At 46.4% G+C, this 144,179-nt stretch overlaps 3 protein-coding genes, 6 non-coding genes and 2 pseudogenes across 9 annotated transcripts; 10 read left to right on the top strand and 1 right to left on the bottom strand.

The window, feature by feature from the left end:
• Positions 1 to 19,484: 19,484 nt before the first annotated feature.
• LOC149353910 (uncharacterized) lies at positions 19,485 to 20,678 on the top strand. The gene has a single exon (XM_089575879.1). The coding sequence runs from the start codon at positions 19,485 to 19,487 to the stop codon at positions 20,676 to 20,678; it is 1,194 nt and encodes a 397-aa protein (XP_089432005.1).
• A 2,080-nt stretch (positions 20,679 to 22,758) lies between these two features.
• On the top strand, positions 22,759 to 24,221 carry LOC149353911 (uncharacterized; annotated as a pseudogene).
• Positions 24,222 to 25,637: 1,416 nt separating this feature from the next.
• TRNAV-AAC (transfer RNA valine (anticodon AAC)) lies at positions 25,638 to 25,710 on the top strand. The gene has a single exon. It is a non-coding gene; the product is annotated as a tRNA-Val (tRNA).
• Positions 25,711 to 26,124: 414 nt separating this feature from the next.
• Positions 26,125 to 26,197, top strand: TRNAV-AAC (transfer RNA valine (anticodon AAC)). The gene has a single exon. It is a non-coding gene; the product is annotated as a tRNA-Val (tRNA).
• A 421-nt stretch (positions 26,198 to 26,618) lies between these two features.
• Positions 26,619 to 26,691, top strand: TRNAV-AAC (transfer RNA valine (anticodon AAC)). Its single transcript has one exon. It is a non-coding gene; the product is annotated as a tRNA-Val (tRNA).
• A 418-nt stretch (positions 26,692 to 27,109) lies between these two features.
• Positions 27,110 to 27,182, top strand: TRNAV-AAC (transfer RNA valine (anticodon AAC)). The gene has a single exon. It is a non-coding gene; the product is annotated as a tRNA-Val (tRNA).
• Positions 27,183 to 30,731: 3,549 nt separating this feature from the next.
• Positions 30,732 to 30,804, top strand: TRNAV-AAC (transfer RNA valine (anticodon AAC)). The gene has a single exon. It is a non-coding gene; the product is annotated as a tRNA-Val (tRNA).
• A 418-nt stretch (positions 30,805 to 31,222) lies between these two features.
• On the top strand, positions 31,223 to 31,295 carry TRNAV-AAC (transfer RNA valine (anticodon AAC)). The gene has a single exon. It is a non-coding gene; the product is annotated as a tRNA-Val (tRNA).
• Positions 31,296 to 40,487: 9,192 nt separating this feature from the next.
• LOC149353918 (uncharacterized) lies at positions 40,488 to 58,059 on the top strand. Its single transcript, XM_089577422.1, has 7 exons — positions 40,488 to 40,589; positions 45,440 to 45,522; positions 46,112 to 46,218; positions 53,373 to 53,396; positions 53,495 to 53,530; positions 55,118 to 55,510; positions 57,571 to 58,059. The coding sequence occupies exons 2-7, from the start codon at positions 45,453 to 45,455 to the stop codon at positions 58,057 to 58,059; spliced, it is 1,119 nt and encodes a 372-aa protein (XP_089433548.1). The 5' UTR covers positions 40,488 to 40,589; positions 45,440 to 45,452.
• Positions 58,060 to 69,179: 11,120 nt separating this feature from the next.
• On the top strand, positions 69,180 to 81,725 carry LOC149353919 (uncharacterized). Its single transcript, XM_089577423.1, has 7 exons — positions 69,180 to 69,467; positions 69,966 to 70,152; positions 75,388 to 75,433; positions 76,067 to 76,170; positions 76,291 to 76,457; positions 77,628 to 77,797; positions 81,347 to 81,725. The coding sequence occupies exons 1-7, from the start codon at positions 69,180 to 69,182 to the stop codon at positions 81,723 to 81,725; spliced, it is 1,341 nt and encodes a 446-aa protein (XP_089433549.1).
• A 27,339-nt stretch (positions 81,726 to 109,064) lies between these two features.
• LOC149353920 (uncharacterized) lies at positions 109,065 to 123,713 on the bottom strand (annotated as a pseudogene).
• Positions 123,714 to 144,179: the final 20,466 nt, after the last annotated feature.

Raw genomic sequence — 144,179 nt, forward strand, 5'->3', positions numbered from 1 at the left:
CCCTCCCATTGAGTAGCTGCGTGAGCAGCGCGCTTTCCCCTGAAAAAAAGCCAGTTCTGCACGTACTTAGCACGCGTTGGCCAGCCTGCAAATCTCTTTGTGCAGTCCCGAGCTTTTTCCCTCGTGCTTGAACGCTGGCGAGCTTCAGAGGATTAGCAAAATGTACAGGGGCGCTAGAAAAAAATGCGAACAGCACGGCGCCCACGCGCTGCGCAGTCGGAATTTATCTTCAATGCGTTTTTATCTCGGTAGTAACAAAAAGACGCTAGAGTGGTACATTATTGTATCACGGATGTCTCTAGCGTATTTGTGTTGCGAGCCAAGTATAAGCGTGACGAATATAAATTCCAACAGCGGAGAGCCTAGGCACTCCGCTGTTCGCACTTCTTTCAGTCGCGGCAGTACGCTCTGAGATGTAGGTTAAAAGAAATAGTGGACAGTGAATTTTTTTTTTCGCTGCGAACTTGAAAAAAGAACTGCTAGTGGATCAGGCCCACTACGTGAAGCAGATTGTTGACGAAAAAGCCGGTACCGTAACGGCGAAATGTGTATCGCAAGTAAATGACGAGACCATTTAAGACGTGGAATTCGAGGTAAATGCCATTTTTTTTTGGCACGGCCATCTTCGCAAGATGCTTAATTTCGTTGGGTGACTGAGCACTTCGGTGCATGTAGGTTTGTTGGCCAAATAATAATGATTTTGTTACGTGTTTCGATGAATAATGATGGAAATAATTTTTATTTTAACTTAAAATAAAGTGGCCTTAAGGCGACACGCGAGGCTGAGGAGAAAAAAGAAAACACGCACGAAATGCGCCTACCAGCTGCTTGCTATATACGGCTAAGAGAAAAAATGCTCTAGTTTGTCAATCGCTACAACGGAGATAAGCGGTTCGTATATTTATTTTAATTCCGATTACAGCGCACGCGCATCCCCAAAACAATTATTTGCAGAGCCATCGCTCATATGCAAACGCTCATTCATGTGCAAGCAAACATTTTGATTATTTTTATTTTTTGAAATTTTTTACATGTAAAGCAACTTCGAAAATTGAGCCCGGCGTCACAAGTCGGAACATTCAGGCGATCACTGACCTTGCCTCACACGCGTCTGCATAATGCCGCTAGCTGCAGTCAGTCTCCAAAATAAAAAACGGTAAAAAAAATGAGTTTCGTTAGCGCGAGCTTTACTAAACACTGCATGCTTAGTGAATTACAGCAAAAACTGCGCAGAAATAATATTACGCGTGCGACATACCAAACGTGTTTAGTAACAGGAAAAAGCTTACTTCACCCTGCCCATAGCAGTTATCGAGGCCTGCCGTTTCTCGTTCTGATCCATTTCATACGCAACAATTCCAGACAAAAACATTTTTGAATAGTAAAAAATGTATGACCGCATTTTTTTTTCATATACTGGAAGATTTGACTATAGCAATCTCCCATCGATAGGCTTGCATTTTTTTTTTCGTATTAACGTTTTTCCTATCGTCAACTGCTCGATACGAGCGATGAAAAATATTTAAGATTTTGCTGCATATAGAAAGGGTGGACCATTACCTTCAATATTTCCGTTACTGTACGTTACAATTTTCCAATATTAAATTTTTTTTCCCAAGAATGTAGGACATCACCAGGAAATCTGTAGAATTACACGGGCATTCCTTGGCCGTTGATGTTCAGAGAACTATTGTGACAGCCGCACACACAACCAGTTTCTCCACTCTTAGAACGTCGCGGAATTCACAGCGAGCGGCAACACCACTTTTGTGCGCCCGCGAGCAGGACGGCACGTGCTCACAATGAAAGAGAGAGTGCCAGCTGCGCGAGCAGCACGCGCGTACCAGCCGACAGGCTGCTGGCTCAATGCGCTCCGCCGGCGACGTGCCCGGACAGCAACGCCAAAATGACCGGCAGGGGAGAAGTGGCGCTGGTGCAGTGGAAGCAAACTTCAGGTGCGCTTCCCTATACAAGGAAAGAAAAAAAAAACGATGTGGGCGTTTTTTTTTCTTTCAAACAAAAAGGAAACCGAGATCATCACACGGTGCTATACCAGCCATCGTCGCTTTCACCTGCGTATCATCAGTCACAAAAATTCATGACTCGCCTAAACTGAGCACTAGGGCGAAAAATTTACTATTGAAAACATCTTCATAGTATCTTCTTAGAACATGTGGGTGGGCCGCCTAGTCCGGCAGTTCACTGGTTATCGCTGCCGCGTTGGCCCTCCCCATCAGCCACTGCTGGTGGTTAGGATCACCGCTGAGCACAACGGCCTCCCACTGCTCATCCGAGGGGTTTGGAATGGGGTCAACTATGGGATTAAATTGACAGGCGCACACCATATGGTATAGGTTAGCTGAATCTCCATACAGCGGGTTCTGCGGAGAGTAAAGACGCAGTGACAGTATCACTTTCGGTGTACACCTCAACCGCGCCAAGACGAGAGCGATATAGGAAGGAGATAAAGAAGGAATAGAGAAAGAGGCGCCGTAGTGAAGAGCTCCAGGTGAATTTCGACCACCTGGAGTTTTTTAACACAGCACACGGGCGCCTTCTGCATTTTGCCTCCAACGAAACCAGGCCGCGGCGGCCAGCATCTGATCCTGCATCCTCGTGATCAGCAACCGGGCGTCGTAATCACCGAGCCACCGCAGCAGGTGCACCAGGGTACATGAAAAAAAAAATGGTTTCAAGGTTTGGGTACGGATACGGGAAACGTTGCTAGGAGGAGGAGTAGGTCTTAGAAAAGTTAAAGGCACATGCATTCGTGCCGTCCTTTCGCTCCTCATTCGCGAACTTGAAAGCAATTTGCAATGCAAGAGCACGTCAATTTTGTGAAGTTTATTCGTGGAGCGCAGGATCTCAAAATAAATTACAGCTCGGCTGTCGTCCGCACATTCAATCGCAGGGTTTTGCTGGGAAGGCTCATTCTTGATTCATATTGCAGCGAAGAAGCACAAACACACGTAGAAGGAACACGCAAAAACACGGACGGTGTACACCTCATTTATCGCTTTATCATTTATCGCTTTTATTATCGCTTTTACATTTATCGCTTTTAACAATCACCTCTATTCACAGACGAAAGGCATTTGCATTGGATCTTGCGTTGCACCCATTTTAAGTGATATTTTTTTAGCCAGCATTGACCAGGTTTTAGGCACTGTTTTTAACTCGGACGAGGTCATCAAAGTGTACCGATATGTTGATGATTTTTTCATTTTTTTGGACAAGCAGAAGCCTTTACACTACTGCGCTATTGTTAACAAGATTTTAGATGCTTTTAGGAAGCATGGAAAGGGACTTACATTTACTTTTGAGACACCGGATAACGACGAACTTCAGTTTCTAGATATTCGAGTGAAGTTGGGCAGAGATCATACTTGTTGGATGTACGCCCTTCGTGTTCAGAAGCAACTCTTGCCTTTCGACTCTGCTCATTCGAAGGTGATAAAAAGAGGCATAGTTAGTTTGTGTCTGGATTCGGCGCTTGAGAACTCGTGCGTCCATGAGATGCAGTCTTGCTTTGAGAACCAATTGGCTAGAATTTTGTCAGTGGGCTAACCCTTGTTGGTCGTGACTTCTGTTGCAGAAGCTTGCCTGAAAAATGTGAAGGCACGCACAGCGAACTGCAAGAAGAAAGAGAGGAACATGAACCTGCGACCGGAAGTTGCCCCCTACCTACACAAGGTGTCGCATAACATGAAGAAGGTTGCGAACAGGTATGGGGTGCCGCTCGTTTTTTCGGCTCTGGTGAAGCTGTCAAAGTTGTGCCCTCGTATTTCCGGAAGCGAAACAAGGAGAAGCGGGTGTGGTAAAAAGCACACTACGCCCTATGTGCAATGCGCTTCTGAGGTGGTATACGAGCTTCCACTTTCATGTGGAAAAGTGTACATCGGTCAAACGGGGCGATGTATTAACGACCGGCTAGGAGAGCACCAAAGGAATTTAAAGAACAAAGAGAATGTGCACTTGGTTAGGCACTGCCAGTCATGCGTGACATGTTCGCCACGTTTCGATAGTGTTCGAATCCTAGGCAGAAGAAAGTATAAAACGGCACGTGAACTCCTGGAGGCCTTTCACATAAAGGAAAAAGCAGATTGCTGCATTAGTGATGCATCCGTTTTTTTGTACGCTTCGGAATTCAACCTTTTTGCGGCATTATGATAAGATGTTATTTCTTGGCACGTGTTTGTTATGGTTTTCTTTCTGTAGTGCGCAGATGCGTGAGCCATTTTAAGCTCGAAATCTTTTCGCAAAAAAAAAAGCAGCGTTCGTCTGTGTTTTTTGCGTGTTCCTTCTACGTGTGTTTCTGCTTCTTCGCTGCGATATGAATCAAGAATGTTACCAACTTGCCCAAAAACGTGTTTTACTCAAGTATATTTCTTCTGCAGTGGGCCCTTATTTCTGTGTAAACAAAGACTGTCCTACCGTCGATTTGCTCATCCCCAATATTGTTCACTCTACGTGCCGTGCCAGATACATCGCCGTATGCCTAAGAAAAGGCAGGATTCCGGTAGAAGTGAGTGCCCTCTTCGGCCTTGTTAGACCCTCGTGGGGGCATGTCAAACGCGCCTGCAAAATTTTACGTTCTGAGCTTTGACGTCAGGTGCGACTTTACCAGGACTGGTTATCCGCAAGTTGTTATGCTCTGAATTCGAAGTGGCTCGCGGTATGCAAACTAGGCCATTACAAACGCCTCACGGGACAGCTGGCCGAGCAGTGGTGGAAGTACTGGCTTGGGCTGGCCCTCAGGAAACCGGAGGAGTACAGGACAAGAAATGAAGCCCTCAAGCCTCATGACTCACAGACATGTTCAAGGTCCAGCTCAAGCCTCACGGTGTTGGGCGGTGTAGACGTACCGAAGGATATACACAGGCTACTCAGCAAAGGACCTAAGTACGGACTACCTCCCACGGTACCTTTTCAAGACCTGGCGGCCCTGAATCGTCGCATTGCCAAGAAAGCGCCTATGGAGCAACAGGAGAGGTGCTTGCTTGAAGGGGTTGACTGCCTCCAAAAAACAGCTGGTGTGTCAAGGGATAGGAGCCTTACAAGTTCCTTGCAGAGGGTGGTGACACACTTTGTTGATAATGAGTTGTCGCTTTTACAAGCTGACAAAGAAGGAGGCTTTGTGGTGTTGCCAAAAGGCCTTTTCCATGAAAAAGCCCTTCAAGCCGTTGAAAAAAATTTCACCCGTTATAAAGCGTCGTGCTACTACTGCAAAACAAAGGATAGCCGACTTCTACAAGGATGTTGGGAATGAAACTTTGTGTACACGAGTCACCAAGTCTAAAGGTAATGCTTTGAATGTTTTCTTTAGCGCTAAGACGCACAAACCTGGGGTCCCTTTCCGCACTATTGTAAGTGAAAAAGGGTCTTGGCAGTTACATGTTAGCCAGTTTCTGCAAAAATCTTTGAAACAACTTACTGTTCAAGATCCGTTCCTTGTCAAAAATTCTGGAGATGTAGTTAATTTTCTCAAGACCGACCGCAACATCGGCTTTGCTTTCTCTGTCGATGTAGAGGATCTCTTTTATTCTATACCTCACCAAGGGTTGTTCGCTTCTTTGAGACAATGTATTGACAAGAGTGGTGTTGTCCCTTTCCAAAATTCGGCTGGCATGTCTGTTGACAATTTTTTGACTTTTAGAATTTTACCTTAAAGGTACATTTATCGCTTTTAGCAATCACCTCTATTTACAGACGAAAGGCATTTGCATTGGATCTTGCGTTGCACCCATTTTAAGTGACATTTTTTTAGCCAGCATTGACCAGGTTTTAAGCACTGTTTTTAATTCGGACGAGGTCATCAAAGTGTACCGATATGTTGATGATTTTTTCATTTTTTTGGACAAGCAGAACCCTTTACACTACTGCGCTATTGTTAACAAGATTTTAGATGCTTTTAGGAAGCATGGAAAGGGACTTACATTTACTTTTGAGACACCCGATAGCGACGAACTTCAGTTTCTAGATATTCGAGTGAAGTTGGGCAGAGATCATACTTGTTGGATGTACGCCCCTCGTGTTCAGAAGCAACTCTTGCCTTTCGACTCTGCTCATTCGAAGGCGATAAAAAGAGGCATAGTTAGTTTGTGTCTAGATTCGGCGCTTGAGAAATCGTGCGTCCATGAGATGCAGTCTAGCTTTGAGAACCAATTGGCTAGAATTTTGTCAGCGGGCTACCCCTTGTCGGTCGTGACTTCTGTTGCGGAAGCTTACCTGAAAAAAGTGAAGGCACGCACAGCGAACTCCAAGAAGAAAGAGAGGAACATGAACCTGCGACCGGAAGTTGCCCCCTACCTACACAAGGTGTCGCATAACATGAAGAAGGTTGCGAACAGGTATGGGGTGCCGCTCGTTTTTTCGGCTCCGGTGAAGCTGTCAAAGTTGTGCCCTCGTATTTCCGGAAGCGAAACAAGGAGAAGCGGGTGTGGTAAAAAGCACACTACGCCCTATGTGCAATGCGCTTCTGAGATGGTATACGAGCTCCCACTTTCATGTTGAAAAGTGTACATCGGTCAAACGGGGCGATGTATTAACGACCGGCTAGGAGAGCACCAAAGGAATTTAAAAAACAAAGAGAATGTGCACTTGGTTAGGCACTGCCAGTCATGCGTGACATGTTCGCCACGTTTTGATAGTATTCGAATCCTAGGCAGAAGCAAGTATAAAACGGCACGTGAACTCCTGGAGGCCTTTCACATAAAGGAAAAAGCAGATTGCTGCATTAGTGATGCATCCGTTTTTTTGTACGCTTCGGAATTCAACCTTTTTGCAGCATTATGATAAGATGTTATTTCTTGGCACGTGTTTGTTATGGTTTTCTTTCTGTAGTGCGCAGATGCGTGAGCCATTTTAAGCTCGAAATCTTTTCGCAAAGCAGAGTTCCTCCGTGTTTTTTGCGTGTTCCTTCTACGTGTGTTTGTGTTTCTTCGCTACAATATGAATCAAGAATGTTACCAACTTCCCCAAAAATGTGTTTTACTCAAGGAAGGCTCATTGTTCACTGTTTCCATATTTTTGCTCTCACTCCCATGAACCAAAGCGAATTTTTTTTCCACTAATAACAGACTGTATGCTCGAATGGATGAGTGCTCTAGGAAACATTCGTAAAAAAAATTCAACAGTTTAAATGGCCCGACCAGGTTTTTGACATTTTGTGCAAAAGAGCAAAGGCGTCGTGGCTGCAATCGTCCTCGCAAAATATTCTGGTAATGCTTTACGCAAAAGGTGATGAAAATTCGGACCAGAGAGTGCTTGCGCTCCCTCACGACATGACCAATCTTCTCGTCGACGCAGGTGGCCTGAAAGGTTAAGCTGTGTGTCGTGCAAGAGCCAATGAATTTCATTGGTCGATTAGTCTGATGAACGGGTTTGGCCCCGCCTTTGCCCACTCGTGTCCCGCAGTCGCGCACTATCGGTGCGCCGTTATCTTTGAGCTGCCTCACAACTTGTTGGCAGTGGAGCGAAAGCTACGAACCCGACAAGATGGCTTTTAAACCTACATGGAGACAAGAGGGAGAAGAGCACTTTTCCGACAGCCTACCCTTCGTCACTCACTCGAAGATTTACTCGAAAGCCTTTAGGGGCACTTAGAGTTTTTGAGGTCTTGCATTGTAGCGTTCTCATGTGATATGTTTGGTGTTTATTCTTGGGGTGCTCATTTATCGCGCTTTCCCACGCAGTCCCATCTCTAAACGCATTCTTAATCCTCTGCTGACCAGCAGCGGGGCCCAGAATATTTGTTGCGGACGTGGTGATTTTGTTTCGGCGCTGCACAACGCATGGTCGTCTGTGTGATCCGCCGCGTCAAGGCGACGGGTGTCGGCCCTCACCTGCCGCCTTCGAAGGCATGGTTTATTGGTCACGCCTAATAAGTACAGCGGCAGCGGCGGATTTATGGGTTAGCCTTTGAGGGGGGCTGTTGGTGTGGGTGGTCCTAATTCAGCCATGTGTTTCTTTGGCATTTTTCGGCGTAAAATTACGCTCAGCATGGTTTTCGTAAGTAAAATTTCTCGCTTGGTGTGAGGGAGCACTTTCCCCCCCTACGTCGTAATCTCCACAGCGGGTGTAAGTTCCAGTAACATTACACGCTACACTGGAACGTTATACTAATGTTAAAAATTAACAGATAACATTATACATGTATCGCAAAGTTCGTATCGCAACGCTCATATAGCATTCATCCTAAATGTCAGGCAAATGATGTGTTCAAAATAGCATATCGGTGTTGAAATCAAATATATCAAATAACAATAATAATTCTAAATAATGTTACGCTGTTCAAATAATATACCTAAAACATTGCTGCTCACAATTTTTTCACTGTTCGTTCAGAAATAATGTTTGTAAACGAAGAAAACTTTACAATTAGATAGCTGAGATGGTGTCTGCCATTCAGTGCATGCGCAGCCCCAAATTTCATTACAGAACTTTGCGTATTACACATTCATCTCCATCAAACAAGGAACACCCCCCTCCCCCCAGGTTGACCGTATAAGCTTTAAGCGATTCGTTATAACGTGTACGTATGAGTCGCAGGTGTTGAGCTGTATTGCCGTGCTCAAGGGTTGCACTCGTTGCTCCTTGCTGATTGTTGATGAAAGCTTTGTACTCTCGCAGTTGGCGGATACCTGGTCTAGCAGATAACTTTATAACTTTCGGAAACGTTGGTCCAATGTTCCGGGGAATTCCCCACCGTTGATTAGATTTGTAGTAAGGGAGTTATTAATAACTGGCATCAACCGAATTGCAGCCTTGATGCTACAAAGGAAAGCTATACGATTTCCAATGGGAATGTTGCACATATATTTTTTAAGGTTCAATTAAAACGAAAAAATGTTATTCAAATGATTCTGTGTAAGCTTTAAAAAAAGACATTGCAAAACTCACAGGATGGATACTACTGTGTAACGCGAGATTTAGCGACAGCTGCTGAGGTATTACTCTCCCTCCCTCCTCCACTCTCCGAGTTCTTCCCGTGGGTAACTGCGCATTCTTCCGCTGTCGCCACACCATAGTCCTAAAACAGTAACCACCCTCTGGATGGTTCCCACATTAACCGCCTTCTGGTTACGCACCTCCTACTCCCCACACCCTCCTTCGACTATGATCGTCCTCCAACCCCTCTTCGGTTGCACATTCTTACACGTTCGAAATACCCTCCTCCTTCAGCGCTTACCACCCGGAGATTGGCTCTCTTGGTAACTAGAGGATAAGAAAAAATGAAAGAAAAGTGCTCTGCCCGTACCGCCAAATGCACAACGCGCTGATGTATGGTACATAAGTCAGCCCCCAGCAGTCAGCAAAGCACGCTGCTGAAACGCATACACAGCGTGTCTGTTTTGTTCCCGCGCAGTGCTCGTTCTGGTTCCAAGAAAGCTTGCGACATGGGGCGGCATGTAACAACTAGATGCCAAGAGCTAAACATGCTGCGCCCTCCAATTCCTAGACCCCGGACGTCAGAACAGAGTGGTTGCCATGTAACCATGCTCTATTCACTTTTGCAGCGGCGCGTACAATCAGCGTACAAGGTGGGATCCACTGATTAACACGGGCACCGCCCCTGCGTGGTACCGAATGACGATCCTGCCAAGAGTATTAAGGCTTTTTTAAGCTCACTGCCGTCCCTACGGAGCCCTGGGAGAGGGGACGGCATGGAATACTGGAAGTATTTTTTTGGGGCACATGATTTTCCTTGTTTTTGCACTTTGCACTACCCGAATGGATACAAACGGCTGTGCTGGACAGGACCAGTGTGGCCAGTTAACACACTTAGTTGAAGTATTAACCTATTTGGATCCGAAGCTGGACATTCGCCTGCCGGTGATAACAGGGCCAAAGTCCACAAAAGCGGTAAACCGCTGGCTTCTAGAAAAACGTTCGCTTTCAGTACACATTGACAGAAAGCGCCAAATGCTTGACTTATAATTTTTGGTATTTCTCGCGCTAGATGACAGTAGTTGCCCAAATCCTTTCTCACTGCTTTTTTTCAACATGACCATGGCGTCATTGGCAGGCTGAAGTTTCACGGGAGCAGAAATTCATGCGCTGATTTTTGGGTGGGACGCGGATGCGGATAGCGCAGACCCTGAGCAGTTAGATGATACTGAAAGTTGTGAGTGTGACTTGATTTGAAAGGTGAAGGTAAGGACTCGGACTCCCAGCCTGACAGTTGAGACGTCGCTTGAGTGCCAGCTTGGGAAGTCGAAACTTCGCAAAAAATATTTTTCAGTGTGATGCATTTGACCGTGTACAACAGCTACATACAGTACCAAAAAGTGGTCTGAAAAACAATGTGCTACACCGAGAGGACAGTTACTTCGCTGAAAGATCAATGACAAGGCTGTGTTGCCCATATGAAAGCGAATGGTAAAACTAACTCCAGCTCTATGCCCAAAGTCTATACCATTTCTCTTGCCAAGTACCTGCGAATGCTGCAAAGCAGAAACCATTAAGTAAATATTTTGTTTGCAGAGCAAAGAGGAAGAGTGAAAATTGCCGGTAGTGCGAAAATTTCCACTTCGTCCATCACACACCTGATTATTTCAAGAGTTTTTAAAGACTAAAAATTACATGGCCTAGTTTACAAATTTCTTGTGAAGCGAATAAAATAAAAATTGCTCCCATGCTACATTCTGAGCGCGAGCTATTGCGTATTCTTTCCAGTAATCTATGCACCGCTGCTCTTTCAAAAAGAAGGCGCAGGGAAGGTGTACAGAGCGGCGGAAATGAATGAGGTAATTAGGTGTGCCAACTAAAATTGGATTCCCTGCTGACTGAGGTTAGTTAGAGGCCATAATTTCTGGGTAGAGCGATAAGTAAAGTTTTGTAGCTCCAGAAAGGATCAAAAGAAACTTCATTTTCCGATGCGCTCTTCAATTCAATTTTTAGTTACCGACGCCAGAGTCCATGAAGTGAAGAATAGATTCCTGCTATCACCTTGCTAATACGTCAAGTGACGTGTTGACCCAGCACTTTTTGTCACAACAGCAAAACTTTTGTGGTAATGTATATTTTGATCAGAGCACACCGCCGGCCTCCATTGTGTGTACGAATGTTTTACGCTTGTGACCTGGTTTAAACACAACTTTATTTCTGCTTGCATGATCCAGGAAAACACGCAACAGGATATTAGGTTAGTAAGTAGGTTCTGAAAATTTCGGTCTTGTAACCAGGCTAGCCTAGTCCAGCTAAGCTAGGCTAGCAAATCTAAAGGAGCAAAAGTACAGGTGAACATGAGAGAAAAAAATCAAGAACTGATAGCTTCATAGATTAGAAGAAGCACCGTTTTTAATGATACAAAAGCTAGCACTTTTACGAAATGCCATTCTACAAAGTAGACTTAATATTAATGAAACAGCCGAGAAGAAAGAATGGGACGTGGCGTGGGTGGGGGCTAACGCAAATTTTGCTCAAATAGTGTCCTATCAAAAAAATTTTGTTAGCGAACAAAGTTTGTAGTATTGGGCGGATCGTTGACTTCGCGCTCCGGCGCCTGTGAAAGCAGTTTTTCTCCGCTGGTCTACAACCACCCTTGCCCCGTATAAAAGTGTGGTGATTCTAGGCCAGTTGGACTTTGCGCAGTCGATAACGCTGTGAAGAGTCAGTCTGGTAATGCCGAATAAAAGTTCTCTTTCCTTTCGCAGCATGGAAGAACTCATGACCATGTTTCAGCAGCGAGGTCATTTTATTTCCCGGAGGGCTTTAAGCAACAGGTCATAAAATTTCGCGGTCTGATCAGTGGTACGCCTCAATTACCCCACTTCAGGAATGCATGCACGGTGTTCAATGTTTCGATCTCGTATAGTGCGTACAAAACTGGTACAACATACCTCAAAAGGTACAACGTACCTTTTTCGTTACGTCCCTTGTAAGAACCCGCGTGCCAGTAGCAATCACTTAGCGTGTACGACATGTCTACTTAGAATCGTTGCATCTTATTGGCATTTCGGCGTAAACATTTGCTTTTAATTTCATTCACTTCGCATTCCAGGGAAGGTTGTTCTGGCGGATGAAAGGAACGAGAATGCTAGCGTCGGCACAAAGATATCTATAGACACTGTATGCACATGAAGAACCAACACGACACTCAGAAGCTATCACACATGAAGAGAACAAACGCGCACATTGCAAGCACTTGCGAGTGCGGACAACAGTACGTGGGAGGGAGGCTAGCCATAACGAATCTTGAGGGCAAACTGTTCAACTGCGCGACAGTGTGCACGTCCAACCCCACTCACGCAGAGGAGGCAGCCAATGCGCTAGCTACCAACCCAAACGCTAATGTACTCACAGATTCCCAAAATTTCTGCAGAAATATAAAGAAAGGACTAATTCTTTAATCAGGTCTAACACTTTTAGCGAAACATCCTCCTATGCAAGTCTCAATAATATGGCTTCCGGGGCACACGGAACACACGGGAGGGAATGATGCCGGCCACCAGCACGCCAGAGCTCTCTTATACCGGTAGAGCGCCGGAAGCGAAATTTGGAGGTCGTGAGTTCGTATTCCACCAGCTGCATGTGGTTCTTTTTCTTCTGCTTTCATTATTACCGCATTGGTAGAAACTACAAAACTAATAGTAAAAAAGACGTCCCCTCATCTCCTTGGTTTCGGCGACTGTTGGCTTCAGCAGTTTATGAATTTATGTCATAATGAGCACCTCTTTCCATCCCCGTGCCTGCTACACTGCTAATGTCGCTTATTTTGCAGAAGTTGCAGTACAAGTCTTGCCGTGACGTGTTTGGTGCTGCCAACGGCCGCTCGGCTCGGCGGCGTCTGTGGAGTCAGACGGTGGTCTTCTGCCCTCCGGAAATCCACATGCGTAGGGATGATTTCGCTGAAAGGGACTTTGCCTGGGTCAGTCACCGCCTCTGACACCACCACTACCTGTGGGCGGCAGTTGCCCCGGTCCGGAGGACGGGTTGGAGGCAGCGGGCTGACCCTCGATGGGGCTGTTGGCTGTGTCTTTGTGCTCCTGATTTTTAACGAGAACTTCCGTGAGTGACATTTTCGCAGGCACCCGCGTGCTTCTATCCGTAACGAGGCTGAACTTAAGTCGCAAGAGTTGTGAGAGGAAGCACTTGGGACTGCCTTGCAGCCCGCGCAACGTGGAGATCCTATGGAGCCGCATTTTTGTCACAAACACCTGAGTTGGAGGGACCTTTTTAGGAATTCACTCAATTTCAGACGCGCTTACCGCTTGTTGTCGCTGCACCAAAAGTTTTCAGGATGCGCTGTCAATAAAGAGCGCTTGCCGGCTGAATAACAAACGGTGAAGATGGTATTTATAGGGACTGTGCAATAAATTAATTGAGATTACGTAAAACTGACGGGAGATAGGCATTGCATCACTCGTCGCCCCCGCGTAAGAATTTTTGAGCTAGAATCAATAACAACGATGTTATAGACGATTAAAAATTACGCTCCTCCTCTCCACCCTCAGCTCGTACACGCGGGACACCAGAAAAAAATGAAGAAAATAGCTCTGGGACTGGGCCCCACCCATGAATACGTCATTCGCTGACGTTAGGTTGGCGACTTCCGGTTGTCGCACCCAGCACCCCAGCAGCAGCGTCGGCAGTGTCTCTCGGGTCTCTCTTCGCCTTCCTGGATTGCGGTGCGCGTCGGATTTCTTTCCTTGTCACTGCGACAAAGCCACTGCGTGTGGCTGCGAACTCCCGACAGAAAGAGGCGGCAGAGGTAAATTGAAACCATATGCGCGAAGGCAATGCCTAGCTGCCTCGCGCTTGCCCGGGGGGGTCGAGCGGCGGCACGAGCAGACGATTTTCACGGCTACCGGAAGAGTGCCCTTGACGTCGTGGCTGCCGTGGCTCCAGCTAATGACAGCATGTGGTGGCCTGCCGACGTCATGGGGCAAGTGACGTCTATTTTTAGATTTTAGTTTCAAAACCGGTCACTGCGAAGACACCAATCGTCCCGCGAATTTAAAAAAACACGGTTTTTAAGAATTCGTAATAAATTGCCGGCTCAGCTTCGAAGATTCATAATTACTGTGAAGGCTTCTTAGCGTCATTTTTTAACGCTGAAAACATTTACAAACGACTTTTACTTCGTTGCATAGTCCATTTATATTGCTTAAAATTGTCTTGCTCTACAGGAGTTTGATGCATTTGGAACCACACCATTAAATTTATTATAGAAGTGAACCAGCACCGAGACTTGGCTTATGTGTCGCTTGTGTCGACTAGGCCGCATCGAAAAAAAATGGAAAAGGTTTCTTTTTTTTCTTTCAGATGTGGGTTATTTGCTTATTAGCCTGCAATGGCTTGTGTAAATTTCTTCAGAATACACGCATAGTTTTTATGCTTTTAGCGCAACTGCTCGTTATGATACGCCTACATGAAGCAGGAGAACTGGTACGCAGTTGTCATGTTTGTCAACTCCCTCATTGTTTTCTACCATTGTCAACTATCTATGCATAAGACTAACATTTTGTGTTGCACAGCAAGAGTTGAAAAGGCGAAATGTTCTCTTCCCATTACGTGTGGGGGAGCGAAGTCCTGTACTACAAGCAAATCGAAGTAAACAGATTTCATTTTGCTGCAACAGGCGGAAGCCAGCTGAAAGAAAACTTTTCAAGGCTTGGTATCGCCTCTTGCAGAAAGGAGTCATTTCTGACAACATAAGCAATTACATTTTCTTCCTTAGAATAGTAAGAAAAAAACATTAATTCACATTTAGCAAGTACATTCAAATTTCTACTGGAGTGGGACTTATCTGTGGGACTTTTCAGTCATGGTTCACTACACTTCCCCTGAATGTAGACAAAGATGTTCTCCCCTGAGCTGCGGAACATATCCCTTTCTTTGCACTTATGGGGACATTTGATCTCTAGGAGGCATATCTTCCCAGCCAAGCAAAATATGCCATTTGGGCTTCTGCACAGCCAAGGCTGGTCTGGGTGGATGAGCAAACCCGTCTGAAATAGTCTGCAATTATGTTACAGTCAGACAAAACACGGGCTCGAGTCACATTTAGGTTGTCAAAAGCTTCCATAATAATGGCCCAAGATACTAGTCTTTGAACGTCTTCCAGGCTTGGTGCATGAGCAAGTCTAAGGCATGGACCAGAGAATTTTTGAAGCGAAAAGCTTCTCTAGGCTCGTCAACACCGGGTCTGGCGTGCGCCGTGATCAATTTTAGCCACAGCTGCGCATGCGCGAAACTGAGCGACGTCACGTGGAGCGCAGGTGGCCGCTGTTGCCGCCGCCGTCGTAGCCGCCGCGCGCTGACTCCGTTGTCTGAGCGTCGCCGCTTCTCCTCCTCGCCACCGTTTTACCCTTCGCCGCTACCGCGCGGTCGCCGCCGCCGTCCTAAGAGGAGAAGGTCCTTTCGCAAGGCGTTGCAAGAACGCGTGAGTGGCGGTGGCGGCCATAGAAGAGGCGGCCATCCTCGCCACTGTTTGACCTTTCGCCGCAGCCGTGCGCAATGAACATTTGAAAGGAGGGGTATATAAGGCGCGCTTGCCCATAGAACAGGAGCAGACACTCGCCATAGAAGGTGAAGAAGAAGCAACAGTCCGACGGCGCAGAAACACCGATCCAGAGGTGGTAGCTTGGGAGATGGCTGATAAGCAGCGAGAGCTTTTCGCTTATCCAGGCTTAACCTTAACTAAGCCACACAGCCAATTTTTTAACCGTCAGTTACCATCATAAAGCAAACATTTGTGCCATGTTAACGTCTGCAATGACAACAGGGTGTCAATATTCGTTTTTTTTTTGGCTTTGACAGTTCATTTTCCTATTAATTGCACAGTGCGAACGCTGGACAAAGTACATACTTACGTCCACAACTTGAACACCTTGCTGACGCCCAAGCTGCATCCAAGTCAGGGGCTCTGTGTGCAGTCCTGTGGTTCAGTAAACGAAATGAAAACATTTTTTTATTCAAACTATGCGATTGTCAGCCGTTCAAAATCCAGCTCTGGAAACAAGTGACGAAGGGTTCGAAGGGACGTCACTACTATTGGAGACGTCCACCTACCTGAGCACGTGAAGAATGTCCTGGCATTGGGCCCCAAGTTTGCGGTAGAACCTCGGAAGACGGCACCGGAGTTGCTTGCCATGGTTCATCAGGTCGCGAGGAAGGCTCCAGACAGTGAACGGAGCAGATGTGTCTCGGAAGGTGTGGACGTGCTTCTTCGTCGGGAGTCGACAAGAAAACATCTACCTGTGCGGCAGGTGACATCCTTCTTATGCGAAAACCAGCTGCGTGTTCTTCCGGATGATAAGGAAGGCGGCCTTGTTGTGTGATCCAGGGAAATTTTCGCACTGAAAGCCCTTGATGCCATTAGAGGAGTGTTCCGTGAAGATTCTAAGGTACGCTTGCCAAAATTGAAGCAAACAGCCAAAAAATTGCGTGAGAGGCTGAATCTGACCCGATCAGTCCAAAGTCAGCTCTGTGTTTCGTTCCCTTTTCCATCCGTCCTTATTTCGTGTGCGCTGCTAACACCTACAGTTTTATAAAGAATTGAAGCGAGAAATAGCGCCAGTTCTGACTTAGGTGTTCAATGAAGCTTAACAAGCAAGTAGTGTTCTCGAGTTTGGTGGTGTCACAAATGGCCACGCGGTCATCCTACAGCTCGACCTTGAAAAAACCTTTTACTGTGTCGCCAACGAAATTTTACTCGGCATACTTGACCATGTAAATGACTTTTTTTTTTACTCGTGAGCGCGTGTCCCTGGCGTACCAATACTCAGCAATAGGACTGATCGTAAAGAAAAGGTAGGGGGCCCCCATTAGCATGCAACTTTCGGTGCGTCAGGGCTGCCCCCTCAGTCCTCTATTGTTTAGCATATACATTGAAACGCTGTGTTTAAACATCGTAGAAAGCGAAAGTATTCTTTGTTTTCGATTGCAAGCGGCGGAAGTGAGGCTGCTGGATGTCGCGGTTTTTACTTTTAATCATCAAGGTATAACGGGAGCAGTTGATTGTGTCAAGAAATTTAGCGAAGTCACAGGCAGAAGGGTGAACTGGTCAAAGACTCTGGTGCTCGAACGGAGCATGCCAATTTACGCCAGATAATTTCGCTGACATGTCCTGGGTGGCGACACCGCCAAGGTACCTGGGCGTCCTACTGGAATGTTACCGCGAAAACGAGACGTATCGGAGAGCACGCATAGACGATGCGCGTCAAAGAGCGGATAGGTGGAAAGGGACATACCTGTCGATTTTCGCAAGAGCCACAGTGCGAAGCCTTTTTTTCATTAGCAGGCTGGGGTATGTGGTGCAAGTGTTACATTGTGTAAGGCTGAATGTACTGAAGCGGCACCGGATTTTCGCCTTTTTTGTGAGGGCTGCAAAAAGGGAAAGATACAGCCGAACGAATTTGTTTAAGAATGCTAAGAACGGTTGAGCGGGTCTTCGACACTTTTTCTTGCGGCCGATTGTGAGCAGATTTTTGATCATTCGCGACGTTCGCGCTCCATTTTTGCCCACCATGTGTCAAGTAAGGCTTGGGCGCGCGCTGCCTCACTTTGTTGTGCCAATCGACGCTTACTGAGGACGCATTTTATGCGAAGCATATTACAATAGGTAACCCAAGCCCTTCGTGACGGTTACACGCCGTGCACACCACATGACAACGACGTCACGACAGATGAGAGACGGGGCTCCAACTCGTGCCGTCGCTGCGGTTGCACGCCGTGCAGACCACGTGGTATGGTGACGTCACACCACGTGACACAATGACGTCATGACAGATGAGAGACAGGGCTCCAACTTGTGCCGTCGCTGCGGTTGCACGCCGTGCAGACCACATGGTATGGTGACGTCAAACCACGTGACACAATGACGTCACGACAGATCGCCGTCACGCGCTGGGAGAGGGAGAACGATGCCATCGCACAGACGCCGGAATGTCCTCGAGCGGCATTGCCGCGCATTTCGAACGCGCGTTCACACTCGGTGTAGGTGAAACGCTCGCTCCACCGGGCAGGCGGACGCGGCTTCCGTGGCAATCCAGGCGCTCACCCAACGCGCGGCTCGGGGTTAGTCGGCGTTCCGCTGTAGCCATGCCGTTGTCTTTGCCCACGACGAAGGCTTCTAGTGGTTGTATTAAAATGACCAAGTATTCAACCAAGGAAAGCCATGTATTACCAAGCCTAGCCATCAATATGCTTCGCATCTGACTCGGCTTAACCTTAGCTAAGCCTCAGCCATTTTTTTTGGCTATTTTACAGAAGCGGTCGGTACCGTGCGTTTTCTTGCAGCGAGGTTTTCAAGAGAACATTTACCAACTGTGAAAAGGAAAAGGCTGTACAAGGATTTTTGCGATGTTTTTCTTCCAGAGCCCATGTACAGAGCCTTTTACTCAAGCAGGTAAAGAGAATGCACGCGCCGGCCGCTGCTAAAATTTTGTTTTTTAAGTTGCACACTGGAACGTTGCCAGGAAAAATATTATTACAGGAAAGAGGCTTATTTCTTCGATGGGGTTCAGACTGCCTAATACGGAACAACCAAAAAAAATTAGACTACGTTTTTCTTCATTGCAGGGAAGCCGTTTATTTTTGGGACGTACTTCAAATAACGATACAAAAAGAGCTTCCACTTGATCCTTATGGAATACGGTATCTACCCTTGCACAACGAAGAGGGGGGTGCCATATGATTTAATCATACTAATGGGCCTTCACAGTGTCTAACGCTCACGAATGGCAGGGTATTATTGTGATCCTGATGCGCGTCCTGCAAGAATTCTTTTTTTGTGAAACTATGAAATTGTTCGTAGAGATTGCGAAAACTACTGGCGATAATTCTCAGTGGTTGTCATGGGAAGAAGTGCCTTTGATTGCTATGAAAAACATTTTATTGTGACGAAGTCGGCCCCGGGCAGGCTGATTGTGTCAATGTCGTGTGCGTTTTATACGTGTAAATTTTGTTTTTTTGCATGTCGTTTTGCGCACCAAAGTCAGCCAGTCAAAAATAGAAGTGGTTGTGGTGTAACGGTTATCACATCCGCAAAACACGTGGAACGTCCCAGGAGCGATCCCAGGCAGGCAGAGCCCTTTTGTAGTTACACGTAGTGTGACGAATGGCGGTGCAAGATACCCGATTTATCGGCTCCCCATCTTTTAGTTCCGCTTCCAGAAAATGACTGCGAAGTGTGGCAGTGCATTGGGGAGAATCATAATCCGGTTTATTGTTAGGAATAAACCTTAATGAATTGGTCATTTCATTAGTGGATGCTGTAACAAGCGCAAGAGGAGCAACTTTAGGTCCACTTAAGAAGACGCTGAAACACTTATTTTACAGTCCGCTGGCTGAGGCTGTAGGCTTGGAAGCGGTCGAACGCGGACGCGGTAACCCTCCCAATGAAGAGGATAAAAAAACAAACTGGACCGAATGCCGAAGGTGGAGAGGGTTGTGTTGAGACACGTCGTTTCGTCCCGCCGTCCTGTGCTTGTGGTGTAGTGATTCTGCTTCCGGCCACGCTAGTGAACGGACGCAGGATGCAGGGATCCGTAGGAGCGGCTTCAGCGGCCCAGCAGGGCCGCGGTAACAGGATTTTTGATACTGAAGACCCGGAATATCAAGTGTTGCTGCCTCAACTGCCGACAGGCCGTATTGTTTTAAATACGTTGTTTTTGCATGCTGATGTGCGGGCCAGGCCGTATCGCGTGGAGCACTTCCGCGATGCGCTGGCGGGCTTAGGCCTACTGCCCGATGTTATCGCCCTTGGGGCGTATCAGATGAGCCACGTTTGGGCAATCACCTTCAAGAGCGACGAAGGCGTCAAGAGGCTCGCAAGCGTCAAGAACATGAAAGTGAAGGAGCATCGCTGTATTGTGGTCGACCCAGCCAACCAGGCGGTGCAATTGAAGCTGCATTGGATGCTGTACAACATGCCTGACGACGACATACGGACAGCCCTCTCACCTTACGGAAAGGTGATTGACGTTTGCCGGGAGAAATGGCGTGTTCACGGCGTGCAAGAAAAATCATCGTCAACGCGAGTGGTGTACTTGGTTCTGCGGACGGGTCTCACCGTGGAAGACCTGCCCCACCAACTTCGTATCGCCGGTGAGCAGACCTTCGTTGTTGTCCCTGGCAGATCACCGTTGTGCTTGAAATGCCGAAACACCGGTCATGTTCGACGTGACTGCCGCGTCCCGAAATGTACGCTTTGTCGTCGCTACGGCCATGACGAAGCGCAGTGTGAAAGGACGTACGCGTCGGTAACAGGACCGGCGCCCAAGGAAGACGTGGCGGACCTTTTCATGGACGAGGCTGACGTCGCTGAGGCCTCCCGCACGGAGAGTCGGCCGTCGGACACGGCCGTAATGCCGTCTGAGCATAGCGCTGGCCTACCGAACGCGGCTACAGTGCAACTTACTCAGCAGAAAACTGAAGAGGAAAAGCCAAGCGATGAAAATGTGAAGGAGTTGGCCACCGAACCAGCCGCTACCGAGGTGGATGCAGCAAAACACGCACCTGGAAGCGATTTGATGGACGTCGCAGAATCGGGTGTAAGCAACGCGGCGACAAAAAGGTCACGGGACTCAGCCAACAACCAGCACGAGAACCTTGGCAACGAGAGCAACGATGAACCCCCGCCGAAAGCACCGGTGGGCCGTCGGGCGCCCTTCCGTCCGAAACCGAACATTCCGCCGGACAGACGGCCGGCGGGAACACCGCCTCCGTAGGACGTGGCGCCTACTGGGGCGTCCAGGCCAGCGTCGTCAAAAGATGGACGCCTTTTCAGAAGTAGCCGCTGCGTAGACCGCAAAGGTACGCGTGGGAATTGTGCTGCCAATTGCTTACTTGTTGCAAAGCGCTAATATCAGTAGTTACCCAGAGGTACTGTGCGAACGGTGTGCTCTATAAGATACATGGCTCTGAGACTAGAGACAGCATTAAGAGTTGCCACCTTGAATGTTCGTGGCCTTGGAGCACGTAGGCGACAGTATAAACTTAGTCGCCTCTGTATGGAGAAGGAACTCGATGTCATCGCGATACAAGAAACTAAGGTCGAGACTCAAGAGCAGACCGATCGCATGGTGATGCCTTTTACCGCGCATTATAATGTGTGTGTATGCCATGCTAATGGCATGTCAGGCGGGTGCGCACTGATGATACGGAAGAGTGCTGGCATTATTGAAGAGATTATGACTGTTTGCCAAACTGGCCGCATGCTTATTGTAGATTTTTCTTTTTCTGAATCCTTGTGGCGGATCATATGCGTTTATGCTCCTAACAATGTGAATGACCGAATGGTATTTTTTGAGTACATTGAGCAGTACTTAAAGTGTGATCGCTTTGTCATATTTCTCGGTGATTTTAACTGTGTGTGTTTTGCGGAGGATCGATTCAGAGGTGCACATGTTCGTGACAAAAGTGCTCTCCTTTTGAGCTCACTAATTGAGGAGCACAACCTAGAAGATGTGGGCCGAGTCTTCACTGGCGGTATGCTTCCGCAGTACACACACAATCAGAGAGAGAGCCGAGCAAGGTTGGACAGAGTGTATATGTCACTAGACTTGATGCCCCTATGTAACAGTTACAGTGTCACACCACTATCGTTCACAGATCATAGCTTGGTGAGCTTCGCACTCGGGAAAAAAACTAAGACGACACGATTTAACTGGGACATGTGGAAATTCAATGAAAAGCTTCTTGATGATGAACTGTTCTCAAGCAGAGTTAAGGGAAAATTAACAGAGATGGTGACAATGAAGCATCAAAACTTTCGGACTGCATGGGAGGAATTTAAGAGCCAAGTTAAGCTCATTGCAATCGAAAGAGGAAGCAGCCGGAAGCACGAAGAACTGCAGAAGCAAAAAGAGCTGCAAAGGGAACTGGAATTTCTTTTAAACGTACAAAACTTTGACCACGATCAATTGGCTGAGAACGTGAAGAAAGTGAGACATGAACTAGAAGTTATCGATACAGAGCGATACAAGGCTGCAGTCATACGTTCTCGTAGTGAAAGGTTATGGATGGGTGAGGTGCCAAACAAGCGCGCAATGAGCGATGAAAAACGGCAGGCGTCAAGAAACGAGATCAAGCAGATACGTTTCCAAAATGAAGTGACGTCAGATCCCGCGGTGATCGAGAATGCTTTTGTTGACCATTATCGCGATGTGTTCGGCAATGTCACACGCCTCGAGCCAGGCTTCGACAGCGATTTCATGATCGGAATGCCAAGACTGGATGACGATGTTAAGGACAGCCTAGAAATGCCAATAAGTGTGAGCGAGATCAAAACAGCGATAGAGAAGCTGCCGTCGGGCAAATTGCCAGGGCCGGACGGCCTAGGCGCAGCTTTTTACAAAGCTTTCAGTGAAGAATCGGCGTGCATTTTGCATAAACTTCTGTCAGAAGCGTATGAATTTAAAAAAAGTCCCTCCTTCATTCCGGACATCACACACAGTGCTGATTCTAAAAACCGATGATCCGGAAAAGCTCCTTCTTGTAGGCTCATATAGACCGATATCTCTCACCAATACAGACTACAAAATTTTTATTAAAGTCTTAGCTGGACGATTACAAGTGGTAATTAAAGAGCTAGTAGGGCCACATCAGACGTGCGGCATTAGAGAGCGCACAATTTCAACGAACACCCACATCGCAAGAAGTGTACTAGAATGTTGTGATGCCCTTGAGGGTCGAGTGGTCATGTTACAGCTTGTCCTTGCGAAGGCCTTTGACCGGGTCTCGCATGAGGTGCTTTTCAGTATACTACAGCACTGTAATGTTGGGAGCATAATTTTAGACGGTGTCAAAATGGCTTATGAAGAATATTCAATGCAGATTATCATCAACAAGTGCCTTAGTTCAAGGGTGCTAGTCCGCTCCTCTGTGAGGCAAGGATGTCCCTTGTCTCCTCTCCTTTTTGCCATATACCTCGAACCTTTCTGTAGGGCAGTCATCCTTGATGCAAACATACGTGGTTTTAGGCTGCACGCCGCTGAAGTTAAAATGCTGGCTTATGCAGATGACGTTGCAGTCTTCTACGAGGACAGAGAAAGCGTGCTAGAGGCTGTGCGCATTGCCAGAAATTTCTGTTGCTATACTGGGGCCCAGATTAACTTTGAAAAAAGTGTGGGAATATGGCATGGGAGCTGGAATACGACACCCGCCAATTTCGCGGGTATAGAGTGGACTTCAGTGCCTGCACGGTATCTCGGGGTGCCCCTTCAGCACTAAAGGGACTCGACGCAGTTCTGGAGTGAACAAACAGAAGAGTTGAGGGAAAAAACAAAAGGATGGCAGGGTCGCGGATTATCGGTGTTCGCGCGTGCGGCAGCGTGCAATGTTTTTTTGATTGCCAAAGTGTGGTATATGATGCAAGTGTTGTTCATGCCTCATATAAATGTGCAAAAGATGCACCGAGTGTTTGCCGTCTTTATCTGGAACTCCACTTTGGAGCGGACCAGCCGTACAAACCTTTTTCGCAAAGTTCGCGATTCTTCTTCCTGCGAGATGAAAGTAACGATTTTCTCCGTACAGTCATCCAGGCGAGATTGGTGAAAACACTGCCTGAGTTTGTTGTTTCCACATCCAATGTTGCCAGTATAAGAGTGACCGGCTACTACCGAGAAGTAGTTGCTTCCTTTAGAATACTTTGTGCACGTTTTTCTTTGGAGCATTTGTCCTCAGTGACAAAGAAACAACTGTACGCGGACTTAGTTGACAGCATGCTGCCCACCCCATTGTATAGGACGGTGTACTCTGGAGGCTCAGGTAAAGATGTACTGAAGCGAGTCAGAAGGATGCCTTTAAGATCGGCGGCCAAAACATTTTTCTTCCAGTTGCACACAAACACACTCCCCGTTAAAGTATGGCTGGAACAGAAAGGAATATTCGTGCCTTGGACAACCGATTGCTTACTGTGTAAAAAGCCGGAAACAATTGAACATGCCTTCATTGAATGCTGGGACGCAGTCTTCCACTGGGATATTTTGCAGCGCACTCTAAAAAAAGATCTCCCCATAACACCCTATGGAATACGATTTCTGCCAGTTGAAAGCGATCAAGGGATACCTTTTGATATGTTCATGGTCCTGGCCCTCCACAGCTTGTGGAGGACGAGAATGGCTTTTCGGCACGCAGATGCCAATGTGCGATCTACGCGCGATAACCTAATCGAAAGTGTTTCATATATTAGAGAAGTGTATCGTGCACAAAATGAACCCCCTGAGTGGGTTACCATCCTTGATGACTTGGTGTGTCTGAAGAAATTTTGAAACACCCGCATCGCATGCTAACGTGCTTATTCAGTATATATGTATGTATTCTAGCAGAACTTTTTGCTGGGCTAGTTGGTCCATTCTGACATTGGTGAAAACAGCGCGAAAGAAGAAGCCCGAAGGCGAAACGAGGAAGTGACAGGAAAGAGCGCTGACTGACAACTGAATTTATTGAGCGAAACTCGCGCAATATATAGGAAGGCAGTGCCAAAGATAGTCAGATGCAGTCAACGTCACATGGTGCAAAGAGCCATAAAAGCGATAAAAACAAAACAAGGTGAAAAAGCTAACAGTGAACTGAATATCAAAAGGGATGGTACCAAAATGAAAACTACACTCAATGACTATACACAGTTAATGTCACATGGTGTAAAGAGCCATAAAAGCGATAAAAACATAACAGGGTGAAAGGGCTAAAAGTCAGCAGAATCTCAAGGGGATGGTAACAAAAAAATACATGATGACTTAAACAGTTAATGTCACAAGGTGTAAAGAGCCATAAAAACCGATAAAACATCCATAGCAGGTAACAAGGGTAAAACCGATAAAAGATGACGAAATGGAATTGTGGAAAGAATAAAAACTAACTGAATGTAACAACGTATGGCTAAAACATGCACATACCTTAACAATAAAACGATGAAACAGTGACACTCAACGATTGAAACATGCGTAGTCAACAATAAAAATTAACAATGTTGTTCCAAAAAGGCAAGTTCACTCCTGTACAATGATTTTGACGCGTCACTGACACATTCCAAGCCCTTTCTTTTTATAAAGAAAGCCTCCTTCAACTCCCGGGCTACGCTGTCTCTACTCCTATCAAGAACAATAGTGTCGCGTAATCGAGGCATGCATTTACAATCTTTGCAATGAAGCGCTAGATTAGAGCCAGTGCCTTTTTCAAGTGAGCGCTCATGTTCCCTTAAACGTTCGTTCAGGCACCTTCCGGTTTGACCAATATAAACTTTGTCGCATGTAAGCGGAATCTGATAAATCACACCTTCCCTACACCTGACGAACATGTTGGCATGCTTTACGCCACAGGTTTGCTGTCTTGGCTTTTCATTATTTATCCTGTGACACAACGTAGCTAGCTTGCAAGGGGCAGAAAAGACTACGGGAATCTCATATTTATTTGCAACCTTTTTCAAATTATGTGCTACCCGGTGGGAATACGGGATAACGGCAGGCCTCACCCTCCTATTGCTTTCCTGAGTAACGTTTTTCTTCTTGACTTTAACTTTCTGAAGCAGAGCTTCAGTCACTGCCGAAATCACAGTCTGCGGAAAACCTGCCTGTATTAACCGTGCGGTCTGCAGTTGGAAACTGCAGACCGCAGAAACTGCAGTTGGAAATGTATGTATTCATTTGTGTGACCTGTCACTGTATTAGCAGGCAATAAAGAAAAAAATGCTTGTGGTGTAGTGGTTATCACATCCGCCTAACACGCGGAAGGTCCCAGGTTCGATGCCTGGCAGGCACAGTCCTTTTTGCTGTGGCAATCCTTTTTACTTTTTACGCTTACTGTGACGGATGGAGTGGCAAGGTACCCGATTTATCGGCTCCCCATCTTTTACTTCCGCTTCCAGAAAATGACTGCGAAGTTTGGCAGTGCATTTGTGAGAATCATAGTCCAGTTTATTGTTAGGAATAAACCTTAATGAGTTATTAATTTCTTCAGTGGATGCTGTAAGAAGCGCAAGTGGAGCAACTTTAGGTCCACTTAAGAAGACGCTGAAACACTTATTTTGCAGTGCGCCGGCTGAGGCTGTAGACTTGGAAGCGCTCCAACGCGGACGGGGCCACCCTCCCCATCGAGAGGAAAAAAAACAAACTGGTCCGAATGCCGTATGTGGAGAGGGTTGTGTTGAGACACGTCTTTTGGCTCCTCCGTCCTGTGCTTGTGGTGTAGTGGTTATCACATCCGCCTAACACGCGGAAGGTCCCAGGTTCGATCCCTGGCAGGCACAAACCTTTTTGCTGTGGCTGTCCTTTTTACTTTTTACGCTTACTGTGACGGATGGAGTGGCAAGGTACCCGATTTATCGGCTCCCCATCTTTTACTTCCGCTTCTAGAAAATGACTGCGAAGGTGGCAGTGCATTTGTGAGAATCATAATCCGGTTTATTGTTAGGAATAAACTTTAATATGTTATATTCATTTCTTCAGTGGATGCTGTAACAAGCGCAAGAGGAGCAACTTTAGGTCCACTTAAGAAGACGCTGAAACACTTATTTTACAGTGCGCCGGCTGAGGCTGTAAACTTGGAAGCGCTCCAACGCGGACGCGGCCACCCTCCTCATCGAGATGAAAAAAAAAAAACAGAAACTGGACCGAATGCCGTATGTGGAGAGGGTTGTGTTGAGACACGTCTTTTCGCCCCTCCGTCCTGTGCTTGTGGTGTAGTGGTTATCACATCCGCCTAACACGCGGAAGGTCCCAGGTTCGATCCCTGGCAGGCACAGTCCTTTTTGCTGCGGCTGTCCTTTTTACTTTTTACGCTTACTGTGACGGATGGAGTGGCAAGGTACCCGATTTATCGGCTCCCCTTCTTTTACTTCCGCTTCTAGAAAATGACTGCGAAGGTGGCAGTGCATTTGTGAGAATCATAATCCGGTTTATTGTTAGGAATAAACTTTAATATGTTATATTCATTTCTTCAGTGGATGCTGTAACAAGCGCAAGAGGAGCAACTTTAGGTCCACTTAAGAAGACGCTGAAACACTTATTTTACAGTGCGCCGGATGAGGCTGTAAACTTGGAAGCGCTCCAACGCGGACGCGGCCACCCTCCTCATCGAGATGAAAAAAAAACAGAAACTGGACCGAATGCCGTATGTGGAGAGGGTTGTGTTGAGACACGTCTTTTCGCCCCTCCGTCCTCTGCTTGTGGTGTAGTGGTTATCACATCCGCCTAACACGCGGAAGGTCCCAGGTTCGATCCCTGGCAGGCACAGTCCTTTTTGCTGCGGCTGTCCTTTTTACTTTTTACGCTTACTGTGACGGATGGAGTGGCAAGGTACCCGATTTATCGGCTCCCCATCTTTTACTTCCGCTTCTAGAAAATGACTGCGAAGGTGGCAGTGCATTTGTGAGAATCATAATCCGGTTTATTGTTAGGAATAAACTTTAATATGTTATATTCATTTCTTCAGTGGATGCTGTAACAAGCGCAAGAGGAGCAACTTTAGGTCCACTTAAGAAGACGCTGAAACACTTATTTTACAGTGCGCCGGCTGAGGCTATAAACTTGGAAGCGCTCCAACGCGGACGTGGCCACCCTCCTCATCGAGAGGAAAAAAAAAACAGAAACTGGACCGAATGCCGTATGTGGAGAGGGTTGTGTTGAGACACGTCTTTTCGCCCCTCCGTCCTGTGCTTGTGGTGTGTGACCCGCGGCCAAGTTAGTGTGTCGGGCCTCCCGGCGAGCGACAATGGCTAGAGTATAGGACGCTTTCTTGCGGCGACTTAATAAGCGCCGCCTCAATGAGCCGAAGTGCCGCCGCGGTGGCTCAGTGGCTATGGTGCTCGGCTGCTGTCCTGAAAGACGCGGGTTCGATCCCGGCCGCGGCGGCTGGAATTTCTTTGGAGGAGAAATTCTAGAGGCCCGTGTACTGTGCGATGTCAGTGCACGTTAAAGAACCCCAGGTGGTCGAAATTTCCGGAGCCCTTCACTACGGTGTCTCTCATAGCCTCAGTCGCTTTGGGACGTTAAACCCCATAAACCAAACCAATCAATGAGCCGAAGGGTGCAGGCGACTGTGCAGGTTGTAAATGCGAATAGTGTGGATAGTGAAGGGGATACTTTGTGGTTCGGATGCTTCTTTAGGGAAAGATGGCAGTAAATCTAAAAACAAGCTTACACGTCGGCACGCTCAACGTGCGCGGCTTGTCTAATCGTAGGAAACAGTACCAACTTAGCCGACTTTTTATGGAGTGTGACTTAGACATAATTGCTGTTCAAGAGACGAAAGTTGAAAGCGAAGAGGCAACGAACCGCATGGTGGAACCTTTCAGAGCGAGGTATAATGTGTGCATTTCTCATGCTATTGGCACTGCGGGTGGGTGTGCGTTATTTGTTATAAATTCCATTGAAGCGATTATAGAAAGTTTTTATGCTTGTGACAGCGGCCGCCTCATTGTGTGTGACTTTATGCTGCGTGCCAATAAGTTCCGAGTTATTTGTTTATATGCTTCAAATAGTGCAAGTGAACGGAAAATGTTTTTTGAGAGTGTTGATCGGCACCTAAACAGTGATGAAAGGATCATTGTCATGTTGCGAGATTTTAACTGTGTGTGCAGATCAGAAGATCGAGCGAGACAGGCACCGTTTCGAGATGCGAGTTCAGTGTTTCTGAGCGAGTGTGTAGAGGACCGAGCACTGGCAGATGTGGGTTACTTTATGTCGAATCCAACAATACAGTACTCTACCCATCAGCAACGAGGCAGCCTCGCCAGATTAGACCGAATTTATGTTTCGGCAATACTGCTGCCTGTGTGTACCAACTATGATGTCAAAAACGTTTCTTTTAGTGATCACAGTTTGGTCACTGCGACGTTGGGTCCGAAAAAGCCACCGAAATTCAGTTGGGATCTGTGGAAGTTCAATGCACAGATTCTTGATGATGATTATTTTGTACAGAAAATGCAAGACAAAATGAACGACGTGCTTGCATGCAGGACGGAATGCTACACTGAGGCGTGGGAACTATTCAAACAAGAAGCGAAAATAACTGCCATTGAAGGAGCCAGCGTACTGCGCAAGAATAAGAGTGAAAAAGAAAATGAACTGAAAAAAAAAGTTGGACTGCTATCTGAGTGAAGAAGCTTCGTCGCCGGGTCGGTTCGTTAAAGAAATAAAAGAAGTGAAGAGCGAACTTGAGATAATCGACTGCATACAGATACCGAGGAGCGGTAATACGTGCGCGTTCTCAAAAGATTGTACATGGGGGAAGCCCCGACTCGACGGTCCATGTTAGACGAACGAAGCTATGCTGCACGCAACGAAATAAGAGCAATAACGTTCAGAGACACAGTTGTGCGAGACAATGGATCGATAAAGTGCGCTTTCATAGATTATTACTGTGAACTGATTGGCAGGGAACCAGAACTTGTACAAGGATTTGAAACAGAATTCTTAAAGCTCATGCCAAAGCTAGGAGAAGAAGTGAAAGAAAGCTTAGAGAAACCAATTACCATTGCATAAATAGAAAGTGCTATTGATGAATTAACCACCGGAAAAGCACCAGGGCCGGACGGGTTCGGTTCGGAATTTTATAAAGCTTTTAAAGACAAGGTTGCAATGGCACTACACTGTGTGATAGAAGAAGCATACAACAGAAAAGAATTGCCCCCCTCGTTTAGACATAGCCACGTGGTACTGATTCCCAAATCTGATGACCCTACTGCGCTGTTGTCTGTGCGCGCGTACCGACCGATAACGCTGGCCAACACAGATTATAAGATTTTCGCGAAAGTATTAGGGAAAAGACTTCAAAGGGTAATACAACAGCTAGTGGGACCACACCAAACATGCGGCATTAGAGGACGTTCTATCCAAACAAACATACACGTGACCAGAACTGTTCTAGAGTGCTGTGATGCGCATTGAGTGAAGGTGACAATGGTTCAGTTGGATTTAGAGAAAGCTTTCGATAAAGTCGCCCACAAAGTCCTTTTCAGTGTCTTGAAACACGTGAACGTCGGCAAGATACTTCTAGAGGGGATAGAGCTATGTTACGCAAATAATTTTACCAGAATTATAAAAAATAAGACATTAACCACTCCAATCCAAGTGAAATCGTCGGTTGGGCAAGGGTGTCTCTTGTGACCTCTATTATTTTCCTTGTTTCTTGAGCCTTTTTGTTTAAGCATTATAGCGAACAAGGATGTTACCGGTTGTAGTTTTTGTTCAAGCGAAGTTAAGCTTTTGTCATGCGCGGACGACATTTTCGTTTTCTGCGCCGACAAACCCAGTGTCAGCAACGCAGTAAAAATGACAACCAAGTTCTGCAGGATGACGGGAAGCAGTGTCAACTGGAGCAAATAAGTTGGTATTTGGCACGGGGAATGGGGCGTCACGCCGGCTGTGTTTGAAAATATGCAATGGTCGCACTCACCAACAAAGTATCTCGGAGTGCCTATGCAGCACTATAAAGACACCGAGGAATACTGGAAGCACGAAGCGGAACGCATTAAGGAAAAAACAGCAAAGTTCGGAGGGCGTGACCTCTCTATATTTGCGAGGTCAACCGTGTGCAATCTGTTTCTTGTAGCAAAGATTTGTTATGTTCAGCAGGTTCAGCGCAAGAGGAGCAACTTTCTGCTTACTTAAGAAGACGCTGAAACACTTATTTTACAGTGCGCCGGCTGAGGCTGTAAACTTGGAAGCGCACCAACGCGGACGCGGCCAAACTCCCCATCGAGAGGAAAAAAAAACAGAAACTGAACCGAATGCCGTACATGGAGGGTTGTGTTGAGACACGTCTTTTGGCTCCTCCGTCCTGTGCTTGTGGTGTAGTGGTTATCACATCCGCCTAACACGCGGAAGGTCCCAGGTTCGATCCCTGGCAGGCACAGTCCTTTTTGCTGTGGCAATCCTTTTTACTTTTTACGCTTACTGTGACGGATGGAGTGGCAAGGTACCCGATTTATCGGCTCCCCATCTTTTACTTCCGCTTCCAGAAAATGACTGCGAAGTGTGGCAGTGCATTTGTGAGAATCGTAATCCGGTTTATTCTTAGGAATAAACTTTAATAAGTTATTCATTTCTTCAGTGGATGCTGTAACAAGCGAAAGAGGAGCAACTTTAGGTCCACTTAAGAAGACGCTGAAACACTTTTTTTACAGTGCGCCGGCTGAGGCTGTAGACTTGGAAGCGCACCAACGCGGACGCGGCCACCCTCCCCACCGAGAGGGAAAAAAAAACAGAAACTGGACCGAATGCCGTATGTGGAGAGGGTTGTGTTGAGACACGTCTTTTCTTCCCTCCGTCCTGTGCTTGTGGTGTAGTGGTTATCACATCCGCCTAACACGCGGAAGGTCCCAGGTTCGATCCCTGGCAGGTATAGTCATTTTTGCATTTACACTTTCCGTGACTGATGGCGTGGCAGTGGCAAAGTGCCCAATTTATGGACAGTTTTTTTTTTCGAAAGTGCCTTGTCCAGTGACCGTAAATAAGTGAGCTTCGCTGCAATACAAAGCTCGTCCATAGATCTTACTTTTGCAAAAGTTTTGAGAACGGAAGGTGCCAGTAACGCCTCGAAAACCTGCGCGTAAATACTATGTCAAATAATGTACTTACTAAATCCTGCTGATGTGCGGATGAAAATGAGCTAGATACACTCGTGAGAACCTTTCTTGGCAGCTTTAGCCCCGTAGGTCTGATTGTCAAGTCCAGGATTCTTGGACATCAATTTTTGTTGCGAGGCAACTGTGGAAGATCCTCATCGAGAAAGTGTAACTTAGACAATTCAGTGTGACAGTTTAAATAATGACTGGTGGCGAGAGGTTGCTCGGCAAGAGCAATCTGAGTCTCAGGAGCGCCGCCGATGGATGGGACCTGCCTTTTGCCGGGGCAGTGGCGCATCGCTTACCCTTTGTACCACTGCGGCGGGAGTGTTATAAGGGCATCCAGCAAACTGGGAATGTAAAGCAGAGAATGACCGATTCCGCATATATGAACATTAACCAATTTACTGTGGTGTCATACCCTTAAGGCGGAGTAAACGTGTTCCTTGGAGTTTTTCACAAAATAACTAACTTAAAGTATGATTTTCATAAACAGACCTTTAAAACAATTTCGTTTTGTGAAGAAAACTGGTTGAATCCGGCGTTTCACACAGAAAAGAGCCAAATCCAGAGCTTACGTGCTGATACTGAGTAAATAGTTTGCTTAATTTTTCATTGTCTACAGGGTTAAAGTTGCGTTAACTAACATTTAAAGCATATACTATTGCCATGGCCAACTTTCACGTATAAAAATTGAAATCGTAAGAAAGTTTTATAGAAATATTGAAGGCAATGGTCCATTCTTCTCATATGCAACAAAATCTTTCTTTCACAGTGTTTCCATAGATCGCATCGAACAATTAAGACTCCCATATGAAAACAATGGGGAACGCTTTTGACGATAGCAAAAACGTTAATAGAAAAAATATTGGAGACTGCCGTCGGGTGACGTGAGCAGATAGTCATTGTTATAGTTAAATCTAAAATCATATGAAGAAATTGAGCTCACAACCGGTTGCCCGCTCAAAAATTCTTTTGTGCAGAATTGTTGGGTATGCGCCACTAGAACGCTGGTAGCCAAAACATTTTTAGAGAAAGGGGGCTTTTTTTGTACCAATCATGGCCAAATCACTGCCTAACACACAAACAACCTGCAACTATCAATAATGCTTACTTTTTCCTTTTTGGGAGGGAGTCTACATTTGGGAGGTTCTGAAGAAAACCATAAAAATTGTTTCCACTGGGTCCACGCGGTATAACGCAGTGCCGGACGATTCAAAATGAGGAAGGGTGTCCATTTTGCTTTGTTATTCTAATTGGCCTCCATATGGGTATGGCGCTTCCGAATGGCTGCATATCTTAGTGATCCGGATGCAAGACTTGCACGGTGTAGTTTCCAGAAGCTATTGCCTGGTTTGTAGAAGAGCAGAAGGCATAAGTGCCTGTGCCGCAGTGGCTGTCTAGGTTGTATTTAAACGGAATTCGGTGTTGAGTGTTGCTGCATTTTTACTGGCTAAATAGTGTTTAGGTGTGTCACCTGTTCGAGTCCGGTAATAAAGAAAAAGGCGCTTGTTATCATATCTGCATAACACGCCGAAGGTACCAGCTTCAATCACTGGAGGCAAATTCATAGTTCTTTTGAATCTACGCGTGCCGTGACTATATTTGTGCCCTAGCAGGTTACCTATTTCGATGGCTCGACGTTTTTCACTTCCATCGCAAATGACTATATAAAGCAGGCGTGAATCACTTAGTGCGTGATGAAAGGGCACTACTCTCTTTGTAGGAAATCCGTTCAGCGAAAGCTATAGTTTTTTAAGAAGCGCACCAGTGTGGGCGCGAACCTCTCCTGGAATTCTGAAGAAGACAAATTCACGCATTACTGCAGTACCTGGGAAGCATTCTTATCGCATGCGGTATAAGACTGACTTGAACTTAATATTTTATTTTGGCAAAAAGACAATACCGAAGAGAAAGAAAGTGCTAACAAAGATACCACCGGCAGCTTATGACAGCCGACATCAGGTAACAGCAAAGTACACTGCAATATTCAATATGAAAGCAAACAGATAGAACGTGGTGATGGCATGAAATATATAAAAATAATATATATATATATAATATATATAATATATATATAATATAATATAATATATATATAATATAATATATAATATATAAATAAGGCGACATTCGACGAGCAGACGAGCCGGGACGTCGTTTGCCTCGTCTTCCGGCAGATGGCGCGCCCTGTCAAACCAGCTGCTCGGCTCGCGTATAGCTCTCGTCTGCGACAGCTTTACTCGCAGTTGACAGCAGTTTCTTCTTAATTTCAGGAAATGCAGGCAAGTACCGACGTTTAATTACATCTCAAATAACGTAGACCATAATATGCTACCCCGTGAGCGAAGTTTTCTCTCGATTAGGCCAGTAGTTTGCTCACAGGAATTTCTTAAATTCCCGCACATAAAAACGGAATTCTCTGTATATACGGCGCAAAGGCAGAGCTTGAAGACCAAGAGTTGACTTATTGCAGACATGCTTGCGGTTCGTGAGTAATTTGTAACAATACATCGTGCGGCGCGGTTCTGAACGGACTCTAAAGTGTTAATTAGAGATATTTGATTAGGATCCCAATCCCACAATGAAATGAAAGTTCTACAAGGGCATTTATGTAGCTTTCTTTTTAGTTCCAGAACACGGTGTGGTAATTTGATATTATGGGCTACTTGTAAGTACGTTAAGTTTATCACGCATGGTATGGATATCGAATGAGACAGTTTTGCGCTTTATTGGTTGAAAATGCATGATTTTTCTCAATTGCATAAATCTGCTCTCGTTATGTAATGATATTTGTACGCCCAACCTTCGTCCGCCTGATCGCTTTGCATTGCCTCATATCCGCACTTGCTAAGGAGAACTTGCTCGATCTTTCCAGATGTCAGTGTCAGCGGTACTCAGTAGCTTTGGAGACGGTATATGCTACTTAACTACTCGTAATGCAGTGAAAAAAAACAGAACAAAAACTTTTATGTGACCTTTTTTTTTGAAAAAATTTTCCTACTTTTTCTCCTAGTCTGTTAACACGAGGAGCCAACTATTGCATAAAAAATGAAAGGTTATGCTCTGGTCTGTCATTTGCAGGGCGCTGGCGTTCAAGCTCCTTGTTTGGTTTTACCAGGCAGGGGTATGTATTTTGCGGCGTTTTCATGAATAAAGATGCCAAATCGCAAAGAAGTATTTTAGAAAGCCATTTATTACTCACACGATGGCTATACTGGTCTCCATAGAGAGGGGAACTGAGGTGTCCGTGGTAGCCAGCGGACGAGAACGTGCGGAAAGTACCGACTTTTAAAAACTCTAAAAAAAGGGGCTTTTGGGCTAAAAATATGGCTTATGAGGCATAGTATTTCCAGTGTCGGCGGACACCGGAAAGCTGGTGAATTGTCGTAGGTAGCAAGCTCGGTGCCTAATTTCTAACTTTTATGCGAAGCATATTACTAGAGCTACACTACAGCCCGTCGAGCGCGGCGGTGGAGCTACCATTGACCTTTAGCGTGACCACGTGACACCATGTGACAACATGACGTCACAGCAGAGGAGAGATGGGCTGCCGGCTCGCGCGGTCGGCCGCGGCGGTGGAGGCTCCGCATCAGAGGCGCGGCGGCTGACCACGTGACAACATGACGTCACAGCAGAGGAGAGATGGGCTGCCGGCTCGCGCGGTCGGCCGCGGCGGTGGAGGCTCCACATCAGAGGCGCCGCAGCTGACCACGTGACGCTACAGCAGCGGTATAAAGCTGAGCTGGCCTCGCTCTCCGGGCACTTACGAGGCGGCCAGGTGTTGGGATGCCGCCTACAAGCAGGGCTGATTTGAACGAGAAGTGAAAGCTTCAGCGTGCCATAGAGACCGATGAAGAGCGGGATGAACGTCAACCAAGGAAAGCCATGTATTACCAAGCCTAGCCATCAATATGCTTCGCATCGGACTAGGCTTAACCTTAGCTAAGCCTCAGCCATTTTTTTTTAACTATGTTATATAGGCAACTGGTTGCAACTAGAGATTTGTAGCCGGTCGTTAGTAATAGCCATATCGGTTTTTAGAATTTTGAAAAAGCGATTACTCTCGCCGCTGTGGCTCGACAAAATTTGGCTGCTTCGTTTGAAATTCATCCGCTTCCGAAAGCATGGAGGCAAAGCAACCCCTTCCAATGCATGTAACTCGTTGAAAAAGCCAAATTTTGTCCAACCACAGCCCCAAGGGTAAACGCGTTTTAGAAATTCGAAAACTGACATGGCTATTACTTACGACCGGCCACAAATCTCTAATTGCAATTAGGCGCCTAAATCTACTAGTTAAAAAGTCAATCAACAAAAATTAGTTAACCAGCCTACTACTTAATACGATTCACCGGTTTTCTGGTGTCCGCCAGCACTGGTACTACTAAGCCGAAGAAGCATATTTTTAACCCAAAAAGCCTATTTTTGAAAATTTTTGAAAGTGTTCGCTGAAACACCGGGTATATTACGACGCTGCTTGCAGAGTGCGTCAGTGGCCAAGCGCGAGGAAACCGCTCCGCGTTTCACACGATTATCGCTGATGGGGCCGGACGTCAAGCAGCTGCATCCTCGCTGCGAAGCTGCCCTCGTCGGCCACTTGCCGGCACCGCCTAGCGAAGGTATAAGGTTAAGCCTGAGGAATCCCGCGCTTAGATTTGGACGGGTGATCGGCGTCACATCGGCTTCGAATTTGACTTCATCCATGTCTTCTTCCTTTCTTCACCTTCGCCGAAGGAAGTTAGAACAGTCGAGAATTCCACATTTTAACGACTCCGCTGTGAGCGCACGGATCGTAACAACACATGGGTCTAACTGCGATGGGGTCGGACATACGTGGTTTGCCTTATTTTATCGCAAGAGTAGCAAACTACCCACAACATTGCTTCAAAAGGGGCCCATGTATTAGAAAACTGCGGCTTCTCCTTGCCTGTTAAAGAATGCAATAATTTATAAAGTGCTCGCCGTAATGAAGCGGCAATTTTTAAGCCACAAGCACGCACTAAATTTACATTCAAGCCTAACTCTATTTAGCTAGAACACCGTCCAAGAAAGCACAGATTCTACGAGTGGAAAGATAGGACATGAGAAGTCACTTCAGAAAAAGTTCCCCTCTCCTTCCACGCATCCCCGCCCTCCTGCTCCCTGTTATTAACTCGAGGGCTGAGTTCTCCAACATGGGCTGCGTCCATAAAAGAAGGAAAGAAAAGCCACGGTTCTACGGCAAAAGAAAATGCGTCAATATCACACAGGAAATCAAGCGAGCTGTGTGCTGCTATTTTTTTGCACCGACTGTGCTTAATTGCGCCGAGGCGAGCTGATAACAACCAGGTATTTTTAGTACTTCGTTGCGCAGCCCTTATTGCTGCAGGGAGCTGTAATGGGCGGTTATGCAAGGCCCGTACGGGACAAAAATAAATTTGCGTCGCATGAGGATAAATGAAGTCATGTCGTGAGCTAACATCTACAGGTGGCGGGTCAGTAGTGTGGGACCCTGAGTTTTGTTCGTTTTATTAGTCTCAGAGTGGCGCACAATTGCTTCGGCGACCACAGTGCCGGAACGAATATGCAAGGGGAGGAATAATTAACCTTCGCTATTTTCCCATTTGTCAGTGAAGCTACCGGGGCCGCATTTTAAGATGTCTCGCTCAATTATCATTTAATTTTTTACTTGGTCACTGGTGCCATCTGCCGTGATCTACTTCACTGACAAGCTGCCACCAATGGCAGAGTAACACAAGAAAAAGAAAAGAAATGTTACAAAACAGAGCTTCAGATCACGTGCGGTCTTAGTGCAGCAACTATTATGTCTGTCCAAATGCTTAAAGGAAGAGCGTCGAATTGAGAGAAATCTTGGGTGTTCCATTTGAAATGAACACGTGCAAGAGAAAAAATAAGGAGAAAAATGCGCTGTCATTTATTGCACGCTTCGAAGAACGGCAGAATAATTGTCTATTACTACTTGAAAACAATGTCCGCACTAAGCCGACATTTGCTCTGAGAAAGACGAGGCAGCTTAGGGGCATCTTTGGGAGGAGGGACACCTTGCCTTATGGCGTACATTTCCATGAATGAATTGTGGTACATCTCACATACTCGACAGGCCCTCCACGCTTTGGCTCACCCAAAAAAGCGAGTTTATGAAGTCTTTGATGTACCCTTTGATGATTAGCCCTATACGCGATTCTTGTGGCTTCCGGCTGGGGTGCATGATTACGGAATTATTACGTGCCGGAATTATTACAACAAATTGATTCTAACAAATGAACTGTGCTTCTGTTCTTTATTCCGGTTTGGTAATTTTCCAGACACCTCGCTTTTAATTAAAGATTGTGTGTGGAACACGCCACGCGAAGTGTAGCCATTAGATGACCTATAACCAAAGTCATTTATCTCGAAAGTGAGCGTGCTAGAGCGTCAAACAGGCGCAGATTGAAAGTGTGCTCGAGATTTGCTGGTTTTGTTTTGGGAAGAGAAAAATCTACTTTATATCTCGTGATTGCGGCGCTAAATGTACTGATTTACGAGGGATGTTCAGTAAGTGACCTCTGGGCTGTAACTTTTTATTAAACGAAAGAATTGAAAAATTATACTTTCAAATGAGAAGCTTGAATGTCCCCAATGCACTACATGCGGTTATAGTACTAGTATCTCAGCCTTTGCTCTTACCTAGCCGACACAATGCGTCAGAAAAACAGAATACCATAGGTCCGTGTATAGCGGGTAGTGTTGGGATGATACTCTATGATCAAATGAGCAGGAAGTTGAGATGTGTAGCCGACCAAATCTTTATCTATCGTACATAACGGCTGCTTTTTCTACGCTCCTGCGCTTTAGGACGGACCGAACATTTAAGCACAGGCTCACCAAGCCCGTGCTTAACCTTTTGGGCCCTGCATTTGTTGTTTATGGTTTATTATTTATGATTTATGAGGGTTTAACGTCCCAAAGCGCCTCAGGCTATGAGAGAGGGCGTAGTGAAGGGCTCCGGAAATTTTGGCCGCGTAGGGTTCCTTAGCGTGCACTGACATCGCACAGCACACGGGTTTGATCGCAGGTTTTTTTGCTATCTTTTTACAATGTTTTTACAGGTGTCAGTCGACGCCGCCAAGGCCGAAAAGGGAGATTTCCGCGAGTTTGCTTGGTTCTCAAAGCACAGGAGCGCAGAAAAGGCTACCGTCGCGCCGAATAGCTAAAGATTTAGCCTGCTATATGGCAGTTTCGGATGGGCAGTGAAAGATAAAATATTGGCCTCTGCCTAGTAAGGTTTACGGCGTTGAAGCCTCACCCATCACTGAAAAAAGCCCTGAAGAAATTTTGTTACGTGAAAAGCAACATGTAGGTCACTAAAGCGGTTGCAATAAAACCCTCGCCAAATGCGTCATTGATCGCCTACTGGAGGAATTTGGCGATATACTGGCTCAAATGCATGGAGTGCGAAAATGGGCACTCCCATCGCGACAGTAATTCCTAAAAAATGGAATTAATTTTGTTTTCTTTTCGTTGATAATTTCGAGGTTTTCTCTTTCCATGTGGTCTTGAATGCATGCAAATATACCTTGAAAATAAGTTGATCTTCCCAAGCAATGTATGTGTTGTGTAAACGAAAAATTTGCCATTTTTTGATTATGCAACAGATTGTTATTCTCTTCATCCTCCTTTGTTGTTAAATATGACATGGTGTTTTCTGCATTGCGAATTCCAAATTCAGTTGCTTTTTCTAGTCGAGTTATTTTATAAAATGTTACTTTAACAAGTACCAACTTTCGATGCTGTTTTCGTCGTACATCGTTTGATCTTATGGTATGAAAGAAGGGCCCATGAATGAAGTAATGACACGACGAGCAGCGCGCCGCAAATCTCTTGCTTTCTGGCAAATATTCCCGGTAACATAAACCTGGATTATTGACTTAATCACGGCGTTGCATCTCCCTAGACAACTGGAGCCTGTGACAGGCATTACAACATGACTCGTCATCAAAAAGTGTTGTTCGCGTGGCATATACGTCCCGTGGAAGTACATAACCAGTTGCAAATCAAACGTATTTGCCTCACCGCACCGGGTGGCATGGAAGGACCTTGTGACATGCGGAGCCACACGCAGGAAGTGGTAGTGGCTTGGCGCGGTGCTTCGTAATAAGACACAGCGTGGTGAAGCCAGAGGAGGAAACACACTAGGAGCTGAATGATTCATGTAGCAACCCGCAGGCAGCGAGGGCGCTGCTTGTTCATCATACAGCACGGCGGGGACTTACTGGCCTTCGTGACTGATCGGGTCGGCATCGGTCCGCTTCCGTCCCGCCGCATCAGACAGCAATCCGGCGGCGGTGCTTTTAAGCCCTTGCTTGGCTTCTGCGCCCGCGGCGTGCACTTCCGGTAGCGATGACACCGTTTCATTTATTAAACACAATACGGATGCTCGTTAGCGAGTATCGCTTCTTCAGCGATGCTGAGGCAAAGAAAAAGAAAAAAAAACGGGGGAAGGATGCCCGGGCGGGTGGCTTCGAAGATGAGCGCTCCCGCTCTGGAGTTCTGAACACCCAGTGATCCGCACACGCGGCGACCGGCACTGCATAAGGACATAAGACAGAAGGAAGAAGGAGCACAAGCGAGAAGAAGGGTCCTCCCTTGCACAATTTTTTTCTCTTTTTGCCGCGTACGCGCCGATGGTGGAGCCGCATTCCGGAGTTTGTCGAACCGGGCATCAAAATAGGCCCGACCCAGTTCTCGCTCGCCGCCCAGCTAGTAGGCTGGCTGCTCGGGGCAGGAGTGGGCCGAAACGACAGTCGGCGACGACACACTATACGCGCCTATATCCCGACCTGGTCGGCGCTCCTCTGCACGCGCCAGCGTTTCTTACGCTTTTACGAGCCGCCAGCTCACACACGAGAGTGGCGCAGCCTCGTCTAGAGCGTTTGTAGGCCACGCCGGAGAAGAGGCGCGGGCGCACCCGGCGCGAGGCGGCGGCGGCGGCGGCGGCGGCCGAACGTGCTTTTTTTTTCAGATTCGGCAGGCCACGCTGCCACTGGGACACCGTGGACAACGCAGGAGGATCTACGGGAACTGCATGCACGTGGTGAGTGCTCACTGCCATGTTGTGGCACGAGGAGATTGAGGCAGGCAGAACAGCTCGGCCTGATTGTCACTCGTGAAATGTGTCCTAGTGTTCTAAAGATGTGTACGCGAAGGTACCCCGGTGCGGTAGCCTACAAAAAGTTGAAGGCAGGGTTACTTGCATGATGTTGGGTTGGACTACTAGTTGCATAGGCGCCTACGAGATGACTGAGTGGAGTACGGGCAACCACACTGTTGCAGCGAGGAGCGCAGTAAATTTTGGCCTTATCGTTTCGTAATTTCTGTTGCTGCAGTGATTCCTCATGTTGCAACGGCATCTGAAGAAAACGACGGTATCAAATTCCTTGTAACTTAAAATAGATTGGAGAATTTTCTTGTCGCCTCACTATCAGTTTCTGATTCAAAAGGTGCGCTAATTTTTATTACCACGCCTTTTGAATGGTATTTTGAGAAATATACGAGAGAAGCCAGTGAGTACTGATATGTTCTGCATGACATCCGACCGTGAGTAGTTTCCGTCCGTGGCCCATTTGCATCCAGCAAAATTTTCTCTAATTTCTTTCGATTTTTTTTTCTTACAATTCCTTCTGAAGGTGCCTAAGAACCTGCCCGGTACTTGACGGTAATGCGAAAAACCAGAGTCCCCGAGAGCGATTCCTACTTACTTAGTCCTACTTACTTAGTCCATCAAGTTTTATTGACATATTCTTCGCCTTTAAAAACAGAACGTATGGGAACAACGCACTGACATGATTAATTTATTGCGAATTCCCTTATTCATGCATGAACTCTCAGTTCAGTGTGCTTATGCAGTCCCTCATTCTGGCTTTGGCGCATACAACACCGCTAGTATTTCAAGCAAGGTATTGCAATCGTAAAACGTCGCTCTTGTTCCTGAACAAGCTTTTTAAATACATATCAGACGTCGTCTATTTCCTAGGTGCAGGATATCGGCCTCGACTTGCACATCGGGTGTTGACGGCGTACTGCTACACCACGTGGCCAGAAAATGCGATGACATTAGTGTTTTTTCTAGCACTTAATAGGATTCCCTGAGCTCCATAATTCGTAACGCTTACATAAGCTCAACCGTTCGTAATTTGTGTTTTCTGTGCTAATGGTTGTTATGCTAAAAATAGAATTAATGGTTTCGATTGCGCAAGAGTAATTCGGGTAACGATAATTTTCCTTCAGCGTTGTGTCAGTGGCAGAAGGTTAGATAACTGGACGTTTTCAGAGATCGGAAGAGAACTAGGCAGTTAAAGTGCTGCCTAATATTAACATTCCTTGAAGTTCACGATGTTGGCGCGAAAACAAGGTTTGCGTTGGGGAAAAGTCCCTGTCAAGCGCGTACAGTGCAGCTGATGCCAGTAGAGGATGCTGTACTCTGATTAAGTGCTTCAGTCATCGGCTTTCTTTGTAACTTCATAAACTCTCCGTCGGCTTGCATGGATTTCAACCTACAGACAGACAGGCATGCAGTTGAAACCACGCGTTGCATAGGAAGCTTTCTCAAAAACAGCAGCAGTTTGGTTAGCCACTCAAACAATGACAAGAGGTGCGACGCAGGATGTAGAAAGTTGTAAAAAAGAAAACACTTATTCTCACCGCGCTATGTGCATTTTTTGTTTGTGCATTTATTGTTTTATGCGTCGTTTCTGGAACACAGGGACAAGATTTTATTTCATTTGCTGAAGCTTCCTGGGGGCTCGTAGGCTCCACAGATTCGACCGTTTGCTTCCTGGTTTTTCTTTGGTTTTGTAGACTGTGCTGATACACATCGGGCCGATAACCTCTTTTTGCATGCCAAATAGAAAGGACGCCAGCCTTTTCCTCTCCCTGAGGGGTACTTGGAAAAACACGCTTCGACACTAGCTGCATACTAAAAAAAGTGTTTGCGGAGGCACACAGAAATTTAAAATTATTAGCCGTCCTGTTGCGGAAGTGGCATTCATGCTTTTCAGTGCTTTAGACAGTGGCGGAGAATTTCGTAACATAGTAGAATGCCATGAAAATAAAGAACTTTTGAGGGAAACATTCAAAAATGCTTATATATCATGACCGCAGGGCGCACGCGCTGGTTGTTTGGCTGTTAATGTTGCAAGTAGTGGGGTATCCAAGCTCTTAAGGAAACAGCCTTCTTCCTGCAGATGCCTGGATTAAGGAATTCGTTAGAATATGCTGCGCCTGAATTATCCGCCGTTCATTGTCGTTGTCCGCTTGTGCAAAGCCGAAGTCACTCAGTCCCAGTACGCCGAACGGCTTGCAACGGTTTTCTTGCTCAATTGAGAAAATAAAGTAGTACTCAAATGACATCCCTCGTTTTGAAACTATCGGGACTTTTTTTTGCGTATGCGTTGCTGTTGGAACTTTCCCAGCTAAAATTCTGATCTGTGTTTCATGTTTCCAAGTTATTATAGTAACAAAATTATCGATTACTGTTTCTTTCTATTGATCGGCAGTGTTCTTTACATAATAAAATGCTTGACATAATATACGTGTGATAGACAGTGGTTCCTTAGTTGTCCTCGAACACAAGGGGTACCATGAATGCACAGAACTTTGTTTCTCATAGTCTCAAAATATTTTCAGCTTACGTTCTTATCTTTAGGGAAGCAACTTCTGCCTGGTTTGAGTGGGACAAGCACAGTGAGTTTTCCTAACTCATTGTGCAAAGGCGACTGTGCTGGTCGAGTGCCCGGTTCGGAGGTGCATTTATCCAAAATGCAACACGAGAGAGCAATGCGCTTGAAAACATCGCCTGACGTAAGAACAACATGGCGCAACAGCACGCGCAACACGCATGCACACATGCACGTACACTCGCGCGCGCGCACACGTGTGCGCGAGCCTGCAGTTGGTAAGGAAAATAACATTAACAATGAAAGACGTGCAGCCTAGCAATCAAATTTCTCAGGGAATCTAATATGAAATTAGGCCAAGTTGACTGTCCAACGGCTTACCGCTCATCGTGCACAGCGCTTATGACAGGATGTATTTCTGGCTACAACAGAGGAAAATAGCATAGAATACGTGGCAACGGTGTCCGCTAGCTCTTTTTACATTCAGTGAGCGCTGTGAATGATCCCCGTGAGCTGAGAGCAGCACCTTTTGTTGGTGCACTGAAATCTGTCCCTCTCTTAAGCGATGTGCGAAAGGGTGAAGTGTGGGTCCAGTAAGCAACCCTCACACGGTTTTACAACCTGTAGTGTGCTTAGCGTTTTCTCCAATCTTTCACTTTGATCCTAGTCGAAGGGCTCCTCTTGGTACCGGACGGTTTATTTCTAGTCTTTCTCAGCAAGGAAAAAGCGGACATCCAAAATTTACAGTTTTAATATTTTAAAGCCCAGTGTCGCGAATTGACGACATAGCACTTCTGTGCCTTCTACTCATTACACTACACGGAGCTCGCATAGAAAAAAAAAAATTCATCAAGTTCTAAGCAGTCAGCCCTTTCAGGTCGAAGAAGTTTAGCGTGTGTCGGCAACCTGTATGAAGAACAAGAGGGCGCGAATGCGTGTCTTCCAGCCAACATTCAACATTTTATCGTCTCATTTTCTGGGAAGAAAATAGGAATACGTTTAACTGATAAAAAAAAATTGCTTGTTCTCAATGGGCCTTCGAGTGTGTTCATTTCCTTCGGGTTGGCGTTTCGCACAACTTGTGCTATCTGCACAGAATGGGCCAAATGCTTTTTTCGGTTGCTCAGTTTTTAGTGAAGCTGACGAATGTTTGATATTGGCTTTTGAATGTGGGTGTATTGGCTAAGGCAACGTGAAGGGACATATATTTTTACTTTATTCTTTCATAATCTGCCCTTAAAGGGTCCCAGGAGGGTGTTCGATGACTGATGGAGCATATGGAGCGCTAGTTGGAGTGTAGTCGGCCAAAGGAACAGTCCACGATTTTATATTGCGCACCATATGTAAGGTTTTTTTTTTAGTGCAGCTGGCAGTATGAGTAGCAAGGTTTTGCGACAGCGTAGTTGGTTCAAGGCTGAAGCGAGGTCTGCGCACACACTAGGGTGTGGAGGTCAAAGAAGCGAAGATAAACGAAAAGTAAAAAATAAGACTCAACTGAGAGTAAAAAGCCAACCCCTGGAACGACGCGCATTTGCTACGGGCGTAACCTGCTCCTGCCGGAACTTCTATTAATCGAAGACACAGCTACGTTTAGCCTACTTCACTGAATCGCTCCTTCCGCTAGTTGCGCGTTTCTTCCCTATCCCGGCTAGGTATTACGCTAAGAATAAAGTCTGTGCACCACCTCTCGCCCACTGCGTATATGAGTTCATATTATGTGATTTTTTACATCATCTCTTCGCCAATGTTTCTAATGTGCTTCTCGCCGTTTTTGTGTGTGTAATGCTACAGTTTAGAACATTACGCATGTGGTATACGAGATATACGAGAAGTAACAGTATTTCACACAATTCTGTACTGTGGTTTGGGTGCAAATGATGTTGTTGAGAGTGCCCTGTTTTTACTGTGTTGAAGTCTCAGTCGCCAATGACCTAACTGCACTGGGTAGACTAGTTTCCACCTTCCTCTGGAGGGGCGCTGCAAAAGCAAACACTCAGGCCAGCGGCCGGCACGGGCTTCACACCGCGCACAAAAGTCGCTTCAGGTTTTGGGGCTTTTGTCAGTAAAAATAAGCTTATACGTGGAGACTGACAACTTACTTATATTCAAATTATTATTATTGTTGCTATTGGACCACTACATTTGCATTCACAATTGGCTGCATTGTCATTAAGGAACTCCTTTGAAGTCTTTTTGCGCATTGACTATTCATTACTGATATGTCGGCTAAATGCTTTGTTTCTGCATCTGCTTTAACATTTTTTTACAGGTGAACCGACGCAATGGCTACGTTCACGCAGATCATCCATTTCAGTCTGATCGCAGCAATCGTCGTTGTTGGATCTAGAGCGGGTAATTGCACATTCCGTTGTTCCGCCTTTTATATCTGTTTTCATGTTACTTGTGACTGAACCACGCGATTTGTGCAAACAGTTCTTTGGCAGTCATGTTAGGGTTTTGTTCGTTTTCTTTGGCCATGTAAAATAATTAACATTTGTTACGGCCCTCAGTTTTATTGTTGGGGAAGCAACCGCACTAGGTTACTTCAGCACTTTCACAGTGCTACAGGTCGATGCAAATTGGCCTACATAGCAGAAGTTCTCTAGTTGGCTGAATTTCTTGAGTTTGAGCGCAAAAAATGACCAAGGCACAACAGCAAGGCTTACGCGCCGAGGGGTACGCTTACAGCTTCCGGGAAGACCGCTATCGATTTTCTCTTACGTCGGTGGAAAAAAAAAATGTTCACTAGGCTTAATTCCGGTTGGCCCCTCTGCTCACCGAAAGCAGTATGAATTGAAGGGAGCGCACGCTGCCTTCAATATACCAAGGACCACGTCCTTGCTGCTGAATGGAGGGAGACAGAACACCGACAACTACCTGTCGTTCATAGGATAATTTGATAAGAGAAACTGTCGATAAATGCTCTTTTCCCATTTTCCAGCAGAAGACGTCCTCAAGGAAGATGAAAACTACCACAAGTACAATATCCGTCTCGCGAATGGCACAAGCTTCGAGATCACCACTAATGGCTTTCAAGAATTTTCAAAGGTACGGACAGAGTGCATGTAAAGTAAATGGCTCGTTGGCGAACATATTATACGTGTTAACGTAAATGACAACCTAACCATTTATAAAAGAAGGAAAATCTTCCATCATTCCCAACGCATTTATTTCACACGCGCCGCAGGGATATTTTTCATTTTTACACTTATTTCCCAGAAATATTCTGGTCAGTTTACAGGCAAAAAGCTGTTCCCGGAAGCTTGACAGAGCCCATAAAACCTCCAACATGGCAGCAGGCGGTCACTCATGCAGAACAATAAATGCAAAATGCTCTACTTACATCAAATGATTAGAAAAAAAACGAGGCTAGCAACAAAGTAGTAAGGTATACAATAACAAGTAATGCATTGAAGAAATTGCATACACAGATCAGGAGAACTCCACGAGAAATCAAATGTAATTTGAAAGAAAATGATATCGAATGAACTACGAGATAATGATATCATTCGGAAGCAAGGACTTAAAGGCATATCAATAGGTACCATGAATAAATGTTTAGTGGCAGCAGTATTACAAGGCAAAAAGGTGGCGACTGAGTACACTCAGTCTTGTAACCTACTCTTACATAATCATAGCTAATCTCTACCATAGTAAATATTAGAAATCGTTCATAATGAAGACTGCAGCTATATGAATGAAAATTGCTCTTGTAGTTGTTTCAAAGCAGGCTTGGCTATGTGCTTGTATTTATTAAGGATGCCTGGAATATTATGTTGGAGTGGAGTTTGTAATTACAGCTGAAACGGGGTGCGAGTCCTATTAGTAAGCCGTAAGGAGGCTAACGGCGTGAAAAATTGTCTGAAATAATCCGTTTCTAAACGAAATGATCGCAAGATGCGGAACTCATAAGCACATTTAATGCTGACTGTATTGCAGGTTTGAAAATATTCTGTTGTTGGGGAGAAATAAGCTGTATTAGGGATGTTGAGAATAATTTTTGTTGCAATATTTGTATCCTCTTGATATTTTGTTGTGATGTGGTTAGCCAGCCTAAGTTTCAATAATTAATGTAAGAGGCCAATAACATGTAGTATATTTGTAGTTTTTCTTTTGTTGGTAGAAATGAACGACAACGCGATAATGCCCTTGTAATTGCTTAAAGCTTTTCGCAAAGGTTATCTATGCGTGAGTCCCACTTCAGATGTGAGGTAAATGTTACTCGAAGTATTTTATTTTCACCAACAATCGCAGTAATTTGGGCATCGCGTGGGATATCTTGTTGAATAGTATTTATTTTTGGCGCGAAAAAATGGCTTAGATTTATGCGGGATTGAGTTTCAGCTAATTTGATTGAGACCAAAAAAATAATTTGCGAGCATTTCCACTCTGATAAGAGATTGTTGACATCTTTCCCTGACAAAAGAATGGTGGCGTCATCCGCATATATACTAAATTAGGCTCCAATGTCAATATTGGAAATATAAGTTACATATATGATAAAAAGTAAAAGGCCCAAGATTCTGCCTTGTGGCACACCAGTTAATAAAGGTAGAGGAGAAGATTTATGTTTTCAAAGTGAACCAATTTTGTGCTATTATTTAAATATGACCGAAGTAATTCAAGATTACCACAAATGACAATCTGAAAGCTTAGATATTAGAATGTTATGATCAAGTAAATCGAAAGCCTTCGTGTAGTCAATAAAAAATCCAAGGGAGAACAGCTTTCGATCAATATTTTGGAGCAATTGTTTCAAGAGATAATAGGGCGGATTCAGTGAACCAACCTTTCCTAAATACAAGCTGTTCGTCGTGAAGCAGGTTGAGTATATAAATAAATTTTGTTAATGGGATATATAATTTTTTTAAGTCTTTCGAAAAAACATTTACTACAGATATGGGCCTGTAGTTACTCGCATAATTATTGACCCCGCTCTTACATATGGCAGTGGGAAAAACGCCTATTTCTATTGCAAGGTTGTATACGAATACAAGACCAGGGAAAGTATCCTGAAGGGCGCATTTTACAGGTTTATTCTGGAAATTGTCTATATTGCCGCAAATCTTTGTAGTGTTTGTTAATTCTTCAAAACTGCCGGCACGCCGCATCAATCGCTTTGTTTTTTGATGCAAGACGAGATTTATATCGATTGATCGCATCCAGGCGGAGCTGGTTCTATGTTGTTCCAGAATGTTGTATTAACTTTGCATTGTGCATCATAGCGCTAAACAACGAAGACAAGGGAGACGAGGACAAGACAGACGCTGTTTTTGAACTGAAGGTTTGTTCACGCAAAAAAAATATATGCAAGCGTGAAGACAGAAAAAACAAACAAAGGGAAGCTTCATAGGACTACCTAATATCGGAAGTTCGCTTTCTTGTAGTGCGATAGAGGGAGTGCTCACGCACGTGCCGCCGGCCTTATGAATGCAAAATGCCTCTACTATCTCCCTAACTGTTCTGCTCTTATGACGGAAGATGGCTTCACTTTCTTCTAATATTGGATGACATTTGGGGTTTCTGCCGTGCAAGCTGAGATTGCTGGGCGGCTGCGCCTGCTTCAGATCTAGCTTGTGTTCTAAGAGGTGCTCCTTAAACAGCGGCCCATTTGGCCGATATACGCGTAGCTGCTACTACAGGCGATGGAAATCTTATAAACTGTGCTTATTATGCATGCCACGAGGGGGTGACTGGTGATTAATTGTGCAGCCGTTGTCATTTTTCGATTCTCCTCTCTCATTGATACGACGAACAAATCGACAAATGGTGCCGACCTTCCTTGCCGATGGAAAGGCGACGTTGACGTCATATTTGGCACCTACTTTGTTGAGGCGATGCGAAGTGCAGTGAACTTAAGGAATGAGAGCAAGCTTTTTCCTTTCCAACGCACCTGTCTGCTAGTCAGGGCTATTTACTCCTTTCTTGAGCTTCCCTGTCAACCTTTCGCATAGGCGTCGAATCGTGACATCGGGGCAACCGGCTTCTTTTAGTCAGGCCAGCTGCCCCAAGAAAACTTTCTTCAACCAGGTGGCGGCATGATTTCAGAAGAGAAGATCTAAGCGAAGAAAGGGCAATACCACCTTTAACCAATTTCGAGTGCGCTGAGGAAAGTTAGGCAAGGGTTTCGCCGCACATAGAGCATACATCCAACAACCGTGGTCCTCAGTTATCTTGATTTTTTGCGTGAATAAACCTTCAGTTGAAAGATAGCCCCTGTCCTATCCTCTTCTCCCTTGTCTTCGTTGTTTAGCGCTATGATGTATAGTTCAATCCAGCTAGCCCAACTTTCCGGTATTCTAACTTTTCACGCCGTATCTTGAAAGTTCGCTATCAGCTTTAAATTGAGCATGACCGAGAGCGGCGGCATGCTGTTCGACGACCGCTGGGCACGCGTGTTGCTTTCACCGCCGCCGAGTCATTCAGTCCATTCAGGGCGCAGGTCAGCCCAGTAAACAGTTTTCTTATGGAAAAATTTTTGGCTGTCTTCCTCATTGCTTCGATGTGCCGTCACCACCACGTGACAATGTCAAGGGCTTTGCTGTTCTTTAGATTCGGTTTGGTTTGGTTGGTTTGGTTTATGGGGTTTAACGTCCCAAAGCGACTAAGGCTATGAGAGACGCCGTAGTGGAGGGCTCCGGAAATTTCGACCACCTGGGGTTCTTTAACGTGCACTGACATCGCACAGTACACGGGCCTCTAGAATTTCTCCTCCAAAGAAATTCTAGCCGCCGCGGCCGGGATCGAACCCGCGTCTTTCGGGACAGCAGCCGAGCACCGTAACCGCTGAGCCACCGCGGCGGCGCTTTAGATTCATAAATGTAGTGGAAATTTCATGTTTGGTTACTAAATGAAGAGCATAGCTTACCGCAGGACTGTAAGACAAAAACATAAAAGCTGTGAGACAGCTGCTTTTGCAGGCGTATCACCAAAGACTTAATTTAAGTGGTCTGAGAGTTCTTGACCAATTATTTCACAGTTATTACGCACTCTATATTACATATTTCTTCTGACGACCTAAGACATTATTTATCACTTTCAATGCTGCTTCTGGTTGTTTGCTTGCAATGTCATGGAACAGGTGTTGATAGTACGGAGTCTGCCCGCCTAAGTTCTGTATTCAGCATATTTATACAAGACAAATTCTTTTAAAGTTGCCAAGATCGGGGTTCACAAGAAAACATGGAATAATTTATTTTTCTTTCTAATTATTGTTAATTGAATTGATGTGATCCATGGTTTACCAATTCTTTTGATGGCTTAATTCTCCTAAAAGGAAAATCTACTGGGTGAAATTTTGAAAAACTTAGTGAATTTGGAATATGCTTCGTTAACGTCCGGTAGATTATATATAAGTCACCAGTCCTGCGCACTAATAACACGTTCGAAAGAAAGCAGAGCATCCTCAGATAAGCAGCGAACTATAAATAGATGACAGCTGTAGCTTCTGTGCCCAGGTTGCTTATAGTATAACCTAAAGATGGGGCAGTGATCGCTATTATCAGGCACGATTGTTCCATCGTGAGAAATGGTGTTGTCGATGCTTGTAAGAAAAACGTCAAGATTAGTGGAGGTGGCAACTGTTAGTCAGGACGACGTAAATATGTTCATAAAGGCACTTCAATAAATAGTGTTGGAAATGTCTTGTGCATTCAAGTATTCACTGCAAACATCTATGTTGAAATCGCCACCATATATGAGCACAAAATTTTCACTAGAAACAATGTGCACGAAGGTCTTAATAAATTCATGAACTGTCTGAAATTACCGCGTGGAGGGCGGTAAAGAGCAGCTAATAATTGCAGGTTGTGTTCTAAAGTTAAGATTTCGGAGCCCGCGGTAACAGCACAATATTGAGACAGAAGTTCATAGTCCGGAGTTGCTTCGACGTAAACTGCCTCACCATCACCTGCTCTGCTAGAACGAGTGATGAAGAAATTCTTATACCCTCCGCGGTGGCTCACTGGTTACGGCACTCGGCGGCTGGCCCGAAAGACGCGGGTGGGGTCCCGGCCGCGGCGGCCGAATTTCGATGGAGGCGACATTCTAGAAGCCTGTGTACTGTCAGTGCACGTTAAAGAACCCCAGGTGGTCGAAATTTCCGGAGCCCTTCACTACGGCATCCCTCATAGCGTGAGTTGGTTTGGGACGTTAAACCCCAAAAAACCAATAAACCAAACCGAAAAAAAATTTTTAACTGTTCAGATGAAATATGTCACACTCATCATAATACCATGTCCCGGTGAACATTGTAATGTTTCAAGAAAAAGAAAATTGACTCAGTAAATATAATACGTTGTCATGTTTACCAGATGCAGAGCTGAATTAGACAATTCGAAGGGGGACGGAAATCACTGAGGTGAGACGAAGTTGTGATATTTCATTGTCAACTGTTTGCTGTTGACGGTGATAGACTCGGAAGATATCTTAGAAAGATCATCTACGCGACAAATTGATGCAAACGAGAACCATCCGACTGTCTTGCAAGAATTTTTCCGTTTTGAGCCCAACGGAATTCAATTTGTGTTCCTTCGTACGCTTGATTTCCATACCAAGAAGCTTCTTCAGAGTGGGGTACAGGCGCTCATAAACATATATCGAGGTGTCATTATCCAGCCCAATGACACGGTTGGTGAAATGAGCCTTCTTTCCCTTCTTTAGTGTGACGTCACGCTTTGATCTGGTCTTAAATTGCACAATGCTGTTGGTTTTACGACTGTTACGGGTCGGCACGCGATGGAAAACCCCGGCATCATCCTCAGAGATTGGTTCCTTGTTGATATCACTAGTTTTTGATAAGACGCTAGTGACGTTTTCATCATCCATTTTCGAGACACCTTGGATCACAATGTTTGCATTTCGGGAGTATTGCTCGATGTAGACGATCTGTCTTTCGAGGTCAGCTTTTTTCTTTCCGAGAGCCAGACAACTTTAGAATGCTACTTGTTTCAAGTGTTCAGTGGCTAGTTTAGCATTCTTTGCTACTCCTGCACGAAGTTTTTTCTTAAGCGATGCTATTTCGCCATAGGCAAACTAAAGGCTTGTTGCCATGGTTTTTTGCTCAGACCTTAGCTCGCGCATTTCATTACACAAGTCCCTTTCATATGTCCCTCGGGTAGCTGTCAGCTCGTACTTAAGATCATCTTGCAGCTTTCCCTAGATTTCATCAGAGTACCGCCCGACATTCACTTTTTTGTCGCAGTACTGGGATTTCGACTGCCTTTTTACTTTTGTTTTTGCCTGCCGAGAGGCCTGCCAAGTTAGAAGTTTAGTTTGAAATGATATCACGAATTCACCGATGCCTTCATCCATGTTCAGAAATTCTAGACATCTGCTCACCTGCAGTATTGCAGCCACCACGTAGCTCTGTTGTAACCCTTTAATTAGAAGAGATTCACGGATATGATTATGTTTAGAACGTTTTTATTTAATCCAGTTGTTTCAACGGGCTCTGCCCGACAGAAAAAAAAAAGTCATTGAGCCTGAATTAGTTTGGGAACTGTTTGTCAACGGTTGCATTGTTGGGAACACTACAAATGTTTTTATTTTTCTTTCCCATTTATGCTCAGAAGTGCCATTAGGTTATGCAAAGAAAAACAATTGCTCTAGCATTTGGATTTGTGCAAAAACACTGACTCTTCGAGGTCACAATCAGTGACTGATAGAAATTTGAAATTAAGAACTTTTCTGAATTTTCACCAGCCGGAGCCACACCAGAGACAGTTTTTAGAGCATGGCGGGCATGCTGTAGTAGGGGCCTTCGGACTGCTTTTTTACCCTTTGCGGTATTTTCTCGTGCACATGAATTTCGGTACACGAGCATTCCGGCACTCCGGCTCACCATATTAGGCCTCTATGGTCGAGTTTTTACCCCCGAACGTGTCCTGTTGAGTAGCTGAATACTATAGTCACTGAACGTGGCCCAGAGAACATGCAATCATGTTTTTTCATGTTTTTCTTTACATGTTTTTCTTTTTTCCTTTTGATCTGCTTTCAAGTGGGGTGTTGTTTTGTGCGCAAATGGAACGCCGAGCAATCTCCTTTTTAATACTACATTACAGCGTGAGATGCCTTACTTTTACATGAAATTATGTGTCCACTTTTTGGGCCGAGCAGACATGTCTGTTGCATTTTGCGTTGCTGTACGTTTCAGTTCCGGAAGTGTACGACAAAACTGTAATCAATTATTTTTTTTTCAACAGTGCCTCCAGCGCGGCGTAACTCGGGTAAGTGGCTTTTATTTCGCTCAGCGTGCTTAACACGCAAGCTCTGCGAACATGGAGTGATCTCAACTCATCCCTGGTTCCAACTTTTCGGACTGCAGGAGAACAACTCTGTTGAAATCGTCCGGTTCAACAAGGTGAGTGTCAGTATTTTCGGGCCTGCAACAGGTTTTGAGCGTATTTTTTCCCCATCACAATAATACTCCCCTCATGTTTTCCCGTTTCCATTAACTGCGGCTTGGTCGGAATAAAACGCGAACGGATTAAATGCAGAGCGAACCTGCCAGTTAATAGTAGTAGTAGTTTAATATTTAACAATAGAAAAAGGAGCAAATATATGTCGCTGGCAGTGGAAAATAAAGGGACAGGGAGAGTGTAGCAAAAAAAATGAGAGGGGTAACTTTATACTCTACAATATTTACGAAAATATAAAAATATGAACAGATTTTTGCCACTCATGCGTGAATGTCGAGGCAGTGTTTGAATTATAATCACTCGCGAGCGACCACTGCACATATTTACAACACATAAACACTGTATATACGAAGCCGCGCATACGTAGCGTCCTGTCGCTAATGGATCGCGCGCTGCGCTGTGCACAAGCGGCATGGCTGGGATGCCCGGCCACATATCTTCTGAAGCAGCCCACATGCAGCATTCACCTCACGTGCACACTTCCTTGGGATGAGCAAGCGAACCATAAAGCCCGCCTGCTCGATATAGGCACAGAGGCTCACGATTGTTCTGTCGCGGGTGCGCGTACTGCCGCGCGGCAACAGGAGCGGCTCGTGATTGCCCGGGATGATTCCGAGCGCCCTCTAGGCGTAATATTAATCAACAAGCCCAAAAAGCCACGCTACTGAATATTAATCAGGCGTGATGATTCACATCAGAACAGAAATCACGTAGCAGCTCTCATGGAGTCTGTTGAAACAGGCAAGAGTTAGGGCTCCTCGCGTGCACAAAGTTAGATAGGCCCGTACAACAAACCCTCATGGTTTCGCATCACCAAACAGAGTAAAATCACGGGGTAATGTTGGGCTCAGATCGCAAGAGCGCGAATCGAATAAGCGTGAAATATACTCGTCAAAAATAACCTGTACGAGAGGCGAAGCAATTCTTTTGCGAGGAAATAGCGCCTTTTCTCCTTTAAGCTTTAATGTTCCCAAAGCGACACATATGCGTGATGTCTATAATATAAAAAAATTGCTCACCCGTTATGACGCTAGCCGAGAGCAGAACTTGGCAACTTTATGTTACAGGTACTTCATTTAAATACAGGTGCCAAATTTTGGAACATGAGCATTTGATGCAGTGGATTTGATTTCGTGATTGTCGCTAATCAGCCGAAAATGCAGCGACACTCTCATACTGCTGTCTCCTCACGGCGCGAACACAGATAATGTGCACTCGAGAAGAACCTGCGCCCTGGGAACTTTCTGCTCAACAGTTCGACATTTTATGAGAACAGGACGCACACGTTGTGGGGAGAAACCTAATATGTACGGCGATCGAAAACATAACTGCGGTGTGTGGTGCAAGTCGTAATGATATAAATGTACGCATAGCGAAGAGAACGACCGAGAAGTATGCCACGCAGAAAGACAGGGCTTGAGACCATGTCTTCCCTAGCACGAACCACCTACCCGTACTTTATATCCTTTTTCGGGTAGAAAATAGTTGCTGTCTATATGCCCTCGATGTCCCGCATGTCTTGCACGCAGTGCGCCCGGGACCTGTACGACCAAGTCCAGACGAACATCACAGACCACTTGCGCATCAGGGACGTGGGGGAGCTGGGCGCCGCGCTGCGGAATCTCTCCTCACTTCACCGGCTAAATGGTAACATCCTCAAAAACTTGGAGGCCTTGCAACACAGCTTCCAGCGGCTGCGCCTGCCACCCGCCGGTAGTGGCGCTGGCGTGGACCCTTTGCAGCGCACGCTCCAGTCAGCAAGTGATGCGTTTCGTAACATGTCCAAATCAGTGACGTCGGGCGCCGCCCTGCAGACGGTGGTGCACAACTTCAACCGCACGCTGCAAACCTTCAACAACCTCGCTACGGCTGGTGTAAATGCCATGACGCCCACGGCAAATCAGCTGATGCACCGTTTCCAGGTGAGGGGTTAGAGGGTAGTTGCACGGTGTCACGTTAAACCCAACCTTGGCATCATTGGGCCCTGAATGTGTTTGCCTGCAGTGTCATTTTTCTGCATTTGCTCTTCTGTACCGAGCTGATGGCTTTAATTTAAAAAAAAATTATATGGCCTTTTACTGATCCCCTCTGTTTATTTTTATGGATTTGTGCGATTGTATTGCTCGCATTTATCGCAATTATTGGTGGTAGTATGGCCGTAACCGATCACGTGACCACCGCTTGCACGTGCCTTGGGCTAGCCTTGTCTTCTTCGGAAGAGGGCGCGTGCTTACCCGTGATAACGTCGCCACAGTTGGTTTTTCTCCGAGATTGCGTGACTACCCCGTGCACGCAGGGTATTCCTCGCGCATCGTACAACCTTCGTTTTCATCGGGTGGGGCGCGCGTTCGTAAGACGCCGCCAAAAGGTTTGAAGCGCCTGTCGTGAACGAACTCAAGAGTTTATTTTCAGATGCTGTGCGCGCATGTGTGTAGGAGATACAAGTAGTCATAAGGAAACGCGTGGTTACAGACAAATAGCGGGCCGAAACTTGGACAGAATAGCGTTAAACCCACATTGCATTACGGTACTCAGTAAACTGTAAACGCGCCGCTCACGCAGAAGCAACATCGGCACAGCCAAGATCCAGCTGTGAAATGTGCCGAAGCATGAGCCCAGTGCCGACGACATGAAGGTCCAACATGTAACGACGCTTTAATACTTCAGTGAGCATGAAAAATGCATAAACATCCACAGTTCTTCATTCAATCACAGAGACCACCCACAGCAGCCTGGCTGTAAAAACGCATTACCGAGTATCATAATCGAGCTGTGAGTTTTTTTTGTTTGTTCTGCATGTGACCTGGAGTCGAAGTAAGTGATTTCAGAAAACTAATTATGGTCATCCTTCATCTAACTGTGGCGTGAATGAACAATGCAGATCAATTGAGACTCTCCAATTCAGCATTCCTCAAAACTTTAGAGTTTATCCTCATGAATAATCAATGCCAGGGGGTCAGCAAAGCGTCCAAGTGCAATTGACCGCCCTGTATTATGACTGTTAGGGCCTACGTAAAGGATCTTGTTCGACTAATTCAAGAAACAGAAAGTGAAATTCACTGCGAATGCTTTCACAAAACGTTCGTGCACAGATTTGCTAGTTTATTTTCTTCATGAATTAAAATACCCAGAGTCAGACAAACTATAAAAAGAAAGTTAAATGCGTATTGGGGCACCTATCGCACTCAGGAGAGCTGGGGCCGTATTTTGCAAAGATTATTTTTTTGATCCACTCTTTTTCTTCGATATCATGGCAGTCGCGACTTGTAATGTCATCACAGGCAGCTAAACAAACACTGTCGTTTGCCGTCTGCGGTATTCAGAGCAGGGCCGTCCAGTCGTGAGGACCATGAAGATGGAATCTGGGAAACAATCCTAACCAAGTGGGACCTCTGGCTCTTGTAGTATTTTTTCACTCCTGCTGCCTAGGATGGGACTCGAGCGTCGATAAATTTTGGCTAAAAATTGGGGGACAGAAGCTCTGACTTAAGGGTGTGACGCAGTGGTATTGACGGCTCCTTTGAACGGCCTGGTGTCCTCTTTGCATATCGCTTCGCAGGCAAGGCTGTCGCACAAGACACACAAGGCCTCCCTTTAACAAAGTCGAACGAACGTGCCTCGATGTCCTAGTGGCAGTGTGTCTGACTCTGGATCCAAGTGGCATGTGAAAACTTGTGTGCTCTATTCAATCATTTAGTGGTATAAGAATGGTCTTAGGAACAAAGGGTCCAGGTGATTTAGTGGAACTGTTAATCAATTTCAACTGCAGTATGTCGCTGGTTAGCGCTCTAGCTGGCAGACCGGCAAGACTAGCACAGCCTTCCCAGCTGCCCATCCTTGCAGGGTCGATTATGTCGGAAGTGGTTTTACTTTACTTTTAAGTTCCAACATGCGTCCGTCATTCATCCAACAACAATCCACAAGAGTTAATCAGACATGACATAAGTAGCTGCCTAACGACATTTTCTGGTGACACACACAGGAGGACCTGCGGAATATCCAGAACGTGACCAGGTCACTGCCAAGGACAGACGTGGCGCGCCTCACAGAACAAACAATGGGCAACTTGACGCTCCTGGTGCGCAACCTGACTGCAGCCCTTCCTGTGGTCATGCGGAGAGTGGCTACGCAGGGAGCCGAGAGCTCGAGGCCCCTCAGGGAGTTCGTCACTGTGCTCTCCCAAAACCTTCGTAACGCCTCGTTCGCGCTATCAAGTGGGAACGGCGGAGGTATCAACTCGACTAGTGGCGCACTCCCATCGGCAGGACACGACCTGCTGCAGGCGTACGACGGCTTCCAGTTGGCCGTCAACAATGGGATGCTGGCAATGTCGGACCTGGTACGTGGTTCGCTGAAACTGGTGAACCCGGCCAACTGGAACGTTGGTCGCGTTGGCGTTGGCGGTGAAGGACAGACGCCGCCAGTTGGTATCAACAAGTTCATCGGACAACTCTTCAGGAGGAGGGGCTGACTGTCCTTAGACTGTGTGTGTTTCTGAGAAGTTTGCACATTTGCGAGGGGGGACCCTCTAAAACTGAACGTAAAGAGGGAAGCTAACCACTGTGGCCATCGCAAGCCAACAGGGCCATAGGCCGCATCGTCAAAAGCGAAGACACTGTGCTTGTTGTGAACGGGGATTCACTGTTGGGGAGGGAAAAAATGCGTTGGATGATTGCAGTGCTTGATTCATTATTAGTGCAGCATTCATCTGCATTTGCGAAACTAAGGTGCCGTAGAAGATAACCTGCCCGACCTGCTGTTTTTTCTTGGAAAATCATAAGAAAAACTTTTCTCTCTAAGGCACTTTATAAATGTATCGAAAGGTAGCATCGCAAGAGAGATTTGAACGGGACAGGATGACACGACTATATGACGCTCAATGGTAGTCACCAAGACGCAACCCGAATAGGGGGCGCCAAAAATGTTTTCGTACATTTCCGCTGCTTTTCCTGGTACGTGAACTTTTCTTTCCATTTCATGCTGTGGTCGATGGGCAAGAAACTGTCGTATGCTGTGGGCACCGGGCGATCTTTGCCCGGCCCCATCAGGGTTTCGGCACACAGCACTGTTAGCGGGAAGAGCTGACAAAGGGGCCATGTGATGAAGGCAGTGGATAACGCACAATGAGGCGGAGGACGAGGCAGTAGGAAGCAGTTAATTATTTTATTCAACATGTTTAGAATCAGCTCATTTGCTTTTCCCTGGAGCAGAAAAAGAGAGGGACATCAGGGAAGTTAGCTATGCAGCATAACGGCTGATTATAATTTATAAAAGGCTGTTGCTGGTACAATTTTCTGGTAAACGGCCGCGTAAGGAATACAGCCGAATCCAAATATATAAAACTTGAAGGAGATCGTGAAACAGGTCCATTAATCGACAATTCTGTCCATAAAAGATGGCAATAGGTGAGTTTATGGCAAGCTAGAAGAAGCAACAGTACTTTTGCATCCAAGCTAGTGGTGCATTTCTTGCAACGAGCTTCTTGCAGCGCGCCACTGGATTGGCGTTGCTAGGCTTAACCTGCTTCAAATTCAAGCCGTAGCGCATGATGCTTTGGAACTAGCACCAGTGTTGCCGATTAAAAAATAAAAGCCCGCAACCGGAACTCTCCAAACCAGCTAAAAGTCACAACGTTGTTTGTTTGTACGGAAAAATTCACACATTTATTCTTTATTTACGTACGTCTGCAACGATAAAAGCTATAACATAAAAAAGGAGAGCCCTTCTTTCCTATTTGACAAGGAACCGCCGACAACAAACACTTTCGCTCACAGGAATACCCTCCCTGCCTTCTATAGGTTTTAATTAAAACTCAAAGAAATTATTTCTTTATTTACTGGAAACTACGGACACGGATTTAGTGTTCTATGAAAGAACTTCTTTCCCCACTAGAAAGTGCTGACAAACTGCAGGCACTTTCTTTCATAGAAAAAAAAATGTCTGCCCCATCTTGGTTTTTCTGAGCATTCTGCGGCCATTGTCCCCTCATACTGCTGGTTCCGGGCGGTCTTCCAGCGCCGCTGCCCACATACACCTCCGTCGTGTCGATCTTTTCCACTATATCTGCTGGTATTTTGTAGTTGAGCCGCATTTGATTGTAAGCCATTTATTTGTACAGAAAAGGCAAAATACAGATGATCTGCGCTAGGCGGCTATCAGTCCACGGCTGACAGCGAGCGAGCTGAGTAGCCCATTCAATGGCCCGGGTTTGAACGCCCAGGTCTGAGCTTATCAACGCGGCCTCCTATTGCTTGATGGTACGAACTTGTATTGAGATTCCGATGGTGGCTCTTCTTTACAGTTCCACAATGTGAGATCGTAAGTGGCTATTTCACCACAAAGTGTACATACCAGGTCGTAATCGCCACGATAGTCCAGCTTTAATATTTAAGATAGCATTCGTCATCTTTATTGACATTCTGTTACTCTGTTTCCATTTGATAATGTTCAGTTGATTGAACACGTGTTCAACCGCGGCGTTCGACCAGCGCAGCACCAGCATGGATAGAGCGAACTCTGCCAGCTCGAAGAAGTTTTTTTTTCGGAAGCATCCCTGTAGTTGTTGACTTCATCCAGAAGGCAACCGTGCTCCCACGGTTGTTCTAGCTGACGAGAGTGAGCTTTCCCCATTGCAGTTCGATGGCAGCGATTTTTTAACACGACAGATTCAGCGATTCTATTATGGACACCAACGAGTCTTTAACTACAAGAAGAGCGTTCCCAACTGAGAGTAGAGAAATCTGTCTGAGTACTCTGATGTTGTCAGGTAATCTCTGCTGAGGAGCTGGTTCAGTAGATGAGACAGAAATTTGACACTCGGAATACATGTTCGGGCTCCTTCGAAAAACCAGCTTTTCTATGTTCTTGCTGCTTTTTTTTTGTCTCGTAGCTGAGGTCTGATCTCGTATTAGCATAAAGACAACGCTTGAACTCAGTGGGTATATACGGCACGTAGGCAGGACGAGCTTTTTGAAAGCCCTTTAATTAGGAATGTTAGGTCGCTTAGCAGCTTTAGGCTGTCAGCCGGCTTGGACTTAAACGCCTTGTACTTTGTACTTCCGCAAGAACCAGGCTTCAAAAACACGACGTAAGCCAAGTTCATCGTGGCGCATGTCACTGAATGCAGGAGTTGTGTGTAGCAATTCTAAATGATCCCCGTCGGGGTAAAGTGCGACCTGGTTCGACAAGATTACACTGTATTAAGCGGGTCGTGTGTGCCGTTGAGTCTACGATAGAGTTCGCGGTAGGGTAGCTGTCTCAATGGTGACCGACAAAGCGGGTTGTAAATTCCAGTCGCAAAATTTACCAGATTTCTCGGAAGCACTTTCGTCACTGCACTGGCAACCGCTAAGTGCAAGCGCATGATAGACCCACTCATAACCAGCAATTCTGGACAAAAGCATTTTTCAACGGGAAAGAGATAATGAACGGAATTTTTTCAGATATTGTAAGATATCTCTATAACAATCAGTACTCGCAGATCTCTCGTAAGCAAGCTGCATTTTTTTGCTATTGAAGTTTTTGCTATCGTCAAAAACGTTCCACATTGGTTTTCTTGGGCTGTCTTTATTGCTCGAGTGATGGAAAAACTTTAAATAAGGACTTGCTACACATATGACGAGTTGACCATTACCTTCAATATTTCCATAACAGTACCCTTCAATATTCCAATATATTAATGTTTCGTCCATGTATCCTGAACATGCCACCAACGAGAGGTTAGGAACATTCATCCTAAGCTTTTGATACACTCCATTGTTGACATCTACCATCACACTGACACTGTCTGTCCCTATTCCCACTATCCCGAGCAAGTCATTGCTAAAATGCCCCTATCACTTCTTCACTGCATCAACGATTGGCTGAGCTTTCGAGTCATCGAGTTTGACAAGACTCAGGTAGGTTGACACTACTTTGTCCATATTTTCGCTATAGTACGCACTAACGACGCCCAATAGCTTGGTTACAGAAATATCCGTTCATTCATCTAGAATCAGGCTGCAGGTACAAGATTCTAATTCAGACAGTAAGTCCTCAACGAAGTGAGGGTAGAGAACATTCTTGATCAAAGGACTCCACATTGATTGGTGAAGTTAGAGATCCTTAGCTCCCTCGCAGCACCTGTGGCTCAGATAGCTAAGGCGATTTGAGCCACAGTTGCTGAGTGCGAGGATACGAGAATCGCAAGAGATCGTTCGACAGGAGGTGACTTGTTACACTTGCGATTTACAACTTTTAATGTCACCACGTCTACCGGAAGCTAACGATGAACCAGCCAAAAAATGGTTCTTTGTTGCTGTGTGCATGACCAGATCCACATGCTTAATCAGTAAGCTGCGTTTGCAGTAAAGGCATTCTTGGGCTCGTCTCGCATTGTTTCAAACTTTCTGTAACCAGACGAAAAGCATAGGGTCCTGCAACCACTCTTTCCTGAACTTCTGTACATATTTCACAAGTTTAGTTTCTACGGAAGTATGTCCTGCAGCCTCGAAAGCTGCATTAAAAATTCCGCTGAAATAAATTGAAGGATTCTTGGGCGTGTTCCAATATTCACCACCGTGACATCTCAGTGGCGTCGTGATCTCACAGCGATGTTTTCTCGCCCGAAAGAGTAAAATTTGAAATCCATTAGACTCTTCAGAATTACAAAAAAATTTAGAACCATAAAAAACCGGCCCCAGTAAAGCTAACACGGCTTAAAGAGCACTAAAAATATCGCCTTCCGCAGTACAACATTTTTGAAGAGTAAACAGAGTGAAATCCCGCTAAATTCGGCTAAAAAACCCCTAACTTGGAACCCTGCTAGCCATTGCCTATTATAAGAAGTCTAATATTGTTACCAGTGCACTAAGATTGGAAACATCTTCCTAAATTGAACTTGATGTTATTTTCCGCTACGCTTTCACCAACGGAGACAGGGGAGCACGAGGAAGAGGCCACCACTGAGCTTTAGTTAGTTTTATTTGCTTCACTGCAAGACAGCGATGTGGCCTGGAAACAGAGTACATGAAACCGAAGGTCACTCTCAAGCGCACCCCATGTTTACCCAGTAAAGCTGCTACACAGCACTAGCAACGACAGCAGGGGCAGTACCTCATAAGCTGTCCCTTTAAAATCGCCGTTTGGCGTCCGTCTGGTCCCATGTCATTGGTCACTTTGGTATACCCGCGACTTTCAAGTGTCTGTAGAAAGCTGTCCGGACATTTGGTGGTTGGCGGCCGTACCTACCATTCGCTGCGATCGACTGCGATATGCCGCCACTGTTGAGGTGCATCGCAGCGCTCGGTTAAGAGCAGGCGAACGAACCTGCCTGCTGGCTGCCATTCCCTACTGAAAGTTTCCATATGACGACTCCCATAAGTCCATATCCTACCATATGAATTATATGGAGTAGAGAATGAGGCATATTGAGTCGATATAGACTATATAGAAAGCACATATCGAATCCTACGGACTCTATATGACGTTATGCGCACTGCACGGGAATTGTATGAAATTATGCGGAATGCTTATGGCCTCCGTACAAAATACATATGGATTTCCATATATTTTTCCATATTTTGTGGACTCCATACCGACATAATTTCATACGAGCAGCTCATACTCAGCTTATGAAGTATGCAGCGCTCGTAAACACGTACAACACGAAGGAGCTACCCTCATCATATGGAACGAAGCATATGGAACGTTTCAGTAAAGTTGGTTGCGATATGCAGCCACTGGTGAGGTCCGGTCGCCTGCTGTTGACAAAGCGCTGCGATGCACCTCACTAGTGGTTGCATATTGCAGTTGATGGCAGCTAATGGTAGGTTTTGTCGTCAACCGCCTCATGGCCAGGTCCCTTTGCACACAGGCTTGAAAGCAGTGGGTACATCTCAGTGACCAATGAGAGAGAGGACCAGACAGCTGCGAAATGGCCAGTCTAAAGGACAGCTTATGGAATACGGCCCAGGTGCCCGAGGCCTCGCAGCCGACACGACTCCGCGCGCGAAAAGTGATCAAAGAGGGCCGTTAGGAAAAGCGTCTCTTGCAGGCACGAGACGCGCTCTTCGATATATTGAAGAACTGGCGTAATTGCAGTTCGGTATACTGCGCGACTTTCGTATACTTTTACACGGACATTTCCAAAGCCAAAGTGTGCCTATTCAATAGTGGAAATAGTGCGATATACCTGGCTTAGATAGTCTATACATGGGCTCCACTGTATACAGGGTGCTTCAACAATGAGCGCAAGTCTCGTTTCCAAATAAGCTCTATGACGCATAAAGAAGGCTTTCAACGGCACAGCAATGCTAGAGGGGATGAACTTCATGGAACACGCGAGTCAAATTGACGGTCAAGCTGGTAAAATAAAATGCGATTGCTAACTTCTGACTCTCTCCTGATAGCTGATTCTGGCCACACCAACGTGTAAAACAAATAACTTAATCGCGATTACACCCGTGCTAATACGGATGTTCAGGTGTTCCTCCTCAGCTTCTGCAAATGTTGCCTTTGCCTCGCGTCAGTGCGTGACGAATCTGTTTTTGGCGGGGTTAGACAGGCCAATGGTTTTAGAAGACAAGGGCCATTTGAGCGAGGTGGCCACGGAGAACGTGCTGCCGTCGGGTGGCGCCCCGTGTTGGGCTCCACAACGGTGGGGAGAGCGCGGGCATCGAGGCACTGGGTGGCTTCGTGCCGCACCCCCCTTCTTTCTTCCTGGTCACATTCAGAGGAACGGACGCTCGATGGCCACTACAACTACTATGTTAAGTCGAGAACCTTTGCCTTAACGCCTACCGCAGTAAAACCTAGGGGCTGCACGCGCGTCTCCACAACTGCTAGCACACGTCACACAGGGGTACCTAATCGCTACAGAGCATGTGCCACATGCGCCGCTGCATCGGTCTCTGAAATGAAATTGCATTCATATGAATGAGTGGAGTCAGTCCATATACGAGATGAATGGGCGTGTCCTGCATTGCATTAAAGCGTATTTTTTGTCCCACTTGGTGTGTTTCTCATCGACGTGCGCCGAAAGAACGTCAATGAGCACCTCGCTTCGCTTCACTTCTTTTACGAAAGCGTTCCTTTGAGAGTGGGTGAGGAGCTGTCGCGTCATGTAGCGGGCAGAGAGAAACAAGCCCTCTTTCGACGATTATGGTCACGAACGAAGATTAATGGTGAGAGACAACAATCTTTGGGAGGCCATGCCGATGAACTGTTTCCTACCCAAAGAATGTGACCACCCGTCATACGAAGTGTCTGCTATGGCAGCGACTTCGACTCACGTTGGCTATCGGCAGGGTACGTACCAGTCGCCCGACGACAAGAAACCTAAAAGGCCCATGTTGGCATTACCTACTAGCACGGACACATTTCCAGATACACTGTATGCCTCACGATCACTCTTGAGACAAGAAGGAGATGAAGGAAAGTTTTTTAGTATGTCAGCACTAGGTGCCTCATTAGCGAAAAAGCCGTGCTGTCTGCAGCTTAAGCCCGTGGATGGCAGGCGGCAGACAACCCGATGGGCAGGTGGCAGGCAGGTGGGCAAGTGGAAAGGAAGAAACCAATTTCGTGGCGTCTGCAACCATGTGTTGCGCCAGCTGCAGAAATATTACAACATTACAGTGGTAGCTATAGATCAGTGTAGCTACAGCTCACGATAGCTGCACAATCCATCGTAGTCGCTATTCCTTCTTCCAAAACCACGCGTTCAAGCACAGTGGGCTCTCAGAAGATCTTCATTAAACTTGGCAGGCGTATGCACAGTTTCAAATGAAGCCAGAGGCAAAACCTTTTCGAATGGTCAAGCGATGGCTGCAACTACTCACAGGCTGCTTGGACGTCCGGAGGCCACAGCGCCAATCGTGCACACTATGAAGCAGACCGCGCATGACATACACAGCGGTGTTTAGAAAGGCCAGTTTACAGGAAACGAAGTAAAAAAATTGAAAAGTGTCCGTTTGACAAGAAATTACTCTTGTTCCCTGAGGAGTGATTTTTGCGCAAAGAAAAATGTTCACCCGATATATCTGACTGCTCTTTGGGGGCAGCGTTTCTTGTAAAATTGCGGAGAATTCACTGGGAATGATGAATTCTAATCCTGTGAGTTTGGTGTTTCCTGGGAAAACGTGCCAGTAACTGCAGCGTGTGCAGCCCCCATTTTTCCATATTTTACACCAATGACATTGGGGAGCTTTTATATGTACTCGATTGGCTCGTTTTCAGTGATCTCTCCAGAAAAGCTTTGTGGAAGAGAACGTTATCAAGTTTTGAGCAAAGCAGTCAGCGCTCACACCCCATAGCAGTATCACACAAATAAGGCTGAATTGGCTTCTATGCGAGAAAGGGGTAAGTATATGTAGGAAGAAAGCATGGCACAGGTTTGAATAGAAACGAACCATGGAAAACAACTGTAAAATAAACAAGAATAGAGAAAACTTTCAGAAAGGTAAGCTTCTGGATTTTCCAAACTTAAATCTTCCCTTTCTTCTTCTTCCCGCGGTGGTGGATTAGTGTCTATGGCGTTCGACTGTTAAGAACGAGCTCGCGAGTTCTTTCTCTTTCATGGTGGCGATATTGAACGGAGACTAAGTCAGAAACACGTGATTACATTGACATTTCGGTGCACGTTAAAGGACTCCAGGAGGCCGAGAGAAATCCAGGGTCGCCAAAGGCTTTAGTAATGCGCTCACAAGCAAAAATCTATTAACAATTCATCTTTAAACTTGTGAACGTTGTAAACCTGACGCTTTATGCATATCGTTACTTTCGAACGCTAATATGGGTCTCATCTGAGAAAGATATTCTCACTTTTATTATTTCAGATTTCTCAACGTTCGCAACGCAGACACAAGGCAGGAACACCTGTTATTGTAGGTTTAGAATTCCTTTTTTTTTCAGCGTAGCTATGACGCGCAGCATAGAACCAACAGCCAAAGGCAGAGTTTGCTATTTGTATTCTCAGGCCAGCATCAGCTCTTGCAAAGGTTTTCGACAGAGGAATTCAGAAAATTTCCCTTCGCTTGATTTCGACTCACTTCTTCTTCGGCAAATATCCCGTGGCCTGTCTTTGCTCGGGCCAATCACTGCGCCCCACGCTCGCGCTGCGCGTTCACCTCGGGGCCGACTGCTGGCACCTGGCTCATTCCACTCGTGCCGGGCAGCCGGTACCGGGTGTGCATCGGTGGCTGCGAGGCGACCGCCACCAGGTAAGAAGAGACCTCGAGTCTCTGCGCTCCTCGGCCCTCGATGGCACTCTGCGTTGGCCCACTAGTTCACTACCTCGATGCAGGCTAGGAGGACTGCCCGCTGCGAGCCGTTGCCTCGCGCCGCGCGAGGCAGCCGAGGCCTGCGTTCGGCTTAGGCTTACCTGGCTCGCTTTGCGTTATTGCCTGTCTCTCAACGGGGTTTCAGATCGTCTCCTTGCCGTTTCTCACATCGGGGCCGACTGCTGGCTCCTGGATTGTTCCACTCGTCCCCGGCGGCCGGTACGGGGTGTGCATCGGTGGCTGCGAGGCGACCGCCACCAGGTAAGAAGAGACCTCGAGTCTCTGCGCTCCTCGGCCATCGATGGCACTCTGCGTTGGCCCACTAGTTCGCTACCTCGATGGAGGCTAGGAGGACCGCCCGCTGCGAGCCGTCGCCTCGCGCCGCGCGAGGCAGCCGTGGCCTGCGTTCGGCTTAGGCTTACCTGGCTCGCTTTGCGTTATTGCCTGTCTCTCAACGGGGTTTCAGATCGTCTCCTTGCCGTTTCTCACATCGGGGCCGACTGCTGGCCCCTGGCTCGTTCCACTCGTGCCCGGCGGCCGGTACCGGGTGTGCATCGGTGGCTGCGAGGCGACCGCCACCAGGTAAGAGACCTCGAGTCTCTGCGCTTCTCGGCCCTCGATGGCACTCTACAATGGCCCACTAGTTCGCTTCCTCGATGCAGGCTAGGAGGACCGCCCGCTGCGAGCCGTTGCCTCGCGCCGCGCGAGGCAGCCGTGGCCTGCGTTCGGCTTAGGCTTACCTGGCTCGCTTTGCGTTATTGCCTGTCTCTCAACGGGGTTTCAGATCGTCTCCTTGCCGTTTCTCACATCGGGGCCGACTGCTGGCTCCTGGCTCGTTCCACTCGTGCCCGGCGGCCGGTACCGGGTGTGCATCGGTGGCTGCGAGGCGACCGCCACCAGGTAAGAAGAGACCTCGAGTCTCTGCGCTCCTCGGCCCTCGATGACACTCTGCGTTGGCCCACTAGTTCGCTACCTCGATGCAGGCTAGGAGGACCGCCCGCTGCGAGCCGTTGCCTCGCGCCGCGCGAGGCAGCCGTGGCCTGCGTTCGGCTTAGGCTTACCTGGCTCGCTTTGCGTTATTGCCTGTCTCTCAACGGGGTTTCAGATCGTCTCCTTGCCATTTCTCACATCGGGGCCGACTGCTGGCCCCTGGCTCGTTCCACTCGTGCCCGGTGGCCGGTACCGGGTGTGCATCGGTGGCTGCGAGGCGACCGCCACCAGGTAAGAAGAGACCTCGAGTCTCTGCGCTCCTCGGCCCTCGATGGCACTCTGCGTTGGCCCACTAGTTCGCTACCTCGATGCAGGCTAGGAGGACCGCCCGCTGCGAGCCGTTGCCTCGCGCCGCGCGAGGCAGCCGTCGTCTGCGTTCGGCTTAGGCACACCTGGCTCGCCTTGCGTTATTACGTGTCTCAACGGGATTTCAGACTGCCCCCTTGCCGTTTCTCTGCGCTTCTCGGTCCTCGGCAGCACTCAATAATGGCCCACTAGTTAGCTACATCGATGCAGTCTAGGTGGATCGCCCGCCGCGAGCCGTAGCCTCGCGCCGCGCGAGGCAGCCGGCGCCTGCGGTCGGCTTAAGCATACCTGGCTCCTTTTGCGCTATTGCCTTTCTCTCAACGGGGTTTCACATTGCCTGCTTGGCTCTGAGAGAGCAACGCTCAGAGAAAATAGGCGCCTGAAACATTTCCTTCGAGTCTTCGAGTGTGAAACATTTCCTTCGAACGTTAATGTTTCCGTGCAAGCTAAGTGCTCTTCTCTTTAGATTTGGAGTGTGAGCTGAGGTATGCTTAAATATCCCCTGAATTTTTTTCCTCTCTTCTTGTACCGATAGCAGCTGGAATTTTACTGCCGCGCAAGAGTACACGTCTTGCAGATCTGGTCACCTGCATTGGCCACAGAGTTGTATTCGAGTTACAGAGAGGAGCTTGTTGCGTTGAGTTGTTTGTACTTGATTCAGTGGCGAAAGTAGACGTTTCACATGCCAGGTGGTCTGCTACGTAGCACCCTTCCCATGCGCTTCAAGCAGAGGATGCCGAGCACATCTTCGGGGAGTGGTATTACCTGGTGTACTTGTAGCTCCCAGCCGTACTTTTATTCAAGTCCAGGACACCTAAAACTTGTGAGGTCCATGATTTGCCCCTAGGCCATCATTGTGGCCGGTGCTGAAACAGCATTGCCTTCTCTCTAGAGCCTGGTTCACCGTAGAATCTCCGGCTTTCCATCATTGTGCAGGCTTTCGGTAGCCCTGCAGCGATCGGGGCTCTGGGATGTCGCAGCCCACCTGAGTCACCATCCCTTGCGATGAGTGATGTGCGATAGCTGAAGTGGCCTAGCTATGAGCGGCCAACGCGACACCAGCGCCGCACGCGAGAACAACACTGAAGACTTGGCACAGCCCCCGCTCGCCAAGTCTGATGACAATCTCGACCCTGACACTGGCGACGGCCGCGAGGTGGCCGGGCAGCAGCCCGACGCCGGTGCGGCCAGCGTACCACGGATCATGAGGCCCACGTCGGCCGAGTCTGCGGGCCCACGTAGCGACAGCAGGGAGGAAGATATACGCGAGGGCGGTATGCTGCCTCCCCCCTGCCCGCGGCCCAGGACGGCCGACGCCACCACACAGGTGCCCAATTACGGTTGACCTTTCTTGAGGTGCATTATAATCGAAGAATGAGAATTTCGCGAAGTAGAAATTGCAATGAAATTTTCAAGCTGAAAGGAGATGCTGTTATGTACAAAGTAAGGCGCTAATCACTTTCCCCAGTCGTGACGTTTGTATCACAGTGGTGACATGCCTATAAGTATGAGCAGCGTTGTTTTTTCGTGCCTGTGGTTTTTACGCTCGCTCTGAGCTCTCTAAAGGATGGTTCAGCAGTTTACACCTAGCAAGCCACGATTTATTAGAACGTGCTTCCTTCTAACGAAGAAATCACAGGACATGGGAAATGTCACACTGTTATACGAACACATACCTGGGTCAGGTTTTCTGCTTGGTGTCGAGAATTATTTTCAGTATTAGCTATTCCCGCGTATGCCTGCTCAGAGGTGTTTATTCCGTAGTTCCATCGCATGCCGCACACTCAACCCTTTGGTGCTTCTTTGCTGTTGTGTACGACTGCAGACAGAGCAGGAGGTCAAGGACTCTCCAGCGAAGTGCCCTTGCCGGGAAGGCAAGCTACTAGCGGATAGACTCCGAGAGATCAACAACGCCGCTGCTTCCGTGCAGCTTGCCGCCGGTGTTGTGAGCGGGGTATCGACCAGTCCTCCCATCGAAGCCGCCGCGGCTGCAACCGGCGCAGGAATCATTGGTGAGATGAGCAACAGAAAATGCTGCACTGAGGGCAGCGCCCCTTTTTTTTCTTCGAGCACGTCTATCCGGCTGACGTTACGAGGTTTATTCTCGGAGTCGATTTAAGTTTTCGGTTTGTAACTGGTCTTTTCGCCGAGCGCAGGAGAGTGTGCCTTCTCCTGGTGCTTTCACCTTCGCAATTTTTTTTTCTTGTCCTGCAAAGGTTTTTAACGTTTCATCGAACTTGCTGAATTACTGGTACCGGGTGTCCTCTCTTTTGAGAGAAAGCTTGTTCCCGGGCGAACGTTACCTAACGTGAGGCTGTATCTTTAATGGTAACTCAGGGTATCGATGAAGTGCCATAACATCTCTCATGCCAAATGGTATGTAGACGCCACGCCTACTAAATTCAGGCGGAACTTTTTTGTGACATCCTTTTCTTATTAAGGCGGAAGCCTTTAATGCCTCATCGCTGTAAGCAAGAGTTGTCGACAGAAATGTCGCGCTTTTCAATTGGTCTAAATGGTCGGGGCATCAGAGTGCGCGAATTTCAAATGGGGCCAATTGTACTTTGGCTAGTAACCATGCAACCAATTAAAGGGATGGTATAGTGATGCTCTAAGTAAGAGTAAGTTCAGTTAATTAGTTCATTAACCAACTAGCCTAATTAACCTTTCTAGTCAGACCAGAAAAATAAACAAAACCGATTAGGAAATTGGTCGAGATCGGGAATCGAACCAGGGACGCCGGAGTGCGAGACGGCACGCTAACCACACCGCCATGCCAGCTGGATGGTTCGGAATGAACAAAGGCGCGTCTAGTGACTACAGCGTCATTGTTCACTCCCATCTTTCTCCCTTCTCTTTCGGCGAGGTTCAGGTGTCCACCGAGTATGCGAGACAGATACATTTTCTTTGCTCAAAAGCCAATTTATCGAGAACGGGCGATGGCTTTCTGTGGACTCCCTGGCAGCGTTGCAAGACGCTGTCGCGTTTCACTCTTACAGGCGAAGCTTAACATCTTAACTACACATTAGGGACATAAGCAGCAACACCGCGCTTAAGGCTTCCGCCTCACCCCACTTTAGGTCAACAAAGTGTCCTCCTGAATTTTGTTACTCTTTGCTATATACAAGACGTCCGAGCTAATTTGTACCTAGATATTGAAAAACCTAAGCGTTCGTCACAACTGAAATCACGTGGATGTTGTTAGGGTTTTTCCAAAGTTACAGTAGTGTTTTTGCTCGTCCTAATGGAGTCATTAGTCCAGATAAATAAGGTCATTTTTTTTTTCAATATAACTTGAAACGTTCAAGTGTCAATGGGAAAGTTGTGGAGCTCCACAAATATTATTCAACCCAGGCACTTCCAACGAGACAGACTTAGCGTGGCTGTTTTTATATTTGGAAAACGAAAGTCCGCGCAGTTTAAAAAAAATACCACGTGACAGCGCGCTCCATGCGCCCGAATACACCGCGATTGCAGCGCTCTCATCCGCGCTCTGTAAAAAGCATTACTCGCTTCGCGCCTTTCTTGTTGCCCAAGGGTGACTTTCGCGTTCTGCTTGGTTCCAAGATAAGTGCCAGTGGGCACGGGCAGCAGTTGAAAGCGCGGCTCCTGTTTCTTAGGCGATAATTACGCTCTCAAGCTAACAGAATGCATGCGCAGGAACAATGACAATCTCACGAGTTCGAATTTGAGAGGAAGACCCCATCAAGCAAAGACTCATTATAACAAGCTTGATAACGTGGCGCGAATTACGCTGAAAAACGGGAGCCGCGCTTTCTTTAACTGGCGCCCGAACCCACTGGCGCTTATATTAGAACCAAGCCCAACGCGAAGCTTTGCCTTGGGGAGCACGAAAGGCACGAAGCGAGTGATGTTTTTTACAAAGCACGGATGAGAGCGCTGCAATCGCGGCGCATTCGGGTGCACGGAGCGCGCTGTCACGCGGTATTGTTTCAACTACGCCGGCTTTTCTTTTTCCCGAATAAAAACGGTCACGTTAAGTATATCTCGTTGCAAGTGCCGGGGTTGGGCACTATTTGTGGGGCTCCACAACTTTCCTATTCACACCTGGACGTTTCAAGCTATATTTAAAAAGTTAATTATTTTATCTCGACCAATTATTCAAGAAGGACGAGCAAGAAAACGGTACTTAACTTTTATTAAACCCTAGCAACATTTACGAAATATCAGTTCAGAAGAACGCTTAGGTTTTTATCAAAATCTTGGTCGAAGTTAGCTGGGATACCCTCTATACGATTTCTTTAGCTCCTTGTGGCTATTAGGATAGTGATGGCAATCGTCAGAATTCATTACCCTTGTCCAGCTTCGGTTGGCTGCCCACGAGGAGCAAGAGCCAGAAAGCACTAAATGGCACTGAGGTGCCAGGATTACGATTAAGGACTAATCTAACCCGCATTAGACGGCATTTTTACTCTGAAAAAGTGGGCGAAGCTCTTTTCGCACCAAATTATTCGTGAAGCTCCTCAAAGGGCAGGTCAATGCGTCTCCTGGGTCACTGCAGACATAATCGCCACCTGATGAGACATCAGAATACTGTCACCGAATAGGTTTATACCGACGCTTACATCGCCTGTGCGCTATATGCGAGCGCTCTCCAGTAATATATCGGGAGCGCCTCCATCGAACGCTAGGCTGGCCCTTTTATAGCGGCTTTTTAAATCGTTTTTTTTTTCACTTCCTTCCTATGATAGCTGCGAGACAGGCACTTGTTGCGACTGACATGTTTCTCTATCTCAGCATTGCAACTTGTTAGCACCAAGATGGATGCTCCCCTCCCACTACTAGCGTCAGCTAATAAGAGGCTGACTCGTTTAATTACCTTGCGCGTAAGGACCTTTGGCTTGCTCGCACCCGTCACTCCTGTAGTCACGGTAGCGTGGCGCGCGATAGCGAAAGTGCCGTTCACTTCGCGTCAGTTTGGTCCTCTATCTGTGGTCACCCAGATATTCCCATAATTTCAAGTCTGTGGCAAGTGACCCAGCCATTGGATTATTGGCGACCGGACCTCACCACTGGCTGCATACCGCAGCCAGTGGTCAGGTCCGGTCGCCTGCTGTTGACGCAGCGCTGCAGTGCACCTCACCCATGGCTGCATATTCGATCCAATATCAGCCAATGGTCAGGTCTGGTAGCCAAGCACCCAATGGCCGGGTAGCTTCCCCAGACGCGTGAAAGTCATGGGTATTTCCGATCAACAGAGGACAGACTGGACGCGAAATGGACAATTGATAATGGACAGCTCATAGATTACGCTTCTACACGGGATCACTGGTTGGAATACGTCGTTAGCGACGAATTGGGCAATGGCTCACGGCAGTCAACTAGCTCTCATACTTTGTGCATGGATTTTGAAGTGTTTTATAGGTATAATCAATATTACGTAATTAAGCTTTCAACGCTCTCAGAGTACGATGCTTGTAAGATGCGTTATTTACTCTATTCACTATTGAGCACCTTTGGTGTTATCTCTTAAACGCGCGGAGCACGGACACGCGTGGGACAAAGCTTTCGCGCGAGAACGGCGACCCGTGAAGGGCGCACTACAAACGACGAACAGAAGAAAGCATTATTTCGTCACTTACTACAGGGTAATTACCAAGGGAACTTTAACTTATTTTTTGATGGAATGCAAGAACAAATATTCGGGCATGCTGGGTACTTTTGTTCTCGCCTATGCCATTGTAGTGGACTGATGAAATTCTAGGTGCGCAGAATTCAATTATGCGCCTGGTACCGCAACAAGTAGCAGATTTCAGATTTTTGCTCTCAAAAACGTTTGCATTCTAAAAAAACTGAAACAAAAGAGAAGAGGGCCTCTGGCTGTCAGCTCTTAACGCGAGGCATCTGAAGGAGTGGAGCAGCGAGTTCATGAGCACGAAAACTGATAATCCAGATGTAGACGTTCTATACACACACATTGAGGCAGCGTGTGCTGGAAGAGGCAGACTACTTCATTTATGCACATCCTCTTACCACATATCTTTCATAATTCCTTACGCCTTGAGGCAATAATCAACGAAAGAAAAAGAAACCAAAGAGGCAACAACAGACAGACATAATCGATCCAGCAGCATTTCTCCGAATCGAGCTTGAAGATTACTGGATACCCCTTCTTTTGTCGCGATCTGGGAGAAAACCGCAATGGAGTTTGTTGAATCTAAGCCGTCTACCAAGTCCTGGAATGTTGTGGACAGAACTGCATCTTGAGAGCTACGGGGGACATGCCTGCCAGCGTAGAGGCCGCTCGTACACGGAGCGCCACATTGACTGAAGGCACCACGTCTTCGAGCAGCGAAAAAATTATTGTCCGTCATGGAGCAAAAAAAAGCTGCCTGTTCGTTACTTACCACTGCATCTGGCGACGAAGTAATTCTGGGGGAAGGGCATTTTCTATTGCTAGGGTCGCTATCAGTGGTTGTTAATATATACGAACAAATTCTTCCTGGATAGCGCCTACACGCGTTTCCTTTGTATTGTCAGTGCTGTCGCGAAAGACCTAATATTATTATTCAAACCCTATATTAATATATTCCCTTCGGAGGTGAATTAATAGTAACCAGACATGATTACGTGAGCAACGCGGCTAGTGTCGCCATGGATCACCTCTAAGCACAGGACCACGTTGATTCTGCCAAGAGCAAAATTCATCTCACTGCCATGAAAGAAGAGACGAAAAATGTTACAAGTGAATGCGAAGCTTTGATGTAAATGGTAGCTGGTCTTGTGAACATTAGTGATTAATGGAATTGACTGATTTTGCTTAGATATGATACTTAGCTTCATGAGCTGTAATGAATGAAGGATCAGCAATGCAAAAATGACTTCACTTTCTCTTTGAAATGTGATGATCCCGCATTCAAGGAAAGTGCGTCGGCAGTTTATATTTCTATGATTCTGGTTCCTTGCATAGTTATTGAGAGCTCCCTCATATTAAGGCGCCTACATGTGATAAAAGATTGTTTATATTGCCTATGCTCTTGACTTGAGAACCAGTACCACCAATCCATCATGGGGTCGTTTCCAAATTTCCGGAATTACACCAGCCATGTCTGAAGTAATCCAAGTTATTCTTTTTCTCCTGCTGCGTCCCTACGAAACCTGCAGGAATTAGGAAGCAACGTTGTTTATTCTAAGTTTGCTGGTAACTAACATTGACTGTTTGCGTCGGGGTGATAAATTTTCTCGGCTTTTTTTACTCACTTGGCCTGGTATTTTTCTTTTTGCAGAAAATAATTGTCAAGATCAGGAAACAACCAAAAAAGAGAAGAGCTGGTAAGTTGCTGGTCGAGGCAATAATATTTTACTCACAATCCCAAATCACACACTCTAAGAGCATCATGGTTCACTGCCGACATACGCCTTAATTATTGAACCTGTAAGGGGCTGTTTTGCCTTTTTTGGTGGACCGATGTCGACCGAGTAAAGGGTAGTGCGCCTAAACTGTTAAGAGCTTCTAAATCATTTAGATAGCAACCGAACTGCCATAATGCGAACCGGCAACTAATCTAGCTCTCGAGCGAGATTTGCCTCTCGTGGTCTCAGTTAGGCTCTTCGGTGCATCAATGATATTTTCATCTTCCTGAGAGGCGAAGAGGGTAGAGTTGTTTTGAATTTCAAGAGACTTGGCGCGATGGCCATGCGTAACCAGCCACACTGCTTGGCCCTGAAACAAATCCCTTGGGATCTATACTTGAAAAAAAAAGCTTTACTATGGCAGGCTAATGGCGTAATCTCCACCTGCACTGGCATGCGTTTTTCACCGGACCTTTTTTCAAAATATCGTAGTCTAGGGCTTTCTTACGTCTCAGTTGCTGTTGGTCTCTTTACTACAATTGCGCAAGCAGCAGCCCGTCCACTCCCACGCCTAACACTCCGCTCTTTTCTCGCGCATTCCTTTCCAATCAGCCACAAGGACTGGTGCAACCACCCGCGCTGTCAGGGAGACGAAGACGACAGCTCCCAGCTCCCTTTTGGCGACCGCAGACGACATGTCCACGAGCCGATGGACACGACTCAGACTCCCCGAACACCAGCACGGGACCTAACGTTTGAGCTGTCGTATGACGACAGCTTCCAGCTCCCTTTTGGCGACCGCAGACGACATGTTCACGAGCCGATGTACAGGACTTCGACTCCCCGAACACCAGCACGGGACCTAATGTTTGAGCTGTCGTATGACACGCCGCATGCCCTCGCCGCCACTTCATCTGCTAGTATTTTCGAGGATGCGCCACTCGCTCCATCATCGGACCCGTCTTCACATCCCGAGGATCAATCAGCCTCCCCGCTGCGACAGGTACGGGCGCGCATGACGGGAGCGGTCACTGTGTTTGCTGAGTAGAATCGATATCGCCAGAAACGACGACCACGCAGTGCAAGCGCGAATTTGCAGTTGAGGACATGAGTAAACAAAGCACTCTATTCCGTTACAATTGCAGTCACGCCATTCCTATCGGAAACGAAGAAATATTTGTCTACCTGAGAGTGGACCAGCCACCACTACTAGCCTGCACGTACTCCAGCTGCCATTTTTAGTTAGGCAACCTGTTAGAAAACAATAACGTGCTCCATTTACTTTCTTCCGCGCCGGTAGGTACATAGCAGATTGCTACGACGAAATCTATATCAGGAAGAGGACTCTTAACTACGGGAATAATGCTGGGCTTGGTATAATGTAGGTCTAACGAAGTTTGCAATGAAGTTCGCTGGTGTGAGTCACTTTTCCTACATCTCTAGTAAGCACTGCATGTGAAATACACAGAAAATAGACGAAAAAACACTGCGAAAATACCAGCTTTGTGAGTAGTCTCCCAGACGCAGGTGAAACAATGCTCTCAGGTGAACCATGGTGAACCTCCTATACAAGCCCAGAAACTCTAGACAAACTCGTGCAGAGTGCACGGCTGCCACACGTGCTACATGGCACTAAACATAAGATTTCCGTGGATATTTTGAATTGTACCACATTAGTTTCCTGAGGCCTTCAGACCTACTCAGTGCGAGCGCAAAAAGCATTTTAAAGTTACATTCAGGAGCAGGCAGGAAAACAAGGTAATCAATGTTAACCACTTCGTCCACTAGCTCACTACTCAAGTTTCTGCTCAATTACGAATGAAAATTTGTCTGCGCGGGGCTAGCTATTGGCGGCCGACAGAAGGCGCTAGTTGGTGACCAGAAAAGCGGGTACGGGTTATGAATTTTCGCCTTATCTCCATGTGGCCCCCTATTCAAGTGCTGCGCCGAAAATAAATACTTCAAACTAAAGGAGGGTGTCTGCTGCTAAAAAGCGCGGAATCCTGCGGATAAATTAGGCCGAAGTTAAATGCGTAGTGCGTAGTATCAAAGGTGCAGTTAATATTGTCTTGAAAACTGCATTTAACCGGTCCAGTGGTGGCAGCCATAAAAGATGCAGGAGGACATTTTGTCCTGGTGTTTTTACGTGATTAGGCTGCCACTAACTGCGCAGGTCGCTGACAACGCATACGCGGCCGCGGATTCCTTGATGGAGGATCCAGAAGATTGGGAGGAAGACTCGTTGACTTTCGCAATCTGTGATGAACTGCGAGCCATTTACGATACCATCGAGGCCCGGTGGCAGGAAGTTGGTGAGAATCTCAAGGCCGACCTGAGCGCCAGGTGAGGAAAAGAGCCGGCACGTGGTTCGCGAAAAGGGTGATAGGGGCCGGAAAGACTAGACCTCTGTGGAGGCGCGCGCAAAATGCTGCGGCGGCCATGACCTTTAAGAGCGCTCGTAACTTCGTAACGTCTAGGAGGGTTCGTTTACCTAGAAATTCTCGACAAGCGTATTTATTCAGGAGATGTTGTTTATGAACGCATTTTTTTAAATATCGTACGACTGCACAATAATGAATTTATCCGCAGATCCCTCCTCGAGACGCTTTTAGGTTCCTATTGTCAAAAACGGACTCCATTAGTTCTCTGTGGCAGTCATAAGTACTCGGTGCGAGCGTAGGACAAAAATTAGAGGCAACATTTTCCTACGGGTCGGAGGGTTAGGCAGTTCCCTACAATATGTTCATAACAGTATTTTGCAATATTGCACAAAGGGCTTAAAATTAGTGATGTCCAAGAAAACTAGACTTTATTATCCCTTCCTTTTCCACCACTCCGCCGTGCAGTGGCGTGATGGGTGACTACCTCGCCCGCTTATATCTACCGTTTACTGACATTGAGTTAGAGCACCATGAAAGGTTGATCAAACTGCATCTTATACGACTGGGTTTGAAAGCAAGACTTGTCAGTCATATTTTTTGGCCTTAACTCGTCCTTACAACTGCTTTCAACTGATGTGGAAGCTAGGGCTCGCTCAGCAGCTGCACTGGGTGGAACTGTCAAAGCACCACGCACGTAAAAAATGGTTTTACTTTCTCGCGCTCACTACTCCACCAGCCGTCAAAGTCCATGGTGCGACTGGGCGAGTGGCGAATTCTAACAGCTATTAGAGCATGTCAACCAGAACGTAACTCCTTCTTCTAAAAGCAGGATCCATCTTGCCGCAGACCCACACAGCTAACGTGGGCGCGCATTAGGCCACACGGGAACAACTGGTAGTCGATCCGTGCTCCGTACTTCACCAGAAAGGTTACTTGGCAACGGCCTTTTTAACCCGCAGTGGTGGCTGTGGTTAGAGCGTTCTGAGTCCGAGGGCGCGGGTTCCATCCCGGCCGCAGCGGACGCTTTTCGATGGATGCGAAACGTAAAAGACGCCCGTGTGCTGTGCTTTGCCAGCGCACGTTAAAGAACCCCAGATGTTCGAAATTAACCCGGAGTCCTCTGCTACGCCGCTTCTTTTCCCCTTCCCAATTTCGCACCCTCCTTCACCCCTCACCCCACGACGCGTTGCAGGTGTTCACCGAGAGTGAGTGCTATACTGCACCTTTTCTTTCTTAATAACCAGTTATTAAACAGCTCGTTTGTTTGACTGATTAGAGGCGCCCGTCAAGCGTACCCTCTGTGTGGCCGTTACGGGGCAACTATGCCAAGTTGTCATCATATAGCGCCACTTTTTCTCTCAGTATAATTTGCTTTTGAAATAAGGTGCCTCTTCCGATACACTCACCACCTTGAAAAGAAAAGCAATCCTCAATTTGCTGGATTCGAGCGCTTTTCGGCCGAAACGGTCGCACAACCTTTTCCCGGATGGCATGAGAGCAACTCAGATTCAGTTAGTTTGCATGTGCTCATGAGAAATCTCTAAATTTCTTGTTATTCCGGATAAGGCAGGGACATGCATTTCGGGTAATCTTCGTTTAAAAACACTGAGTGATGTTGTATGTTCGCTGGTTTAAGTTCTATTCATTTGGATTTCAGTCTCAGGTTGGTTTCGGTCTTTCGCCGTTGGGTTACGTGGTTCTCAGAATATGCGTACGGCGCTTTTAAAGGGTGCTTTCGTTGATTCTTGTGATCGGTCTTTATGCGGTTAAGTTTTGAGGTTAGCGCTAATGATACCAAGCTGAGGATTCTTTACCTGATATCTTCCCATCGTGTGTAGAAAGCTGGCTTTCACTGCAAATCGAAGTGCAAGGAGGAGAGTGTAGGCGAGGTTAAAGTTGGCGGGGTAGGGTGAAACGACACACCTTACCAACCATTACAGCGTAACAACCACCTCCTCCTGCCTCGAAACATTCAATGTACGAGATGTCCCAGAATGACATTGCTACCACAAAGGACTCCAGCGATTTTCGGTGTTTGAGGTTGTTTTAGCCGTCGATGTTAGGTGGGGGGCAGCTCCGCGTGCTCATGACCTGCTGGCGTTTCCCTCTCGTCCGTGTGCGGCTTTGTTTTTACTAATCCTGACAGGAGCAATGGATTTACCTATATGTTTTCAGTATGACCAGCAGCGTCAACGCAATGGTCAAAGCACGCGCAGTCCTGCTGAACTCGCCGCTGTAACAAATTCGCGGTTATTAAAGCTCATCTGACGAAGTGGAGCGAAGCTGTAGCTGCATGCAGGGGTCTAGTTACGCTGGAAGGTACTTTATACAGGGCTTTCTTCATTGTTGCAGCACCAATTTCCTGCGAACACTGCACATTTTATTTCTGTAACAACAATTATTCTGGCGGCTGTCGTCACGTAGTGTGCTTCGTTGAGTGGAACTGGGCATAATGAACGTTTGTGCAGCAAAATTCGTGGAATCGCAAACGTGCTTAGTGCATCAGGGAAGTCTTATCTTCGTTTTATCTAGCTGCGTTGACTGTTCGGTTCCTTATGTTCACCCGGATTGCACAGTGCGCTGCAGCATTTCGCCGTCGCCAGAGACGAAGAGTAGCCGTAGGTTGAAACGACTCTTGATGGGAGGTTGAAAACACTGGTTAAAACGGTAAGGAAGCGAAATTCACCCAAGATTGTTGTCACTTATTTTTTCAAACAAGGGTATTGAAGTACGAGTGCTTTTGTTTTAGTTCACAAATATGGCAATCACGCCTATTCGATGACGCGCGCGAGTTGCTTTATTTTTCTTGGGCAGTGCTAATCCAACTGATAGTGTGCTATCGCTCTGAATTCCGCTCAAAAATACCGTGGCAAATGTGCGTATTTGAATCAGCAGCTCTCAGCCTGAAACATGAATCACTTGCAGCTGCTTGGTTTCGTCGTATTTGCCTCGCTGTTCCCTTTTCTATAGAGGAAGGTTCATATGCTGCAATATTCAGTCACAGAAGAGTGGTGTAGGACTGCGTCACCCAGTCTCAAATACACAACTATGCCTAATCAAATACACATGGAGGCAGACATGCGTAGTGGAACAATCCGCAGCTTGTCAGAAGTGGCGTGATCATGTGATCGAGACGTGGAACTAGGCTCCGTAGAAAGCGCCGTGTAACCTTAGGCAGACTTCGTGTCGTTCATTTCAGGGCTAGTGAGAAAGCTGAAAGGTTGTTCACTTTAATTGCTATGAAAACTACCTGTAACATGGATATAAGTTCCTCTTCATATTGAATCCTCGGAAATACGTTAGCCGCTCAGAGCCTTGCGATTTGTGTTGTGTGTTACTTCCTGACATTTTATTTTCTCTCAAGGAAAATGAAGAAAGGCGTAAGGCGTCTTTCGTAGGTGTTTTACAGCATACGAATCTCAATAACGCTGCATCAGTGCCACCCTTGTCGTCGAACTTGAACTGCGGCCACACGAGAACAATGCATGTCCAACCTGCCCTTGCGTCACAGGTACGAGCAGTTCCTGCTGTACTGCCAGCAGCGCCTCGAGTCCCGGCGTGATGCCGGCGAGCGAGAAGAACTCCGCGAAGAGTTACAAACGGTCCTACAACACTACGCCGCCGAAACTAGGGAGCAGTTTGAATCTGCGTGCCTCAACTTCGACCAGTGGCGCCTCGCCTACCTAGAGAGTGAAGTTCCTTCCACAGGCTCCGCGCTGCGTCAGGGAGACCAGTATCGTGTCCACGCTGCTGTGTTTCGATACGAGCTCTTGGACAGTCTCCCTGACATCGAGCGACGCACGCGTGCTCGGGCAGCCGAACTGTGGAAGGAGCTCATCGAACAGACAGACCTGGACCTGGACTTGCTCTTCGCAGAGCTCAACGAGTGACGCAGCGGAGGTGGCACCGACTCCCGGACTCTGGCGAAACTGAACTACACCGGCAGCCGTCCTTAGTGGCGCAGCGAAGGAATGGCGATCATGTAACTTCGCCTGAGAAAGCGGCGAAGCTTCCAAGGGGTACGGGCGCATCACTCCGACAGCGATGGTAGAAAACCTGGCAGCAAAGTGCAAGAGTCACAGCTTTTGAAAGCTACTTGCAGGCTTTTCATGGACAGAGATGGAGTACCTCGAGAGACTTTTTTTTTTTTGCTGTGCCGTAACTTCGAGCAAAGGACACAGATCTAGTACCTGGAGAGAACTTTTTTTTGCTGTGTTGTAACTTTTTGTGATGGACAAAGATGTATTACCTGGAGAGAACTTTTTTTTTTGCTGTGCCGTCACTTCGAGTGATGGACACATATGTAGTACCTGGAGAGAACATTTTTTTTTGCTGTGCCGTAACTTTGTGTGATGGACAAAGATGTATTACCTGGTGAGAACTTTTTTTTTGCTGTGCCGTCACTTTGAGTGGTGGACACGTATGTAGTACCTGGAGAGAACATTTTTTTTTGCTGTGCTGTAACTTCGAGTAATGACTGCGCAATCTGGTACCTCTCGCGCGCACTTTTCTTGCCGCCACCAGTTCGCGTCGTTACTGGATTAACTCAGTCAAGTGTGTCGCATTCTCAACGTGCCATTTGGCTGCTTGGCTGTAAAAAGTGTGAACATCGATGTTATTGTCTGTATTGAAAAAGTGTGAACATTGCTATTGTCTTTATTGTAAAAAAGTGTGAACATCGACGCTATTGTCTTTATTCTTCTGCAAGAGGCTGATTCCGGTGAGAACTTTTAGCCCTTGTCTCAGTAAAACAGGCTCATTCTTGCATGAAATCAAAGAACAGCAAATCTCGGGCTAGTTGGTCAGTCTTGTGTTTACTCTTTTTGTCTACTCTTGCGCACTATCTATCAATCTTTTTGTCCAATTGGGCCTCTGCGATCACAGTTCAAAGATAAATCGATTCTTGGAAACCAGCAAGTGGTAGGAAACTAAGTGCCCGCAAGACATCTTGATCTTCAGTATCCGGAAAAGAAATGTTTACAGGCCTGCCGCCCACCCTCCCTTTGAAAGAAAAATGACTACCGTGTGATGACACCGTAATGATACTGTCTTCTTCCCGAGGATCTAGGTAGGCGTTTACCAGCTTCAATTCTTATTCGGACAACACTATAGGCCAGACTGGTCGTTGTTATTGATAGTCTCTTTATAGCCACTGATAGGGATAGTCAGTGGAGAACTATTAACGAAACTAGCTCCTTGTGCAACATTTAATCAGAAAAAACCGTGGTACATCGGAGGTTATCGAAGCTGAAAAAAAGCGCTTGTCATCACCTCTTCGTCTCGTCGTTTGCTGTACTATGGCTTCGCGGTGTGGTCTCGGTTTCTCGAAGGGCGTAGTACCGGGCGCAAATGGTAGGCCAGCTAAAGAGGAGCAGACTGCGTCATAGGTTTGTCCCTATTTACCGTGAGCTTGCTGGGCCCGCTCGCGCGCCAGGGCCTAAGTCAGGAGCCGTTTTTACTTTGGAAGCCGGAGAGCCCCAGAGCAGAGGATAGTCTGTTCGTTTTGTTGGCGTATTCGAAGTTACACTGACCTTTGTAAGCAGGGTTGCTAAATGAATACCAGCTGTAGCAGTGCAGTGTAGCATAAGGAGAATCATAGATGGCAAAGTAACTTTTGAAAAAGAATTGAATTCCATCCCTTATTACTTTCCTGAAAAACGCGCGAATGTAAATATCCTATGTTACGAATGGCTGCTCGCAAGAAGTACGGCCATAACATTTTAACTACTTCCGAAAAGTAATGCAGAGTAATGAACAGAGCTAAAGAACAGCAACCTCGCCGGACGCCAACATGCTTTGGCCTTCCCGCAATTTAAGACCACCGGCCAACGATTCTCATAACCCCTTATTTTCATTAACTCAGGCCAGTAGAAAGGTAGGGCGCTCTACTGGCTAGTTTTGAACTGCAACGTGTGCCACCTGCTCATTCAGCGCCCCACATACAGCCTTGCATCTTGCTGCTTGGGGGTACTGGCGAAATGTTCACTGCGGTGTGCTCTTCATCAGTAAAATCTCTTACTAATACCACAGTAATATCTCGATTGATCCCCCATCCCCCAGTCATCGCCCTTTGGTGTAAAACTCTCAAGAAATACATAAAAAGTAAAAAAAAATGATTGTGAAAAGAAGCCTGCAGAGAACCAGTGGTTATCGCAGGCAAAACCAATTGAAAATAAAAGACATGAGAGCGCAAAAAGGCAACACGGAGGAGTAAGGGAACAGGGCGAGCGCTGCACTTTAAACAGGATTTATTCAAGGAAGAACGTTTCTAGCCTTTGCCCTTATCCATGCTCTTAATCGCATTTGACAAACCTTCACCTCTCACAGATATGTATCAAGAAAGAGCATTTCACTGTGGCGAAGAACAACTGATGTGTCACTAACGCAGCTATCACCTCGCGTCTTGATATAGAAGTACTCAAGCAGACGACGGTGTCGATATCACACCTAATCCGCCGCGTTTCTGCCCACCACCGGAGCATGAAGGAGCATGACCTATGTCGTCTCATTCATGCCTTCGTCCTCAGACGCCTTCTCTTCACGCTCCTCTACCTGAAACTCCAGGCCGGGGAAATCTTCACCCTGGATGCCTTGATCCGACCAGCATTTAAGACAGCACTACACCTACCCCCAAATACCTCAACCGAAAAACTCCTCCAACTAGGCCTGCACAATACGGTAGGGGAGGTTATCGAGGCCCACCGACAGGCACAATTCCTACGTCTTGCGAAAACCACCACCGGCAGACACATCCTACTCACCCTCGGAATCCACCTACCAGCCACGGATCCCACACATCTCCGGTTCCCCCGCCACATTCACCGCGAATTATTTATTAAACCTCTCCACAAAAACATGCATCCCACCTACCACGAACCCCTCCGCAGTGCTCGCGCACGGGCAATCCACAAACACTATGGCACGGAACCGTATGCCGTTCGGGTGGATGCCGGATGCACGGGCGAGGACGCGGTTGTAGACATCACGAACCCCTCCCTCCAACCGATTGCCACCCTTCACATAACCCCTACTAACACTTCGGAGGAAGCCGAAGAGGCCGCCTTTGCCCTGACCAGCACACGCATGGAGGTCCGACATATTCTATCCGACTCTAAAACTGCCGTACTAAATTTTGCTCGCGGGAGAGTTCATGTCCCTGCATTTCGCATATTGAACTCCCTCGCCGCACACCCACCCCGCCACATGGAGTTCACATCGGTGCCTGCCCACCCTGGGAATCCCGGAAACGAGGCCGCCAACGCTTTAGCCCGAGGTTCTCTCAACCGGGCACCGGCGGCCTCCGACCTGGGGTTCTCGCGGGAGCGCATGCACGCATTCAGTGAAATGACGCAGGCCTGCAAAGCCGAGCGTCGGCTCTACCCTCCACCCCATCCCTCCCTCAGCCATTATCATCAGACACTTTGGAGGCGGCTTCAAACACGCACCTTACCCTCCCCTTATATACGCTCGCGCTATCACCAAGTCTTCAAAAACCCCTCCTGTACCCTCTGCCACCACCCTAAAGCCACTCTAGACCATATCCTTTTCTTCTGCCCGGCGGATCCTTCCCCGCGGGGCCTGGAGCACCTTACCACTTGGGAGGCTTGGGAGACCCTAGTGAGTTCTGAGGACCCGGCCAAGCAAGCCATCGCCACCGGCTGGGCTGCCAGTGTCATGAGCCTCCGGGACATGAACGTGCAGTGGGGCCCACGGACCTGTGTGTCCCAAACTCTCCAGTTTTAAATAAAGTTTTCACCACCACCACCTTCCACAAGCACACGTTCTGTCTTATCTCGGCTTTTAAGTAGCACTTTGCATGTTTGAATGTTTGTCAACTGCGATTAAGAGCATTGATAAGGGCAAAGGCTATATAAACGTTCTTCCTTGAATAAATCCTGTTCAAAGTGCTCGTCCTGCTCTCTTACTCGTCCGTGTTGCCATTTTGCGCTCTCATGTTTTTCACGAATACGCACGAAGCCCAGCTTCCAGTACTTCTTGAAAATAAAAGAAAAGGAGCCAAGGCCCAAGAGAAAATTTTAGAAAAACAAAGTAGAAGAGGAAAAAAAGACACAAATGACGGCCGAGCTAAAGTGGTTTGTAGGGAAGAGAGGCTCAAGGAGGATTAATTAAGAAGGAAAAGAAACATTGTTGGATCCAGCGTGCCCAAGAGCTTCAGACGCGCTCGCAGGCGGCCAGGAGTAGGGAAGGTTCGGGAATCTCTAGGAAGGAAAAAAAGGCGAGAAAAGAAAATGAGATAAAAAAAAAAACAGGAGATAAATGGGCTTCAAAAAGCAGAAGCCGAATATAAAAAAAATAAGGGAGAGGGGCAACTGAACCAGGGCAAATGATATAAAGGTAGGGTCAGAGGAAAAGACAAAGAACGAGTGAAATTAAAAGTAACTAAATAGGAAACAAAACGAAAAATGCAACCGCTAGGAGAATTAAAAAAGAAGAAGCATAATACAAATCAAAAGAAACAAAATAATAAAAAAGAGTACTCAAGGAGAAAATACGAAAACAAATACAAACAAAACAAAATAAAACTGCGGGTGCACGCAGGGCGAGCAAACAGCAAAGCCTCCATGCCCGTGTGGCTGGGGCAGGGCCGCGGCTCGCCAAAATTGGCCATATATGCTGCCCCCGGCCACGTGTGACATGTGCGAAGCTCAGTAATGACAGGTAGGCCTACGAGCCGTTCGAGCGCGAATAAGCACGACAGACGGTTGGAAGGACAGAAGAAACGCGAACTGCAATGCGAATAAGCAACGGACGAAACCAAGGCGAGGATAACAAACACGGGAAGTCGTGCGGGGAAAGTGCGGACAGCCGCGGAGCCGCGCTGCTATGTCCGCGGTTAGTGGAGGTTAGTGGATGGGCGCGTAGGTAATGAAGAACGTCCCCCACAGCTGCACTGCGTGGACAGGAAGGCGAGTGGCACAATGCAAATCTATGGAAGTACGAGGGAAAACGGCCCTCTCCTTCTAGGCAAGATATTGATTATGTCAAAACCACCGATTCAGCGCCCATCCTAGAAAACCGAAACAGCGGGCCTCGCAATTTGCGAAGAACACTCTCCCGAATATGACGACCGAAAAGAAAGAAAGTGAAAGAAAGAGACTGTTTTGTTCACGCATCCTCGCGAATCTTCGCGACCACAAGGTCAAAGGACAGTCGTGCAGAAGAAAAATGATCGAGATAACGAAGGCAAGCATTCCTTTCTTCGCAAGCACAAGGAAGTCTAGTTAAGCCCGATACGGAACAGGAGGCCGCTATCTCTTTGTACCGTGATATGCAGCGCCGATTAAAGACGTTATTGCAACTCTACTGGCGGAAGACCCCTGCAAAATGGCGCCGGACCTAGTTGCAGTTGGGTGCAACCGGTGGCGCTTTCTTTCAAAAGGGGTTTGTTTAAGCTGCAGTTTTGCGGTCAGTATTTTGAATGTCTTTGTCTCTGCCAGTGGTACTGCTGCCGTTTTATACGCTGTGGGGAACAGCTACACAGTCAAGAAGAAAGTGGAGGTCATGGAATGGCTCCAAGAATCGTGGAACGAACGTGAGTGCACCCGCACGTTATTTCAACGTGGACCGCAAGGTTGCACGGGAGTGGGACTCGGAATTCGAAGCGCTGCTACAAGAGTCCGGCGGAAGTAGGCAGTATAGACGCGCCATCCACAGTTGTCGTGCAGCCATACTGCGTCCGTTTTCGGGAACACGCTGATCTATAACTACTACACACATAGCATAGTCCACCATAAAGTCAGCCATAAAATTGCAATCAGGAAGGGCGTCAGGAGGGGAGACACGTTCTCGCCAATGCTATTGACCGCCTGTTTACAGTAGATGTTCCGAGGCCTGGATTGAGAAGATTTGGGGACAAGAGTTAATGAAGAATACCAAAGTAATATACGATTAGCTAATGACACTGCCTTGCTCAGTCACTCAGGAGATGAACTGCAAAACATGATCTATGAGTGAGACAGGCAGAGGAAAACAGTGGGTCTAAAAATTAACATGCAGAAAACCAACGTAATATTCAGCGGTCCCTCAAAGGAAAAGCAGTTCCCACTGGTACCGAGGTTCCGGAAGTGGTAAGGGAATGTCTACTAAAGGCAGGTAGTGACCGCTGATCTGCATCATGAGAGGGAATTAGCTACACGAATAAGAATGGGGTGGAGCGCATATGGCAGATTCTCTATGATCGTGAATAGCAGTTGGCCAATATCCCCCAAGAGAAAAGTATAGAGGGGCTGCATCTTACCAGTACTTACCTATGGGGCAGAAACGTGGAGGTTAACGAAAAGGGTTCAGCTTAAGTTAAGACCTATGGAAAGAAAAATGATAGGTGTAACGTTAAAACACCGCAAGCAGGCAGAGTAGGTGACGGAACCAACGCGGGTTAATCACATCATAGGTGAGGAAGAAATGGGCTTGTGCAGGGCATGTAATAATACCCCTGCCACACGGGCACTTTCGATTCTAATTGAACTCGATCTGCCTCGAGGATTTCGGACATCCAGCGCTACACGGGCGTTTTCAATGCTCGTTGAGAAGTTGCTCTCACGTGGGCAGGGTGGCGCCAAATCTCCGCCGACATCCGTAGTTGCTAATGCCCGCCGCGCCGGGTGACGAATGCGATTCATCAAAATTCTTTTTCTTCGCCGACATACTTCTGTCAGTTGCGCAACAAGGCACAGCGGAAGCAGTCTCAGCGCCGACCGGAGAACACATGGGGACACTGGCTTTGTTTGCACCAACGGTAGCACCGGGCGCTGAGCTTATTTATAAATGTGCCTTTCTATAGCAGGCACGGTTTACTAAAAAAGGTCTATGATGCATTTTATTGAATTTATACCGTAACATGTGCGCACTTGCTTTGTTAGCTTCCTTTTATTTTTATAACTCAGTGAGGGCGAGAGTATCAACGCTCACTTTCAACTGCGCTTGAAATCTCGAGCGCGTTTGGCGAATCGTGATTGAATCAACAAGCAGGATCAGGGCCGATTGCGCTTGAGAATGGCCAAGTGACAACCTCTGATCTGCATTGAATGCGGTGAGCACTGACTCAGTGTGCCATGGATCGAAAGTGCCCGTGGGTCAGTGGTATTATAAGAGGATGCTTGCTCTCCCTCCCTGCATGGCGCATCAGGCGCCCGAAAGTTCAGCTACCGGAAGTTAAGCTACCGGTTAAGCTACCTGGCTTAACCTTAGCTAAGCCACAGCCATTTTTTTAGACACTTGACATAAATCTGAATTAATTTTTCTCCTGCTTGGATCTGCACCAAACCCTGGTCAATCCTCCACCGTTGGCCCCGCCGCGGTGGCTCAGTGGTTATGGCGCTCGCCTGCTGACCCTAAAGACGCGGGTTCGATACCAGCCGCGGCGGCCGAATTTCGATGAAGGCGAAACTCTAGAGGCCCGTGTGCTGTGCGATGTCAGTGCACGTTAAAGAACCCCAAGTGGCCGAAATTTTTTGAGCCCTTCACTACGGCGTCTCCCACAGCCTGAGTTGCTTTGGCACGTTAAACCACAATAAACCAATAAACCAGAAACCTCCACCATTGGTATGTGCAATCGCCTCAGAGGCAACAACAACACTAGGCGTGATCGACTGCGGCGATAGCGTAGTGCTCTCGCGCAGTCGCGAGCGACGTTGGTCTGTTCGCGCCTCCACGAGTTCGAAATCTGGTCGCGGCAGTATTTTTTATTTCTTCGGGGCCTACCCCGAAGGTGGTCTTTTACAGTAGCCGCCGTCAACGGAAGAGGCTGCTCCTTGACCCTCGCGGCGGCGGCCGTGGCTAAGCTGTGTCTGAAACCATAGCCGCCGCGCTAGTCATCAAGCACCACGACAAGGTGGGCAGGGAATTTCAAGCGTCACCGACTCGGAACAAGCGTGCCGGAACGTTACCAACGGGAGAACACCACTGCTGGCTGCTCAGATCCTTGGCCCGAAGTTTTGAAAGTACCATCAAATCAAGTGAACTCCGGGCCACGCGGGACTGCAGGGGAACAGACGGGCCCCCCTTTACCTTCGTGCTTCTGCCATTCGATTACGGCGAACGTCTCGAGATCCAGTGGCTTAACCGCAGGATTTATCCTCACCTTCACAAAAAGCTCACGACTCAAGACGCCGTAGCTCTCAGACTTACACAAACAAACACATCCCCAAACCTGCAGAGATACAGCAGGATGTACACATTAACATGTTGTAGCGTCTGCCCCTGGTGTGCTGACACACTTCCCACACTCTTACAGATCTCATTGGGGGAGCGGGTGCAAACTCCAACACTTAAAGACGCCTAACGCATCATTCGAACGGTGAGAGGTAGAGCTGTGCGGCGACACGCTGGCGGAACAAGAAGCGTTCGTCCAGCAAGTTCGTTGAGCAGCCATGGCCAGTGGAGCCCCGGAATAAGGAAGCCACCCACTAGACAAATAGGCCACTCGAACGAGATCAATAATGTAGTTTCAAAAATTGGAGATCACTGCGGCGACCCGCACTGGGAAATGCGAAAGCACTGGCGCCTCCTCGGCACTCGTCGCCTTTCTCTGCCTCTGTTTATCATTTTCTTTTTGTTGACTAATTAATTCAGCTGCTGGTAGGGTAATTTTGTTATGCTCGATTTATTAAAGATCAATTTATTTATTCTGATTATATTTCTTTAACCCCAGGTAGTCAATATTTCCAGACCTCTGCATTACGGCGTCTCTCATAGCCTGAGTCGCTTTGGGACGTTAAAATGTTTCTCCTCCCCTTGCCCTTATGGTCACCCTCCCGTTGGTTAAAGCTTGCGCGACGCTCCTCCGAATTAACCCGAGCTTCCCTGAGTTACTCTCAGGCTTCACACATTTTTTTTTTGTTGAAACCGCCAGAAGCAGTGCTTTCGCACTAAAAGCAGGGTTATTTGCATCTCAGTTGGAGGATACCAGGGTGGTATTCTCCCGGTGTCGCCTTTTGCGACATGTCGCATTAGGGCGGGGCCTAAAAAAGTGCGTACAGTTGCTCGAAGAAGCGGAAAACGCCGCCGGCACTTTCGTCGGCGATGCTTTCATTCAGTCCGAGAAGCGACAATTTACCACTGCTGATTCACTAGTAGCAGTTATTTTATTTATTTATTTATTTACAAGTACTGCGGTCTCAAGGAGACCAAGCAGGTGGGCATGTGTACAACATTTTGAATTCATTAACATCAAGTGATGTATTATTCTCTTGTGTTTGACATGGGGGGGAGCAGCAAAAAGTGAAAAAATTAACAAGTTCGCATTTCAATTTTGCACAATAACGACCTTCGCAGAAAAAAAATGCACTTGCATGCGCTACTGCGCAGAAAAAACACATAAAAAACACAACTGAATGAAAAGACGCTAAAATGGCACAGAAAGAATATTACGTTACAAAATACATAAGTAGCGCCTGGTCAAAGTTGTCAGTGGAAAAAATTTCAGCCGGCAGATCGTTCCACTGACTAACTGTAGGAGGAAAAAAAGGATTTTTTAAATAAATTAGTGCGTGCATGGAAAGGCAGCAAATTGTGAGCGTGACGGTGTCTTGATGCGCGTGGCAGGTATGGTTGAATGTACGGCCGTCCGTTGAATTTCATTGACTTATGATACATCGAGAAAAGAAATTTAAGTCGTGCTATAGATCTTCGTGACTCTAGTAGTTTCGTATATTTGATTAGTAGTTGTTAATTATAGCAGAGATGATTATTTTTTATTTCAAGCCGGATAATGTACATACTACAGTCAATGAGCACTTATAATGCTATCTCGTCGCAGCGGGCAACGTCTGCTTCGCCGTCTGTTTACGACGGTGCACTGTAAGTTCGCATGGCGAGCGGCAGCCCGGCTCAGCAGACCGTAATTTGGCCGGGCCGCAAGAATCCCTGCTTCAACTCTATGCCTGCTTCACTGCTGCTCACTCCGATGGAGTGCGAGGAAAGGAGAACCAGTGTTGTCGTGTGCCGACTCGCACGATAGCCGTGGCGACATCGAAAAGCTTCTTGGATCAAAGCAAACGGGTCGCGGTGTCCGCGCACACGGCACTCTCCTTCGCGGCTCAAAAACCAGGCGAGTGGGATCCATGGCGTCTAGTATCAATTTCCTAGCCCGTCGCCTGCACGAATCGCTTCAGCGCACTCCGTTGTTCGACTAAGCGTAGTAAATTGGGGCGACGTCACGATGACGTAGCAGGAAGGCGGATCCATGTCGCCACGCAGTCGTCATCGCGGCTCGAGCCAATGAGCGAAGAGCGAAGGCGACATGTCGCAAAAGGCGACACCGGGAAAATACCACCCCTAGCAGACGACAGGACGTCACCACACACAAGTATGGTGTCTTGTCTGCTCAGCTCCGTGTCGCGCCTTGGTGCTAGCGTAGCCAACGCTGTGCTTTGTGATGCCCGTTCCGGCGCTGTGTAATCTCAAATTATGTTATAAATGGTGGATAACCTTAAGAAGGGACAGGTGGAAGCCTTCTGCAGGCCGTCGACTTTGAAGTGACCACTTTACCGAGTTAAGTTTCGAACGAGCCGGAGCCAGGGCACGGCTACTACCCGATGAGGTGCCGATGGTGTTCTGGATCACATAAGCGCGTCAAAAAGGTGTGATACTGCTTTACGAAGTGTATGAAGTACTATTTCATACTCTACCAATAAAAGTACTATGCCTGAATTGGCTTTTAATCGTGTTGCTTGGTGCAGTTAACTTCAAGCAGCGCTAATTTCCCGCCGTTCCTCTTTTTCGTCGGCCATTTCTCTCGCACTGCGCAGAGCGAAAAAGGCACGCCTGCAGTATTGGCCATTGTCTTCAGTCGTTTATCTCGCGCTGTGCATCTCTAATATGCTAATAACTGCCCTGAAAATTATTTTGCGCATTTCTTGTTTCTGCGCGTGACAGTGCTATAGAGTTGGGGTAAAAACACGCCTGGTGGCAAATTATGTTCTAAACAAACGACATCTTCATCCACCATCGATTACTCAAGACATCGGTTGCCTGCGACTCGAAACTGAAACTACAGCTCTTTAAATTGCGGCCGTACGAGGGACGTTTGCGGGATTTCCGCGCCGTTCGCCTTTTCTTTGCTACGCGAAAATTCGCTTTCAAGATGGCTTTAGCCTCGTGATCCCGCTAATGGTAACTTAAACTCGAAAAACAAGAACCAGACAAGAGCATGGTCTATTATGTGTGTATATGCTATTATATGTGTCTTATACACGTTTAGCGCACCAGGGTGAAACTTGCATAGAAGTTATCGTCGGTTTCTCTGATATTACAGGTCCTCAAGAGCATGTTCACATTTCTAGCGTTTAGCTTGCTTATTTGTTTGACATTACAACAGGTAATACATGAGAAGAACGCAAAAAAATTGGGAACTAAAGGACGAAAAACACGACTTTTTCCATTCGATTACCAGATTCCGGGAAAGCCGTCTAATTTCCGGTGGCATCAGACGCGCGCCTCGGAAAGCGGGAATGCGGCACCCAGCCACCTATAGGAGATCAGTTGCATAGACGTTAATACTCAAGTTTAATGCACTTGAAATGTATCCCATGAGCCCATGTGAGAGCGTATAACGACCTGAGGCTAAAATGGCATATATTAAGCCACCAGCAGATATATTAGCGTAACATTGTATGAAGGTAGCGAAGACGCGGTTCGCAATGGCGATAGCTCATACACCCTTAAATCCTGAAGAGCGAAAATAAGCATCTTAACTTTGAGTACATCGTTAAAAGCCTCCACTTAGTTGGTTTTAATGTAATTGCCACTGTTGTGTACCGGCCTGCCAACCAATATTACACGACGAGCGTGCTGAGGAACGAAGTGCATTGCAGCGGATTCCAAGTTAGCCAAATATCCCATATTGAAATTTGGACTCTATAATAAACTCCCCTCCTCAGCCCCGATCAGACCGAAATGTACGGGCACTATTTATGGAGGTGATAGCATATCGTGGTTTCCAGCCACATGTTTTCGTACCTTCTGGCAAGCTACAATTAATAAATGCGAAAATCTAACACCAGTTTGCTGCCACAGATAGTCCCTCTTTTGAAATAAGCCATTTTAAGGTGCCCGACCACCAATTGTACTTTCTAACGGGCTCAATGTCCTTACACAGCTGAATTTGTACTTTCAGTCGGGAAATCAATTTAAAGTTAGATTTGTAAAAAAACAATTTAGTTAATTTCTCTATACCTTCTCTCAAGTTCTGAAGGAAAAGGCATACGTTCTGGAGAACAGCAAGAAATTGCTGTTTTCTACGTTCTTTATTGATTCCTTGGTGTACTTGTGTTCGTTTTAAAACTGTGTAACTTTCAGTACTGCCTCCATGCTGGATATTATGTTTGTAGACTCGTCGAGCTGTTCATTGGCAGTTTTTTTTCAACAACCCCTCCATCTGTATTGTAAGAGGGGAAATAATTTGACTTAGGGATTCATAAAGCAAAGAGAGTGAGAAAAAACAGAATGTTAGCAGCTTTGCGGCTTTTCCTCTCCGTCCCTCGAGCTGACCCAGAAAGACGCTGCCGTGAAGGCACAGGGGAGCTTGAAAACCGGGTGGCAGCGCTTTGTTTCGAAACTAACCGCCACCAATTAGGCACATGGGTTGAGATAGCAGTCATGTCAAACACCGTGGATTCAGGGGCCATAATCAGTGTGGTTGCTTCAGGCATCCCCGTGACCAGGTGGAGACAAGATTGAGCTCGGGGCCCACTCGAGCCCTGCAGATCCGGAGCGACTGATCGAGACCTGCCTTAAACCCTGCGGAGCTTGCGGCATCTTCACTCTTAGAACTAAAGGAGTGCAGAGGAGTGCCCAGAACACACTTTGAAGGAGTATTCGCTTGTCCCATATTCCACTCCTTTTTCCAGAATAAAATTACTCCCTCTGGACAAAGAGTGATCCAACAGCTACTCAAGGAGTACTGTACTACTCCTGCAATAAAGTACAGGCACTCCTCCGAGGGAGTAAAGCTACCACATTGAAACAGCATCCTACTACTCTTTCAGGTAGAGTTCCAGGACTCCGTTTGTTAGAGTGACTATACTCCTTCAAGGAGTATCAGCCCAGATCTTATTTTACTCCTTCAAAAGGAGTTTCACGTGTTTTCAATGTATGCTACTAATTTTCTTATTTCACATATTCTTCAGAGCAAGTTGGTCATATGTTTTGCAGGATCCACCTGCGCTACATCTACAAAAGAGTAATGAGCAAAAGGGGTTATAATCTTTGAGTAGAATAATTTTTGCTCATACAACTACTTTATGGCTACACTACAGTTTGCACATTAGTATGGTGCTCTGTCTGCGTTGGGAATAACAATGGTTCAAGAAATAATGACACAAATGTACAACACTGATAACTTTTATTTCTCAAGTCATTGCTGTGATTGCTGTGGCTGCCCAAAACACGCTCGGGAGGCGCTCGCTAGGATCAAGCCCCATTAGTGTCTCAAGCAGCAGACAAGCCCGCTTTGTTTTTGGGGTGTACTTGACATTAAATGCCAAGAACACTGCCAAAAGCAAAGTAAACCCATCTACCAAATCCACCGCAGTGAGCTGTAAGCGCTCAAAAGAAACTAAGATGCTGGATGATGCCGTAGCTTGCTCGGCTGAGTGAAGGAGCTTTGGCTATGCGTGCATTTCTCCGGGTGCCTGCAAACATGAATGAAAATAATGCAAGTAAGAGTCAATTCCAATGCCCTTTTCATACTATCCTGCATATAACCCCATGGAAAAAAAGAAAGAATACAACTAGAATGTACTCATCGTGTGTGTCATGTCGCCACTAGTGTGTACCTATATTGTGACCAAGTGCAGACACCTTTCATTGCAAACCTTTATTCAGAGCTACAATTTTGAAGCCCAATACAATTATCACTATGCTAGTCCTTTCAAAAGCTGTGTGCATGTAAAACAAGCACATATTTACCAAATGAAAATTTTAACATGAGCAAGCTCTTCTGCAAGTATCATGATCAGCCTGACTACGCCCACTGCAAGGCAAAGGCCTCTCCCATGTTCTCCAATTAACCCTGTCCTTCGCCAGCTATGTCCACCGTGTTCCTGCAAACCTCCACCCATGGAACTTTTTCCTGCTTCCTGCTACGCTCGCCTTCTCTTGGAATCCACTCCGTTACCCTTAAGGACCAGCGATTATCTTGCCTTCGTCTTACATGCCCTACCCAAGCACCCTTTTTTCTCCTGATTTCGACTAGGATGTCTTCAACCCGCGTTTGTTCCCTCACCCACTCCTCCCGCTTCCGATCTCTTAACGTTACGCCTATCATTTTTATTTCCATAGCTCGTTGCGTTGTCCTTAACTTAAGCTGAACCCTCTTCGTTAGCCTCCACGTTTCTGCCCCATAGGTGAATACCGGTAGGATACAGCTGTTATATACTTTTCACTTGAGGGGTATTGAAAAACTGCCATTCATGATCTGAGAGAACCTGCCATATGCACTCCACCCCATTCATATTCGTCTAGTTATTACCCTTCATGATCCGGATCAGCGGTCACTACCTGCTCTAAGTAAATGTATTCCCTTATCACTTCCAGTCATTTCTAAAACCACACCTTAGTTAGTTTAGTTTTATGGGGTTTAACGTCCCAAAGCGACTAAGGCTATGAGAGACGCCGTAGTGGAGGGCTCCGGAAATTTCGACCACCTGGGGTTCTTTAACGTGCACTGACATCGCACAGTACACGGGCTTCTAGAATTTCTCCTCCAAAGAAATTCCAGCCGCCGCGGCCGGGATCGAACCCGCGTCTTTTGGGTCAGCAGCCGAGGAAGTTTCAGTTGCACATTTTTTTTGTTTTTAATGATGCATAAGGCATTACTATGCACGGATAACCACACAGTATTCGCCTATGACTGCTAAATAATTTGTAATTAAATATCTTCGCTCTCCTGCTTCACTTTTAAAAACTGAGCAATGGCAATGGCATCAAAGGTCAGTATAAGCCAGGGGAGGCATGAGGAAAACTGCAATATAATTGCGGCTTCGTCATTCATTGTGATTCCGACTCTTAAGGCAGGCTGGCTTTAGCATTGTAACTAATTAAAATGATGAAGTACGATATCGTAGCTTTTTTGTGCCTTCCATAACCTATACTGAACATTGATGTCGTAGCAATTGCTATGCTATTGAAACAGGGAAGAAAAGAAATCTGGTTGTAATTATTTAGCGATTGGAGACGAATACTATGCAACAATTGTATGTATACGAATGCCCAGCACGTCGCTACAAAGAACACACATAACCAAAAATTTGGTGTTTATACTCATTTAAGGTAATACTACTTCCCACGCAAGAACACGACAGCCATGTGTAAACTTTTTGCTTTCAGAGTAATAAAATCTATCCAACGACAAGTTAGGCGCAGCATGTCTGCTCTTTATAAATATGCAATACTGACAATGTTTGACACTAGCATTTGGCATGAACGAGATAACTGTGATTACTTCGCACATTACGTGCCAGTCCTTACTATTATGCACAATTTAGATTTGCAAATGTAATCTGTAATTCTCTATGACTGCCACGTTAGTGCACTGCAAACCAATGAAGTTGTCTTGCATTTGCAATATTCTCACTACTTTTATGCAACACTGATCACTTCAGTATATCTGCATCGTTCTGTTAGACGGCCACGGGATAGCTATAATTAAGGCTATTTTATGTGATGGAAACCATTGAGTGGACAACAAAGAAGAAAAGCCTCAACTACTCTCCTGGTGCTGGGACGTCTAATAAGAGCTCAGAAAGACTCGGTTTCAATACGCCAGACCCTCCGCATAACATTACCCTGTGCGAAAATACCCCACCCCACCCTAGCTTAATTTCTGTCCACATGCACCAAGGCTCACTGCACCTGTTATAAATATTGCCCTAAATATTGCAATCAAGCTGCCCGTGTATGCATAGGCTATCTGTGCATGGAGAAAGAAAAGTTGTTAGGAATGTTTCACACCAAAAACAGAAAAAAGGCAGCCTGTTTCTCAGAAACAGCTAAGAGCATGAAATGGTGTGTCCAAAAAGATTAGGCTGCTTTGTACTTATTTATGACAACGAGAACTGTCAGATCTGCGCTTTCAAAAATTCAGGAGCTTTGTGCACAAACGTAGCTTCCGTATGCACGTCTTGTAGCACCAACGCTTCCGAATTGAAACGACCGATGAATATGCACAGGAAAAAGCAAATAGCGAGCGCTTGAATTTAAAAGAAAAGCTACCTTGCACAATCAGAAATTTCGCGACAGAACCTTCCAAACAGTGACGTGTACTGGTTGCGGTATACCGAATATATACCTAGCAAATGAGTGTGCGCTTTGTTAACGAGCGGGATTCTGTGGCGGCAATGCTACAGCTCCAATTCCGAAAACCTAACGCTGCAGAAATTGAGTTTTCAAAATACGTGCGAATGCACGATACACTTTTGCACGCATTTAGAACTTTCAGTTGTGAAACACAGACAACGAATCTTGTGTATGCGTCTTCCTTGGCTGGTAAAAAAATTCTTCTACAAGTCTCCAGTTTGCCTGTGTACTCCACAAATTCTAGGATCCCTGTCCGCTACATGTCAAATTTCACTGAAGCGAAAGTAATACAACCGACAGCTGATGATCTGCTAGGGCAACAGGATTTCAAAAGTTTGAGAAGGACAGTGGGAGTCCAATCTAGGTGGAGTAGTGAAATTTGACTAGTAACAGACAGGGATCCTCCAATCTGTGGAGGAAACCGGCAAATTGGAGACTTATGGAGGAATTTTTTTACCCGCCAAGGAACACGCATACACAAGAGAGAACCACAGAGGACTACGGCTTTTACCAGCCCTTGTCCTGCGCGGTTCTCTCGTGTGTATGCGTCTTTTTTGGCTGGTAAAAAAATTCTTCCATAAGTCTCCAATTTGCCTGTGTCCTCAACAAACCGCAGGATCCCTGTCCACTACTAGTCAAATATTTCAACTCCACCTGGCTTGGACTCCCACGGCCCTTCTCTGTGGAGAAAGGGTGACAGCAGCTGGCAAAGGACAAGGTTAACTGCAGATCAACTGGGGAAGCATTATCCTGCACTGATTTTGACGGCAGGTTCACAAGACAAACAAAATCAACTCGAGGAGCGGGATGCACATCATGCGACTGAATGTCAATGGCCAGTGAAAATGGCACCAGTACTGTGGAATGCACATGCAGAAAACGAGACGCATTTTTTTGTCAACTTTGAGTAGCAGTCTACTGTACTTTTAAAGAGCAAAGCTCTCAAGTATGGCAACACTGGCACTTTTTGTTTTACTGGGGTGAGGGTCGTCGTGAGGGTTGAAGTCCATATTTCTTTTCGATCCACTGTGTTAATTGCAAGCTATGTTTACCTAATAGGGGCTGAGCATCTAACATCACCGTTATTTCTTTGCAGCAGTTAAAACAATACAGCATACATTTTATAACATGCTTACCGAATTTTTGGGAGCAGCATGCTTTTACCCTTCTACTATTTGTTGCTACTGAATCAGTTTGGCGTTGACAAAAGATCTGTAATAAGGAGTAATTACTCATTGACATCCACTTGAGCACAGCCAAATGGCTACAAAGGAAAGCTATACAGCTTTCACAGAAACTTCGTAGTTAAAGAAAGATTCGTCCTGGTCCGGTGTTCGAACTCAGAACCACCACTTCACTGGAGCAGTCGCTCTACCAATTTGTCCAACCTGGACGGCAAGCTTATGGTAGGGCGAGAGCGAAGTGATCAATAACTCGAGTGGGAACTGTGTTGGTCCAATGTTTTAGGACCCCTAAAACATTGGACAAACTCAGTTCCCGCTTCATGTTACCTCTAAAACATTGGACAAACTGAGTTCCCGCTTCATGTTACAATACTGAGTGCCATTTTGGTCTATACACCAGAAATACCGGTAAAGCATCATGATAGAACACAATGTTTTTTAAAGGGATAAAGGAATATGTTCGCCCTTTCAGAGGGCACATATGCATAAGAGGCAACATGTGTGAAATAGTCACTGCACCTGAAGCAGTGTAAACTCCATTATGTTAACAGCAGCAGTCAAAAGCTTCATGAGCGACTATTTCATACAGATCATGCAATTACATTCATGTAATTCAGAATCAGATTCATGTGATTATACAGGGAGGTACTGCTGCTAAGTGCACGTAGAGCTCTGCATGCATTTCTAAACCCGGCTGTGAGCCTATGTCTACGAAATTTTTCTAAATAGGCAGGTAAGGTATGCATCACTGGAAAACAATACCTACCACAAACAGGTGAGGAGAGATAGCACAGCCAAAAGCTGGAAGCACGAATGGCCCAGTAGATACTGGCAGCTGGCAACTGCAAATAAATATGTCAGAGCAACTGTTGTCAGTGGCCGTAACAATGTCATGAATGACAAGAGAAGAAATTGTCTACTGCTTCATAAATTAGAATAAGGTATTAACATAGGAACACAAAAAGCAATGAGATGGCCCATGACAAAAGAAATGAACAGATTGTATGTGATGCACCGATATACATTTTTTCAGTAGATTTACATGACTGTCACAACCGCATAGAAAGATGAGCAGGCTGGAATACCACTATTTTTATGCATGATGAAAACAGAGTAACTATTCGAATATAGCATGCACAGGATTTAATTATTACTACTAGGGTGCTTTGGAGCAGCACCGAAGGTATTTTTAAATTGAACGTAGCGACCAGTAGACCCGTCTGCTTTGCACAAATGACGAGAGGATGGAAAAGGCATGCATTCATTAGCAAGAAGCACGATATCTCACATCACAGCATGAAACGAAAATTGGTATTGCATTTAACAAATCTGCACAGAAATAAAAACTGCCTAGTGGCAATGCAAGTAAGAGCAAGGGAAAAAAATACCGAAGAAAACTGGTGAGTGTGGTGCAGGGAGGTCTGTGGGTAGGGTCTCGTGCCTGGGAATAGTTCCGAGCGCGGAGAATCGCCGGCAGCACAGCTGGTGGCAGTCAACCAAGAATAAATAAGAGAAAGTAAAAATCAATAACAAACCATCACCGATATAGCGAACGACTTGAAAGCGGGCCGCACAAACGAGGGATATAGCAAAAAGCTTGAAATCCTAAATAAGTGCGTAGTTGCATCCCGAACAGTTCTCAAAATCTGAAGGCGAGGAAGCATCGACACCTACACCTCAGGGCAGACGCAAGAACGATCTAACTTTGACATAATACTGTGTCAAATTCTGTTCCATGGGGAAGCACAGATAAAAATTTACAAATGACTAGGCAAGGGATATGCCCCAGCCTTTTACACGCGATCATTGTCCCCGAAAAAATTGTATGACAAATATTAAGGCGTCAGCACTAATCTGACTAGTACACACACTGAGCACTGTCTGTTGGCAGCTGGCCTAGCGCGAGTGCTCTGTCGCGCGGCACTGCCGCTCATCGTCATCTTCTAAGTAGCACAAATCAATCCGACGGGCACCAGCCGCGAGGCAACTCGACCGTTGTCAGTTCCCTTGTCTGTCCGCAGCTGGCCTAGAAAGAGCGCTCTCTAACGTGGCACTGCACGCTCATCATCCTCTCCTACGTAGCACAAATCTATGCTATTGGAATGTAGTAAACATTGTCTGTTGTTTTTCGCAGCGCTAGCAAGCGACCGCATAACTCTGTTGTGATAACTGGTGGCCGCGGCCGACAGCGCGCCTGAATACGTAGTGCGCGGGCCGCGGGCGAACGGACCGTCGTGTGAATCGGCATTAACGCATTATAGCTGAGGCAACCACACGCAGACTGCCTGCACTGCCATCCCTATATAGGCGAACACTAATAACGAGTGCGAATAGAGATCAGAAGTAAAGAAACGTACACGGGACTCACCGTTCAGACGGCTCATCAAGGCTTAGCAAAACCGCACATTCTTCTTCGTTGCCTCTCCAGATGACAAGAAGTCGTAGCGCTACCTTTCTTCACGGCTTTACCCGTTCAAAATCACCAGTGTTGGCAGGGCGTAATTCTCGTCGTTGGTTTCCAAAACACACTTGTGTTCTTCATACACGTCCACCGCACGAGCACTCAAACAATGCTACGAAAACCCAAATAACACAAAACGTGACGACGGCTGCAGTTTTGCTTCGTTGAAAAAACCTACAAATGCGCTTTTTTTATTACTAATATTTGAATTGTGTTCGCAACAAAAACAAATTATATTTTTTCATTTTATTTCTTTATTAAATGCGAATACCAAAGCGCTTTTAGATACTTTTGCTGACATGTCGTTTGTAGAAGCTGCGATCCTGTGATCCCATCCCCGGGTGTCCTAGCAGACGACGGCGCAGACGACGCTGTTGACGGAATGCAATTTCGATTGACGGCAGCGAAAATCCCTTAAATGCGACAAAAAAGGCAAAGAAACGCACCGTATCGCAAACTGGTCCATATCAAGGATATGTTCGACGCGAGCGGTAGGACAAAGAGCAGCTGCGATGCATTACTCAACGCGACACTGGCATGCTCGACGGAGATCTACATGAAACAGACCTTAAATATGACCCGTACAAGCGGATTACTGTGATATCAACTGCGTTACGGAACTACGACGATACTTGCTTCACACTTTAGCTTATATGCAACAGCGGCCGCCCGCACTCGCCGCATCCTGTTCGAGTGTACTTTCACTAGCAAGAGCCCACATGCATGGAAGCCGACAGAAGCAACTGTCTTTTCGAGTTCAGATTGTTCCGAGAAATACGAGCAGCTTACTTTAGCACGTACTCGAATTCAAGTTCTCAGCCTGTGTGCCACGTACGGTGACGATGGCGTCGAGGACGAGCTTAAGAATCGCCTTAACGTGGCCGCAACGCAGCCGGTATCCCAAGCATTCGTGCGCTAATTGTTGTTCACCTGTACTGCGAACGTGCGCTCAGTCGCAGGCCAGCCGCTAGCTGCTCGATTTACCAGCCTTGCGAGTACAATTCGCAAGTTTCTGAGCCAATCTGTGAGCGAGCCGAGCTTTCAGCAATGACGCTGCTCGCGAGCGCGCCGCGCGACGAGCTTCGGCCTGCTCCCTGGCTGCCGTATTCGTAGCTAAGCCTAGGAGGTTTCACTTCGATGCCAGAGCTGAGAGCGCTTCGAAACTGGCTAGCGCTGAGGTGCTACTCTTTGCATTGTAAGTACGTTTTATTGTGAACTATGTCTCGTAGTGAAATAAAGATATGCTCGGGTCGACCCGAACGGTGATGATGGCGTCGAGGACGAGCTTAAGAATCGCCGCAACGCAGCCGATATTCCATGCATACATGTGTGCTAAATTTGTTCACCTGTGCTGCAAACGTGGGCATAAAGGCTCGCTCAATCGCAGGCCAGTCGCTGCTCGATTTTCCAGCCTTGCGTGCGCGATTCGCAAGCTACGGAGCGAATCATTGAGCGACCCGAGCTTTCGGCAACGACGCCGCCCGCGGTCGCGCCGGGCGACGAACTGTGCGCTGCTCGCTGGCTGCCCTTGTCGTCGCTAAATCTAGCCGATTTCACATAGATGCTGTAGCTGAATGCGCTTCGAAACTGGCCAGCACTTAGGTGCTACCCTCGGCACCGTTTTACTCTGAACCCCGCGTCATAGGGAAATAAATATATGCTCGGTTTCCGCGACCCCTTCAGGAGAGGAGCTATAGCAGAGGCCAGGCGAACTCCAGAGCAGCAGCAAAGCGGCTATGGGAGGAAATTTGTATGGCTGTTATCGCTTCTACCAACAACTCGACATTGGCTAATGATATACTCTATCCCAGAGCTTTGGTCGTGAACAAACAATACCAGTGCATTTTTCTGACGCCGGCAGCCGGCATCCAGGCTGGCAGGCCGGCCCCGAGAAGCTAGCGCGCCCTTACGATTGTGTGGCCGTGGCGCACATCAAAACCGCCACGATATTCTCCTCTTCGCTCCGGTTGTAGCAGCACACTGCTAATAACGAGGAACCAGACCACTTTAAAAGACCGAGCGCGAGGGCTCAGGAGCCAGCTGGGCCAAAGCGCGTGACTGACGTCATTCCCGAGACCTCATTTCACGTGAGAATCAAACGAGCAGGCGACCCGCAGGTCACCCTTGTAGGTGTGAGGAACGGTGTCGTGGAGCTGCTGCCTGGTCGCAAGCGACTGCTGGTCGCATGCCCTTTGCTACTTGCAAGTGTGAATGGGCATTCAATGCCCGTTTGTAGTAGCGAGTCCCTTAGTTCACGTAGTTCACGTATACGTATGTATACGTAGTTCACGTATACGTATATAGTAAGTGCTTCCGCGAAAATACAGTTAAACGCAAGTTTGAAGGAATGCATGGCGAGCGCTCTTAGCAAAATGAACAACGCGTCCTCGCTGTAGATTATTCTTTGCGGCATAAGAAAATAATACGAGTTGCTTGCTACGATGAGCAATGATATCTATTGTGCAGCCTGTGGAGCCGCATGAACGTTATCATTTGTTTGTTAATTCCTTTGGCGGAGGAGTAAAACAAGCACTGAACTCCCTTGGGGTATGCAGGAGTGGAAATGCCATTTTACTCTTTTGTCAAGAGGAGTGAACAGGACATTTCACTCTTTCTCGTTTGTAGAGATAGTAGATTGAGACCTGCAGGAGTAGCGAGGCTCTTTTACTCTTAATGGAGGAGTAGCAGTTCTTAGAGTGTTATTGGTAGCGTCTACCTGGAAACCTGTTGTTTGCACTCACCATCTACACGAACTTGCCACTTCATGAGGCAGTTGCGCTTCTTGCGAGCAGTCGAAAATTTGATTAGAGCTGCTTCCTTAGCTGGGAAGGTAGTTACCATACGTATTGAGTGAAATAACTGGTTGCGTCGTAGTTGGCAGATTCTACTCTGGGTTGTGTTCAGGTTTACAGCAAATCACGTCTTGCTTGTCAAAGTCATGTCTTGCTCTCCTCGACCAGTCGCCATGAACGAGAGAATTTTTCCGGTGCATGTGATCAAGAGCTGTACAGCACATGCAGGTAAAATATTTACGATGAACAGCTGGTCATGTGGGCACGGCAGTCGGCCGAGCATTACTGTGTGTGCCAAGCGTCAACAGGATAATTAATACGGCGCTTGAGAGGCACAGACGAAGTTTTTATGTCGCGTCTAATTCCCATTATTTACAACGAGGAAGTCTTGTGGCCGCACCGTCCTTTGAATCTGAAGGACAGAAAGAAAAAAAAAAGAAATCAGTGAATGTGATGCACTTCCAAGGAAAATGAGGGATGCGTTATTCTGGACAACGTATCTTTCGCAGGCACGGCTTTGACTCCAAAACCCTGCCGTGACCTGACGTACGTGCAAAGTTCACTTATGATCACAAAACTCAATTTTTGGTATTTTCTGCTGAGGGTTAGACCATAGTGAAATGATTAAAATTCAAAGTCGCCGATCCCAAACAATGCCGATAAAAACTAAGCACTTTTGATTACTTATTTGATCTAAGATCATAGCGTTGTGTTTAAATATTTGCGTGAATTTCCGCATAAATATCCTTGCAGCTCAGCCAGGACACATATTAAAGTACAGTTGAGCTAAATTAAAGCAAGTCTTATTGTTAAAAAGGCGCTTCTGCGTCGCACCACTTGAGACAGAACAGTGTGCATAAAAAAACATTTGTACCGTCAGGTCTGCCGCGTCCGAACGCCACGAGATCTCTCAGTGCAGCGCGCGATCGTCAAGTGCAGTTATACTGACGTTTGTCTAATTTCTGGAGAGGAATGTAGTTATACAAACTGACGGCCTCAGTTAAAGTGTCATGACGCAATTGCCAAGAACTAGCGAAACGTCGTCGAGTCCAATTCTGGGAGAGGAAAATGGTTGTATGATCTGATTGCCTCAGGGTCATGACGCAATTGCCCAGAACTAGCGAACCATCCTAAAGTGCAATTTCGTTGACGCTTGTCTCCTCTCCACCTTTTGTCTTGTCGCCGCCTCTCCGCTTTGCTACCTGCCAACCGTAGGAGGTGGTTTACAGGTGGCGGTTGGTGTACAGCAGAATTGAGCAACGCCGGACACCACTTTTTCCTCACTGTGGGGTTTGTATTGTTAAGGCATTAAAAATGCTACATATGGTTGTTGTTGACATAATCGGCTAACTTGGACATTGCTAACCATGACGGAAGCCGGACGGGCGGCCCACGACCAGGAGCCGGCGTGGACATCACTATGGCCGCCTGAATGCTGCCGCTGCTGCTACACGAGGCGGACGCAGACGAGCCGCGGCTGCTGAAAGGAGAAAATAAACATTGATCAGTATTCATGCAGGGAAAAAATGTTACGCATAGCTGCCTCACTTTGCTAACGAAAGAAGGTGACGAGTGCCGCAAGGCCATCGCTCCGGCCCCGTGAAACTATTTGCGTATGAGCGTGGTGTCAGCGATGTGTAAAGGATCGCCTTTATTTAAGCAAGTGATCTTTACATTCATGGCCACCACCACCACTACTACCATCACCATCATCAAACCCTATCTGAGTCACAGGAAGTAAAAGGGCCTTCGCAATTGACTTCAAATTTCCCCCGCTTGCATGAACTTGAGGCGCTCTCGTTGCTAATTCCGCAGCGTCGACTCTATAGTGTAAGTTACAACATCGCCCTTCAATTAGTACTTTCTTTTCCATCCTTACAGACCACCGATCCTGAATGCTGCGTATATGTAATGCGGCGGATTACATCGTGTTCAGCATTATTGGACAAAAATGTTTAATATTGAAATATTACTAGGAACTGTTATGGAAATATTGAAGGTAATGGTCCATTCTTCTTAGGCGTAGAAATCTGTTTCCAAGCTTTCCATCGCTCGCATCGAGCAGTTAAAACTGCAATAAAAAACAAAATCGGGACGTTTCTGACAGTAACATAAACGTTATTAGCAAAAAAATGCAGGCCTGGCGACAAGAGATTTGTGGATGTATTGATTGTTAAATTGAAATCTTACAATATATGAAAAAAATTCCGTTGTTAAACTCTTTCTTGCTGAAAAATGCTTTCCTCCCGAATTGATCGTATGTATACATGTCACGATGATGTCCATTGCCGCTCACGAATTTCACCTAAAACATCTTGAACTCACGTTTTGTCTGGAATCCACATTGCTGTTTATCTTTTCTGATTATCTAAATTATTTAGCTACCCCAGTTCTAGGCACCACCGTAACCAATATGTTTTGACGCGTTTGGTGACAACTGGCAGTATGCATTTGTTATATACCTGTGCTGACGACCTTCCCCGGACAGCTCACTTGATACAGAGAATAAACAGGCTCATACCGCTCGGACGTCTCGTCAAGGGCTGCATACATTGCATGCGCCCGGTACGATAAAGTGAAGATGGTACTTTTCATTCGAGTTTTGCTGCGGCCATATTGTGATTGATTTAGTTGCTTACGAGAAATAATTCTAATTTTTTTTTCAAAACATGTCATGCGACACTTTTTTCATCAGCTCAATGACTGCACCATTGCCGTGCACTTCAGTGCCTACAATTTTAGTCTAACTTTAGGTATTACTACAGAAAAGCTATGCAAGATTCAAACAACTCGCGTGGAGTGTTCTTGCAGGCCATACTCTATTTTAGTTTCTTGGTTAGAAGTTATACTTTTCAGTTTTTTGTTTCGAAATCATCGGACACAACCATTATTTGATAATAAGAGCGGCTGGTTTCAGTTTTTCATGAAAGCACTACTTCTGAAATTGGATTTTATGGGAGCGCAGAAATGAATAATAAAAAAATGGCTACAAATAATCAAACAACGAGATTAATAAAGAGCGCCACCTTTAGTATGTAATGAATCAATAAGTCCAAAAACGCGCGTTGAGAAATCTCAAAGAATTTTGGGGTAAGGCAGGAGACTAAAAAATTGCGAGTTCATATTCTTTTATGTTGGCGAGAGGTGTCAGGCTGAGGGGAGTGCGGGGGTAAGCTATAGAGCGCTTCTGCAGCGTCGCCTGTCGCCAGCATGATCGGAATAAAAAAAAAAAAAGGCAGCCAACCAAGGGGCCGCTGATGCGCACCTCTCGGCTGGCTGCTCGAGACAAGAGTCCGCGAGAAGCCAAGGTGAAAAAGGCTGTAAGCCTGGATTGTCTCCGGCAGTAGGGCTGACACCGAGGCCTAACGCACAAAGACAGGACAAGAAGAGGAATAAACAAGACGAACACTAACTGGCTGCAAGTTTGCAAATTTATTTGAAGTAATCTTACCAAGCAAGCAAACGTGGATGTCTACACGCTTATGTTAAGCGATATTAACTCTCATAACAGGACAGAACACGCGCATCATTGCAAATATGAACTGCGAAAAGCCAGAAAATAAATGATCGAATTGCACCTCCAGTAAATGACGAAAAAATCCTGATGAAACCTGCTCTTGAGAAACCAATGAAAACACGCAAATTTCCAAAAATTCAAAATCATAAGCGCTCTTTCGAGAAAATTAGCAGACTGAACACTGGAGCACGGCTGCCTCTGTGGCTAGTGAATCAGTGAGACTTCAACAATCTACCTCGATATAGCGAATTTGGCGTGTTCAACAGCCACTGTGTTCCTGAGCGCTAGGCTAGGACCGTATGTTTTAAGTGCGTTGACAGGCATGGCATAGATAAAACTGAGTTATCCTGCGCGCTTTCTTTGCCGGCCGTTAAGGCAACGATCGGTCTGTCTTAGCGCAGCCATAGCTTAAAGGGATCGCATAAACCACAGTCACTGTTCAGTCAACGAGCTCGGAAATATGCTTCGTACTGCAAAAAGGGTTCGTCGTCTTACTAAGCCTACTTCAACTTGAAAGGGCGGAAAGTTTTGGCAGGTTACATGGGGCCATGAGGGCCAGGTGCGTTGTACATTTCTGTTCTGCCTTTCAAATTGTGCCAGAGTCCATGGAGGTAGTGCCACACTACCATTTCTTCTCTTAAATCGAAGCAGTGGCCTTGGTACCCTTTCCTATATATCTTATAAATTTCTTTACTAAGGCTACACACAACTGCAGTGACCACTGACACAGCGAAACCGGCTTTCTTGAGGCGTTTGATAAAACATCCTGTTAACTCTGCGGGAAAGAGATGAAACAGAGGCTTTGTAAGAAGGTAAAACGATTACACGCTTAACGACTTTAGAACTGCCCCGCATTGCCAAAATTTCATGTCAAAAATAGACGAAATTTAAGGGGTTGCATTACGTTCCGCGTTGCCTTAATTTCTTTAGAGAGCGAAAACTTCAAAAAGCTGGACGCGTCACTGTGTATCCAATATATCTGCTGCTCTACTGGTATTGACTACAATGACACACTCGGCTTCCGCGCTCTCTGGTGGCGGCTGCGTGGGTGCAGTGCCATCATGGGAGGCGTCATAGGTGGCCGCTGGTCGGTTCGGAAGGACTCGCCGAGGAGGTCGTCGTGGGACCCGTCACAGCAGTCGGCGTCCGCAGCTCGCATCAGTTCCTTTTTGAAGGGCGCGAAATGCGCGTCGAGGGCCACCAGCTCGCGAAGGCACCGCACCAATGCGGAGGTTGCTGCCAAGCCACGGCCAGAGGTTCGTTTAATCACGAGGCACCATTCCACCTTCTTGGTGGTTAAAGGGAGACCGAAGCACTTTTTTTTTAAATCAGGCTGGCAGCGGCGTCCCATAGTTTTTCATGCTGTATGCTTGAATATCGAACCAAAATAAGTCAAAACCAAGCGCGAATTGCCTTTTTTGGCAGAAATATGCGGCTTGTGCCGCGGGGCACACCGCGCGGTGCGCTGCCGCCCGTGATTGGACAAGAGGTAGTGACGACACTTTGAGGACTAGAGAAGCTGCCGATGCGGATCCGGCTTTGCATTGAGTGCAGATCGCAGCTTTACGTGGTGTTGCAAAAGCGAATATGGCGCCTATTTTTTTCACTGACCTCCAAAGAAAAGGATACTACATTTTGTTCATTCCATGTATCACCTGAAACCAAAAAAGACGCTAGCAAAAAGTTCTACGCCTACCACAAGCATACGCCAGCGTGACAGACGCATATGCAGTCCATGCGTCAGAAGCGCTAGCACAACCTCGGCTCGTATTCTAGGAAAGGAAGGTGTGCGAACAATACTCAAGTCAGTTGCCACCACCGAACGTATCCTGGCTCACCCGAAAGAATATCATCCAAAAGAAAAGGCCCAAAGCGTTGTGTACAAAAAATCCTGTTCTCAGTACCCGGCGTTGTGGGTTGGGGCAAGAAAGTATTTCAAGGAAACGATGAAGCAGCACAAAGCTGATGTCAAAATGAGCGAAGCACATTAGCCAAGCACTGCGAGGCATGTGACCACAGAATAGTGACGCAATCATTGTGCGCTGGAAACCAAGCCAAATACGCGCACAAGGCTACTGCTTCCCTCGTGGCGCGTTTAGCAGATGCCAGGAAATATTGATCGTTGCCTTGGAAACGTTCGCCCTTCCTAGATCTGCACATTAGGTTCAATGACCTAGTGGTCAACTATTATGTCTGTTTTAAAGCCAAGCTACAACTCGCCCGCTGCCACAATTTCATGAAGAAACCGCTTAAGGTTGCGAAACATCGTGTTTTTAAGCAAAAACTCTGTTGGCGATCATTTCTCTTTTAAATTTGCATCCGAAATCAGACAGACATCTGTTGAACGCTTTCATTTTAGTCACTTAGCTACGCTTAAACGAGATATCGCATATGAAGAGCTCCGATGCTTGCTTGCTTGCTTTGCTTTGTTGTGCTTTGCTTTGCTTGCTTGCTGAGCATATTTCTACTTTTAGAAGAGGCGCTTCTTGGCAATGGTGACATGTATCTCATACGCGAGAAAATCGAAGGAACTGTGTAATCGTTCAGACGAGCCTTTTTGACAGAAATCTCTAGAGATCACATAAGGACAAGGTCTGCATGCAGCCGCTTTGACGAAAGTGCTTCGAGCCGAGTACGCTTGCTTTGGTCCGCTTTAATTCTCCCTCGTCACAGCAGTTAGCGCCCGCGCTGCGAGCTTATGTTCTTGTGGAAAACAGTGGAAGACGACACAGTCGTGGTAGTAGTTGTTCGCGGACATGAACGCCGAGCAGAATCTCGTGTTGAACTTGATGCTCAAGTTTGGCTGACAAACTTCGTACGTCACCAAGCCCGCTGTACCAGGAACACCGCACGCAGCACGAGCCACAACGCTGCCTGAAAGCTCGCTCGGATGCGTCAATTTATCCCCATCTCCTCAACGTGACGTCACGTTGGTCGACATGGAGGCGGTTTCCCTCTCCGCTGGTCTCGTTTGCCCACGTCTACAGCACAAAAGGTCACCTGAATCGAGTATAAGTCACGTGGGACGTTATTTCTCGCTTCCGTGAAGAGGCCCAGGCATTCAAGGCGGATTTTCAAAGAGAATATCTCAGACGTGGTGTCTACATAGCCGATGTACTGAATATTGCACTAGGTAGTTAAAAATGCAATGCATTCCCGCCCCTTTGTAACATATTCACACTAATCGTCTCGGCACAAATTCCGCACGGGGAAATGCTACAGACGTCAATTAATAATGTACATGAAGATGGCGACGGCATATATTCGAAAAATTCTGTGCCACTAGTAGGCGAAAGTTTGCACACACGACGTGGGTTTTTTCCTCCCAAATAATTTCAGTTTTCTTAAGTTTTTTTTTGGAACGTGTGTTGTATTCCTTTAGTACGCGTGAGAAGTTGAGTGCTGCAATCGGTCGGAAAGCTTTCAAGAGTTATTCACACCACATGAAACAATTTAACATATATGATCATTATTTATGCAATTTAAGCTGCCTCCCTATTGGAAAAAAAGGCAACGATGGAAGTATTGGAAACCAACACTGGAAACCTTGGTGGATTATGGTAATGGAAAATACGTTGGAATGACTGGGCATGTTGGAATGACTGGGCACGTTGGAATGACTGGGCACGTTGGAATGACTGGGCACGTTGGAATGATTGATTGGGTATGTTGGAATGATTGGGTACGTTGGAATGTTGGGTACATTGGAATGATTGGGTACGATGGAATGACTGGGAGATGTTGGGGCAGGGGCCACGCAGCAATGTTACGTCTGTCGCAATGACACAGCAAATTTCAAAATAGATGAAGCTCCTACAGCCAGTTTTATTTTGTGTTCATGCTCCTCTTGCTCTTCTTTAGCCACTTGTCAGTGCAGCTGGGCCCCATGAAACAGCCTTGTTGATGTACCACCGGTGCATGCGGGCTTGGGAAAACTGGGCGATGCACTCTGCAGAAAAGATTGAAATGAAAGAATTAGGATCCACAAGTTTTTATTCTTGCCAGTATTAGAGTGCTAAAAAAGTAAACTCCGTATTGTGGCCACAGGAATAAAGTGAACCTAAATCAAGAACCACTGAAGCTATTCCCACTCAAAAAGAAAAATAATTTGAGGTTCTTATTCAATATATCCTATGCTCGTCATTAAGTACCATCATCAGCAGCATAACTACCACCACTGCAAGACAAAGGCCTCTCCTATATCCCTAAACGTAAGCCTGACGTGTGCCATAATGAGCAAAATAAAAAAGCCGTCGTTTTTGTCCTCTGAAGGCTTTTAGTGGGGTATTAATAAGAGGGACAATATAAAGGTAACATCAGAAGGGTGACTGCAGTAGCACAGCTGAGATGTCGCAGACAATACACTAAGAAAAGAGGCATACAATCCATTGATACATCAGTTGCAAAAAATAAAAACAGCAGCAAACAAAAGGTAAAACAAACCAGTGTCAATGCTCCAAGCGATATCACTTATTTCCATAATTTTGAGGGACCACATGCAATGAAAATGTGATGAGGTAGCCAATTTATTCTTGAATGGGAACAGGAAAAAATTCTTGATTTAGTGGTGATGGCATCCTGGTCTGAAGCGGGGCAGCAACATTTAACTTTAAGTTGTGGAAAAGTATTGTAGAGTATATGGAACACACCTAAACGAGCGATTTCCTCTTTTATGCAGTGATGTCTGGTGGTCAAATGAGATGACTGATTACACATATGCTGTACCAAGTGTCGCTGTTGGATTAAAGGGAGTTGGTGGCGTAGCTTCAAACAGTTTGGTGCAAAATTGGAAGAGCTAGGAAATACTTCAGTTTGGAATCAATAAAATGTTTATGCATAAACTGCGCAGCACGGCAAGAGCACACAGATCATGACATCTCCTGATAAACCCGAGCGCCCTTGTGGGGCCAGCAGCATGTATCGTGACATGCTCCAAGTATGTGGGGCTGCATCTGGTTAAGGTTTCTCCATACCATTAACCCTATAGGTGGGAAAGGAGGCCAATACATTGTGACAAAACAATGCAGACAAGACAAGCACAACGAAGGAATAAATACGATGGCATGAGTGCTGACTATCGCCAATGTGTATTGGAAACCACGTCAAAATATATACACTGTGGCCAAAAAAACCACGAACAAAGGGAACCTTGTGTCAACCACATTGCATGAGTTGAAAACAAAACAAAAACTGACAAAGAAGCATTTAAGAGCATGAACTCTTCCTTAGGAAGCGATAAAGAAGGTGTACTAACACATTGATTGCGGTCTTTTTTTTAAATTTCAGCGGCCTCGATTATGTCGCGCACAAACTTTTCTGTGTCTGTCAGGCAAAATGCAGAACATGAATTCCGGTTCACAGCGTTTAGGATCTGGCAAACAATTGCAATTGCGACAGTGAATCATCAAAGTTCTCCCACAAGCTTTGTTCACATCGTCATAGTGGTCTTTTAAACCTCTCAGTGACACACTTGCCTGTTTTCCCAATGTAAACATAGCCGCATTTCAAGGCGTTCGAACACACTATGTCTTCTGCGCAGTGCGCGAAGAGACTCTGATGGATAATCTCGGTTGACTACAGGTACTGAATCTTCATAGGTTTAGAAAAAAAAATATCAACGCCAACTCGACTGCCTATTTAACCGGTGCAACCAATTGTGGATGTAGGGAACAGGTACGTACAAACTTCCTTTTGGGAGTTACAGTCTCGACGGGGGCACAAAAGGAATGTTTCAACTTCTGCTTAAAGCAATCGGCTAAAGACACTGACAAAGGTTCTGAATATCCAGTAAAGGACAAACGGCATATGAGCTGGGCAAAACTGGATGTCATGGCAATCAAACAGGATTTCATTAAGGAATTTTTGAAGCAAAGGTTAGTGACACCTCTTGACCAGCTTAGACTGAACCGAAGAAAATGGTAAAAGTAGCTTGTTTTCCCTTGGCTCGTAAGCCCAACAACTGTAGCCACCCAAGATTTAGATCCAATAAATGTAATGACATATCCTCTATAATTTCAGTGGTGATTCAAAGTGGACTGAGGCTTTGACTGAACTTCTCTCTCACCTTAGACAATGCTTCGTCAGGATTGGAGATCCTGCAATAAGCCACGTAACAGCGGCGCTAATACAGTTTTTTTTTTTGCAAAAACAAGCTATTCTGAAATGTAATAAAGGTGGACTGAAGGTATGAGCTTAAAAGTGCGACAATATTATTCACCAAAACGCCTGAGACGTTTGGAATGCCACTGCTCCATTTAGGTTAATGAATTCTTCAACACATTATTGATCCTGATTGAGGGATGGCGTAATATAAATCCTTAATGTCAACATAGCACCCTATGAAACTGGTGCGAGAGTTATTGTGTAGAAACTGCGTTACTTTCTCTGCAGATCTTACACGAGAGGAGTCATCAATGCTCAGCAACTTAATTTTATGTCGCAAAGAGAAGGCGATTTGTTTCTGACAGGTTCCATTCTCTTAAACTACAACCCTCAAGGAGCAGTCACCTTTATGGGTCTTTGCGGTAAAGAAGATAGCTGGACAATTTATCTTACTGAAGTTGATGGCATTAGCCTGATGGTTAAACTCTAGATTGTTAATGTTTCTTGGCACTGGACTTTGCTTTTAACAAATCAGATAGTAAGTGGCACTCAAATTCAGAATACACTGCATCTGTGGCCTTGGACTGAAAGGCGCCTTTCGATACGACCTCAAAACCACCGTTTATCAGCAGTTGAAAGCAAGAGGGCCCACCCTCTTAAATACGACACAGTTCGGCCTGTGGGCAAGTTCCTAAAGAGGGTTCAAACCGTGACACTGCATCAAAACACCCCGAAACACACCTGTTACACTCAGGTCTGGGCGTGGAAAAGGCAACTCGTCAAACCATGGCAAGCATCTCCACAATAGTTCTCTTCGGAGGAACGGAAAATTTTGTTCCATAAGCACTTAAAGGACCAGACGAGGCAGCGACTCAAAGCTGAAGGTGAGCACCTTGTTGTCAAACTCTTGTGCCTGAAAACAAGCCAGGGAGTGGCTGGTTGACGGTGTCACGCACCGTTGACCAGGTGAAAGCCATCTGGAATGCCACTTTGCAGCCACTTTGCGCTCACTAGCCCGGAGCAGAGAGGCCAAGGCACGAGTGTCTGAAAACAAGGTGCACAATGTCGACGCTGAGTTGCTGCCTCGTCTGCTGCTTGAAGCATATACGGGCCAAAATTTGCCATTGTTCCTTCGAGGAGGACTCTTCTGGAGCTGTTTGCCATACTTTGTCGTCTTGCCTTCCTGTGCCTGGACCTGAGCGTGACAGGTGTGTTTCAGGGGGCGTTGGTTGATGGGGTGTCGTGGTTTGAGCCATGCCAGGAACTTGCCCGCAGGCTGAACTGCAACAGTTTAAGACGGTGGGCCCTATCGCATTCAACTGCTGATAAAGAAGGTGGTTTTGTGGTCATGTCTAAAGGCGTCTTTCTGTCCAAGGCAACGGAGGCAGTTAATTCTGAGTTCAAGTGTCACACAGCAACTGATTTGTTAATAGCAATGTCCAGAACCAAGAAACTATGTAATAATCTAAAGTTGAACCATCTGGCTAATGTATCATCTTCAGCAAGAAACTAGCAGAGGTGCCAATGAGAGGTCAAAAGACCACCGTTACGATGTGAACAAAGCTAGCAGGGGGAATCTGATGTTTCACTGTCGCGACTGCGATCGTTTGCCACATCCTGATTGCTGTGAGGCGTAATTCACGTGCTGCATTGTGCTAGACAGACACAGAAAAGTTTGTGCATGAGATGATCGAGGCCACTCAAATTGTAGAAAAGACGCAATCAATGTGTTAACACACCTTCTTTATCGCTGCCTAAGAGTTCATGCTCTTAAATGCTTCATATTCAACTTTCGTTTTGTTTTTGACAGATCCAAAGTGAATGTTACAAGGCGCCCTTTCTTCATTCTTTTTTTAGGCCACAATGTATATATTTTGATGTGCTTTCCAATAAACCTTCTTGAAAGTCAGCACTCGCACCGTCGCATTCCTTCCTCATCTTTCTCTTCTTTGCGCTGTTTTGACACGATGAATTACAAACAAGCCCATTCATCCGTCTTGCAAAAGTCAATACAGTCAGAGTAGCTGAGATAGTTGGGGCATCCTTCTGAATAATGCAGTCATAAAGACAAGGTTGGGACATAAAGACAAAGACTATTACTGAATGGCTAATATTAATGTACTTTAGTAATGTGCTTGGTTTGGTATATGGGGGTTTAACATCCCAAAGTGACTCAGGATGAGGGACGCCTTATGATTTTGCATATTGATATGCTGGGCTTCATAAGACAAGAAGTACAATAGTTTTTTAAGGCGAGCCGTAGAACAGGAAGCCATGAATCTACACTAATATCAAAGAATGAAGGCTCAAGCATGAGAGTGTAGCTAAAAGGTTATAATGACAAACACGAAAAGCTTTGGAGAAATTGAAGTCGATGACACTTGCCTAAAATAAAGAATCTAAATTTGGGTGAAAATCCGCTTGTGAATTCAAAAAGTTGGATTGCACCTGAGCAAAGAGAATGGGAGCCATGATGACTGGTTTAGAAATATTAGTTTGAATTATGGTGGCAAGTAATATGCGGACTCATTTCGTGCTCTAACAGTTCCTGCAAAATGCACATCAATAAAATAGGAGAACAGTTTGGGGATCAGAACGGTTTCCAGCCTTAATTATTGACAGGTCAGCTTCAGGTTGTCAGGGATAGAACCAAGAGGTCTCGATTGGCTAACAATTATTGGTAAAATCTGTCTCCAGATATCCTCAGTAGTTTAAAGTATGTCAGAAGGCTTCTCACACAGCCCTTAGGTACTCGAAAGCTTGTGCTTATCAATGACTTTCGAGACATGATGAGGAGCAATGGTTAATGCAGTGAAATGGATAACAAATAACTGATTTTTCTCAAGAAAGTGCCCATGAAATATGCTGTCAAACAAATTCCCACGGATCCTTCAATTAAGCCCAAAATGACAGTTTATGGGCAGCCACTTTGTTATAACCATCACATAGAAAAAAAGAGACACCAGAAGCCCTCCTTATTCACTGAAAACAAGGGAGAATTATGAGACATCATTCCGGCACACAAAATCACACGGATGAAGAGAGTAGACTCCATGGACACCATATTTCAACTGAGGTTTATTCCACAAGACAGGCTTTTTATGTGCAAAGGGGCACTAGTGATCCCTGGGGCTGAAAAGTATTTCCGCGACCAGATAACAATTATTCAGGACGGCAAAAACCAAAACACAAAAAAACATAGGGGCAAAGGTATCTTGCCACTCACATTCAACACATCGGCACGCCTATGCATCACCTACCTGGCTGACCCAACAAACATATTTGCCTCCAGATAATCTATTTCTTTTTCTGGAGCGCTGCAGAAGGGCTGCTCACGTAATTCTCTTTTTCAGCAGAGATACAAAAGGCTTAAAAAATTTCCCAGCCCTTTCAAGTGCTAAACTTGCACAAGGCCCCCGTTTCTTTCAAAAACGCCTTGCATGCTCGCTTGTGCGAGCAAAGGCGAATGTGCCCAGCTAAATGACCTCTGCCACTTAATGAATCTGCTGTCCTGCGATGTTCAAGCAAGCGTTCATTGATGCAAGCCTCGTCTGTCTAATGTAATTTTTGCCACAGGCAAGGAGGATGCTGTACACCATGTCAACTTCATGTTTAACGAGGGATTTGGTGTGCTTAGTTTTGTAGGCAGGCTTTTTCGTAACGTCATTTATCAGGTGGCACATGCATCCCAGCTTTCCCAAGCTGAAAATACGACATGTACATCGTGTTTGTCACTGGCCTTCTTGAGGCGGTGTGACACCTAATGGCAATAGGGCACAATGACAGGTCACTGTTGCCAATGTGCGTTGCCTTCCGGCTTGCGCTGCCCAGCACACTTCATCTCTCGAACCTGGCTTTCTACCACTAAGGCTACAATTTCTCTTGTGAAAACTGCCTGCTCCAGTCTCCTTACTAGCGCATTGATGCTGTCACAGAGTCGTGACAGCGTCAATGCCGAAGTAAGGCGACTGGAGCAGGCAGGCAGAAAAAGAAATAGATCATCTCAACGCAAATGTGTGTTGGGTCAGCCAGGTAGGCAATGTTTAGTCACGCCAATGCATTCAACTTGAGTGACAAGCTAACCTTACACCTATGTTTTTGTTTTTGCAACCTTGAATAATTGTTACCTGGTCGAGGAAACACTTTTCAGCCACAGGGTCCCTGTACCACTTTGCATGTAAAAAGCTCATGTTGTGGAATCAACCTCAGTTGAAGTCTGGGGTCCATGGAGTCTACTCTCTTCGTTCATGCGTTTTTGTACACTGGAATGATGTCTCATAATTCTACCCAGAACCAATTAGCTCAGCTCTCCATGCTTAGCAAAAACAAGGCAGCAGTAATGAAACCAGTTCTCATGTGTGCACTTTTTCTTTTACATCTGTGACCTGCGATGAGTGGCATAAAAACACATATTTAAGTTAACACACATGCATCATAATGTTAATATTCGTAGTCAAATAGTATCACATAATGCCGCCAAAAACATGCAGACATTTCGCACTTCATGCATAGAATGCAACGGTTAAAAGACAAGCAATATTGGATTTAAAACTTCAAATGGCCTGCAACCGGCCCATTCTGACAGCCAAGTAATATTACTCATATAAACATGTAAACATATCAGGCCAGAGCTATCCAAACTGCTCCAAGCAGTAGCATTAAGGAAAAGAGCAATGAAAGTAAGAGAACATTTCATGGCAACCACAAAAACAAAGCACAATGCAGTAACAACTTACAACATAGCTTTTGACTTCATCTGATGGCCACAAAATCCATGCCATTGACTCGGACTGGAAGACAGATGTGCCACCTGCGGATACCAATTTCTCATTATCACTATGACAGGAGTACAAAAACAAACATGCGAACTCGGTCCAACAGTGAATATCACATGAATGTAAAAAGATCAGGAAAAATATACTTCCCCAAGTATATGCCTCAATACAAAGGAAAAATACCCTGTTCAAAAAGCATCAGTTCCCCTAGCACTAGTAAAGGAATCTTGCTATGAGCAAAACAAATCTGCGTTCGAAAGCGTAGATAAACATCGTAATAACTGAGACAATTATTGCGTCACTTCTTTTCCTCAGAAATCAATTTTCAAACAGCAGAGTGATCGAAATGCAAGATCCTATACTCTGGGTAGCCAGAAACGCTATCGGCATCATAAAAAAAAATGTTCACATACTGATTTAAAAATTAGATCCTGACGGCCGGAAATTAACTTTCGTTGGTAACTGCAACCTGAGACAGTGCTTTCTTTATAGTGGGGTTTGAATTCAGATGCGGAAAATGGGCACTGATCGTATTGGAGGGTTCCGGATTAATTTAGACCACCTAGAATTTCTTAACGTGAGCTGACATCGCACAGCACAGGGGCATTCTTCTTTTCATTTCACCTAAATCGAAATGCGGCTACTGCCATCAGGATCGACCCCACGACCTAAGGTTCAACAGTCTAGGGCCAAGCAAAAACCGCGGCGAATAAAAAGTGTTTCAATCCCCCGCAAAGTGCTAACGCTATCTTGAAAGACAATCATACATTTTACGCACAGCCAAAGTGCCGGTCCTTGAAATGTGCGCGGTGGTGTGAACAAGCATGGGCAGAAACGCGTAGAACTAGGCATATACGCGGACAAATCTGTGCTCAACAAGAAAAAAAACGCGCAAACATGCGCATACCAAAATCATGCAAAGCTAGCGCACGCACGGTGGCATCCCCTTTGCCAAAACAAGTACCGACAGCGACAATTCTTGGCAGAGCAACTCACCGCGGCGACAACAAAAGCGCCTTAAACGCTTTTTATAGCATTGAACACGAATACTGCAGCAGTACGACAGGTCACCGTTCCAGCATTATATGCTTCAGATAATGCACGAGCACTGCTTACCTTTTCAGATGATTGCGTAGTCGTGCAGAACGCTGTTTGCCTTCGTGTCACGGGCACTACACCAACCAGTGAGAGTTCAGCACGAGTGCTGCGTAGCCGGCACACTATACCACGTAGTCACACAGAAGAAAATATTCCAGGCCTTATTTGGAACATTTCCACCGCGACACTGGCCGCGCGTCTTTGTGCCTGGACACCCATCCTGGACTACACAAAGAAGCTCACAGACTGAAAAGTTAGAGAGACCAGAAAAATGACCCTTTGCCTCGAATAGGCTACATCGACAGCACTGCGCGATTGTGCACCCTTGTGCAAGAAGAAACACACGCAAACCACAACACAGTTCACGACGGCTCACAATCCAAGTAGCGAATTGTAGCAAGCGCCGAAGCGCGACGCACGCGACGCAGCACCCGAACCGCCATGAGGGTTATACAGATGGATGGATGGATAGGAGCGCCCCCTTTGAAACGGGGTGGTGGCTTTTCTTTATTTGTTATTTTTTTGTTTACTGTGTTGGCAATTCTCATTAAGATTCTCCATCACCTTTGCCTACGGTTTCCTACAATTCTAACCTTATGCCACATCTCTGCTTTTCAGCCACCAATCCTCCAATCGCTTTTTGCTGACTTCCACTGCAGATTTATTTACATGACCATTGTTATCTTTAAACCCTAGGGCCTCAGAAAGAGTGACTGTGCCTGCATCGACATCCGGAAGGATACCATCACATTTCATTATGAGGTGTTCAATTGTTTCCACAGATCTACCACACACTGCACATGTGCCATCTTCTTCGTTAAATTTCTTTTTGTAGCTGCGCGTTCTAAGACACCCTGATCTAGCTTCAAAAAGTAGGGCACTGCCTCTTGAGTTATCATAGAAAAATTCTTCCTATGATAACTCAAGAGGCAGTGCCCTAGAAAAACAGCTACCGGCAGCCACCTGGCGGTGACAACCAGTTTCTGTTTCGGTTTCGTTGTGAAAAAGCTTGTATCCTACTTTTTATTTTATTTTTGGTATTTTATTGGGTATTCAGCCGTATCGGCATCCACAGAAATTGCAGAAATTGCGAGCAATTACCACTGGTAGAAACGCGCGAATTAACGACCTGTTGCTTGCGCTGCGGTTGAAAAATTCATGAGTCACGGCAGTATCGCTTGCTGCTTTGCTCATTCATGAAATCACATGCCGATTTCTGTTTGTATGGGGAAGTTTTTTTTTATATTGATGGGAGATCAGCAAGGATAACCAAGTACCTAACGTAGCAGTCGTAGGGAGTAGGTTGTCGTAAAAACATGGTGACGCTGTTTGATCGGCAGCACGACGTGCGAGGCGGCAGCGTTGAAACGCGCGTCGAGAGAACAGCCTCCATGGTATATGCTTTCTTGAGACTACAGTGAAGGTGTGCATTTTCTATAGTGGAGTTCTCTCATCTAACGTGAAAACCAAATCAATTCTTAGTATGAAATATGCTGTGTAATTTAGATCCTCATATTGTGTTTATATATATCTGCATTTCTGTTTTGAAAAAAAGTGTTGTACTGGTAATAGTGTACCAAGGTGCATGTACAAGAGTGCTGTAATCAGCCTTGTCGAAATATTCTGTGTATATATTTGTATTCGCAACCCTTCTACAAAGCAGCTGTGTGGCCATCTATGTGGTTAACAATTTGTTGATTGAATTAGTAATGTCTTGAAATGCACGCTCAATAAAATTTTCTGAATGAAATTGAGTGTTCGGATTCAGGCATGCAGGGCTCTGCAAACCTGCAATTTATTATTTTGTGAACAATGAAGTTAAACTTTTTCTCAAATATTTTGCTAATGATAATCTAAGCCCAAGTATATAAGTCGTTACTTTTTAAAACAAATTTGTGAAATTGTCAAGTCAACAAATGTAAAAAAGAGAAATTTGTCTTGCAGTTTTTATTCTAACAGCATAAAGTGCCAAGTGCACGTTTGATGGATTTGACCCACTGAGATTGTTAGTGCATTGATGTGTTTCATTTTGTGAACCATATAGGCACATGCGTGCAGTATCTGCTGCCCAGCATCGGCCATTCAAATGCAGCCATGGTTTGTGCCATGCCAAAAAAGTAGGTACAGTCGCGGATAAAAAAGATTAGCACACTTGACGGAACACCAGAGCGCCGGAATGACAACGCCTGGCACTGCAGGTGGCGGAGAGGCTGATAACGAGAGTGCCGGGTTTTTCCCATTCTGCAGTATTAAGGGGGTCTGCCACGGACCGTAAAATTACTGCGGACTGCCACGGACAGCAAATTAGCTGACTGCCACGGACAGCAAATTAGCTGACTGCCACGGACAGCAAAATTACCGACTAAAAGCAGCGCTATCATCTATTGTTCCCGCGAGTTCCTTTTGACAAACCATCGCGGACATAAAAAAACAGTAATAAAAAGAAGCCATCTTTGGTCATGATAACCGAGCCAAAATAAATTCCGCAAGCACAGTCACGTAGGGTCGGCACTTCAACGCTCGGGCGGTGCACGCTTGATAAAGCTTACTTCCTGCCGTCCCCCCCTAGGCTGCAAACATGGAAACGGCCAGTTAGGCAGTTCTGCGTACCGCAGCGCCGCGTGGTGAGATATACGAATTCTGATCGCCAGTGATCTGTGCTAATATTTTTTGCTCGCGACTGTACACATCCATAGGCTCCCACCGTGGTTTCCACATAGTCCAGTGTTGCCTGCCAGGCCCATCGAGATAATCACGATGGATACCACCAAGCCCATCCCGTCCCATCGTGTTCACTGAAGTGTCCAGCGTGGTTTCCATTCAGCCCAATATTGTTTACTGAAAGTGCCAGTGCAGCCACCACAATTTCCACTCAATCCAGGGTGGCCCAACATCGCCATTTGTGCATCCAGCATCTCTCCCATTCGCTCCACCAGCACCCAACGTGGAAACCAACACTTCAAATCGGCCCACCGTTTTCTCCAACGTGGAAACCAACACTTCTATTCGGCCCACCGTTTTCTCCAACGTGACTTTTGCTGGAATTTTCAACAGGGCTTAATATGGGCAAATTGGTACCATGGGCGCTGGCGGTGCAAACACCGCCCAGAAGCAGTGACATTCTGTGATCCAGCACAGCTGCTCTGCAGCGATGTACGCTACCAGCGTCAGTAAGAAAATTGACGGTTTCAAACAGCCATCATCACTTTGAGTCTGTACCTACTACTTTCTTCGTATACGTCACAGGTGTCAAGGAGAATCCGCTAATAATTGTGCTTTCAGCGCAAGTTAGCATAACTATATTAAATCTCTGAGAGAGAGCATCTGGCTTTGTTCAAACATGTATCGTCCAATGTTCCTTCAATAACTCTGGCGGGGATCAAAACAGCGTGCTAGGATACCGAATATCATGCCGGCAAATCATTCATTTCACTGCTTGCGTAGGGGAATTTTCAAACGAAGCACCGTTGATGGGAAGGCGTGCTTACCTTTCGTGTCGTCACCAAAATGGGCGCGGCAAACGAGGAACGCGAACGAAGGTCGCAGGTGGGCGGCGCAAGCCACGTTCCGGTTGAAGACCTCTGCGCGCGCTTGCCCGGTGCGAAGCATCGCCAATGTCTGTGGTCTCTGCATTTCCTGCCCAAAAGGACGAGTGAAGAACATTGCTCTTTTACAATCGCCTGGCATCTGCCACACACCCTCTGATTGACGGGGTCGGTGCGTAAATAATTCATACTTTGGGCGGGCATCTGACCGCCGACACAAAGGCCCTAACGGTGTCCTGGTTCTTCATCTCGCTCTCTACCACAAGCTCCAGGAAGAGATCGGGCTGAAGTCCCTAAGGGGGCCTTCAAGTCGGGTTCCGGCCTGCCGTAGAACGAGGACGGGTTCACAGAACGTTCTAGACGAGCTTCTTGCAGCAATGCGCGTGATGTGAAATTGGGGTCTTCTTTCTCGTCTGCACCTTTGCTCCGATAAAATGGTCCGAGGAAAGGTGGCAGCGGCCAAGAAAATGAAGTTCTGTACAGAAAATGTTGCAGACGACTCCAAGGTCTTTTGACCCAGGAGTAATATGTGAGAACTGGATATTTTGTGGTTCTGTTGTTTAAATTAAGTAATAAGATCAGGGTTCCTCTGCGGGACGGTATTATTTCTTGTTTCGACGCGCCCAGTCTATGCGCGAGGGCGGCTTCCCTTAGTCCATATTTCGGTGTCGGAACAACCCGCTTCTAAATTTCACGATCGAAATTTTTACACTTTTCTATGAATTTGTGCCGTCCTCTCTGATGTCCCTCGATTTCTAAAATCACCTGCTTGCAGCATAACCTGCTTACAAGAAATTGTTTTCTTTTTGGCAGTTTTAAACACCTTGAGGAAAAAAAAAGAAAAAGATAAATCCTACTTCTCCTGCCATCCCTCAGTGAGGGTATGTGCGACTAGGAGCGCGTTTGAGAGAGTGGAAGCTTGAGCGAGTTATTGACGGTTCACTTGCCACATAGCGCTAAACAGACACCGACACAGGGAGACACAGGGAGCGCCCGTCCTGTGTGTCTCCCTGTGTCGGTGTCTGTTTAGCGCTATGTGGCAAGTGAGCCTTTGACAATCATAGCAATACGAGAGCTTAGCTGTAACCTCAAGCGTTCTTTATATACTGGCTCATTCTAAGCCAATCTGTGTTGCACAGGCCAGACACAGATAGTGCACTCTAGAGAGGACCCTCTTCTACCTTTGCAGACGTCATTCGGGCTTTGGACAGCATCCTCTTTGGCGAGCAGGTGAAGTTTGGTTGAGAAATAGGAAATGAGAAATAGGAGAAATAGAAATAGGAAATAATAAGAAATAGGATGGCAATCAACAGAATCTCCGCCATGTAGACAATCCTGAGAAACCTCTGCTTTGAATAGAGAGCTTTCGTTTCTTTTGCCATCCTGTTCTAATTTATTTTCGCCTTCCTGTTCGAAAGCAGGATATAAATAAGCCTGTAAACGAATGTCCATATAAGCCTTCTTAGTAGTAAGCCTAGATACCCAGCGTATCGGCTACGCCAAAAAAGTGCGCCGAATGATAGCATCACGCGAAGCCTACGTGCTTGCACTGATGTGTGGTATGCCTCTGTTTGAAACCAAGTGGGGCGTAGATAGCAAGAGATTTGTGAGTGGAGCGGGAAGAATTACTCTTGGCATTAAGACCGATATGGTTATTACGAGGTACGTTGTAGATAAATAAACCTGCACATTTTTCACGCGTACCCGTCGTTGACCGTTTGCATGACTGCTTTTCAGTATAATCCCGCAAACGAGGAGCTTTGAAAAAAAAATAGAGCTTGGCTTGACAGGGACATATGTGTAAGCATAAGATTAATTTTAGCAAAGGTGGTGCACATTCAGTGACATCTCATAGATGGTTGTCTCCACACTTGTGTATCGGGCAGAGACCACGTCTCAGTGCAGAAGTTACGGATAGGAAGCGCGCAGGATGACGGACGTTGAAGCTACACTCACCGACAATTTGCGGTGGCAGTTCTGTAGTAGCTGTCAGCGCGAGAGGACGGCTCCCAAAAGGCCATTCTCCTCGCGCAGTTGGGAGCCAGTGGCGAAGGCCTCTAAGATGACAGTTCGCGCACGAAGCATGTGCTGGTCTGCAGTCGATGCAATCAGGGTTTTCAATGTGCCAGTTTTCTTTCCAGCCGATGGCGCTTCAAGGTGCTGCTAGCATTGATTTCCGAAGGGGGGGGGGGAGGAGGGGTTAGGGCTTAATGTGTAAAAGCTTCCACCGGGCCTGTGAAACTGCAGATCGAACAGATGAAATATGACGACGACGAAAATTTCGCAGAACGGCTGTAGATAACAGCCAGTGTGAGGCTGTCCAGTGGTTGGCTAACCTACTGCTGGGAGTATTGAATTCTGGTTGTAATAATGGGGACCAATCTCCGTATTGCGAGCTTAAAGAATATAGCTCTACTTTATCCCTGACTGGGTATTTCAATACAACCTTGCTGTCATTGACCGACAAAGAGCGATATTACACATTTTTTTAACTTTTTCCCTCTTCTTCAAACGCTAGGCCCAACAGGATCTGAGTTTCTGCTGACTGGTTATCTAGTGTGTGCGGCTTTTGGCTACGTCCAATATTTTCCAGCGGTTATTGCATGGTGTCTGCTCTGGCAGAAATCTACAGTACGCGTATTCCTGGGGCGCTATGCCGGAAGGCCCGAGTTTGGCGCTCGCCCGAGTTTCATCCGAGTTTGCGATGACGGCAGTCAGTGCACGAAGATAGCGCGGAACGTGCGCAGGCAGCGGACAATAAAATGTAGAGATAAAGCCTCGTAAAGACGATGCAAGCGCACCCTGCACGCCTGTTTCACACTTCAAACACAATACACTGCGCAATACCAGGCCGCAGCGCTACCTGAAGTTATCAGCGCCATGTCAGCAATCGCGAAATCGTGACTTTTCTGCTATCTATCTGCACACTCGCCGCTAGCTGTTTGACACGCCTTTTCGGGCGCGTCAAAGGCGTGTCTTCTCTTTCAGGCTCTATCTGTCTCTCCATTTCCGAAGACTAACAGTGCGCACTAGGTGCACTCTTGTATCAACCCTTTCTCTTCTCTCGAATACGTTAAAAGGCAACAGATAATAATATGAACATTTTGTTCATTTCCAAATTTATTTTAAAATCTGAATCCAATAAAGCGTTGTTGAAAAGCATAGCTTTAGGAAATTAACAAAGATTTGACACTTTCTGCCGCTAGTGGCGATTGTGAGGCCATTGCTTGCAGCGTGGCTTGCATACGAACTAGAGCGGCAGCCCACCGTGCCGAAAACGAGAGCTCCTGCGGTGACACGCCGCCGGTAGCGCTGCCTTCGACTGGAAAGACTGGGCAACTACTACACGCTAAATCTGTCTTATTTTTCGGCCATTGCGATAATATATTTTATTGTGTCGTATATCAAAATATAACAGTCATGCATCTTCTGGCTTGCATAATACACAACAGCAAAAAACTGAACTGCACTGCACCCCGCCGCGTCACTGCTGCTTTCTGCAGTGACCTCAGGTGGAGTTCTCCGCTGCTACGGCCGCTGCCGCACCCCGCTATGGCCAACCATTGCGTTTTGTACGCTCTTGGCGAATCTCAGCGATAGAAATTGGTCGTGCGAGCGGCTGTGATGCGGCGTGGGAAAAAAATTGCTGTTTGGCTGTATTCAATGATTCATTACGTATGCCTGTTCTGTGTGACGCCTCTTTAGTGCACTGCGGATGCGAAGAGCGTGCTACCCAGCGACACAACTCATCCTATGTCATCAGACGCTGACTAAAAGCTGTGAATGTGGTGGCGCGCGTATCTGCGTAGTATTTGTTTACGTCGGGCACTTCAAGGTTTTGCGGACTGGTTTTGTCACTAACGTCGATCGCTGTCGTATACGGCAGTGACATCGCAATAATATCGTTCGGGCAGATGAGGGATCCTTTTTGTAATAAGGGAATCGGGTTTATAACAGAGAAAGGTGTTACGGTTGTGAAGTACGCAGTGCTTGCGTGCTGGAAATTACAAAGTCTTTATTGCACTGGGTCTAGAGCAGCGACCGCTTGTCGATCCCGGATGTGTTTGACACATTGATGCTGAGCTTTATCACCGATGAAAGCAAGGCCAAGCCAAACACCTGTGATGCCATGTTGTTGGAGTAGGACGTGCTCCCAGCACCGTTTCGTCGTCGTCGTCCGTGTTTGACGCCTTGCAAGCAGGTGTGACGCGCCGTCAGCGTTGTGCTGTGTCTTACATGGTTGCAACAGGCTATAGTGTTGTGCAATCTTGGTATGCGAGCGAAGAAATCGGCGGCTGTCACCACGTTGCGTGTCCTTCGCAGAGGTGCTTAGATTAATCAGCGATGACGTCCGTTTTGCTTGTTATATTTCGATGGTCAACATCGTCGATGTCTGTCAGCAATCAGCACAGCCACGCAGCATACCTGTAGCCGGCAGGGATGTTGGGAGTGGCCCACCCATAGCGCGTACGCCTATAATTTATGTACGGCACGCCGGGGGCGTGAACAATGGTTTTGATTGACAGGTGAACTCGGAGCTAAACTCGTGAACGGTGAAGTGCCCCGAATTCATCTCGGGCCTGTCATGGCGGCAGCAGCAGCAGCCTGGGTCATCGCTTCCTCTGACGGCAAATGTCAGTACGGACGGCTGGACCCGTTTACTGCCATGGCCGACGACGAATTCGAGCGACATTTTCGCCTCTCCAAAACATCGGTACGATGGTTGTGTAAAGAGTTAGGCGACGACCCACGCCTGCGGAGAGTGCGTACCGGGCCTCATTCGCTTTCGGTCGAAGAGCGAGTCCTCTGCGCCCTCCGGTTGTTCGCGACGGGGAGCTTCCAGGGGAGCGTCGGCGCAGAGCGCTTTATTGGACGCCACCGAAGCACTACGAGCCGCTGCGTAAGGGACGTCTCCGACGCGCTTATAGACGCGGTTGTGCAGAAGCGGTGGCTCGCTTCCCCCACGACTGCGGCCGAGCGTGCGTTTCCTTCTGCGCGGCGGCATCACAGACGTCGTGGGATGCGTCGACGGGACCTACAATGGCGTAAAGGCCCCTTCGAAGTCCAGCCCGGACGTGGCGAAGGCCAACTATTTCACGAGGAAGGCACATTATGTATTGAACACAATGGTTGTAAGAATGCTCTGTTTTTGCTTTTATGCATGTCACGGTTAATGGAATGTTCTTCCATTGATTAGTGATAGTGGTCTATGCAGTGCCAGTGGATGTTAAGGAACCCCATATGGTTGAAGTTATATGCAGCCCTTCACCATGGCATGCCTCATCGCTTGAGTTACTTTAAGGCATTAAACCTCAAAAACCGCTTCCGTTTATCAGTAACTGCTCTTTTACACGCAGTGTAGATAATTTTTTGTTTTACCTCATGTTTGCGCACGTAATAGCTGCATAGATATTTCCAGCTATTTCATGCATGCATTTTAATGGGTTTTTAAACGGTAGCATTTGTGTCACTTGGCAGATTGTATTCTTATGCAATATTCATAATCGCAAGTCGCAATAAATGTTTCACTTTGGCTGAAGTGGAAAAGTTCTTGCCGGAAGCACTGCCGTCTGTAAGCCAGGAAAACTGGCAAAACTGTTGTGTTCATGTGGAGCAAGTTGAGGCTGAAGCATGGCAACGCGATATGATTGTTGACGCTGAAATTGAACCGGTTGTCTTCAGCATTTCTGACTCGTGCAACTCCTCCTCTGATGAGTCGAGCATCGATTCCAGTGATGAAGACTTGAGTGGCATCGAGGAACTTGTCTGATTTCGAATTGATGTGTAATACACATGCTACCGAGGAAGGAGAGAGGACTCATCGGCTTGCTGTGATCACCTTTGTGCTTGTGTGGGTGGAAATGTGTAATATGTGTGCATGTGGGTGTGTGTGTTGATCAATCCATTGAAGAAATTGTAACATTTCCATCAAATCATTGCATCATTGCAATTCGTTGCATCAAATTGTATCGGGCAGTAACTCGTAGTGTAGGTGGTCATGTTAATAGTGTCTGTATAAAAGTAGAATTTGTAAGGGAGTGCAAATAGTACTTTTTCCAATTAGAATACGTATACTGGTACACGTCGTCAATGTGTGCAGTTTTTGGAAGATTAATTGCAGAAAAATACGGTGGAGCTTAATGAAGCGTTGTGTCAGTTATTCGGAAAGTATCTGAAAATTTGAGAGCAAATTGGATTCATTTAAAATAATTTTGAGCATATACTGTTTGATTCGTTCGATTAACTGAACAGAAATTTATTCAATTGTGCTGTCCAAAATGATCGAACATTCACAAACCCCTAGGCATTGGCCTCATTTTGTCTGTGAGGGTTGGGAATGGTATGTATAGGTGTCTGATCTTTATGTCCTGAAAAGGGATTCCTGGTTTGGTGTTGTCTTGCATTACTGTCAATCTCTGGTCGTTTTGACATGTTATGCAGTGTCAGTGTTGAGGTAGCCAGTACTGTATGTTTTGTCCTTAATGTTTCGGAGGTGTGAATGATTTCAAGCTGGCTCTTGCTCAGTTGAGTGTGAATTTGTTTCGAGTCACGTCTTTGTTAGTACATTGGTCAGGTTTTCGTTTTGTCAAACAGTGTTGTTCGGTGGCTCCACATTTTTTTTTTCAGTTTTGGAGCACTTGACTGATTGTGTGTTGGTGTCCTGCACTGGAGTTTCAGTTTTGGAGCACTGCACGTGTCCTTTAATTTGTATGCACTGTGATCCATGCCACTGGCTATTTCCAGAATAAACCATTTCTCGCAAACACTGGGGGTCAGCGTTTTTTTATTGTCGTGTCTCATTTATTGTTTGCTCTTTCGAAATATTTTTTCCTAGCATTGTACAACTTTTTCTTCATTCTTACTTGACGCTCCCACAGCTTGGAACTCTTTTTACCTGGCTGCATGAAAACCCTGCCTGAGCAGCTTCTGCTCTTCTAGGAGAGCAGGGAAATCGAGCCAAGATGACTCTTGAGGCAGTACTATTTTCTGTCACTGTGGGAATCAACACTATGTTCAAAATTTAACACTTAACACGGGAAAACAGGCCATATCGAGGTGGTGTATGCATGGTGTATGGTGTATGCGGTATGCATCAAATGAACAGATGCATGTTGTTCCTTTCAGAACACGGCATAATATTCAAGCGATTGTGAACAAAACGGGTTTTCTCATTCAAGTCACGCGAAATTCAACTTGAGATGAAAAAAAAATGTGCAAAAAAAGTTGTAACCATGAGGGATTTGATCGCACGCACTCCCATTGCCTGCCGACTTTCCGGAGCGACGCGTTAGACCACACGGCCACAAAACAGCGCGGAGTGGTACACCTCTCTTTATTTTCTTTTTGCGAACTACTTCCATAGCCTTCACAGTTGCACATAATGTAGCGTTGGTAGCGTTCCCTCGCGGTACAAAGCAAAATTTAGTAATGCATGAATCGCACTAAAGCGCTTTAAATCCAAATATTGCACACTATAAAATGCTTATAAAGGTGTACTAAGTGGATTATAAAATTCAACAAACCTCGTTTGTCGAATTGCACAGGCAATGCACTTGGTGGAGCGACAGACAAATGAAAAGTGCACCGGCGGTTGGCTCACGTGACCCGTTCTTTGTAGACCGCCCAAGAAGCCCATGAGGTGGCGCCGATGTGATGATAAAGCACGGAATATATCCAGATGACCCAATGAAGCGGGAGGCGTGACGAGGGTGGGATTTTGTCTGGCTACCATTAGTTCACTCATCTGAGGGCGTCGCCAGAACTCGGGAAGATTCCGAGTTTCAGCAAACTCGGGCCTTCCAGCATAGCGCCCCTGGACCTGGGTGGGAGCTCTGGAAATTGAATATGTATCTCCGCTGCAATAAAATTTTGAGCCCGCGGTAACTGATAGCCTGAAACATGCGAAGACAAGGCACAATGTTTAGTGTTTCAAAAGGGCAAACTACATAAACAGCAGACTGTATGGGTATTGAGGTGTCATCAGGAAGCACATTTCTGAAGTACCTTGACCTTCGTGAGCTGGGGTGCATCGTAATTGAGCTGCATGAGGCGGACCGAACTACAGGACAAGGTTATATTGAAGACAAATAATATAAAGCACAGTAACAACAGTCTAGAACATAAAAACATCAAGGTAGCTTAATTACGTCTAGAATGCGTAGGTTCACTGATGACCGAGTATCTCACCGGGCACTTTGTCATGCAACGCAGGCTGCTCTTTCGAAAGAGATGCAAATTCAATATGAATTAATACTTAGTGACACCTGCGGTATTCTTGGTGCGTTCTAAGACTTATATGTGGCTCATTGAGGATGGTAGAAGCCAGAACTGAGCGTCAGACTACAGCCGCTTCAATAAAGCATTTCCACAAATAGATGATGAGCAGCCTGCAATAATCGACGGGCCTATTACTCAAGGCGAGCTGAAATCCACCATTTCCATTCAGCAGGGTCATAAATCTCCAGACATGGCTATATTGCTGGAAGTTTTCAGTGCTTAAGGTCCAGTATGAAGAATCGTAACCCTCAGTAGATTGTAGAAAGGAACCAATTTGTTACTTTTAATTTCACTGTCACTGTTCTGCACCAGTCTGCCAACCAATATTACACTAGATGCATGCCGAGGAAAGAAGAGTATTGCAGCGGACTCCTTGTTTACCAAAAAAGCTCCCAATAATTAGTGATTTTCACTCTATACGCCACACCTCCTTAGCGTCCATCAGCCCGAAAAGTGTGGCCAGTATTTACGGACACTAGCCCACAAATACCACAAGGCGTAAAGTTCTCTAAGTTTTGCAAAAGTATAGTTCATTTAAATATTCACTGAAGTCCTCAAAGGGAAGGTGCTTTCTTGACAGCAGCAAGATTTAAGGTAAAGAGGACGCGAAAGAGACACGAATCTGAGCAGCTTTGCGGCTTTTCCTCTCCGTCACTCGACCTGACCGAGAAAGACGCTGCCGTAGAGGCACAGGAGTTGGTAAACAAGGCGGCGGCGCTTTCCGTCAAAAACTAACCGCCACAGTTCAAAACTTGCGGCGTCGAAGGAGATCAAACGCCGTGGCTGCAGGGGCTACAGATGGTGTGGCCGCTTTTGGCTGTCGTCTTGACTAGGCACAGGCGAGATCTGGTCAGGTGTTCGTTAGCACATAGCAAATCTGGGACGACCACTCGAGTTCAGCCGCGAGAAATTGCTGATTGGCTTGCACCACCTTGTTGGCCGCATTTAGACGGAGACCTGTAATTCGCGCTGACAGTTTACACGAACTTTCAAGACTTCTTGACAAAGTTGCGCTTCTCCACAGCAGTCGACGCTGTTCTCATAGCGGCTTGCTGAGCTAGAAAAGTTGTATACTATCTTACATAGCGAGTAAAATAACTGCTTCTGTCAAGGTTGACAGAAATTCATGTTCACTTTTTGCTACTCTGGGCTGGGTTCCGGTTTCAAGGTTTCTCTCCCTGTCGGAGATAAGTCTTGCTGTCTGTTTGCGAATCCACACGAACAAGAGCATTTTTTTTGCTGAGCGTGTGTATATATGTCACTGCCGACAATGACCACGTTCTGTCGAGCGCATGCAGGTAAAATAGTGACGATGCAGAGTGGGTCACGTGCGCACGACATTCGGCCCGGCATTCCAGTGTGTGCAAGCGGTCAGCAGCATAATGAAGACTGCACTTGAGAGGCACAAACGAAGTTTTCATGTCTCGTCTCATTCACACATTATTTACAAGAAGGAAGACTTCGGAGCCGAGTCGTTCGTTGAACCTAAAGGACTGAAAGAAAAAAAAAACTCAGTGAGTGTGATGCATTTCTAAGAAAAATGGGTAATGCATTGTTCGGCACAGTTCCTTTGTGAGAGGGGGTTTTGAGTCGCATCCTATTTCTATTATTTAGTTACTTGCTCCAAGCGCGAAGTTCACTTACGATCACAATGCTCAAATCCTTGGTATTTTTTAAAAAGGGTTACAGAATCGTAAAATGATTAACATTCAGTCTCCAATCTCAACAATTATGATAGCAAAGATTTCGAATTGCATATCTGATGTAAGATAAAAGCTCGGCATGTAAATTTTTGCGTAAATATCTGCATAAATCTCTAAAGCTGGAAGATACATTAATGAGAACTTGTGCTACATTAAAGCAATTTTTATTAGCAAGGAGGCGCCTCCACGTCACACCCCCTGCGAGGGAACGGTTCTCATACAAAACAATTTTGTCCGGCCAGTTCTCTAAGTGGAGCATGCGATCGTCAAGAGGAATTCTGTCGATGCTTCTATAATTGCGGACGACGAATGTGGTTGTATTATCTGATGGTCTTTGTTAAAGGGTCATGACATAGTTGCGGATAACTAACGAACAGTAGCGGGGGCGGGTAACCGCCTAGATAGGGGTATGAGGTGGTTCTCCGGTAGAGGTTCTCTCTCTGTCTCTGTGCGTGTATGTGCGCGCGCGTGTATGTGTGTGTGTGTGTCGGTGTAAAGTTTCGCCGTCGCTTTTTCGTTGCGCTGCTCTGCAAGCTTCATTTGGGAGGATGCGTTGTGAGAGGGTGGAAGTAGCTGGTCTGGTGGTGAGAGGCTGTACTGGAAGGTAGGGTTGATGGACAAGGGTGGGATGGGACAGGTGCATCGAGGCTGTCGGTCGGTGCATTGGCATAGCTCTAGGTGAGGGGTCTTTTATGCTGGGTGATGCTTCTCGAAGGTGGAGGTTTCCCATACAGGCGCAATTCAATGAGGCTTCACACAGATTCCTCTGCCAAATTCGTTGAGTGCCACTGCTGCTGCTTTCACACTGAAAAGAAGAGAACACGCGAACTGGGTTGTCTTACTCTGGTTTCCTAGATTTTATGCAGTTTTATCGTGTAAGTAGTAAATGTGTAACAATGCGAGATTGTCGTAGTCTGTCTAGTAGCCAGTCTGCAGCATAGAAGAGAGAAGTCTCCGTCCATGAGAAGCACAACCCACCAGCCACCTCCCGACCACTCCTCCCACCTATACTTCGTCTCACAAGATGTTTGCAGCCCTGCGGAAGGCTGAGCCCCCTCGTCCAATCAGGGCTGCAGGAGCACAAAAATAGTCCCCTTGAACATTTGAGCAGTGTAGGACTATTAATCAAACAATAAGCACAGCAACTGAAAACACAGTTTGGACTGGTACATTTACATGGCATAGGGTGCTTCAATCGCTGGTGAAATTAACAGACAAAGCCCGTACGAAGACAGCTCTGCGGAGGCCTGCTGCGAGGTAGTGATGCGTTGCCATTTTCCAACATGGCACCGGCTGAGTCGGCTGTGTCGCCAGTGTGCCCTACACCGACAGTGCGCTGTTTTTCCAAGCAGGCCATCGCAGTTGGCTTCTTGAAGTGCTCCGCGTCGAGAACAGGGGCAGTTAAAGTACGAATGCGCTCATCAAGAGGACGGCAAAACTCACTCAGGTGAGCGAGTGAACGCTTTACCAGTGGACAACGCAGACGTTGAAGGCGGGCCGAATGTTGTCCCCGAAGAAGCCGGCAGCGTTAGAGTGATGGACAACGCGCCATATCATTCTGTGAAGCTGGATAAAGATCGGCGGGTGACTAGCCTCAAAACAGGAAATAAAGACTTGGCTGCCCGGAAAACGTTTCGCGTGGAGTAGCGACATGGTGAAGGCCGAGCTCATCATGCTTGTCAACAACGTGAACACAGGTGTGGACCGATACCGTGTGGACTGCATCGCCTAAGCTGCTGGCCGTCTCGTTGTGCCCTTGCCACCCTACCAATGCCAACTGAACCCGATAGGGCTTGTTTGGAGCGATGTCAAGGGCTTCGTCGCCAGTAAAAACAAGACGTTTAAGCTCTAAGACGTGGAGCCTCTGGTTTAGCAAGGCATCATGCAAGTGACAGCTGAGAAATGGAAGAATTACGGGCAGCATGTTATTAGCGAGGAAGATGGGATGAGGAAACTGGACCATATCATCGACAATGTTGTTGACCAAAGACCGAATATTGCTGTCAACCTGGAAGACGACACAACCAGCAGAGCTGAATGGAGTGGTGATGACGATGAGATGAGCCCCATTGACGTGCTAACGTACGCGCGAAAGTCGGAGTACGGTCGCAGCGCCTCTCATGAGATATGGCAGACGCCGTAGCGGACGGCTCCGGATTACTTTTGACCGCTTGTGCGTTGACTTTCACGCAGCGCATGTGGTTGTTTTGCCTTTTGCCAAAATCGACATTCGGCTGCCCCGGCCTGCATTCAACCCAACTTGGTAGTGTAGTGACCATGCTGGAATAAAAAAAATTCATATTCACATGACAGAGGAACTGATACAAATAGGTGGCGACAAAAAAAAAAAACAAAAATGGGGCCAGTGCGTCTGGAACGAGCGTCTGCGTGAACAAAAGCAGATATGAATGAATGAATGAATGAATGAACGAACGAACGAACGAACGAACGAACGAACGAACGAACGAACGAACGAACGGACGGACGGACGGACGGACGGACGGACGGATGGATGGATGGATGGATGGATGGACGGACGGACGGACGGACGGACGGACGGACGGACGGACGGACGGACGGACGGACGGACGGACGGACGGACGGACGGACGGACGGACGGACGGACGGATGGATGGATGGACGGATGGATGGATGGATGGATGGAGTTGAAGATACCCGCGCGCGCTTCCCCGGAGCGAATCATCGGCGCTCGCTGAGTCCTCTCCATTTTCTGCGCAAAAGGACTCGTCAAGGACATTGCTCTCTAACAATGGTCTCGCATTTGCGACACGCAGTGTCTGTTTGGCGCAGTCTCTCAGCAAGCAGCTTACACCTTGCGAAGGCTTCTCACTGCGGACATGAAGTTTCTTGCGGTGTACAAGATTTTCACCTCACTCGCCACCCCAAACTGCAAGCGTAGACCTGGCCGAAGTCCCATAGGGGGTCTTGAAAGTCGAGTTCTGGCCAGCCCTAGAGCAGAAAGGCTGACACAGCGTTCTAGGGGAGCTTCTGTTGTTGTTGTAGCCTACGACAGAATGGCACATACCCACTCTGGGGGATCGGCCAAGAATCGGGTGGTAAAGGTTGGTATTCACCTGTACGTAGTAAAGGCAAAAGGAAAGCACACGGGAGAGGAACACCGGGGGAGTCTACCACAAGAAGGGCACGGAGAGGATGAAAAAATAAAAATTAAAAAAAACAAATAATAATAATAATAATAATAATAATAATTATAGTCAATAATAATAATCATATATATATATATATATATATATATATATATATATATATATATATATATATATATATATATATATATATATATATATATATATATATATATATATATATATATAAAGGAGCTTGGATTGGAGCTTCTGGCGGCAGTGCGCGAGCTTCGCCCATGCGGCCTTCTTTCTCGTCTCCAAGCCGCCGCTCTAGTTCAGTGGTTGTGTTGTTTGGCTGCTGATTCGAAAGTCATGATTTCGATCTCAACCGCGGTGGTCTCATTTCTATGGTGGCGAAATTCTAGAGCGCCGTGTACAGTGCGATGTCAGTGCATGTTTAGAGCCCCAAGTGGTCAAAATTGCCCGAATTTGCTTACGCTCCTTATTGATAAAGAACGGCCGAGACGCGGTACGGCGCATACGGATGGACACCCACAGGCCGTAGGTTTTTTTTTCTTTAGACCTGATTTAATTTCATGATTAATACTTGCCTTGCTCTGGAAGTCCTTTTATCCGTACTAGAGATGGAGGTTCCATGCCAGGGCACATTTTTCACTCCTTTTCTTTAGTTTCACACCCACTGACGTCCATGAAGACTGGGCTCGATGCAGAATTAAGGCCGACAAAAAATCAATTCATCTGCTCGCTGGGCTATTTCCGTCGCTGGAAACAGCGACGAGAGCGCATCAAGAGACGTTGGGTAGATCAATCCGACGATCGTAAAGAACACTGCGTCGGCTAGTCACGCAAAAGGAGGAAGAAGATAGTGCAGAAGAAAGCGGCCCTGATTTTCTCTAACACGGAAATAAGTATACGCCAAATCGCTCCGCCTGCTTGCTGTGCGTTGTATGTCATCTAAAACATTAACCTGGTGTTGTTCACACGTGCGCAGGACACTGATTCACCGCTGACGAATACCAGAATGCCGGTGGATAAGCATGATGCGAAATGAGTTCCAGACGGAGGTCAGGCTTGGTATTTTCTGACTGGTTGGACGGAGAGCTGGAATACTGCGACGGCATAAATATGACAAGTAGGTGAAATTTCACGGGATATTTCAATGCGGAAAGATTTGAGAAATTTTATTTGTTATATTCTAGGCACGCCCACCACCTTCTCGCTGAGAGAAATACGTGGACATTGATTTCGACGAATGCCCGATCTATATTTCTGAATTGCCTAATTAGCTTTAGTGTCCCTTAATGCAAACGCAGATGTTTTGATGTACATGTGGAAAGTGCAAGCTAGCTTCAAGTTACTACGGTCACCAGGTCAGCGCGCCCTCAGCTCTAGTGTTGCAGCAAGATGAAGGTACCGGGGACACAGGTGGCTACGGGGATAGTTTATATGGGGTTAAATCCTGCGCGCCAGACAGACAGTTAAAATCGAAGAAGCTGACGAAATTTTTCTCAATTCTTTATCCATTACAGAACTCGTTCCTTACTGCTTTAATTTCTATGTCTAGTTAGCTTCATCGATTTCCTTACGGAGCAAGATCTCGCGAAATGCATGTTGCCGAGAAAGGAAGCTTCTTTGGGGAAGGTAGCAAATGTTTTAACCCATTAGGGACCAAGAAAAGTCTAACAGAGGGATTTTCTTCATTTTTGGCAGATAATGCTCTCATTTAAGAAAAAGAGACTGCTGAAATTTCGTCACGATTGCTTTATTCGTTCCCGGGTTACACAGGTGTACTTTTTATAGTACACTGGGTCTTCCCGATAGCACATGTGGCTACTCCACTGCATTCCTATTGGTGGCGTGAATTTTGTTATTATGTCTGCGATTTTTACGCAGGGTGATATAACACTTCTTGCAGTCCCTCATGAATATTTTCTGGCTATACTGGCACCGCAGTTATCCTACTTTGCACGGAAAGCTTTCTCCTTTTCAAAGAAGCATCAGATGCGATTGAACCACAGTGTCTGCGAACCGTTGGTTACTGCATGCCAAGGTGTAGGCAATAATGAGTAACGTTCTTGCCAAAGCAAAAATAATCAGCAGTCTGGTCTCTAGGAATTTGGCAGATTGTTCAGGCTTTCACAATTGCAAACTTGAGCTTTGGTGCAATCAACCACTATAACTTTTTGTCCCTGATGCTGATATACTGGCAGTAGACGGCTTGATGCGAAAGGTCAACACCTGTCATACCACTGGTGTAAAAGGAAAGCAGATTTGGCTTTCAAAAATTCTGTTTTTCGTGTGCTCTAGGCAACCACCACTCTACAAAACACGTAGGCTCACTGCTGTTATAGTTTTAAGCCATAGTTACTATACTGTTGGTTGTAGACTTCAATAAAAGCATGTAACCTATACTACTGAAGCAAGAATCGATTTTTCATGGCTGCTTCTATTCCATCGCTTTCTTTGGCCCGAGTGGATACTTCCTAAACCCGTTTTGGCGAACGCTTCCCTAGCCCGAAATTCCTCCCAGCAGAGCGTCACAAGAATGTCTTGAGAGATAAAAAAATTACCAAAAAAAGATCAAATGGTCACTAAGCATTGAAATTACCTCAGGTGACGACAAGACAACACGCGCTTCCAAAAGTTTCATTTCTGAACTCAAGTACTTTCCGCAGACGGTGTGAAAGGCATAAGAGCAACCGTCTGCTCTGTAGAACCTCCAGCTATTATAGCCAAACTTTATTCCAACCATTTAAAATCCTACCATCGCCATATTCACGATTGCTAGCGGCAAGTGCAGCAGCCTCCGAGACCTCGCTGAGAAGACAAAGTGATTTTTTTCCGAACAATTCGAAGGAACCATAAGGTCTATGAGCTGGAATAAATAGGCGCCGTTGTGCACACAGGAAGACCCAGTGTACTACAGAAAGTACAGCAGTATATAATTCATCACAGAGCAAAAAACGCCAAAGGTGCGGGACATTCAAAGTATCCATTGTTTACTTTCGTCTTTCGTGCTGCTCTATACTTGAAACTAGCGTAATATGTACATAAATGCGGCCGGGAGAAAATTATAAGCAAGCGATAACCGATGCAGTTCGTGAAAAACAAACATCCTCAAGTTTCACCACAGAGAGCTGACATACTGAGCACAGGAAGTGGACCAAATTAGTTAAGTGTCGTTGGCCAATCCCCTGGTGACAGAAGCATGCCCTATTTGAAAAGAAAATTCCAGTCTTTGGTGTTGAAATTATAAAAAAATTAACACTACTTTTAAAAGTACGCTGGGCGCTAATGGGTTAAGACTGCATTAGTTGAACTTGCGCATACACCGAAACGTTTGCCTTTAACTGGCCTGTATAGTTCAGGCAGGTTTTGCGGGCGGAATGTAGTCGTAATGCGGTTTTCGCCCAGATTTCGTCATGTAGAAAGCCCTGAAATAAAGACAGGGGAGAACCGAAGGATGCAAAAAGGGCGCACGATGCATTCCTTTTAAGTTCCGAGCGTGCTTCTACGGTGCGGTTCTGGCATCCAGGTATCGTCGCGCGTTGTTGTTACATGCTAAATTACATAGAAACTGGAAATGTACCATTGAGGCCATTTTTTAAAACTGGCGTTATTGTGAACAGTGTTTTTTTTTTATTTACATCAATTAATCTCACAAGTTCTAACAACCCAAATGTTTTATGGTTTATTGTTTATGGGGGTTTAACGTGCCGAAGTGACTCGGGCTATGAGGGACGGTTTGTCATATGCCACTGCGTAGGTCATAAGGTTCGAAAAATTTGAAAATAAACATAATGTGGTTTCGCTACAAGTTATGTCACTTCTGTAAACCTTCACTGAAATAATACATAAAAGACAAGTAGTAGAGGTTGACCGAGAGAAACCATAGTCAGTACTCTCCACATCGTCTACTTCCCGTCACGCGCATAGATCCAGATAAACGCTGTCGTGGCACGGGGCGCTTCGAATACAATGCATAGGCGTTCCCTTGCAAACCTACCGATCACCGGTGAGACACTTGCGATGTGGCAAACAATCATGCAAGGCACCAAGACTGCGAGGGTCACACAGTGGGGGCCGGCCGCTTTAGGCGTCCCCATGAGCAGTCACGGGTAAGCCCAAGCTTGATGCCGGATAGAGCTTGGCGCACCCAGGATGACTGCATAAGATCTGCCTTGGAACAAAACTACAGGGCTTGCAGCATAAAATTGCCTTTTGCCCATGGAGATGACTTCGTGATGCATGCACTTTCGGCTGAAAATGCAGGACATCCACAGCGGATTGCACTCCTTTGGTGACCTCTCCCACCGGGTGTTGCCGACTGAAATTACTGGTTCTATCATTGTAGAACTGTATTCAACCCCTTTAGAACCCCTTTCACAGAAGGTATCACCACCACGCGGCGATCACTCGAAACGTCGAGCCGGTGATCAACGCTGTGTGTTGACTGCGGGCACTGAGGGCTCGCGGCTTTCGTGCTGTTTGCCGAGTTTTGTGCGTCTTGTTTCTTTGGTCTAGCACCTGTAATAATGTGTAGAAATGAGCAAAACGACATACAACCGCAACCGGATGTGCTCGGTACCTCAGTGCACGAATCGTGTTGTGAGGGGCAAGATAAGCTTTCACGCGTTTCCTTCTGACCGGCGTAGGCGGAAGACATGGGTGACGAAGCTTCGAATCGGGAAACGCGTCACTGAAGCAATGACAGTATGCAGTGCAAATTTCGCGCCGGATGACATCTTCTGGGGCACAATAGGTAATTGTGCCTTCTTGCGGCCTTTCTAACGGAAACCCTACTTCAGGAACGACTTACAGAGTCGATCGTATACTTGTACAAAACGCTCGAGCGTGTTGCTACGGGGCAAATAAACTCAAATTTTATTAAAGATACTTCGCTAAGAGCTGTAAAGCATGGTGAAGGTAGTTATAAAGTGCATTCTTCTGTCCGTGGGTTCGAATATCACAGTAACTCAGCGACTACTTCAGAATTTCACTTTATTTCCTCCGCTAAACTCATCTCGAGGGCTCAATAGAAGTATGATCGACTCTGTACTAAGAACGTAACTAGCGTGCTAGCTGCAACGTATTGTTTGAAGAATACGTTTTAAGATCTGCTTGAGCATATTCTTGTGTTTATTTTTGGCGCGTTCTGGAAGCGTCTCAGCAAAGACCAACACTCAGCGAACGCTGCGCGTAACACAGGTTGGTGTACTGAACTTTAATATTGAAAACGCAGCAGCGTTTTTTTTTCTGGCGGCCTTTGTGCTGTCTTAGACGTCGCGGTTAATTCTATAATTCTTATGCATATCTGAAAAAACAAAACATGCCCGGGGGCAAAGACGTTTGGCGCTGTCATATGGAGTGCGATCCTTGCATGTTACGCGAGCAAAAATGTGTGGTGTTCCGACATAATAATGAATTCGCGTATTTGCATTTCTCGGACGAAGAGTATGCTATTGAAACATCACCTTTTAACAGGCACATGGACTCCATTCAAAAGGCGCCTAGAGAAGACGGCCGTTCCTTCTAAGCGCCCGATCGTCCGCAGTCATGACCTTCAGAATGAAGGTGCTAAGCAAGCCCCAGAGATAACGAGTTCGAAAACGGGAAAGCCATCTGTAAATGACGCACTTAACACCAAATACGACGACTGCCTGTCTCTGCTGCCATCACAGCCACCGCGTTTTCTCTCGGGCCACAGCTTCCCTGTCTACCCGATCACCGTTTCGTAGCCATATTGTAATTGCGGTGGCGCCCCCTATAGGTCGTGAAAGTTGCGAATTGCCCCTGTCTCGCAATGAACTAGTTCGCTTGTTTTTTCCAGGAAAGCCGCCGTGCCCAGCCAATCTGTGTGTTTTGGTTGCGGTACGCATGCTCAAGAGTATGCTCGATTAATTCGAAGTTCAACCTGGAATCTGTGAACAGTGTGTAAAAATAAATGAATGCTAGCTACGGCATTCAGTTATCAGGAGATGGAATGGGATATATTGTAAGGTAAAAATTTGGCCCGACATTTTGCCTCTAAAGGCCGCACTGGTGTAAAATATTTTCACTTGCGGGGGAGAGCTGGCTTACCATATCCCAACAAAAATGCGTTGCGTCGTACTAAAATACAAATTATCAGCTCATCATTAAAGGTGTACACACCTCAAACCCATTCCATACGTCAATGTGAAGAGCGTGTAATTTTCTTACGCATATATAGCCCGTATTAAGGTACTAATTGAGATAATCTAAAGCCATTTGTTTGGCACAATCATTGTTTGCGATAAGCCATTTCAGGCATTCAACGAATAGTGTTGTTTTCTAACGAGCATGATATCGTTCGCCACTGAAATTTCACGTAGAGTCACCAACTCGATTTAATATCAGTTTTCTAATAAAATAGATCATTTCTCCCTGTTTTCATTGAGGTCCAGAAGAAAAAAATATTTCACGAGAGCGGCAAGAAGTGAAGAGCTTGAGAAAGAGAAGCGATTGTGAGCAGCTCTGCGCGCCTCTACCTCTACGTTGCTCAAGCTGACCGAGACAGACGCTGCTGCAGCATGGGAGGCGCTCGGAAAAATAGGTTGCGGTATTGTCAGTGAAAGCTTAATGCCATCAATGAAATAGAAACATTGGTCGTGATAGCATTTAGGTCAAACACCAAGGCCCCAGGGATCATGACAGGGGTGGCCACTGTGGACGTCCTCACGACCAGGCGCTGGCAAGATCGAGACTGCTGCCAACTCGAGCATTGGCCTCTCGTCTTGTCTTTGCATGCGTCATATTTTTTCCTGCTAAAATAAATTTCAGGACGATAAAGACTGCTCTTGAAGGGTGGTGACGAAGTTTTTATGTTGTTTCTAATTCAGAAAATATGTCCCTAGAGGTAGACAGTGTAGCCGCACAACCTCTTGAACCTAGAAGAGAGAGAAAACAAGTCATTGATTGTGATGCATTAACAATGAAAATCGGCGGTGCCTTGTTGTTCACATGAAGCCCTGGATCGTTCATAGGTGCGGTTTTCTGTCACATTGTATTTCTTCCATTCAAATGATACGCACAATACGCCAAATCCGCTTAGAGAAGTAAGAGAACGTTAAAATGAAGACACCCAAGGGACTCCCATTCTAACAATGACAACAAAGTTGCAAACTTAAAATTAGTCCTGCGCGATCTAAGCTGGGCGAGAAAGTATTTTCGAGCAAGTATTTTCTAGAAGGTAGAAATGGGGGGGGGGGGGGGGGGATGGAGGATGTCGTGGGGGCCGGTACTGGGGGGGATCAATCCCTTATCTAGGAGGGTGCGGAGGCTGATTACTCTTGTGTGCAGATTCCGCTATCGATTTTTCGCTCAGATTTTGAGTTGTCGTCTAGTGGATGGTAGCGGGCGGCAGCAGTGCAGAGGGTAGAAGTAAGTGGTGCGGTAGTCAGTGGCGCTTCTGGTGGGTAGAGGTGC

Source organism: Amblyomma mixtum, chromosome 3 (genome assembly GCF_055824585.1).
Source record: "Amblyomma mixtum isolate Tamu chromosome 3, ASM5582458v1, whole genome shotgun sequence".
NCBI classification, from domain to species: Eukaryota; Metazoa; Arthropoda; class Arachnida; order Ixodida; family Ixodidae; genus Amblyomma; species Amblyomma mixtum.

Excerpts from the sequence above, each read along its gene's own strand:
- LOC149353910 (XM_089575879.1), top strand. The coding sequence starts at position 19,485 with ATGCAGGGATCCGTAGGAGCGGCTTCAGCGGCCCAGCAGGGCCGCGGT.
- LOC149353918 (XM_089577422.1), top strand. The coding sequence starts at position 45,453 with ATGGCTACGTTCACGCAGATCATCCATTTCAGTCTGATCGCAGCAATC. Across the intron at positions 45,523-46,111 it reads CGTTGTTGGATCTAGAGCGG|CAGAAGACGTCCTCAAGGAA; the intron begins GTAATTGCACAT and ends CCCATTTTCCAG. Across the intron at positions 53,531-55,117 it reads AAATCGTCCGGTTCAACAAG|TGCGCCCGGGACCTGTACGA; the intron begins GTGAGTGTCAGT and ends TCTTGCACGCAG.
- LOC149353919 (XM_089577423.1), top strand. The coding sequence starts at position 69,180 with ATGAGCGGCCAACGCGACACCAGCGCCGCACGCGAGAACAACACTGAA. Across the intron at positions 76,458-77,627 it reads CAGCCTCCCCGCTGCGACAG|GTCGCTGACAACGCATACGC; the intron begins GTACGGGCGCGC and ends CTAACTGCGCAG. Across the intron at positions 77,798-81,346 it reads AAGGCCGACCTGAGCGCCAG|GTACGAGCAGTTCCTGCTGT; the intron begins GTGAGGAAAAGA and ends CTTGCGTCACAG.